Source organism: Colletotrichum navitas (genome assembly GCF_030913465.1).
Source record: "Colletotrichum navitas strain CBS 125086 chromosome Unknown LY79scaffold_83, whole genome shotgun sequence".
Classification (NCBI taxonomy): domain Eukaryota; kingdom Fungi; phylum Ascomycota; class Sordariomycetes; order Glomerellales; family Glomerellaceae; genus Colletotrichum; species Colletotrichum navitas.
The window spans coordinates 1,690-111,407 of record NW_026850629.1 but is presented as its reverse complement, the minus strand read 5'-3'; the positions used below and the strand labels follow the sequence as shown (position 1 = coordinate 111,407).

At 54.7% G+C, this 109,718-nt stretch overlaps 40 protein-coding genes and 1 non-coding gene across 41 annotated transcripts in view; 23 read left to right on the top strand and 18 right to left on the bottom strand.

Moving 5' to 3' along the window:
• Window positions 1-2,035: 2,035 nt before the first annotated feature.
• LY79DRAFT_524830 (calcineurin-like phosphoesterase) lies at window positions 2,036-3,581 on the top strand (the record flags this gene model as incomplete). The annotated part of the gene is made up of 3 exons (XM_060555667.1): window positions 2,036-2,218; window positions 2,501-2,561; window positions 2,638-3,581. The coding sequence occupies 3 exons, from the start codon at window positions 2,036-2,038 to the stop codon at window positions 3,579-3,581; spliced, it is 1,188 nt and encodes a 395-aa protein (XP_060409503.1).
• A 3,466-nt stretch (window positions 3,582-7,047) lies between these two features.
• Window positions 7,048-7,781, top strand: LY79DRAFT_395785 (uncharacterized protein). The gene has a single exon (XM_060552970.1). The coding sequence runs from the start codon at window positions 7,129-7,131 to the stop codon at window positions 7,594-7,596; it is 468 nt and encodes a 155-aa protein (XP_060409502.1). The 5' UTR covers window positions 7,048-7,128; the 3' UTR covers window positions 7,597-7,781.
• Window positions 7,782-9,555: 1,774 nt separating this feature from the next.
• LY79DRAFT_524875 (uncharacterized protein) lies at window positions 9,556-10,081 on the top strand (the record flags this gene model as incomplete). The annotated part of the gene is made up of 3 exons (XM_060555673.1): window positions 9,556-9,780; window positions 9,839-9,842; window positions 9,918-10,081. 3 exons carry the CDS (start codon window positions 9,556-9,558, stop codon window positions 10,079-10,081), a joined length of 393 nt encoding a protein of 130 aa, XP_060409501.1.
• Window positions 10,082-12,013: 1,932 nt separating this feature from the next.
• On the top strand, window positions 12,014-12,842 carry LY79DRAFT_395676 (uncharacterized protein). The gene has a single exon (XM_060552969.1). It carries the CDS (start codon window positions 12,047-12,049, stop codon window positions 12,500-12,502), a length of 456 nt encoding a protein of 151 aa, XP_060409500.1. The 5' UTR covers window positions 12,014-12,046; the 3' UTR covers window positions 12,503-12,842.
• Window positions 12,843-16,615: 3,773 nt separating this feature from the next.
• LY79DRAFT_583328 (uncharacterized protein) lies at window positions 16,616-18,448 on the top strand (the record flags this gene model as incomplete). Its single annotated transcript, XM_060560318.1, has 1 exon — window positions 16,616-18,448. One exon carries the CDS (start codon window positions 16,616-16,618, stop codon window positions 18,446-18,448), a length of 1,833 nt encoding a protein of 610 aa, XP_060409499.1.
• A 2,369-nt stretch (window positions 18,449-20,817) lies between these two features.
• Window positions 20,818-23,619, bottom strand: LY79DRAFT_395596 (P-loop containing nucleoside triphosphate hydrolase protein). The gene is made up of 3 exons (XM_060552968.1): window positions 23,576-23,619; window positions 22,929-23,350; window positions 20,818-22,870 (listed from the first exon to the last, which is right to left on the bottom strand). The coding sequence occupies exons 2-3, from the start codon at window positions 23,177-23,179 to the stop codon at window positions 21,001-21,003; spliced, it is 2,121 nt and encodes a 706-aa protein (XP_060409498.1). The 5' UTR covers window positions 23,180-23,350; window positions 23,576-23,619; the 3' UTR covers window positions 20,818-21,000.
• A 216-nt stretch (window positions 23,620-23,835) lies between these two features.
• Window positions 23,836-25,696, bottom strand: LY79DRAFT_524859 (MBOAT family protein; the record flags this gene model as incomplete). The annotated part of the gene is made up of 3 exons (XM_060555670.1): window positions 23,836-23,862; window positions 23,928-25,440; window positions 25,524-25,696. The coding sequence occupies 3 exons, from the start codon at window positions 25,694-25,696 to the stop codon at window positions 23,836-23,838; spliced, it is 1,713 nt and encodes a 570-aa protein (XP_060409497.1).
• Window positions 25,697-28,382: 2,686 nt separating this feature from the next.
• Window positions 28,383-30,259, top strand: LY79DRAFT_593633 (major facilitator superfamily transporter; the record flags this gene model as incomplete). Its single annotated transcript, XM_060561583.1, has 3 exons — window positions 28,383-29,041; window positions 29,094-29,933; window positions 30,013-30,259. The coding sequence occupies 3 exons, from the start codon at window positions 28,383-28,385 to the stop codon at window positions 30,257-30,259; spliced, it is 1,746 nt and encodes a 581-aa protein (XP_060409496.1).
• A 148-nt stretch (window positions 30,260-30,407) lies between these two features.
• LY79DRAFT_395471 (uncharacterized protein) lies at window positions 30,408-31,262 on the top strand. The gene has a single exon (XM_060552967.1). The coding sequence runs from the start codon at window positions 30,556-30,558 to the stop codon at window positions 31,078-31,080; it is 525 nt and encodes a 174-aa protein (XP_060409495.1). The 5' UTR covers window positions 30,408-30,555; the 3' UTR covers window positions 31,081-31,262.
• A 3,758-nt stretch (window positions 31,263-35,020) lies between these two features.
• Window positions 35,021-37,841, top strand: LY79DRAFT_583325 (uncharacterized protein; the record flags this gene model as incomplete). Its single annotated transcript, XM_060560317.1, has 3 exons — window positions 35,021-36,151; window positions 36,330-36,520; window positions 36,569-37,841. 3 exons carry the CDS (start codon window positions 35,021-35,023, stop codon window positions 37,839-37,841), a joined length of 2,595 nt encoding a protein of 864 aa, XP_060409494.1.
• A 451-nt stretch (window positions 37,842-38,292) lies between these two features.
• Window positions 38,293-38,939, bottom strand: LY79DRAFT_395427 (uncharacterized protein). Its single transcript, XM_060552966.1, has one exon. It carries the CDS (start codon window positions 38,774-38,776, stop codon window positions 38,327-38,329), a length of 450 nt encoding a protein of 149 aa, XP_060409493.1. The 5' UTR covers window positions 38,777-38,939; the 3' UTR covers window positions 38,293-38,326.
• A 2,746-nt stretch (window positions 38,940-41,685) lies between these two features.
• Window positions 41,686-42,502, bottom strand: LY79DRAFT_395364 (uncharacterized protein). The gene has a single exon (XM_060552965.1). The coding sequence runs from the start codon at window positions 42,350-42,352 to the stop codon at window positions 41,852-41,854; it is 501 nt and encodes a 166-aa protein (XP_060409492.1). The 5' UTR covers window positions 42,353-42,502; the 3' UTR covers window positions 41,686-41,851.
• Window positions 42,503-43,171: 669 nt separating this feature from the next.
• LY79DRAFT_640598 (uncharacterized protein) lies at window positions 43,172-46,526 on the bottom strand. The gene is made up of 6 exons (XM_060562339.1): window positions 46,492-46,526; window positions 46,120-46,345; window positions 44,501-46,053; window positions 44,128-44,450; window positions 43,739-44,073; window positions 43,172-43,679 (listed from the first exon to the last, which is right to left on the bottom strand). Exons 2-6 carry the CDS (start codon window positions 46,289-46,291, stop codon window positions 43,249-43,251), a joined length of 2,814 nt encoding a protein of 937 aa, XP_060409491.1. The 5' UTR covers window positions 46,292-46,345; window positions 46,492-46,526; the 3' UTR covers window positions 43,172-43,248.
• Window positions 46,527-47,534: 1,008 nt separating this feature from the next.
• On the bottom strand, window positions 47,535-47,786 carry LY79DRAFT_524902 (uncharacterized protein; the record flags this gene model as incomplete). The annotated part of the gene is made up of 1 exon (XM_060555678.1): window positions 47,535-47,786. A coding segment is annotated over one exon (252 nt), but the record flags the coding sequence as incomplete, so codon positions are not given.
• LY79DRAFT_567379 (uncharacterized protein) lies at window positions 47,659-49,900 on the bottom strand. Its single transcript, XM_060558891.1, has 2 exons — window positions 49,322-49,900; window positions 47,659-49,256 (listed from the first exon to the last, which is right to left on the bottom strand). Exons 1-2 carry the CDS (start codon window positions 49,674-49,676, stop codon window positions 48,136-48,138), a joined length of 1,476 nt encoding a protein of 491 aa, XP_060409489.1. The 5' UTR covers window positions 49,677-49,900; the 3' UTR covers window positions 47,659-48,135.
• Window positions 49,888-51,516, top strand: LY79DRAFT_567377 (ATP-dependent Clp protease proteolytic subunit). The gene is made up of 5 exons (XM_060558890.1): window positions 49,888-50,218; window positions 50,276-50,294; window positions 50,350-50,375; window positions 50,429-50,570; window positions 50,622-51,516. Exons 1-5 carry the CDS (start codon window positions 50,057-50,059, stop codon window positions 51,056-51,058), a joined length of 786 nt encoding a protein of 261 aa, XP_060409488.1. The 5' UTR covers window positions 49,888-50,056; the 3' UTR covers window positions 51,059-51,516.
• A 133-nt stretch (window positions 51,517-51,649) lies between these two features.
• On the top strand, window positions 51,650-53,790 carry LY79DRAFT_652820 (dihydroxy-acid dehydratase; the record flags this gene model as incomplete). The annotated part of the gene is made up of 2 exons (XM_060562586.1): window positions 51,650-51,983; window positions 52,065-53,790. Exons 1-2 carry the CDS (start codon window positions 51,907-51,909, stop codon window positions 53,788-53,790), a joined length of 1,803 nt encoding a protein of 600 aa, XP_060409487.1. The 5' UTR covers window positions 51,650-51,906.
• Window positions 53,791-54,356: 566 nt separating this feature from the next.
• LY79DRAFT_593628 (acyltransferase) lies at window positions 54,357-55,430 on the bottom strand (the record flags this gene model as incomplete). Its single annotated transcript, XM_060561582.1, has 2 exons — window positions 54,357-55,312; window positions 55,400-55,430. 2 exons carry the CDS (start codon window positions 55,428-55,430, stop codon window positions 54,357-54,359), a joined length of 987 nt encoding a protein of 328 aa, XP_060409486.1.
• Window positions 55,431-56,902: 1,472 nt separating this feature from the next.
• On the bottom strand, window positions 56,903-57,396 carry LY79DRAFT_567373 (uncharacterized protein). The gene has a single exon (XM_060558889.1). The coding sequence runs from the start codon at window positions 57,225-57,227 to the stop codon at window positions 56,952-56,954; it is 276 nt and encodes a 91-aa protein (XP_060409485.1). The 5' UTR covers window positions 57,228-57,396; the 3' UTR covers window positions 56,903-56,951.
• A 476-nt stretch (window positions 57,397-57,872) lies between these two features.
• On the top strand, window positions 57,873-60,255 carry LY79DRAFT_524899 (kinesin; the record flags this gene model as incomplete). Its single annotated transcript, XM_060555677.1, has 3 exons — window positions 57,873-58,398; window positions 58,444-60,131; window positions 60,208-60,255. The coding sequence occupies 3 exons, from the start codon at window positions 57,873-57,875 to the stop codon at window positions 60,253-60,255; spliced, it is 2,262 nt and encodes a 753-aa protein (XP_060409484.1).
• Window positions 60,256-60,809: 554 nt separating this feature from the next.
• LY79DRAFT_524887 (mitochondrial carrier domain-containing protein) lies at window positions 60,810-61,151 on the top strand (the record flags this gene model as incomplete). The annotated part of the gene is made up of 1 exon (XM_060555676.1): window positions 60,810-61,151. One exon carries the CDS (start codon window positions 60,810-60,812, stop codon window positions 61,149-61,151), a length of 342 nt encoding a protein of 113 aa, XP_060409483.1.
• Window positions 61,152-61,805: 654 nt separating this feature from the next.
• LY79DRAFT_524876 (uncharacterized protein) lies at window positions 61,806-62,172 on the bottom strand (the record flags this gene model as incomplete). Its single annotated transcript, XM_060555674.1, has 2 exons — window positions 61,806-61,949; window positions 62,074-62,172. 2 exons carry the CDS (start codon window positions 62,170-62,172, stop codon window positions 61,806-61,808), a joined length of 243 nt encoding a protein of 80 aa, XP_060409482.1.
• A 1,644-nt stretch (window positions 62,173-63,816) lies between these two features.
• Window positions 63,817-64,791, top strand: LY79DRAFT_524805 (uncharacterized protein; the record flags this gene model as incomplete). The annotated part of the gene is made up of 1 exon (XM_060555663.1): window positions 63,817-64,791. One exon carries the CDS (start codon window positions 63,817-63,819, stop codon window positions 64,789-64,791), a length of 975 nt encoding a protein of 324 aa, XP_060409481.1.
• A 191-nt stretch (window positions 64,792-64,982) lies between these two features.
• On the bottom strand, window positions 64,983-65,872 carry LY79DRAFT_395237 (uncharacterized protein). The gene has a single exon (XM_060552964.1). It carries the CDS (start codon window positions 65,787-65,789, stop codon window positions 65,175-65,177), a length of 615 nt encoding a protein of 204 aa, XP_060409480.1. The 5' UTR covers window positions 65,790-65,872; the 3' UTR covers window positions 64,983-65,174.
• A 1,265-nt stretch (window positions 65,873-67,137) lies between these two features.
• LY79DRAFT_696625 (cytochrome P450 6A1) lies at window positions 67,138-69,115 on the top strand (the record flags this gene model as incomplete). Its single annotated transcript, XM_060564835.1, has 3 exons — window positions 67,138-67,472; window positions 67,624-68,656; window positions 68,769-69,115. 3 exons carry the CDS (start codon window positions 67,138-67,140, stop codon window positions 68,946-68,948), a joined length of 1,548 nt encoding a protein of 515 aa, XP_060409479.1. The 3' UTR covers window positions 68,949-69,115.
• A 654-nt stretch (window positions 69,116-69,769) lies between these two features.
• Window positions 69,770-70,999, top strand: LY79DRAFT_395183 (thioesterase domain-containing protein). Its single transcript, XM_060552963.1, has one exon. It carries the CDS (start codon window positions 69,937-69,939, stop codon window positions 70,954-70,956), a length of 1,020 nt encoding a protein of 339 aa, XP_060409478.1. The 5' UTR covers window positions 69,770-69,936; the 3' UTR covers window positions 70,957-70,999.
• Window positions 71,000-71,333: 334 nt separating this feature from the next.
• On the bottom strand, window positions 71,334-71,417 carry LY79DRAFT_t236. The gene has a single exon. It is a non-coding gene; the product is annotated as a tRNA-Gly (tRNA).
• A 562-nt stretch (window positions 71,418-71,979) lies between these two features.
• Window positions 71,980-72,750, bottom strand: LY79DRAFT_490933 (uncharacterized protein; the record flags this gene model as incomplete). Its single annotated transcript, XM_060553318.1, has 1 exon — window positions 71,980-72,750. A coding segment is annotated over one exon (771 nt), but the record flags the coding sequence as incomplete, so codon positions are not given.
• Window positions 72,751-74,202: 1,452 nt separating this feature from the next.
• On the bottom strand, window positions 74,203-74,977 carry LY79DRAFT_583316 (uncharacterized protein; the record flags this gene model as incomplete). Its single annotated transcript, XM_060560316.1, has 2 exons — window positions 74,203-74,595; window positions 74,726-74,977. The coding sequence occupies 2 exons, from the start codon at window positions 74,975-74,977 to the stop codon at window positions 74,203-74,205; spliced, it is 645 nt and encodes a 214-aa protein (XP_060409476.1).
• A 496-nt stretch (window positions 74,978-75,473) lies between these two features.
• LY79DRAFT_487427 (uncharacterized protein) lies at window positions 75,474-75,905 on the top strand (the record flags this gene model as incomplete). Its single annotated transcript, XM_060553299.1, has 1 exon — window positions 75,474-75,905. A coding segment is annotated over one exon (432 nt), but the record flags the coding sequence as incomplete, so codon positions are not given.
• A 42-nt stretch (window positions 75,906-75,947) lies between these two features.
• Window positions 75,948-76,923, bottom strand: LY79DRAFT_567357 (uncharacterized protein). The gene is made up of 2 exons (XM_060558888.1): window positions 76,894-76,923; window positions 75,948-76,657 (listed from the first exon to the last, which is right to left on the bottom strand). Exon 2 carries the CDS (start codon window positions 76,627-76,629, stop codon window positions 76,333-76,335), a length of 297 nt encoding a protein of 98 aa, XP_060409474.1. The 5' UTR covers window positions 76,630-76,657; window positions 76,894-76,923; the 3' UTR covers window positions 75,948-76,332.
• A 945-nt stretch (window positions 76,924-77,868) lies between these two features.
• On the top strand, window positions 77,869-80,146 carry LY79DRAFT_593620 (fungal-specific transcription factor domain-containing protein; the record flags this gene model as incomplete). The annotated part of the gene is made up of 6 exons (XM_060561581.1): window positions 77,869-78,310; window positions 78,383-78,584; window positions 78,639-78,729; window positions 78,802-79,257; window positions 79,305-79,555; window positions 79,609-80,146. 6 exons carry the CDS (start codon window positions 77,869-77,871, stop codon window positions 80,144-80,146), a joined length of 1,980 nt encoding a protein of 659 aa, XP_060409473.1.
• A 542-nt stretch (window positions 80,147-80,688) lies between these two features.
• On the bottom strand, window positions 80,689-82,296 carry LY79DRAFT_567353 (fibronectin type III domain-containing protein). The gene has a single exon (XM_060558887.1). It carries the CDS (start codon window positions 81,984-81,986, stop codon window positions 80,871-80,873), a length of 1,116 nt encoding a protein of 371 aa, XP_060409472.1. The 5' UTR covers window positions 81,987-82,296; the 3' UTR covers window positions 80,689-80,870.
• Window positions 82,297-82,857: 561 nt separating this feature from the next.
• Window positions 82,858-83,148, bottom strand: LY79DRAFT_524846 (uncharacterized protein; the record flags this gene model as incomplete). Its single annotated transcript, XM_060555669.1, has 1 exon — window positions 82,858-83,148. One exon carries the CDS (start codon window positions 83,146-83,148, stop codon window positions 82,858-82,860), a length of 291 nt encoding a protein of 96 aa, XP_060409471.1.
• Window positions 83,149-84,120: 972 nt separating this feature from the next.
• Window positions 84,121-85,202, top strand: LY79DRAFT_593618 (uncharacterized protein; the record flags this gene model as incomplete). Its single annotated transcript, XM_060561580.1, has 4 exons — window positions 84,121-84,180; window positions 84,239-84,407; window positions 84,476-84,818; window positions 84,890-85,202. 4 exons carry the CDS (start codon window positions 84,121-84,123, stop codon window positions 85,200-85,202), a joined length of 885 nt encoding a protein of 294 aa, XP_060409470.1.
• A 763-nt stretch (window positions 85,203-85,965) lies between these two features.
• Window positions 85,966-87,114, top strand: LY79DRAFT_583311 (ribonuclease T2 family protein; the record flags this gene model as incomplete). The annotated part of the gene is made up of 3 exons (XM_060560315.1): window positions 85,966-86,279; window positions 86,398-86,532; window positions 86,655-87,114. 3 exons carry the CDS (start codon window positions 85,966-85,968, stop codon window positions 87,112-87,114), a joined length of 909 nt encoding a protein of 302 aa, XP_060409469.1.
• Window positions 87,115-92,096: 4,982 nt separating this feature from the next.
• On the top strand, window positions 92,097-94,431 carry LY79DRAFT_524833 (uncharacterized protein; the record flags this gene model as incomplete). Its single annotated transcript, XM_060555668.1, has 3 exons — window positions 92,097-92,884; window positions 92,952-93,390; window positions 93,445-94,431. 3 exons carry the CDS (start codon window positions 92,097-92,099, stop codon window positions 94,429-94,431), a joined length of 2,214 nt encoding a protein of 737 aa, XP_060409468.1.
• Window positions 94,432-98,053: 3,622 nt separating this feature from the next.
• LY79DRAFT_524863 (Sialidase) lies at window positions 98,054-99,270 on the top strand (the record flags this gene model as incomplete). The annotated part of the gene is made up of 2 exons (XM_060555671.1): window positions 98,054-98,571; window positions 98,649-99,270. 2 exons carry the CDS (start codon window positions 98,054-98,056, stop codon window positions 99,268-99,270), a joined length of 1,140 nt encoding a protein of 379 aa, XP_060409467.1.
• A 4,426-nt stretch (window positions 99,271-103,696) lies between these two features.
• LY79DRAFT_593614 (uncharacterized protein) lies at window positions 103,697-105,244 on the top strand (the record flags this gene model as incomplete). The annotated part of the gene is made up of 1 exon (XM_060561579.1): window positions 103,697-105,244. One exon carries the CDS (start codon window positions 103,697-103,699, stop codon window positions 105,242-105,244), a length of 1,548 nt encoding a protein of 515 aa, XP_060409466.1.
• A 1,499-nt stretch (window positions 105,245-106,743) lies between these two features.
• On the top strand, window positions 106,744-107,052 carry LY79DRAFT_485608 (uncharacterized protein; the record flags this gene model as incomplete). Its single annotated transcript, XM_060553292.1, has 1 exon — window positions 106,744-107,052. A coding segment is annotated over one exon (309 nt), but the record flags the coding sequence as incomplete, so codon positions are not given.
• A 2,139-nt stretch (window positions 107,053-109,191) lies between these two features.
• Window positions 109,192-109,718, bottom strand: part of LY79DRAFT_583305 (mandelate racemase/muconate lactonizing enzyme domain-containing protein) — a gene marked incomplete at both ends in the record, with an annotated part of 1,482 nt that continues 955 nt past the window's right edge. Inside the window, 2 exons of the mRNA XM_060560314.1 lie at window positions 109,192-109,309; window positions 109,406-109,718. The exon at window positions 109,406-109,718 is cut by the window's right edge and continues 955 nt beyond it. Of these exons, the coding sequence (XP_060409464.1) occupies window positions 109,192-109,309; window positions 109,406-109,718 (431 nt within the window). The remainder of the gene's footprint in view (window positions 109,310-109,405) is intronic.

The following is a 109,718-nucleotide window of genomic DNA, read 5'->3' as shown; positions in this document are numbered from 1 at the left end:
TGCTCTGTGCTGCTTGCGCTGTGCCGTATGCGTGGATTATGTAAGCGCAGCAACAAGGAATCACAGAAAAAAGGCACACAACGCACTGTGCTGACTAACGCCTTCTAGGCCTGGCCGTTCCTGCCCTGCCACCCCCCCGGGCACTCATCATTTACGATTCTTCTGGGCCCTCCCATGCGCAATCAATCAATCCTGGGAACCGACAGCTGGGAATAAGATCTGCGCCTTTGGTTATTTGATGATTTTATTTTTGTTTTCTTGGAAATAGAAGGGGGTTTTTTTTTTGGTTCATCGTCGAATCTCATTCAAGAAAGCAAGCATCCATTCCCCAGTCGCCAAAACGTCAACGAACATTTCGCTCTGTCCGATGCCGGCGACAGCCAAGATATCGGCGGCCACTGTTGGAGCATCGGACTGGGCCGCTGAAGGCGGCCCCCCTCGGAACATTCAACATGCTCGTCCAAGGGACGTTTGAGAACCCAATGGTTTCGACTTGGGGATTGTGGCTTACACCCTCTATTTCTTTTCATATCGGCCGCTTGCGCATGTCTCCCGCAGCATGGAACGGACGGTTCGTTCTTCCTTTTTCTTCTCTTCGCCCACCTACCGGTAGCGTACCTGGATGAAAACAAAAAGAGAGAGACAGACATGTCGTTTTGTCTCCGCGTCCGACCTAGACGGATGGACCTCCCGTGTCTCGTCTCGCCTCGGTCCCCTTCACCCCTTCCAACGATTTACACGTCGCACCCCTAGGTAGATGATTTCGTGCTCCTCGCCTCGGTCCGCGGTTCGCCGCGTCCGGAACCAAGATTCATGCCGGCAGCGAGACGGCGGGCTCGACGAGGATTGCACCCCTTTCACCGCCATCCCGACCAATGGCGGCAGCTTACGCGCTGGGGGGTCGGATCTCGCGAGACGGCCATAGCAGTACACAAGTAAGCACTGTACCAGGTGTACCTGTGGCCTGGTCTGTACGAATATTTTTGTACTTGGCATTGTCTTCGGCCCCACGTCCGAACACTCCATTCCCCATTGGCCTTGCTTGTCTGTCGACCCAACTGATCTGGAACTTCGCCATGGCCGGCCGGTAGGTAGGTAAGAGGCGGACACACCGAGGGAGGAGGAAAGGAGGAGGGAGGAGACGTATCTTGCATCATATGTGCCGGTTTCATTCATCTCTCATAATATCGCACAATATGCCTTCTGGAAGGACCAGCTCTCCACCCTCCTTCCTCCTTTTGGTGGGGAGGTCTTTCCAGATCGTCGCTTCCTCCTAATTTCCGAACAATCTGGAACCCAAGGAAGGAGCTTCCGTCATCCCCGGGAGGAGGAACCTACGATGTAGAATAGGTACCTTGCTGACCTCAGACCTGACTAACCCATCATCGGAGCTTCCTAACATGAATCACATGACCCCATCGCAACGACATCGACATCGCCATCGGCATCGGTGGTTTTGACGGATTGACAGCTCGGGGAGATTCCTACAAGACATACACCTACATACAGACGGACGGGCGGATTGGCACGCCACACTCCGCGAGACAGCCTGACAGACGACGACAAACTGAAATGACGAACAACGCACGGCCTCAAGGCGTCCAGTGCCGATAATCACAAGCCGTTTCAAGTGAAGCACCCTCACAAACCTGACGCCACAGCCACTCACTCTCGAATGAGCTTGTCGACACCCTCAGCCCCCAAACATCGACACGCTTCACGCTTTCCGCATGCTTTCCCGGGCCTTGTATCCGCTACATTGCTAGACCCTGCCCTGTGCAGTCCGTCCGCACAAGCCATATCGTGTTACCCGCCCCCTTCACAATCTCCCAAATCCCTACTCCATCTATCTCCTGAGCCGAAACCCCGCTTAGGCTCCGCTGGCAATACCTCGTCACGACGACGCCGACGACGACGCACGGTCTCTGAACTGCCATACTGATCTTGCTCGCCATCTTCCCGTCACACCACCCCACTCGCAGCCCGCACGTCTGCGCGTCCGCACATTTCCCCATCTGTGACTAACGTCGGGGTCATGGATCACTCTGGCATCTCCAGGCCGCCGCCGCTGCCGCCGCCGCCCCATCGACGTCACCCGGTTGTGCGGAGGACACGCTTCGTCTGCGTCTCCGACACCCACAACACTGCCGTCAAGCTGCCGAAAGGCGACGTGCTGATCCACGCCGGGGACCTGACGAACCAGGGCAGCTACTCCGAGGTGCGTGCGCGGGTTGGGTTATCTGTCATGTGCTATGCTGTGCTGTGCATGCTCTGTCCCACGGCCCGGTGTCAGGTCCTTCCCTGTCCAACCCCCGGCCGGTCGTTCGGGGTCTGTATGGGAGGCGTTCGGCCAGAGATGAGAAGCTTATCTCTGGAACGTTTGCGTCCCTGGACAAACAAACACGGGGCCTGGCACGGCACGCCCAAGAGGCGTCCAAGAGGCGTCTGATTGACGCTTGCGAAATGTCTCAAGGCATGTCTGAACTGACTCTGATTCTAGTTATCGCGGGCCGTCCAATGGCTTGAGAAGGCCGATTTTGAAACCAAAATTGTCATCGCAGGTAACATCCGTCCTTCTGCCAGCTCGCTCGTTTCATCCTTCATCTACCCGAGTTGACACATGCCTGCCCCGGCCAGGCAACCATGACTTGACTCTGGACCCGGCCTTCTACGCCCAGCACGGGAACAACTTCCACAACCAAGAGCCACAGTCTCCCCGGGCCTGTGCGGCACTCTTGGCAGGCTCTCCCACCATCACGTACCTCAACCACGAATCAGCAACGGTCCGTCTCGCCTCGCCCGCGGGTCCGCATACTTGCTTCTCCGTCTTCGCATCACCGTACTCGCCGCGCAACGGCCTGTGGGCCTTTGGCTACGACGCGCCTCAGCACGGCGGCGTCGGCGCCACTGCCGACCTGCCCACGTTATGGGATGACATCCCGCTTGACGCAGACGTCGTGGTGACGCACACACCGCCACACACCCACTGTGACGAGTCTCGCGTCCGGCGGGCCGCGGGGTGTGAGGCGCTGAGACGCGCGCTGTGGCGGGTCAGGCCACGGCTCGCCGTCTGCGGACACGTCCACGAAGGCCGCGGGATGGCACGGGTGCGTTGGGACCTCGAGTGCGGCAACACCGCCTTCAAGGAGGAAGGCGTCGAGGGCTGGGAAGACCCGGGGCACGGGAACAAGCAGTCCCTCGTAAACCTGACGGCGAAGGGCGGTAACCCATTACGCAACGACGGCTCGCATACGGCGAATAGCCGTTCGCCCGGCGTGGGGGCGACCGCGGCCCCCGGTCCGTCTGCTCCGAGCAAGACCTCCGAAAGCACGGCGCAACCCGGGCTCGGCACGCGGGGACTCGGGGGAGACCCGACCTCGTCACGGAGCGATGCCGCGGCGCTGGCCGGACGGCTGGGCCGGCGGGAGACGTGCGTAGTCAACTGCGCAATCATGGCCAAGAGCTACCCCCATGTCGGCGGCAAGACGGTCAACAAGCCCATCGTCGTGGATCTGGACCTGCCGGTGTGGGAGTGGACGCGCGACGGCATGCCTCGACTCGTGTACACGGAAGACGGGTGAGGCAGCATGGCACAAAGCCCTGAGGCGGTTTAAAAGCAGGCAACATGCGCAAGCGTCAATATCGACGTCGCTTGCATTGTCGAATGACGCTCCTCTCGGCGATAACTTGTCGTGGGTCTGAGGTCGGACTAGTGAGATTCTTTAACATCCTGGCCGCCTCATGGCCCAGTGGTTCGATTCAAGGAAGGCACTACCGCAACGACTCCGTAGTTGGCAGGCCTTCTCAACCGAGAAGGCAAGGCGATGGTTCAGGGTAGCCTCGGAGGGTTGTGCAGGCCGTCTGGCTATTCTACCGTGTGCCCATTCTGAATCTTGGTGAAGGAGTCTCGGAGGGGTCAAACGTGCAAGGCTAATCACAGCGACATGAGGGTCAGCCCAGCACCGAGCAGATCTCCCTACGCATCCCCTAGGTAGTAAATCCTTTCGTGAAATTCCAGTCCGTTTGGTTTGCATACTTCAGGCGTTGGCCCAAGTCTCATGCAAGAAAACGAGGCGTCAATCCTCACCCCCCCCCTAATTATCAATGACGTTGATTTCGAGGACGGACATGTGCGAGGTCATCACTGCTACAACCAGACTCGCCGTGACGCAAGGCGCCACCGATAGGGGGGCCGGTCTCGAGACGGGGGGGAGGAAAAGTGTCTCTGGCTCTTAAAGGTGTGGAAGGAGAAGGGACTTAGCAGATGTGCGTGTCTATGTCAGAAACGTCTAACCAGGTCCCTCTTCCTAGCTATCGAGACACATACATACGTATATATATGTATATATATATATACATATATCTATCTCATACACGATAGACGACACCGTAGGGGTGACCATCCGTGCCCGTGAACCCAAGGCCATCACCGTGATAACCTCTGAGTGGCTCGACGAATTTTCCGTGGGCAACTGTACATTCGGTCTCACTTATCACATCATCTAAGCTCCGTTCTCCGTTGTGTATTAGAAGACCCCCCCCCCCCGGTGAAACGCTTCGTGGCGAAGGAAACGGGTGAGGGGACAATGATCCGTTCAAGCGGTTCAAACTCAGCACTACCTACCATTGTAGTCGTCTCCGAAACCTCACAAACCACCCCTCCGAGTACCTCGTCGATAGTCGACTGTATATCCATCCGCCTCCGTCTTTCCCACCGCCCAGACACGACATCCTCAACACCCCATTCCCCCTTTCCCATCTTTCTCGCCTGTAAACCACAAGACACAATCCCATCAGGCCTATATACAAACCCACGGCTGCCTCTCACAGCCACCGAAGAAAACTACCCTCTCCCACCCTCCCCCCTGCCCGTCCTCCATCCTCCCGTGTCAACCGCACCCTCTCTCGTGAACGCCTCTTATTCGCACACATCCCCAGATGTCGCGACATCTCAAGGACCCTCTTCCCCTCCGCCAGTCAGCACTAGACAGAACATCATCGTCCCGTTCCTCAGACGTCCAAAAAAAAGAAAACAAAACAAAAACCCGCGCTCGGCGTGCAAGGAAACACGAACTCTGGCACATCGTCAGGTTTGTTTCTTCTTTTCCATGCCATAGGCCGATGACCTCCGGTTACCCCTTTCTTCGTTTTACACCTTTAACCGCACCACTCGTACATATATATTTATGTCTATGCTTCGTCCCGGTGCCAACTTCCCCCAAGGAGAAAAGTCCCCCAGCCCGGCCAAAGATCATGACAATCCCCTCCTAGCCACCTCGCAAAGCGGGGGGAAAGGGGACCTACTAACCCCCGAGACTGGGTTTTGACCGGTAGGCGCTCTGTCTGCCGTCTTTCTTGCACTTTGACGCACGCGCGAGGCCGTCCAGGGTGCCTGTTCTTGCACTTTGACGCATGCCAGCTCGGAATCAGGCACAGCGGCATGGAGGCTTGTGAGGGGGAAGGGAAAGGGAAGGGGAGAGGGATGTCTCACCCGCACACCGAAGCCAGTCGACGAGGCTGGCCTTACCGCCCCCCTCACGCTTCTCACTAGAGCGTGTCGAAATACAACGGGAGGGGGGGGGCTATACGACACCCTCTCCATCGGGGATCCCCTAACGACTCTACTAGAACAAAGTCATCTTCGAACACCTCCCATCCTGCGAGGTAACCCTTTCCCCCCTTCCAAAAAAAAAAAAAAAAAAAGGCTCGTATCGCAGATATCAGAGGGACGCCCCACGGCTGCTGTGAGAGACGACATCCGCGCCGTCTTCAGCTCTATCTAACCCCCGGAAACCACATAACCTCTCTAGAACTACTAGAACAAGAGAAAAGTCTTGGAGGGGTTATAAAAAATAACCGTTCTCATAGAAGGGGTAAGAAAAAAAAAACCCCCTTCTACGCTGCGCTGATGTGAGACGGCAACTAAAGCCCGCCCAGCCTTGCCGGCCACGATAAGCCGGAACCGCAGCACACGGAGCACGCACGACACAGGACTTCGCCGTACGACCCAGGCGTCGGGAGCACGAACGAGGTTTCGGACGGGGTAGGACGTCCGCCACCCCCCCGGCTTACCCAGTGGCCATTCTCCTCCTCCTCCTCGTCATCCCCATCATGGCCATGATCCAGTGCAGTCAGTTGCCAGGCCCTGGGTGGTGCGTCGTGCGGCGGCGGCGTCGGCGCACCCGCGTCTATCCATTTCTCGACCAATCCGCAACCGCCCGCATTGCATCTCCCCTCCGCGTCTCTGTCCAATCGCCTGCTGCAACACATCCGCTCATTCACCCGCCTATCGGACTGACTCTGCCGCAAGAAACAACTGGACGCCTGATTCGCGAATAACTGCATGGGAGAACGGCGGGAATAGGGGAACGCGAGAGGGGAATGGAAAAAAGGGGGGAGGGGAGGGGAGAGGTGCCTGGGCCTCCCGCGCCTCTGACCTGCATTCTCGATCCTGTACTCGGCGGCCGCTCCCCCTTCGCCTTTCTTCTCTCTTCCTCCAGCTCCATCGCTACTTCGCGTGCTTATACGATATCATTTCCATTGTTTGCCATTTCAGGCCTGGGGTGATCTGGGGGCGGGGGGCGTCTACCGCGGTCCTGCTCGACTCGGCCCCCCCCCCCCCCCCCCCAATTGTCACACGTGGAAACCTACAGACACCCAGCGATGTATGAAACAAAAATGACCAAATCCCATCTCCAGACCAATCCAAGAGAACATGGAGAAATGGGTTGTGGCCCCCGGGAAGACTGTGCTCCTCACCCGCCTGGCCGCCCGTTTGGCCATCTACCCGCGTTCCGGATGCCTAATGCCGCATGTTCCACGCCGCACGACGGCCAATGGACGACCGCCCCCGCCCCCGCCCCCGAGAGCACCCCGCATGCCGGATTGCCCAGGCACGCATGCCGTTTCCCATCACCATGGCTGCGAGAGAGCCCGTCTGAGAAAAAAATTGAGACGTTTGGATAGGATAAGCTTCCAGAAACCAAGCAGGGGATCGGCGGACGCTTGTGAGTAGTACGGGCGCTACACCAACCAGAAAAACTCGGGTATGCCTCCTACATCCTGTCAGCCATACAGCACGCGGCGGAGAGCCGGTTGGCTGGCTGGGGTTGTTATGTAATCTACGCCATGGAGGAGGGCAGGCAGGCTCTCTCTCTCGAATGTTTGGTACGATCCAGGTCTGGCAGCTCGCCCTCATTCGCTCTCATTCACGGCTATTGGCACGAGGACTGCATGTGTGCAACCAGGACGCAGCCTTCAAAGCGGCAGGAGATGGGCGCACCAAGACATAAGCTGCAGCGCTTCAGCCCGGCGCTCGACTGCGGCAAACGGAGGTGCAGCACCCCCAAAGCGAAGACGTGCAGCTTGGGCGCTTGTCGAGCGTCCAATGAGCGCGTGGGCGGGGACTTCAGAGACAGGCGAGACACTGGAAAAGGGAGGGGAAGGGGGCCAGAGAGAGAGAGGAGGGGAGGGGAGAGAGCCCAGACTCAGATGCGGCGGCTGTGCGCGGATGGGATGGTGTGTGATGTGATGGGAGGGATGGGAATCGCGGGGTTCGATTTGCTGCTAGGTGGGGGTTTGCAATCCACATCCTGAGACCCGTTTCCTCTCCTGACAAGTCAGCCGGACGGTATGATGGATGGCCGGGTGATGGGGTTGCTTGCCATCGAGATTCCAGGTTGTTGAGTTGATGCTTTCGAAATGACACCTGATTTCCCTCCTGGCAGAGAGCAGAGAGCAGAGAGCTTCCAGCTCGGCACGAGGCGGCGATGGTGAGGGGTAAAAAACATAAAATAAAAATAAAAATAAAAATTCTCGATTAAAGAGCAAGCTTAGCACATGGATGGAAGCTCGAGAGGAGAGCTGGCCCGGCCTTGCCTAAGGTTGCCAGGAACACTTCACCGCCACCAGAGACAGCCATGTCCCAGCTAAAAGTAGACCTTTAGCATAGCCCGAGCATCAAGAATGATGCGCACTGGCGAGGAGACGGCCAAAGCCCACGTACAATTCCTTGACGAAAATCCCTCTCTTCTCCAAGCCGATTCCTTGGAACGATCACCGACTTTGCTTCAGAGACCGCAACAGGCCGTCGACGACCCCATCAGAGGATATGAATGTTGGACCCGTCGACCGTGTAACGGCAGCGCCTGGATTTCGGTGCCAAAAAAGATGGGATGGCACTCCGTTCCAGGACGGCGGCGACAAACGGCGGCTCCCATTGGAGACCCGAACCGTGAACGGGAGCTTGTTGGCGCGGTACCCGCTCTGCGGTGACAAACGGGGGGAGGGGGGAAAATACCTCCCTCCAAATGACCGACAGTCTCTTCGCCAATCTTATCGTTAATAGGCTATCGGATGGATCCTTGACCTGACCTCGGAGTCATGGATACATACATAGTACGATGTACGTGGAAGCGATTGCTGGGCAGTCCCCGCTGCAGTGGCGGAAGTTGAGCGGTTTTCTCCTGAAGATTTCACGGGAGCGTAAGAGGGGGTTTCCCTGAAGAGTTTCGGCAATGGCAAAGGGAACGGGGTGATCTCTGCTTAAGCTCTGACCCAGTCACAATCTAAGACACGTAGGAACTGTCGAGGACGCGGAGCCGTTGGCCGCTCGCTTGTCAGTCTCACCTCGCCCTCTGCCGTCATGCTGTTCTCACGTCGAAACGAGGTGACGGTCCGACTGTGAAAGAGTCCAGCTGCATAGCTTACGGTCGATCACCGGCCCCCCCCCACCAATCCGATCGAGCTGCTGTAACGCATACCAAAATACAGACAAAGATCACTGTGATCGGCCGATAGCTGAGAGACAGGAGAGGCGTCGGTAAAGACCATTGGAGACCGCTTCGATAGGACGCTACACCATCCTTGCGGTCTCGCAAGGCAACGCCTTAACAGCATCTGTTAAACTTGGTCGGATATCCACACAATTGCGGCACCCGCCAGGTGATCATCCGTGGTGGAGAAGACGGACCTGGACCCGCTCGCGCACGAGACAGGACGAGACGGGACGATTCGGTTCCCATCAAGCCATTGGTTCAGGCGGCGCTGACCGCTAAAACGTGAAACCCATTCACCACCAGCCGGCTGCCAAGAGCCAGTAGGGAATGGCAGTGTCGAGCGTTGGGTGATGCTTCTGAGGGGTAAGTTGAAGTTCTCCAGGGTTTATCGTGAACGAGTTGACATGCAATGGCGTTCGAGTTACTTGACTTCCCGTAAGCCATGCCCTGAAGCCTAGGATATCTCGGATAACATGTTGTGAATACACTCTAGCTCACAATGCGGCATCTGGTGGAGGATAATCTCCCGTCGACAGGCTCCTACTCGCTGCGACTAAGTTGCAGCTAAGCCTCTGCGTGACTGGCTGACAGAAGGGGCTGCCATGTCTTCATCTGATTTGTTGACGCGGGAGGCGGTCTTGTCTTTCGGTCACAGTTTCCTGGTCCAATCAAGGACCGATGCCTACCACCTTCTTCACTCCGAAAAAGTGCTGCAAGCGGAAGAGGCATTTCACGTGGGGAGGGACGACGGGATGCGTCCCGGTTTTGACACATGCCGATGGCCTACCATCTGCCATTCTCCGGGATGGACGTCCAGAAGGGTGCGCCTCTGTCTCGGTATCGGGGCTGTGATACTGAGGATTCGTTCCTGCTTCCGATCTTCCTGGTGGTCGCCGACACGCGACCCCGTGCCGTGACGATGACCCCCATCACGAGCAACAGATCGTGGGATGCGATGGCGCGTCAGAGAGAAGATGGCACGGCAAGGCACATGCCCCCGATGGTCGAATAGTGCTGGAAATCGGATGGTTTGTGATATTGTGTGATGGAGGATGCAATAGGCCTGTCTGGGATTGGGGATGGTGTCATGCAGGCACTTAGCAGCCGTGGCCGCCAGTGGCCGACTGCGACCCTGAAAAGCCGCCGACCTCTGCCTGTGTCGCTGCCGTTTGTTGTTAATATTGGATGACACGACGGCGGAGGGGCGGCGAGAGGGCGAATTCGGAGCCCTTGCAGGTTTGCCGGTGACGGTAGCGAACAATGCTCTCGCGGACATCAAGCCGACTCCACAGTGGGAACCATGAGTCGAAAAGTCGGCGGCCTCCATTGACCACTGACGAGTAGCAGCCAAGTGGTGCGGCCAAGCTGCTGAGTGGTTGCGGGCTGTCACTGTCGCCGGGAGATGCAGGGCAGATGCAACGATGCTTTGACGGTTATGGCTGGGTTGCGCTGCAAGAGTGCACTAGGAACGCACACACAAGGTACTCGAGCGACGGCCGAAAAAAAGCCTGTGAAAGGAGTCTCCGAGGCAAAGCTGGCTGGTTGAGTGAGACAAGGCCGACGCCGAGCAAAAGGGTGTGAAGAGGTCTTGGAAGATGGAGCAATCCGTCGTAGGGCTACGGTCGACGACGATGCTCGAGCTAGACACGGTCATCTCTCAGTTAGTTAAAATGACGTTGTCCCGGGTTGATACGAGCGAGCCAGACACACACACACACGACGGCCGAACACCAGTTTGCCCTCTGTCGTCCTTCCAAGCGTCTTTTCTGGGTACTGCGGCTAGACCATAAAGCAGCTAGCCGGCCAGTCGAGTGCCATCGCTGGCCTTTGCCGCCGCCGCCCCCACCTTCAGTGGCGTATGAGGACAACGGCCATGCGTCGTTGTCGTCGGCTATGGGCTTGGGCCTTGTGGCCATCCATCAATCTGGTTGCGAGCGTTCCCGGCGGGAGGGCCAAATAATAGTTGATGGGTACAGCTGGTTTCTGGCTAGCCTTGTATGGAATATCGACCCGGGCCACGGCGCACCCATGACTCTGCTGGCGACGTGTCTTTGGCTGTCGCCAGTAGATCTGATATCAATGGACGAGGCCAGGCCAGGCCAGGCGACAAACACGGCGCAGTTGGTCATTTATGATGGTGATTGTCATCATCGTCAACCCTGTTCGTTGGGCTCCAGAGGGTAGCACATCGTCATTTCTGTGTTGATGCATTGCAGAAGGGCAACGGATTGGGCATCGAATTGGCAAACAAGAAATGCCATGACATATCGAATGGGAGAAACGGTTTGGGCTGGCTGGCAGGCAGGGTTCCGTGGGAAGTGCGTGTGTGTGTGTGGGTAGAGGTGGTTGGGTTGGGCTAGCGGGGAGACGGTGACAGATCAGACAGCTGGGGCCGTTCTCGCAGAAGCACGGACATGTGCCGACGACTTAGCTAAGCACGAGCATGTACGGATACCTTTGTGGCTTTGCATCTCTGTATCTTTGTACCTTTCTTACCTAATCTTCGATACATAGCAGATACTATCTATCTAGTGTATGTAAGTGACGACGAGGGAGGAGCGTCCCGCTTCCACCACAAACGGTCGTCAAACACGATGCTCCTCACCGCCACATGTCCCTCCCGCGCCAGTGGCCGCACTCGAGGGAGGGGGAATGCCATCCAAAGTGGAATGGACGAGAGTCGAGCCCTACCGGTTCTGGGCATTACCTCAGCAACGGCTGATGGATGCGTTTGAAATCATGCTTGTCCGCTGCCAAATACGGCGCACCCGGGCAGTGGTTTGGTTATGCCATATCAGCTTCCCGTGTACTCCGTACTGTACTGCAACACATAAGGGGGCGGCACACATACCGAGTGCACTAATGACGAGAGCATGACCGGGAATGGAGAGAGAGGGTCAGACAATGCTGATTCATACGCAGTGCTGACTCCGAGCTTCCCCGACCTGATCGTCGCGCTCGCCGAGGAGCCAAAGAACGAAGCGACCTGTATGTGATTGTGTATCGTGTAGTGCAGTGCGGCGCAGTACAGAACAGAACAGCACAGCACAGCACAGCACAGCTCGTGGTGGTTCGTGGTGGTTCGTCGTCAACGGCGTAGTGCACTATCAATCAAGCTTCCTCTAGACTCTGACAGATGACGGTTTAGCGTGCTTACTTGATACTTGGTTCAGCTACAGCGTATGTTGGCACATGTGTTGGTATAGAAATGCACTCGTCGTGGCACACTGCAGACGCCTGCTGGCCAAGCATCCCAGGTCTCTACTAACATGTTTGTACGAACAGTACCCAGGTACCCTACCTGCCTTGGCCGGGCTATCCTCGGGAGAGGGGAGAAGGGAAAACGCTGGGGGAACCTATCAAGGTTACTGCTTGCAAAAACGGAGGAACGTTTGAACTTGCCGCAGCCCGGACGGTGCCAGGTGCCACCTTGTGCTAGCGGCGGGAAGCGCTGTTGCCACTGCGAGAAAAAAGATGAACGGGGCAAAGTACAGAGTACCCTCTCTGTTCTGCCTTTCTGCCTTTCTGCCTTTCCCCATCTCCCACGTACTCTTGTATCCAGTACGTGGCTCTCGCCCCCACCCCCTCACGAGGCAAAGTATTCACGACTTTATGTACAAAGCCGCCAACTGCCACCAATTGTCCTCGGCCACATCAACTCCCCTTTGCCTGTATCTGTCTGTAGTGCTTGCTTCCCTGTGCTGGTGTCGCCGCTGCCCAATTGACGAGGCGAGCAAATGACTCCAATTGATCAATTCCCGTCCATTAAACGGGGATTGCAATGATTTTTTTTTATTTGAATTTTTGTTCCACATTTCTTTCCGTCTTCGGTGGCACAACCACACAACATCGCACTCGGCTGTCAGGGACGGACCCGGCAACACGAGAGAGATAATGCAATGGCAAAGCCGGGAGGCGGGGGGGCGCAGTTGCGCTTTTTCGCCCCTCCGCCCTCCGTCAAGAAGAAGAAACTTTGTTGACTCTCGTCGAGGACGATCCCCCGCTAATAGTACGTCCGGGAGACCCTGAAGACCAGAATGATTCAGGCTGATCCATCCATCGTCATCTTCGCCCCGTACTTGCCTTATTCCTCTTCTTCTTCTTCTTGCCCAGGCGGGGCGCAGCTTTGAAGTCGTCGTCGTCGTCGTCGTCGACAAGTTCGTCCGGGTTGATCGGGTGACTCTCCATCCTATCGCCTTCCTGATTGCCCCTCAACGCGTGGGCGAAACCCTGCCGCGATACGGCACTTGGCGGATCTGGCCTGTACCGTTGACACCGCAACGCGCGGGGTGAGGTACATCGTAGGCGTGGGTTCGCGATCCTCGTCAAACCCCCACAGGCCTTCCCCCCCTTCACCGTATCCGTGACCGCCACGCCCGATCGGCCTTTGTTACGGCGGGTGCCCATGTGCTGTCCCTGTCGCTCATCGCCTAAAGCGTTCCACGCCTTTGCTCTTCGACCTTTCCAGGCTTCCCGGTATCCACACTCGCTGTGCTGCTGCCGGTGCTTTTCGTCCGAGGGCCAGGACGATAAAAGAGATCTCCCTGACAAGGCGAGCGTCAGTCAAGGTACGCCGGCAGGCATGAGAAGCCCCCGAGACCCCCCCGGATATAGTGTTGACGGCCAGAGTCTCAGGGGCCCTCGCATACGTCAGTCAGGGTGCTGCGCATCTTACCTCAGCTCGGCCGGGGTTCTGTCATATGGTGTCTAATCCACCCGTCTCCGCCTGCTCCTATCCCGGGCGGGTGCAGCAAGCCACAGCGAGCTGCTGTGCTCTGCCCGTTTGGGACACGGGCTGCGCGGGTCGGACAGAAAGGAGCAGGCCATGTCCGAGGCTGTGGAAGCACAGAGAAGGCCACAGACAGTGGGGGGGGGCCGTCGACGCCTGACAGGCGGGAACGGACCTGAGCGACGGTTGTGCAGAGGGACGCCGCTGACAAGACGGGTACGACGATTGCACCGGATTGTTCCTACGCAGTAGGGGGGGGTTGAGGATACAGGAGGGCACGTCGAACAAGTCTTAATTCTGACGCTCCTGTGGAAACGCAAGAAAGTAAAAGACCGGATCATGTCTGAGGTTTTTCGACAACTCTCCAACGGCGGAAGCAGAGCCGTCGCACCGAGGTGCTCTCTTGCACAGCATGATGATGATGATAATAATAATAATAATAATAATAAGAATAAGAATAAGAATAATAAAAAAGGTTACGACAAGTCACCGACCTAAAACGCTATCCGCCAGAGGAGCACATCGTGGTTCACGCCGCCCTGGCCAGCCCGCCAGTCAGCTCCGGGCCCTCGTCCCTACCAACAGTACACGCAATTAAGTACACTGCTCGGTACCATCGTCATCATCAGCCAAGGCCAGGACCGTCTCACCTGGTTACAAGCTCTGCCCACTCCCCGTTTGTGCTGCCCGAGCACCGTTAAAGAAAGAAAGGCGGCCCATCAGCTGCGTCTCTGTATCATTAGTTGGTGCTGCAACGCAACGCCTGATTGACTTGTCCGTTTACACCAACAGCAGCCCCGGGATTCGTGGCGCCAGAGGGGTTAACCGCACCGCTAGAAGCGGATAGACTGGCAGTTGGACTTCTAAAATCAGACGAAATCCAATACACTGGGGAGTGACTCGTCAGTTCGAATGGTGACAGAAACAGACTGACAGACTGACAGTTGACAGACAGACAGACAGACAGACAGACAGACAGACAGACAGACAGACAGACAGACAGACAGACAGACAGACAGACAGACAGACAGACAGACAGACAGACAGACAGACAGACAGACAGACAGACAGACAGACAGACGGACGGACGGACGGACGGACAGCCACTGAAAGGCGAAGAGGGCAAGAAGGTAACTGAAAGGGATGGGGGCGGCACCTGCCTGCCTGCCTGTCTGACTGCCGATCCGTTTTTCTGGGTCGAAACGGAAGGAGGGAAAAACTGAGGCTGACCCACACCTCAGTCTACCGTGCGTTACGTCTGCGCTAGTGCCCATCACCCGTTTTCCAAGTGGCCCGTCCAGTGTCGCTCTCCTGCAGACCCTGTCCTTCCGTGTAACCAGAAACGGGCCAGGTCCAGACCCCCCTCTTTCCCCATCCAAAGCAAGCCCGTGACCTCATCGTCCGTCCTGCCACACCTCCAGCGCCTGGTCAGTCCCCCCGTTTTGTCTGTCGAGAGTCACGCCTGTCAGAGAAACACAGGGCATCCGGAATGCGTGCGGGAATGCTTGCCCTGTATTGTATACGACATCACAGAGATACGTAGGTGACCAAGAGAGAAGGAGGGAACGTAAACCAGATTTCATCGTCACATTCCCGATCAGTCTGGCCATGGCGAGATCCAAGACCCCAACCGAGACCGTGACGGCCATCTGCTAATGGGTCTGTCGACCTGGTCCGTTCATTGGGGGAGAACGGTTGGTGCGTACTTGGGTACTTGGGCACCTGAACACCTACTATGTAGGTACCCAGACACTTCGATACCTGGGTACTTGGGTACTTGGATACTTGATTACATGAATACCTAGGTGCACACGATTACAAGCACCTGAGTACTCGGGTACCTAGGTACTTGCCAGTCCCCCCCCCCCTCGGGGGCTCTGTCGTCCACGCTTCTTTCCGCTCCACTGAAGCCACAAACTCCTCGCGCCGGATCGCTCACGACTGACGGGACGCATTCGACTACTGACCTGATCTCGACCATATCCACTCGATCCATCCGTCAATCCATAATCCCCAGCACAGGATCCACCCCACGACCTGGGCCTGGGAGGAACCACCTTGTACACTGAGAAGTACTTGGAACACTCACTCACTTACTCACGCACCACTCGCTCGCACACCAGCCCGCGCAAAGTCACTCGCCCTCTTCAACGGCCCAAAAGTGACAAGGCCGCTTCATGGTTAATCGACGGGACGGCATTCACTCGTCCTCTTCCTCCTGCCCCCCCGGTTTCTCGGATCCTCATCATATCTGATCCTCCTCTTCCTCCTCCTCCTGCTTCTCTCCCCATCCCATCTCGTCGCTTGAGCTGTCCGTCCAACGCGACTTGCGAACATCAACCCACGAAACAACTCCACTTGGAAACTGGGTTGCGTTGCGTTGCTGCACCTCGACCGGACCACCCAGAGAAAGGAGGCCACGACCCACGATCGTCGTCGCCCGTCCGTCCTCTCCGCCTTACCGTCCACAGATACTCCTGGCTTTCTGACCCTCCTTCGCCATTCGCATCCATCTTCCTCTTCCGCCTTTTCGCCTCTATCACTCAATTCACTCTCACTCTACATACATTACGCCACCACTTCATCAACCTACGCCGAATACCGTGTTTTGCCTCTCACTCCTATCCTCAACTCGCCTCACCCCCCACACGCTACTTCACTTTCCGCGTCTTCGATTCATCCTACATACTATTCACTGCCTTACTATCTATACCTTACTACTTCCGCACGTCTTCCGAATTGCCGCTCCCTTCCCGCATTCCATCCCTCGGATTCCATTCCACACCCGTCAGATTGCCATCCTTCCAACAGGTACTGCCGCCCACAATTCCAGCAGACGCTATCGTGCCAGCCTGCTGCTGCAACCACTCTGCATAAACAAGCCTGCCCAGCCTCGAGCCTCCTTGATAATCACCGCCTCAATGCAACAATAGCCTCGTCCTTCGCCCAGACATCCATCGACCCGGACTGCGAGCGACGCCTTGCAGTCTTTCCATCATCGCAGCAGCCCTTGCCTCATAGATCGCTCACAACCCCCCCTGACCGCCGTCGAACTGGATTCTCGAGCCCCCCAAACAACAAGACACCACAGACAGACGCCCAGCCCATCATGTCCTCGTTACCACCCGACCCGTACAAGATTTTAGGCGTCTCCAAAGATGCACAGCTCCCCGAGATCCGAAGCGCCCACAGGAAGCTTGTCCTCAAGTGCCACCCCGACAAGGTCCAGGACCCGACGCTCAAGGCCCAAAAGCAGGACGAGTTTCAAAAGGTCCAGCAGGCCTACGAGCTGCTGAGCAACGAGAACGAACGAGCCAAGTACGATGACAATGTCAAGCTCGCCGAGCTCCGCAAGGAGATGGCCAAGGGCATGGCCGCCAACACCTCCGCTCCCCGCGCCCCCAGGACTTATGAGGTACGCACCGCCGAGCCCCGCCCCGACACCTTCAAGACGACGTCCTACCGCTCGTCGCCCAACACCAAGATGTACTCCCAATACAACTCTCGGTCGTGGGACGAGGAGATCCACAGCCGATCAAATTCCATCTTCGAGGAGCCCCGCGCCCGCCGGGCCACCAGCTACGAGAAGCCGTCTCGACAAGACGACGACGTCCTCCGAGAACGCAGACGCAGAGAAGAGAAAGACCGAGAACGCGAGGAGCTAGCGCGTGCCGCCGCCGTCCGCGATAGAGAACGTCTCGAAAGAGAGAGGGAGAGACTCGCGGAGAAGAAGGTCGCCGAAAAGGCCGCCAAACGGGCCGCCGAAGAAAAGGAGGCCCGACGACAGGAACGTAAGCGTCAGGAAAAGGCTGACAAGGAGCGCGAGAAGGAGCGAAGACGTGATGCCGAGGAGAAGTCGCGGAGACATAAGCCCATCTACAGCGAGCCCTTCGAAGACGACGCGACGTATGTCGCCAAGGTCGACAAGAAGAAGTCGAGCAGCACCAAGGAGAAGAAGGAGGACAAGCGGTCCCGTTCCGTTCCGCGAGACGTTGTTCCGCCTCGGGAAGAGCTGCCAGTGCCGCCCGTGCCGCCCATGCCGCTTGCTCAGACCGACATCCAGTACAAATACGCCGAGACCATGATGAACGCCGCCAAATACATGGACGAGTCCCGCAAGTCCGTTCACCCAGGTATAAGCCGCTCGCAGACGTACGACGTCCGGCCTCCTGTTCCTACCCCACCGCCAGCCGGTTCATCCTTCGCCGCCCCCCCTCCTCCTCCTATCCCCCAGGAAGAGGACACAAGTCGCAGGTCAAAGTCGAGGCGCTCCTCGGAGACCAAGACGCGCGACAAGTCGAGCCACAAGAAATCGTCACCGACCAAGGAGGCGCCCCTGCCCCCGCAGCCCAATGTCGTGGACGCCTCGCCTAGTAGCCGCCACATGGCTCATTTCGCTTCGACGACGGCGTATCCCGCGTCCACCTCGCCGCCAAAGTACCTCAGCAGGTCAGCTACCTTGAACGAGAGCTCATTCAGCCGCCCGCCCCCCGGCCCCGTCAGAGCACAGACTTTCTCACATGTGCCTGCCGATGCTGATCTGCGAGGTCGCGGTCGTTCGAGACTGCAGCCGCAGGCTGTGAGCGAAGACTCGGAATCCGAGGATGACCGCCGCCGCCACAGGAGTAGCCGTCATAAGACCCACTCTCCTGACCCGATGCCGGCGGAATACGGCCAGAGAACTCGGTACACAGTCAGCGACGGCCGTACAGTCGCAGTTCCGCTTGAAACTTCGTACGCAGCGATGTACCGCGATGATTCCCCCCCTTCCTCGAGGAAGCACAGCAAGACTACCTACTACGAACGCCCTCCTATGCCATCTAGGGAAGCAAGCTACTCGAGTTCTACGTACTTTCCCAAGGTCAAGACGGCAAGATACGAGGACGTGCAGTACAGCAATATCCCGCACCGGTACCGTGAGGAGTACACTGCTTATGCTTAGCGAACGCGGTCCGGTAACTTGCACTGCTTTGGCCACGTGTTCCCATAATGCCGTCTCTGCGAGGGGAGACGTATCGTCCTGCTGGAATGCGTCGATGTCTGTCCTCTTTCCGTCGCGCTCGGCGCTGCTGGATTCGGTTTTCGCATCAAGTTTGATTTTTTCTCTCTCTTTTTCTCACTGTTTTCATCTGGGTTTTTTTTTTCTTTTTCTTTTTCTTTGATTCGTGCTGGTATGATGGGGACGACATAAAGACGCGAAAAGCATACAGTAACGAGGACCGACCTGTCTTATTTGATATCAATTCTTTGGGAGGGCTGCGGTTGACGAGCCCGCACTTTGGCGCTCGGGGAGGCATATATGAGATGCTGATGCCGCTTGAGACGGCTAACTGACTGGCATTTATGAAGCGAGACGTTCTGGGCGGCGACGGTTGCCTGGGAAGGACGGGTCTGGGGCGCGACAGAGCTGTCGAAATGGGCAATGTGCCTCATGGTGAGGCCTCCGCCGAGAGCTGGGTGATACCGGCTCTGTTCCACCTGACCCGGCCAAGACCCGTTTTCTCAGACCAGGCAGCCGACGGCGTCCACGCAACGGGAACCTATTGGGATGTCCTAGGTTTCTCACAGAAGTTGTACGCTGGAGTCTGACGATACACATGCATGCATAGGAATGGCGATACGTCTTTTTTTTTTCTTACTACGCGTCTTATCTGGCTTTATTTTTATTCTTTTTAAAACTTAACCTAACGAACTCGAGACTCGATTCAGTTGTTTTGGTCAACACATATTTCCGTCGTTCGCTACACAAGGAGTTACAGAAGAAAGGAAAGGGAAGATACCACGCTCACTTTTTTGGTCGCGAACGCTCAAGATATCACTACGAAAGAAACAAGATGAGAAGAAGAGGGGGGAGTGGTGGTGGTAACACATGCTTTCCCCCTAACTAGGCGTGGATGCCTAGTGGTCAGGGGTTGTGTCTTTTGGCATGGAAGAGGGGGGTTTTATAGTTAGATTTTTTTAACTGTCGAATGGAACTCATTCTTGACATTACCTGGGTTGGACTGTCCATCACGTCGGCGACTGGTGACGAGTGTCAGTTGAGACCGCATTCGCTAGTGAGGTGGGCTCGCTGATGTCGAGCCCCCGTCCCGGGTTCCGTCGGAAACCGTGACGGGTGTCCTGAGTTCCAAAGAGGTGTGTGAGTGATGAGTGCGTTGCGAGCGAGACTTTGTAGTGTGCGACCAGTTGTCTCTCTAGGCAAGCTGGCTATTGAGGGCGAAAGAGGACTCTGTGGGAACAACTGGGAACGAACCTCTGATCCCGCTGTCGGCTTGTGGCCTACTTTGGGACGAAGAGCAGGGTTTGTCGAGGAGTGTCTTTCACACGGTCATCTGGCTGCGACGGGGGCTTTAGTTCGAGGTCTCGTAAAGCAGGCGGAGGGGAGGGAGCTGAGGAGCGGACGTTATCGAACAGAACTCGATGTGAGTTGAATCCCTGGAATCAGGGCGAGGGGGCGTCTCCCACCCTTTTTGGCCGGCCGTCATCTACTGTGTGGGGTATAGCCGGAAAAGAAGGAGACAACTCCCCGCGAGAGGCTCACTGAGGCTGTCATGCCCTCTGAAGACTACGGGACCTGGGCATTCGTGCCGTGGTTTCGTGATGGGGATGGGTAGGGCTATGGCTTTTCCGGGATGGTGAGAGCGAGGAAGTATGTTACTGCACGAGATCTGAATCCCCGGCATACCCAAGTTGAACAACAGTTAGAGACAGACGCTGACAGTAACCAGAGTTGTCGGCTATGAAATATGGCCCCTCGCAGCAGAACAGTCCCCGCCAACCTTTTAACAAAAAGTCAAGAATCTCCGCCCAAGATGGATTCGCCCTGCCCGGCACCCTCTATCACGCGCCGTGCGTCTCCCACCGCCCCCCGCCCCCCCCTATAAACTGTTCACCGCCCCGTTATGGAGAACGAGAGGGCATCAGCGATGATGCTATACCACGCAGGCTGCCAAGAACGCCTTCTTTTGCTCGCGCCCGACGATGGTGTGTGCGTGTGTGTGTCTGTTTGGGCTACATTTTCCCGACCGCCACACCCTGGCCTGATAAGCAGAAGTTTTGGGCTTCAATCATCAGCAGCAGACTGGAAGTCGAAAGAGTCCCCCTTTATCCTCAGACTTCTTCCGACTAATACAGACAGCACGGTTTTGGATGTAGAATGACGCCAGAAGTCGGGCTAGAGTGGGAATCCTGGTTAGGACAGTGGGTTTTTGTTCCTATCAAACTGGCCAGTCTCTCTGTATAGCACCATGATCCAATTCATATGTGGTAGCTAGCTGCGTTTCCATCTTGATTTCTTTCGGTTGATCATTTCGCCTCACCGCTTGTACCAGTGGGCCCTCCAGAAACAGGTCCTCGTATGGATGTAGAGAGTTGATCCGAAAACCCCACCAGGGGTTGTTCTTATAGCTGTGTTGCATATGGACATATCATCTGAAGAGTAGTGCAATAAAGCCCGAAATGGTTGAACAGTGTTTGGTTAGACTACATCCTAGCTCATTGGTTCCTAATCCAACATCCTTCTCGACGAGTAATACTAGACTCAAAGGAGAGAATCGACTTCTTGAGCTTCTTCAAAACAGGATCGTCTGGCTCAAAGACTTTATACCCATTTGAAGCCCTTTGATATAGCTCATAAGCTTCTTCGAGGCGGGATTGCTGTTCGTAGACATAAGCCAGCCACCAGACGCTGTGAAGCGTTTCGCGATGCCCTTTGCCCAACGCCTTCTCCTTGACTTCTATCACCTGTCGAAACATTTGCTCTGCCTCTTCTAGTTTTCCCTGGGAGTACAGCACTGCAGAAAGATTGTCAACAATCCTAAGCGTTTCAATATGCTCTTTGCCAAATGCCTTCTCAAAGCCTTCTAGAGCCCGTCGAATCATCAGCTCTGCCTCTTCAAGTCTTCCCTGGTGCTGTAACACTATAGCAAGACAGTCAACACTCCAAAGCGTTTCAACATGCTCTTTGCCAAATGCCTTCTCAAATGCTTTCAAAGCCTGCTGAATTAACTGCTCTGCCTCTTTGTACTTACCCATCATTGTTTTGTACAACCCCATGCGATATAAAAGTTGTGGAAAATCTGTGAGATCATCCTTATTCTCAGGCTTGTCGTTGACAACTGATTGAATATGAAAGCTCAATTCCTGACATCTTGCCCAAGTTTCAAATGCTCCAGTTGGGTACTCTCGTGACATGACATGCAGAAATATCCGTCTCCACTTCCGTACGTTTTCAGTCGTGGAGAGCCAGATTTGTGTGCAGAGCCGTACCAGTGGGTGCATCTCAAACACGCCCTCCTGCGTGGTGGTTGTTACCAGCGAGAATTCGCGGAGCATGTTGAGATCGTCCTCAAACTCGTCGACCTCGCTGTCGTCTTCACTGCTGTCGTCTTCACTGCTGTCGTCTTCACTGCTGTCGTTTCTGACACTTTTACTGTCATGGTCGCTGTCGGCTTCGCTGCCATAGCGGCTGTCAACTTCCCGGTCGTCCCGGCTCCTTAGTGAATCATTATTTATGATAGTCTCGGTTTTGCTTATATCCCCCTTGCTACGATGGTAGCTCAGAAGTATCCACTCCGGGATCCCTTGTGGGTTGAAGAAGCTCAGGAAGGCAAGCAAGTCGGCTGCCGACTGTCTTTCTTGACGGATGCTGTCGAATGTCATCTGCCATGTCGTAACGATCGAGTTCGAGGCGCTTGGGTCTCGTCGGAGGTCACCCATGTTCCTGTGAAGCAGGCTCGCCTTCTTCTTCTCGCTTTTCCGGAAATCGGCCAGATACGTAGACGGAGACATCCTAGGTGCCCGTCGGAGGATGTACGCGGCTGCCTGTGTGATGGCCAGGGGCATGTACTCGAGGGCCTGAAGCAATTCAGCCGCCACTTCTTCGTCATGGGCCTCTTGGAGTTTGTTTCGGAGTAGCTGGTGTGCCTGATCTTCGTCCATGGCGTTGATGGACAGGACGTTCCAGCTACTGCCCGTCAGCCGCTCGGCGACGTCCCTGCTGCGTGACGTTACCAGGATCTTTCCGTTGATGCTCTGCGGCAGAAAGGACGCAAGCGGCTGACGTGTTGTGGAGGCCATGGAGCCGCTCTGCACGGCATTCGGCTTCGGATAGAAAACGTTGACGTCGTCGGCGTTGTCGACAATCATCAACCACTTCCCGTTCTCTTCGGCACACAGCCAATCATACACTAGCCGGACGACGTCGGCATCAGGACCGGTCCGATTGGGCAGCTGCAGCCCGTTCGCGATGGCGTGATACGCCTCTTCGAACCGTTCTCTGGTACCTGCGTGCACCCAGAAGACGTACGTGTCCGGCGCGCCCTGCCGGACCTCGTGGGCGTAGCTGACGGCCAGTTGTGATTTCCTGCCAACTGTTAGAAGACGCGCGACTTAGGGCGTAAAAGACACGCGACTGCACGTACCCGATGCCGCCCAATCCCACAAGAGCGGCGCGGCCGGCCGGCCGTCCGCATTTGTCGCGCAGCCACTCGGTGATTCGAGGCCGCTCGACGAAGTCTGGATCTGGTGGGAAGGGGACGTTGGAGAAGGGCTTGCGGGACGGGTCGGGGCCGTCGTTGGCGAAGTAAAAGTTGTTCGTGCCGCCGGGCGCGGCGTACGGCGCAGCGATGGCGTTCCGGGCGCTGATGCCCGCGTTGAAGGTCGTTTCAGCCATGGCACCAGCGCGGAGTCGGACGCGTGTCGTGCTAGACGAGGACCATGGGCGTAGGCAGGAGTTCTTCGTGGTCGGTTGCGCCTGGAGGTTGCGGGGAAATGGTCGAAGAAGGCTGAGGCGCGGCTACAGGGCTCACGTGGATGTGCGTCAGCATGTCGGAATGAATGAGATCTGGTTGGTGGGTGTTAGGTCGCGTTGGTCAGGACTTGGCTGCAGCGACTGCGGCACGTTGGTGCTCAAAGTTAGAGGCTCCTTCCGATTGTGCCGTGTTAAGAGCAAGGGTCGCAAGGCAGAGTTGTTAAACTGGTCCATTTCGTCGAAAATAGAACTCAAGAAACGGCAGTAGGTCGTGCGAGATCTGCCACATGGGGCATGTAAATAAGGGGGGTATAAGACCTATCTAGAAAACGCCAGGAAGATGTGTGTACGTCTAAGGGGGACGCCGCCCCCGTGTGTATGTGTGTATGTGTGTGTGTGTGTGTGTGTGTGTGTGTTTGCGGTAATGATACAGAAGCAGGTTGATAAAAGTGTGTAGAAAGCCATCAGCCAGCCAACCAATCCATCTCTTTTCCGGGAAAATGACTTCAGGCTCAGGTCCCCCTACAATGCAAAAAATGCCTTATGCATTCTAACGCTGATGCAAATGCTGGACAAGCCTAGACCAAGACATAAAGAGCGCAAATCTAGAACACCAATGTTAGTAAATCGTAGGCTCCGGAGTTTAGTCGTAAGACAGTCAAAAACTCACCATACTCAACCCCATGACCATGGAGCACCAGAAGCACACGTTGTTCAGCGTCTTCTTACCGCGGACGAGCTTGGTGCGCTGCAGGACGACGATGGGCAGCTGCAGCATCTGGCAGATGAAGCCGTAGCCGCGGAGCTTCTTGGTGATGCAGGCCATGACGATCTCGTGGCCGACGGCGGAGATGAGGAATGTGATGACGGTGGCGGGGACGCGGCCGATGTAGGGGCGGCTGGCGCTGTAGACGTGGCGGCGCAGGAAGCTGTAGACGGGTATGTTCCACTCGCGCGAGAACTCCATCCAGTCGGTCGAGTTCCACCAGTCCGAGTAGAAGTGGCGGTCAGCGAAGTGGGTGATCTCGGCGAAGGCGCCAAGGGCGTACTCGAAGATGACGAGGAAGACGAGGAGGAAGGTAAGCATGAAGGGGAAGAGGAGCCAGGAGATGCTCTCAGCAAGAATAAGGAGGGACTCGGACATGGGGGGTGGGGGGGTAGCGTTGAGGCGGAGGGAGGCGTCGGTGAGGATGGGCAGGATGAACTCCTCAGAGATGACGGTGAGGAGGGAGATACAGCCGAAGACGGCGATGATCTTGGAGATGAGGTTCTGCCAGTCGATACGGGCGGTTCGGGGGTACTCGAGCTCGTAGCAGAGCGTGGGGCAGAGGAGGTAGTCAAAGTAGTTGGACCACGTCAGGTTGCGAGGGTAGGCGATGTTGCCCATGGGGGAGGTGAGCTCTTGCGCGAGGTCCTCGCGGAGCTGCTCGATCTCGTCGGCGTTGGCGGAGTCATCGTCGGAGGTGCTGGCGGCCGAGGCGGCTCTGCCGCTGAAGTCGCGCGTCTTGGGGCTGCTGACGGTGCCCATGGGGTTGTCGGGGGTGGGGTAGAGGTAGACGGGGTCCTTGGAGGCGGTCGAGGGGTTGTCGAGGGCGCGCAGGCGCTTCTCTGTCTCGCTGAGGTGGCCGTTGTAAAAGGCCCAGCTGTGGGTCTTCATGAGGAGTACCATGGTGTGCAGGAGCAGGTAGACCTGGGCGGTCCAGGTCCAGTCGAGCACGAAGGGGACGGCGATCCAGAAGGCGAGCCAGAGGACCTGATAGACGCTCTGGACGGCCATGCCGCCGTTCTTCCAGGTGAAGGCGCCGTTGTCGGGGGCTCTGCGCCACAGTCGGTGGAGGGGCAAAGAGACAAGGGTGGTGGCGACCATGAGGAAGTCGGCAATGGCCAGATGCCAGATCTTGACGGTGAAGAGGGTCCAGATCTGGACGCGCATGGGGTAGCCCGTATCCTTGATGTTGCGCAGCATGGTAGTTATGGCCATGATGGCGAGGCCGATCCAGAAGAGGTTGAAGAAGCCGTGGAAGTCGCGGTAGTCGGAGTTGGGGTCGAAGTGGGAGACGCGGCTGGCGAACTCGATCGTGGGAAAGATGCGGCGGCGCTGCTCAGCACGGGCTTGCTTGCGCGCCGAGGACAAGCTCTTGACGGAGGGGAGGGCATCGTGGGGGACAGGCGTCGAGCGGCCGCTGAGGTGACGTTGGAGTTAGCGATGTTGCTGCTGCTACTGGTACTGATGGATGGAGGGGGGGGGGGGGGGGTGGTTGCGTACCTGGTGTTGCCGCTCGTCTGGCCAGGCTCTGATAGAGGCGTCAAGCCGTTCATCTCGCCGACCGAGGTGTTGCTTTGGGTCCTCGTCAGCTGCGAGTGCTGCGGTTTCCTCGGCCTCGGCCGCAAGACGTGGTCGTGAGTCCCGCCATTGGGGGCAGAGCCGGTTGACGCCATGTTTACGAGTGTGTGATGGATACGGAATCCTCGGAGAGGGCGGAGGAAGGGGCTCTCGATAGGTTGCGGCTGTGGCCAAAGTATGGTATTCTTTCTCCTCTCGAAGTCGTGAGATTTCGAGCAAGCTGTCGCTTCGGGAGCTTACGTGGTGCGCACGCACACACGCACTCGGTGGATGGGTGGTAAGCTTCCGCAGGAGACACTCGCGCGGGGAGCTCGGAGGTGCAGACGCAAGCGGCGACGGATTTTTTTGTTGCAAGAGTAATAAGAGAAGGATTCGCAACCGGATCAAAAGGCAGCGAGACAGATGGTTTGGCGCGCGGAGTTTTGAGACACTCTCAGTTCTGAGGGAAAGGAGGTGGGATTCAGGGTCGCAATCCAGGGGTCGTCGCCATTTGCGAGTGTGAAGTGGACATTTGGAGGGGGATGAATCTCGGTCGCGTTTTGGAGCGAGGAGCAAGGAGCTCAAGATGGTCCCGTACTATCCGTACTTTAGGATGTATCCCTCCCCAATGGGTTGGCAACGTACAGCCGTTAAACACTGGGCCTCGGCCATTAACGACACACACGGATCGAGTCTACCCGTACTGCATGTCATGACAACTAATTATGCTTTTCTCGCACTGCCGATGCACTGGCAGCTGCACGGCACAGGTCATCCCAACGGGCTCAACCAGTCAAGACTTGCCTTGGGCCCGGGAGTGAAGCATCTGGATTTCCCAATGTTTGACCAAGATACGAAAGTACGTACCCAAGTACCTAAGGTACGTGCACCCGGTACCAGAAAAACTCAATTTACGTCACCTCCACGTGACGCGCGGATACCCACCCCACCCAGTTGCTCCAAGTGGGGGAGGCAAAGCTCAGCCACAGCCAATGAAAGCCTCTTTAACCTTTTTTTCTTTTTATCTTTTTTTTTCAGAAATGCCCGGACGGGAAGAGCTCACCGGCGATCCTCTCGAAATCCCTCCGACAGTCCGGTCCCCCGTTCGGCCCCACGGGTTACCGGCGGTACACTTATTCGTACACTAAGCACACTACATTACGAATACACTACCGAGCACTATTAGTTACAATTGTCAACGTCACCTCCTCTGTCCTGCTAGCCGCAACGGATTTTGACCTCCGAGACAAATGCCCAGAGCTTCACGCGCAGGGCTCCCCCGCTCACCCCGGCTGGTCGACCTCCCGCCACCCTGTGGAACGAGGAAACATCAAACATGATCATCCCACGGGCAGCGCCTTATAGGGCTTGGGGGCCTGCACAGCTACGTAAGTAAGTGCATTAGTGTAACCGTACAAGGGCGAGATTCCCAAGGGAGCCATTTCCCATCTCTTCTGTCGGTGCCTATTTGGTGCGACACGACTCCCTCCCCTCGAACAGAGATCGCCCGATCTACCTACGCAGGCAGGGCAGCGTCAACCCAAACACGCCCGTCAGCACGCCCGCCCGAGGCAACTCGTCACACCTCGTCTGGGGCAATCAAGTCATCCCATCGTCAGGGTGGTCCCGCCCCTCGTTCTCGTCGTTTGCTGACTTCTGTTCTTTCAGATACTTTTTTTTTTGCGTCTGCCATTTTCGAGGCAAGGCTTTCTTCTTCTGGGCATCGGGATAGGCTTTAGGCTCGTCCCGCTGCTCCCGCCAAGGACCTCTCTATAATCAGTCCCGACCATCTTTTAGTCTCGGCGGCGGCTGAGTTGGGGGCTCAGCCCCATCCGGACCCTACGACGAACAGTCAGGCTGACATGTCTTCCGTTCCTTGGGACGGACGAGCAGCCAGAGAGGCGACGAAAGCACTGGCAACGGGCAGATGAATAAGAGGAAGAAAGAAAGGGAAAGGAAAAAAAAAAGGACGAGGAAAAGGGGCCTCAGCGCTAAAAGTTCACCATCATGCCACTCCTGATTCCTTTCGACACGGACCTGCGCCTCACCCCGCGTTGCTAGGCATGCTTGGGATGAATTGCTAAAAGATGTCGATTGCGAGCGCGCCGTATTCCAGCACCGTCACAAGATGCAAAAGAGTTGTTATGCGGTGTAGCCCGTCGAGTGTGGCCTCGGCAACCCGGCAATCGGGAGAGAGAAAGAAAAAAACAGGTCACCATTAATACCCATCTGTTACTGGCTGGGATCTGGAGGTAAGAAAGAAAGACAAAAAGTTACTCCCCACCCTAATCTTTCAAACAAAGAGAAAACGAACTATTCGTCAGATTGGCTCGGCGCTCCTCGGTATTCGTTTCAACAAAAAAAGAAAAAGGGCAAAAATACCTATGGGAATCAACCTGCTGTGACATGTCTTAAAGGGCTGGGCGGCGAATCCTCGCAGCGACCGTTTGCGACATCCCTATCTCTAGATGGCTCGCCTGATTGGCCGCTCAGAGACAACGTTGGCCGCAGCCCCGTTACAGTCCGGACACGAACTCTCATAGGGACGAAAAAGACAAGATGGTTTATCGTTATCTTTGATCTGCAATCGTGACTTCGGGCCTGCGAACGATTAATTAAGACATCTTCCCTTCCCACCTGTGCCCGATCGCATGAGCAGCGTGTATGCTGCTTTCCCTCTCCTCTTGCTACCAGTAACGGCGCTGGCAAAGCGTCAATTTGTTCTAATAATATCAAAAAGCCCACAAGAGGGGAACAAAGTCCTGACCAGAGAGGTCGGCCAAGGGAGACGGGCTGCCCGCCATGCTCCAGCAAAATCTTGGCTCCCACACGGTAGGCTCCGCCGCCACAGCGCCACAACCGCCGCCGCCCGTTGGCGCAGAGGAGGTTACCATCCCGGGCACGCGGCGCCTCTACGACGAGCACGGCAGCAACCTGCCCGGCGACGGCTCGCTGCTCAGGCATGGCGATGTCGTGCTCGTACCGCAGCCCACTTCGTCGCCCGACGACCCGCTGCGCTGGTCGCTGCTGCGCAAGGTCTGGCACTCGTTCCTGGTTCTGTACATCGTCGGCCTCACGGCCGCCACCTCCAACAACGCCAGCTCGGGCTCCGACGGCGTCCACCAGGAGTACGGCATCAGCTACGACGTCTTCAACACTGGCGCCGGCGTGCTCTTCATCGCCATCGGCTACTGGACCCTGCTGAGCTCGCCGCTTGTCCATTTGTACGGGCGGCGGCTAGGCTATCTCATCTCCATGATCGTCAACATCGCCGGCCTCGTTTGGTACGCCCGCATCACCAACGTCGCGGGCGTCGTGTGGTCCCAGCTCTTTGTCGGCGCTGCCGAGTCGGTCGGTGAGGCGACGGTGCAGCTGTCTCTGCTCGACATCTGGTTTGAGCACCAGACCGGCAGTGTGTTTGGTCTTTACACCTTTGCAACCGCCATTGGAACATATCTCGGGTGAGTTTCAGTGCTGTTTGCGTGCCGAATTCGGGAAGCTGATGGCGTACAGACCTCTTGTCGGTGCACATGTAGCCTCCAGCCTTGGCTGGCGGTGGATCGGCTACCTGGGTGTCATCATCTGCGGTGTAAGTCTAGTCCTCATCTTCTTCGGTCTCGAGGAGACCGAGTTTAACCGGGACCGCTACCTCGCCAACGCCGGGGAGTGCTACGCCGCAGAAGACTCGGTCCCGGTCCCGGAAAAGACGTCCACGAACGCCCTGGACGGAAAGTCCGTCGACATGGGACGCACCCCTGCCGCCGCTGCCATCACCCCCCGATTGGGTGGCCTCGGCGACGAACGCATGGCCTTTCCCCGCCGCAAGACGTACTGGGAGCGCATCCGCGTCATCACCCCGGCACACAACCTGCGCGGCACGGGCTTCAAGCAGTACATCGTCCGGCTTTGGCACACGCTCCGCGTCTTCACGTTCCCGGCGGTGTGGTACGCAGGGTTGCAGTGGGGCCTGCAGAATATCTGCCTGACGTTCTATCTGACGGTGCAGGAGGACTCCTGGGAGGGCCCGCCGTGGAACTACACGGGCGCCCAGGTGGGCAACATGAACCTGCCGACGCTGATCGGAAGCCTGGTGGGGTGCGTGTACGGCGGGTACGGCAGCGACCGGTTCATGCTGTGGATGACGAAGCGCAACGGGGGCGTCATGGAGGCCGAGTTCCGGCTGTACCTGATGGCGCTGTGCGCCGTGGTGTTCCCGGCGGGCATGTGGATCTTCGGCATTGGCAGCGCCCGCGGTTGGGACTGGCCCTTGCCGTACGTCGGGCTGGGCTTCATCGGGTTCGGGTACGGCTGCGCCGGAGACCTGAGCATGTCGTACCTCGCCGACTCTTTCCCGTAAGTTCTTCTCCCTTTGTCCCTTTGTGAATGACAAACAAGCGCTAGGGAATAAGTGTCGGCTGACAGTTACCCATAGTGAAATGGTACTCGAGGGCATGGTGGGCACCGCCGTCATCAACAACACCCTCGCGATGCTCTTCACGTTCGTGGCGAGCTACTGGATCGATACGGGCATGGAGAACTGCTTCATCGCCCTCGGGGCTCTCAGCTTCCTCATCATGGGCCTGAGCCTGCCTATGGTCGTTTTTGGTAAGCGAACGCGGCGCTGGGCCAAGGATAGGTACATGGTATTTGTCGACATCCGCGACGGTTTCTCCAAGTGAGGGCATAAAAGGTTCAAACTCGGATTGGTTTCAGTGGCATGAGCAGCGACCTGAAGTGCATGTAGGGCAGCAGACGTAGCGGCTGTGTGTATCTGGCGGCGACAATGACACGCGTATCTCCGCGACGCATACTTGTAAGATTTAATGAATATTATTCGATAGTGACGGCGTTCCAACCTCGGAGTCCTGTCGACTCTCGACATTCATTGTTGCTGTAAGAACTCATTTGTGCCAAACTGTGCGAGTGACAAGAAGTAAGTGGGTTAGGCTCCCGGGCATGGACGGCAGCAAGAGAAATGTGGGAAGGAAGAAAGTGGAGAGAGCAAGTATGTGTTCCTTCCTATCCCCGCGCATCGGGGATGTCGAACCTTCCTTCCCTCAGTGGTGTACCCGGTCTGTATCGCGCCTTCCAAGAAGAATTGGGGGCTCTCTTATCTCTCCAATGCTCGGTCCGTCATGGGCCGTGGATGAAGGCCCAAAGCCATCTTTCCCACCATCATGACATGCCTTTCTCCATACATCGTCCGTCGAGGTGTAAACGAGGACCCTGCTCTGGGCAGATTCGATCAGTCTTACTTCAGTGGTACATCACTGGCAATATTCGGACATTGTCTTCGATACGCCCTCTCGCCGATAACCTCCCCATCCTCGGAGCAAGATCCCAATCTGGAGATGACTCGACCCCCGTGGATCTTCGGGATGGACGGTGTAGCGAGGCAGACTTGCATGAAAGAATATCAGATTCTTTAACCGAAGGGGGATATCGAACCGACAAATTTTACCAGAGTACCTACCTTTGCACTGACGAAGGCCACAGCTAAGAAACAAGTCGATACAGGCCTGCTCCGTCTAACGCCATTAACGATTTCATCACGAAACAATTGATCAAGATCACTTCTCCCCATTTCGACTCGATAATCAAACAAGGCCGCCGCCGCTCTTGCCCAGTTGAAGTCACCCGACTCCCAACACAATGCCGGTGGCCTTTCTCTGAACCAAGAATCGTGCGTTAGGTATCTCGATCGACAAGTCACAACCAACTAGTAATATCAAGCCAAAAGAAGTCAGAGATATGCCAGACCCCGGGCCGAGCGCTCAATTCATGGTAGAGGGCTAGGATCCGCAGTGCCAACCACCCCGCGCATACCCGTCAGCTACAGATAGGGTGTATCTGCAGCATCCGATCATAAACCTCTTCCACATGCCCAGTCTCGGTGAAGCTGGGGTGTCCGCCTCGTACCGTCGGCTAGCAGGTTTTTGGCACTGACGGACACTTGACCAAAGTACCCTGCTCTACCTTCCCAAAGGAAACATGGTGAAACTCTGTCATTCCTTATCGGTAGGGCTACCTGGGTCCAAGCATTTGGGAGATGCTTCGCTGTTGGAAACCTTCTGACTTATCATGGCACAGCATAGATATCATCCTCAGCCCGGAAGCAAGTGCTGTCATCATTTGATATCCCTCGAAAGGATGACTGGTTGCCCGTTTTCGACTGATGGTTGTCACACTCTGGCTGCCACACTTGCAGTCTGGCATATGCATTGGAATCGGCCAAAGGCGTGCCATCGACAATCAGAAGCGTACTTGGACGCGGTTGCAGATGGTTGCATCCCGGTCTGAAGGAGTTGCCTACGCTGGTTCGGATGAAACCCATTTGTATCCGAGAGACGTGGTTTGCTATTGTTCAGATGGGAACCACTCGGCTTGCATGCCCTGGAAGACGGGCCCAAACATGGGCGATTCCCAGGCTCATCATTGCTGGAGCACGGCTCTAGGCAGGACTTCATGCCCCCCCGAACTCGCGCTGAACTGCATTCCCTAAACCCGAAACCCTTACGGTCCGACGTCATGCGTGAGAGAGAATGCTTATTCTGAATAGGTCGGCCTGCGGTGCCCAGCAGATGTCAAACCCTCCACCCACTGCAGCTACTTTGCACCGCTGACTAGTCCTGTATGCGCGTTGCTATCCGTACATAGGTACATAATTCAACGTCGACCAAACTTCACCTTTGGTTGGCAGAGAATCCGCAGCTGGTCCTTGTGCTTGGGCTATCTCTCGCAGGGATCTTCTTGGCTGAGCGGATATTGGGGTCGAAAAACCGGAGGAAAGAAAGAGATTGGCCGGCACCCATTTCCAAATCCTTCGGGAGGGGCATTTTGCGCGAGCTACGTATTTTCTGGTTGGGCTGAGCCTTGGCCGTTCGATCTCCTACTGACATGCTTTCGATATCTGCTTGTTGTCTACAGGCTAATCAGGTCGTTGCGACTAGCCTACAATGGCCGACTGTGTTCGAATGCCTTGATTACAAACTGTACGGATACCGGAGCTGGAAAAGAGCGTGTCCACCCAACCCACTGTTTGGAACAATGGAAGTCGGCATTTGGCCACACCTCGGCCTTGACAGACAGAACAAACACTACACGGATGTGGCCTGTGGTGCAACCGGCCGAAACCATGTTGACCGCCGCGCCGGCAGTGCCCCTCGGACCGCCGCCCAATCCTATTGCCTGTCGTCCGAATGACCAGCGTTCGGCCCAGGATCGTGGCGTCCCTAATAGACAGCGATCGCTTTTGTCTTACGGTCAGCCCGCGCGAACGCACCCTCAAACCGGTTCTTGCCCACGCCCGCCGCCATCGCCTATCGAAAGTGGCTGAATGGACGAATCCGCGATCGCAACTCTCTGGCAACTGAGGGTGCCTAAAGGGGTTAGACTCTAGCGGCGTAGCTCGGATTGGTATCTTGACATGGTCATTGGCCGCGCCCCGAGGCGGCTTATCGGACGGCACCAAGTTGGCTTGGTGGAAGGGGCCGTTAGAACATGCACCAAGCTTCTAAAGCGTGTTAGCCTCCCGTCCGTGGGCGGCACCTCCAGCTTTTGCCTGCTAGATGGCTAGTTTGGTTGCTTGGCTAAGCGAGGGTCAACAGCGAGCAGGGCATCTCTCTCATCATCTGCTATCCTGCGGTGGACGGAGAACATCTCTGAACCTCAGCAACAAAACATTGTGGACTGGCAGACGGGTGGTGTCCGCGAGCTCGGTTGGAACCCCACGCCTTGACTGACAGCGTGGGCACAACTAACTCTCACCGCGGCCGTGCCGAAAGGGGGAGTGCCTACCTAGTTGATAGCACACTACTAACCAGGCATGGTGATTGGTGGTCTGAGTCAGGAATTGGTCGTTGGCGTCTTTTGGGCGGACGAGGACGCTCTTTCACCTTCTTAATCCAGAACAGTGGTGGCACCATGATGCCTGTTCCCCCACCTGGCCACCCTGGAAATTGGAATTACTCGCCCACTCATCAGTCGCTTTCCCACAGGCCGGTAGGCTCTTTGGCACCAATGTCGACATTCGGGGCACATTGGACGAATTCCCGGGGCCCTCCCTGATCCTGGGGCTGGAGTCGAAAGACACGCACCCGGCCTGTGCTCCCGTTGTGTATTGCTGCTGCGCGCGCAGCAATAGGGCGAGGCGTTAGGGAGCACACCCACCCGGTACCAGCCAGCATTCGTACCCACAAAGTCTACCAAAGGGACGAACCGCCTTGCACCCAGCTTCGATACGGAGCGAAGCTTAGACCCCCATACACGACATTGAGTGTTCCCCCCAAATCTCGTCATGTTTCTCTCGGGCGAATTGCCTGTCAGCGCCCGCTCCGAGCAGTAGGAGCCGTTGTGAATGGTCCCCCCGTTCGTTTAACAAACGCCCGGACAGCCTGACAGACAGTCTGAACAGCCATTGGTCGTGTAACGCTGCTTTTTTACCCCCCTTCCCAATCCCCATTCCCACCGCGCAGCTCCACGGGCTCAGCTATGGCTCTCTCGCTGGCACCCGCGAGGACGGCGCCCTCTTATCGCTGAGATGAAGAGAGAGCCTCGAGGGGACGGGGAAACGGCCTTGTTCTACCCTTGTGCCACCAGGCTCGCTTTCCCTTTTGGGGAATTTACGCGAAGGAACTTTTGCCTGCAGCTTCCACCACCCGGGGAACTTGGCGACCGCCGCAACCAATACCCGTTCAACAACGGAAAGTAGGCTTCGCGTTGAAAGAGCGGGAGTCCTACTACCGCTCACTCACTAGCCGGGCAGGCCAGAAGCAATGAAGGAACGAGGGAGCGGGTCTGGAAGAACGGCTCCCCATTCCCCATCCCCCCCCCCCCCCCCCATGTGCCTCTCCCTCTCACCCACACACACACACACACACACACACACACACGCACGCTATCTCTCCCTCCCTCTCTCTGCCGCGGCCTATACGAGAGACACTACTGCTGCCCGTTCGGCCCAGCTATTGCTTCCCGTCCTATCCCAGTTCGACCTTGTTTGTTCCTGGCCTGACCTGACCTGAACTGAACTGACCCGTGCCAACAACTCTCGGGTTCTCTATTCAGTCTTTAATCTTTTCGAACCCATCCGCTGCCCATACTGGACGGAACCATGACGCTTTCTCTTTCGCTCTATTCTTAACCAGGCAGCCGGAGAAATTACACTTTCTCTCTTATGTGGCGACGATCATGGGCACTTTTGCTCGGTCTCCTCCCACGCTCTCGTCTTTCATTTGAAGGCCCAGTGGCGCCCACCCATCTCCATCCAAAGGGCAATTGATGCTTGCCACCAGGGCAACGTGCTGGGCTTCTTGGATGAATCGTACTCGACGACGACACGAGGCACCTGTCCTACCGAGGAGCTTTGACTCGTCCGAGTATTGACATCTACTCAGCGGGCCGTACTTCTGCTCCATCGGGGGACGCCGGGCGCGGCCGAGATGTTCCATCATCCTGGGGACAAGTCCCGCGGTGTTCCCTCTGGGTCAGAATACGATGCCAACAACCATCATCGTGGCCTTACTCTCAACACCTCCGGTCAACCATATGCTAGGTTTGGTACATCCCAGAACTTTGGCAACCCTTCAACATGTCCGCTGCAGCAGGAGCCCGTCCGGAGGGACTTCGATTCGTCGTCCATGGACTGGACCTCGCCTGGCGCGCAACATTCACGCTTCAACCCGGGCTCTTCGATGGGCCACGCATCGCAGCAGCAGCAGCAGCAACAACAACAACAGAACGAGGGAATGGAACTCGACGAGCTCGATCCGCCCCCCGCCGGAGTGTCCAACTTGATTGCGCGATTTGAAGGGATTCGCGCAGCGCCGCCAAGCAGTAACAGAGTCACGAGCACAGCCAGTTCAGTGGCAACCCCGTCCATTGCAAGCCCGCCGTCGGCACATTTTGGCGGCGGCGGCGGCAGTAGCAGCAGCAGCAGCAGCAGCATGCACGGCAGTACAGGAAACATGAAATCTTATGGTATGAGTAGAATTGCCAGTTCCGCCGCTTACAGCCCCGCCACGCCGAATTTCTTTCGTGCCCAGGAATCATATCGTCCTCCAGTGCCCCGAAGTACAAAGCCAGTCTTGAACCGCGCGCCCTCTAGCATCCCATTATATACACCAGACACAAAGTTCGGTGATGGAAACACCCGTGCTGCCCCTTCCAACCCGAATCCACCACCACCACCACCGCCGCCGCCCCAGGTTCATCGGGCTCAACAACAGCCTGCAGACTTTAGCCAACTGGACCCCTTTAACAACTCAACGGCCAAGACGTTTAGTTCTCAGTCGAATACCTACAACTTGCCGATGAATGATTTCAATGCCTCGAACAAGAACTTTGCATCCCAGTCAACTGCTTTTAATCTCCAGACGAATACATTCAGCACATCAGTCAAGCCTTTTGACTCTCAACTCAACAACGCCTTTGGCCAGTCGACCAATACATTCAGCTCGACAAGCGCTTTCAGCTCGTCCGCACACACCTTCAGTCCCCCTCCAAACGCAAATGCCTTCAGCCCACCCCCGAATACGGATGCTTTCAGCCCGGTATCTGCACCGTTCAGCCCGGTAACCTCGACCTTTAGCCCAGCACCGACGCCGGCACCGACCCTTATCCCTGGCACTCCGAGTGGGATGCAAACACCCTTTGGTCCTCCGCCTCCCACGTCATTCCCTGTATGCTATTCTTTTTTTTTCTTTTTTTCTTTTTCACCTTTGGAAACGCCCTAGTCTAACTGGGTTGCAGGGCCGAGCTCGAGCACCTAGCACTGCTCCTACACCAAAGCCTGCTATGGGTAGTCGGCCGTCACGGGAGCAGGTGCCTGCCGAAGCATGGGAATCGTTCAAACTGACGATAAGGCATTTGTATCTGGAAGAGCGACGGCCTCTGAAAGAAGTCATGCAAATCATGGCCGATCAGTACGGGTTTCAAGCCACGTAAGTCTGCCCGGTTCTCCATACAGACATATCATCTTACCGTCGCAGGCCGAAGATGTACAAGACGAGATTCTCGCAGTGGGGCTTTGTCAAGAATAATACCGAGGACGAAGTGAAGAGGCTCTTGTCGATGAAATTTCAGCGTGATGCCGAAGGCAAGGTGTCCGAGTTTGTGCGGAATGGCAAGGTGGTTAACCTGGGCACGTATCTCAAGAGGAAAGGAGTTACGGAGTACGATCTCGTCGACTTTGAAACGCCAGCTCAGCTTCCGTCCTATGTGCGATGTCGTACCCCGACACCGCCGCCCGCTCCGGGCTATCTGCGATCACCAGACCTGATCCGAGCGCAGGAGACGATAGTTGGGAACATGAGGAAGGCGTTTCTGCATTGCCGCCAATTCGAAGTGGAGACGGACAGGCAGGTTGGATGGACGTCGATTATGCTCTGGGGCGCCGGATCGAGCGACATGTTTGCCGACGCCAACAAGAAATTCGAGATGGGCGAGCACGACGCCGGAGGACATCTCCTGATGAGGGCATTCAAGCGGCTGGAGATGGACCTGAAGCAATTGTCGCCCCAGGGTATCAAGGAGCTGCTTCTGGGCATGGTGCATCGCGACGCGGGCATGATGACTGCCCTGTGCAAGTACCTCGCGGCCTACTCGTCGACGAACTTTGAACGCTCGCATCCCCTACGACAAACCTTTTCCACGTTGTACGAAGTGCAACAGAAGCATGGGCCGATTACGCTCTCGGAGCTGGTCTGGTGTTGTATTCCCATTATCGCCGAAGAGCTCGAGGCCATTTACGGCCGGCGTCACCCGTATGTCGCCCGGACATGGATTGACCTGGCCCTCTTCTACAACCACGCCAATCCCGAACGACTCGAGAAGCTACTCTCGGAGCTTCAGCCGCTGCGGCGGCAGATCGCAGGGCGACATGGGCAGGGCAGCGCAGATGACCTATCCCTGCGATACGCCGCGGTGCAGCTGATGCAGGCAATCTGGCCCAACAGCGACAACACGAGAGCTTCTGCCCTCGACCTATGGGCGGCAATGAAGGGCGCAGGGCTTGTCTTTCCCGTGCGAGGTGCTGAACATAGCACGTTTTGCTATCACAGCCCACTCAAGGTGGATCCGTGGGACAGGCGATGCAGAGACCGGTACGACGTTGGTATTCATTTCTTCCAGCAACATTGCGGCATCAAGGTACTTCCCTATTTCGAAGAGGACATGCACTACACGGAACACGCTCCCGACTCGAACTCGGCATTGGCGGCAGCTCTGGGACACACAGCGCCGTCCAAGTTCTCGCTCATCTAGAGGCAAGCGCTACTCGATGATGTTTCACAAAACGCGCGAATACCGGCGGTGGCACTACGTCGACGAACGGCTGGGTCCGGGAAGAAGCATGGCATCTTCACAACACTACGGGCCACTTTGTTCCTGGCATTACACCATTATCTTCTTATTTTAATTCATCCGATGGGATGCTACGATGCGACGACCGCGCAAGACCACTTGGGGATACGTAAACGAAAGGCGGTTAACAGGGGTTTGGTGGGATGGGATCAATGATACCTCGAAGCGGCCAAGCAGAGGGATTTTGGATAATTTAGGAGTACTTGGGTTTAGGGCATCACGCCATGGACATGCCATGGCTGGCGTATTTGGAGTTTATTCCGATGGCAGCACAGCGAGCACACGTTTTTCACGGAATGACACACATTGTACAGTATAATCAGCAACGGAGATGATCAGATGGCGAAGCCGATACCACGATACCAGCGGGAGGACGGGTGGAGACTCTAAGCCAACAGCAAGAGAGGAGAGAAATGGAGAGACGATGATGAAACGACTTCACAAAAGCGCGATAGATATCCCGAAAAGGATGACATTGATGCCGCGGTGTGTGTACGGAGTGGGTGTGGGTGGCCGAGAGATGAGGTGAGATGAAGGGACGGAGAAACTGCGGGGTAGGTAGGGATGCATAGCGCCAAACCCACCCCAATCTGACGAGATGAGAAACCAACCAATCGAGCCGAGTGACCTGAATAGGCTGGTCTGCAACGACGCCGAGGCACGAGTACGGAGCCTAGCTGGACGAGGAAGAGGATGGTCTCGGGAGCCTTGGGCAGGACGCGATTAGAGGCTCCCACCCGGCTTACTTCTCTTCGCCAGATTCCCATCACTTCAGTCAGCAATCGCTTTGGGGGCCTTGCTGTGGTTCCTCGAGTAGGGGGGCCATGTAGACGCATGCGGTGAGCAAGTCAACAGGGTGTGTGTAAATGAACAGTCACTCAGTCGACTTGGGTCGATGCGCCGAGGCCCCCCCACACATAACCACAGTCCCCCGTCGCACGTCGCCTAACTCTTAGTCGCCTGGCTGCCTGGCCGTCAGCCCGGTTTCGGCCTGCCCCGGCGGCGGGTTGGATTGGGCGTCCCATTTTCCCCGAGGGTTCGGCGGGCGGGATCATGCTCTCGAGAGTTTGCGCACGATAAGGCACCGGGGCCGAGTGCCAGTGAAGCTGGTCTCCGCACAGCTGGCTTCCACCGTAAGAATCATCGTGCGTGTGCTGGTTGATCAGTCACCTTTCGGCAGGTTTCCCACCAGTGACCCGCCAAAGCGCGAATCTCGGGAACGTCGCTCAACGACGCCGGCGGCCAGCATCTTAATGGAGAATGAAGGATTTCCAGCAGCCCCCGATTCCTCGATGGGGACGAGGAGGAAAGTAGTCAGGATCCCCGCACATGATTTGGAAAACCCCCCAGCAAACAAACAAATACTAGAACACGTTCGGAATAGACGCCCTTCATCCTCGGATTCTGGATTTTTTTTTTTTTCTTTTTTTTTTTCCCCCGTTACGCCAGTGACATGGGATGCTGCTGCCTCCCCGCCCCTGACCTCCGTTATATTCGGGCTTTGAAATCGGCTTTTGGTGAGAGGGGGCGCGAAACCGACCTTTACCATTTTGACATGTGCTTTGCTTGGCTCGTTGTCCACTTTGTTTCTTGCCGGGACCCTCTCTTTGTGTGTCTGGGTCGGGAGGATTGTCGATCCTTGTTCCTCTGGCGAGAGAGCGTCGCTGCCCCCTTGCCTCTCCTCCCATCATTGTTCCGCTCGTTCCCGCGATGACCTGCGTGAGCTCGAAATCAATCACACAGCACAGACATACATACAACACCTAACGTATAACACAAAATGGGCAGTGGGAACGCGGAGCTGCAACTACACCAGGGGAATGCTTGATTCCAGGTGGGGGGTTGAGCGAGGGTGTGTGGGACGAGTGGAACTGGCGTTAGTTGGGCCTGGGATGACGAGCTTTCCCGCCCGGCGCCGGGCGGCGTGCGGGATCGAATTAGTCGAGCGGATGCGGATGACAGGGGGGAGAGGGTGGGGGGGGGGGGGGGGGGGATGACGGGCCCGGTTGTTCATTCACCGTTACTAGTTCTGGTCATTACCGTATTTCTAATTCTCTCCCCCCTCTTGCATTCTATGTGGTTAATTGTCATGGATGGCTGGTCTTTGGGGGAGGGGGACTCTCTAGACAAGTCTCACCCGGGCGCCACACCCGACATTCGTCCCGGGATGTCACGAGATTCCAACGAGCTCGCGCGGCCGGGGTTTGTCGTTTCGAAAGAAGAAAAGGAGGGCAGAAGGAAGAGCTCCGCAGACGATAAGCTTTTTTCTTCTTTCCACTTCTTTCCTTTTCCTCTTATCTGTGTTTCTCGGGTGGGGGGGGGGGCGCATCGCGCTCCAATCGTTACGAATGTGATGTGACGGAGGGGGGGAGGACTGCATACGTGTGTGAGTGTGTGAGTGTGTTTGCTCGGATCCTTCCGGGTTAGCGCCGGAGCACGCGAGGAGAGACAACATGACCCCATTTCTCTCGGAGGCTGGGGACTCTCTGGTGAGCTTGATTGAACTTGGCGCCCGGCCAGCTAGGGCTGAAGGGGATCGGCGGAGGGAGGCGAGGCACTGTGGAGGAGGGTATCGACTACTGGCGCCATAACAGCACATCGCACTATACGGATACGGCGGTTCTTTTGTTGGATGGGGGGAGGGAGGGCATTTACGAACCCCCCATCTTTCATCCTCTCGTTTTGAAGCACAACGTAGCCCCCTTCCTCCTTCCTCCCCTCGGACTAGGGGTTGGGGGGGAGACGCGCTGACCTGGTACGTGGGATAGGCTGGATGTTCTGGACTTGCAGTCTAACGATGTTGTCGGGTCTGCGTCACGACGGCGGGAATACAGCACGATGAAGGGTGGTCTGGTCTGACTTGGACCGCCATGGTCAGGGTCCGATACCGGGACAAGGCAGACAATCCCAGGAGGCGTATGGCGCCGTAAAAAGCCCGATCGAATGGATCACAACCATAGAGGCATAAGATTTATCCAAATCACGTTGCCTCAACCTGGTTCAGCCGCAACTCTGGCAGGTTGTGGGACGGTTTCCGATTCCGGCCTATTCCCGACTTACACGTGCCCCCTCTCAGCGCAGTTTCGCATCAGCTGGTGGCGCAGACCGACCTGGCTTTTGAGAGATTCGCTAGCCACCACCAACATACCGAGACTCGCGGTGCAGAGAGGCCGTCTTTAATTGTTACTCCAAATAATACGTCTCGGTAGAAAGCCACAAGGGGAGGTGAGGGGGGGGAAGGAGGAGGCTGTGAGCAAGACATTGATTGTGGGGGTTTTTTTTTCTGTTTCTTTTTTACGGGTTTAGCGAGCCCGTGGGCATTCACAGCGGACGGGCTGGTATTAATACTTGGTGGCTGCTGGCTTGCCGTCACCAACAAGACCGTCGCCCGTCAACAGGCGGGGACTGGGTCAGAGGGACAGAGCGGTTCGGAACGCGGCCGAGGCAGTGGGGGCCGTGGGCAGGAGGCAACAGCTGCGGGCTGCAGGCTACCATCCTGACGAGGCGGGACTGCTGTCCCGGAGTCCGACGCCGGGGGAGCCGCTGCGTTTCGACCACGAGCGTCGTCGGCGTGGTCATCTCATCTCGAGCACGGTCAGCGGGCCGGGCCAGGCCGGTTTCAGCGCCGTCGCCGCCGGCGACGACGGCAGCTTCTCGGTCAGTCTTACAACGCAGAGAGGTGACCCAAGTGGCGCCCAAGCCTCGCCTTTGCTAGCCGCATCGCATTCCAACTCACTCTCGGCCATTAACATACGCGAGGCCAAGCGACGCCCACCCCTCGAACCGACGCTGTAACCCCCCTCTAATCCCAACAGCGAGTCCACTGTCCAACAGCCGAAAGACGTCAGAAACAGAGATACAGAGCACCTGGCTCTGCGTCAGAAACTGGTACAAGGAGCTCCCGCGTGTTGCTATCGACACCACATCCCGTCTTGGGTGTCGCCCGGGTCGTCGGCCGCCCCGAGGTCGAGCGTGAGCTCGCTGCCATCTCCGCGGACACGACGCACACCCGGCCAGCCGCCCCACCTCAAAAACAACCACTTCGCCTTCAGCACGTTCCAGGCCTCGGGGAGGCGACGAGAAGTACGGCCTCGTGATCCTTGCGCGGATGGGCTAGTTTGGCTCTGGGTTAGTAGTATCGAGATTCGAGAAGTCCTAAGCGTGTGAAATGACGGCCGTCTACAAACCGGTGTGGGTATGTATATACTTGCATGGCTACTAAACCCACTTCTGTGTAAATAGGAAAAAGAGGGGAAAAGCAAGAGAAGTGAGGGATACAAAGTGCGCCGAGGGGGAATCGAACCCCCGGCTCCCCGACGCTGCTTGATGGCAACGGAGAATTTTACCACTAAACCATCGGCGCATATCATGATATTTGCTCGTAGCGTCGCTAGGACGCTTGTTGGGGACATCGGGGCGGTGAGAGGCTCATGTGGGATTCGCCTGTTTGTGCGTGGGGCTCTCGGTGTGGAGGCCGAGGGTTTGGCGGTATTCAAGCAGTGGGGCGGCGGCAAGTCAAGGGAACCAGCGTGGATGAGTCGAAGAGAGAGGAGGGCCTTTTAGCAGAGCGGCTCGCTTTCCTCGACGCCCCTCCGATATTGAAGGCAGCATCGAGGCTCGCCTTCAGTGCTGCGGCTCCTATGCCTTGTGCTTTTTTGCTCTAGTCTCGCTTGCCTTTACTGACCCGGTGTCGCCCAGAAACCATTTAGACATGGAGATAGAAGGACGTACAAGAGAGCCGAGATACGGGCTCTCTGCCCCGGGGCACAGAAAGAAAACGAGCAAGGAGAGAGAAGCGAGGAGCATGAGCTGCCATGTAGAGAGGCCGAGTTTTGCAGGAGATACTTACTCCTATGCGTCATCGACTATCAATCATTCTTCATTGCCCTCCTCACATGCTGTACAACTTGCTTGCGATGAGTCAAAGATAAGCCCGTCCCAACGATGCACCATGTGTGGAAAACTCAACTGTAAATCAAACGGAGGCATCAGGTCGGTTGCACGTTGAAACCTCGAGTTGATATAAAAGCAATGCTGTCTCAAATTCAGTCGACTATGTCATTGAGGTTCCAACCCCAAGCGATCTCATAGCTCTAGATTGAAAGCAATATGAACCCTGAACGCATAAAGCATCCCGAGATGCTCTCCAACTTAATTCTCTCCAACTTGCCTCTTTCGATGCTCCAAAACGCGTCGACCATTGAACGCAAACCCGGTACCAAAAGCACAGGAGAAAAAAAGAAAGAAAGAAAAAAACCGGAAACAGCGACCTATAGTTGTCGCCAAATCACTTCCCCAGAAAGTCGTTCTACTCGAATGTCTCAGTTTTCACGTTCGGAAGAAACGGCTGTTGATCCTCCTCTGCATCCATGCTCTCGAACTCCTCCAATGGATGCGTCGGCGCCGGGAGACGGATGAAGACTCGGTACCAGTCGGACCGCCAAGCGCCAATAATGCCAGAAAGCGAATTCTTGGTCTCGACGCTGATTTCCTCCGATGTCGTCAGTTTAACTTGCCTCCCGCAAAGTCGCTTGGACAAGCGGGTCATTTCCTTCTTGATAAGAGTACCACAGCCCTTCTTCTCGTCTTTCCAATAGTTGGCAACGTCGGTAGAGAGCTGTTTGATATCGCCTACAAGTTCCAGCTCAAGGTCGTTGCGCACCGTCTCAAACATGTTGTAGCCGACGGCACTGGCATGTGTACGGACTGCCTTCGTTTGCATCTTCATGAATCCGTTACCTGGGATGGTGTAAGCAGCATGTCCTTTCTCAATGTAGCCATGAGTGTTCAGGATGTACCTTTGTGTTGGATGGCAGCTTCGAAACCTGGTCGCATGCGACTTGCCATTGCTGCCTGCAGGATACCTCTTTTCTCCCTGGATGTCTCCTGGAACTTGTTGACGCGCGCTCGGACATCCGCAATGTATTTCTCGAAGAGATGATCCAGCTTGAATACATTTGCCTTCAACAAATCTCTGAAACACTGCGGCAATTCTTCGTCCTCCAAGATTTTCTGGACCCAGGTGGTGAAGACCTTCAGCCCGCACCCTCGGATGCTGCCTTTAATGACTGGAATTCTACGCGTGAATTGAAAGGCCCAGCTCGAAAAATGGGCTTGCCAGAAAGCGTGGGAACTGTCTAGAGTCAGGAAACATGGATGGTGGGAAAAGTCGTGATGCGACACTTACACATCGTCCATCCAGTGAATCGTGGACTTGGGCTGTCCGTTTCTTGCTGGACGTATGAATGGGCCTCCATTTCTTCTGACACAGGCCCTGTAGGTGGACCAGTGAGTCTTCTCGTGCCTGGACAACGACGTCACGCTTGCCCGCGGATTCTTTTTCACCCAACCCTCAACTGCTCGGTCGAGTAGTTTGGCAGCCATGACTAGCTTTGGCTCTTCTTTTGTCATCTTCCTGGCTACACTCGTTCTCTTCAGAGGAGTATCTCGCAGAGGTCTCAGAGCAGCAAGTTTCCCTTGAATGGCGACGCGAACTTTCTGGTTGATTTGCTATCGTCGCGGTAAGTAACGTGGCCGTCCAGCAAGGATGTACGACTTACTTCCTTAAGAGTGTTGCTTAGGCGAGAGATGCTATTCTCAAGCTTCATCTTCTCGCCACTAGTGAGCTTGGAGGTGCCCAATTCATTATCTTGATTCCAACCATCGGCCGCGTCAAACAGGACTTGCAGATGATGAATATCGCTGTCAACCCACTCCTCTCTGTAATCGAGAGAAACTTGGTCAAGCCAAGATCTGAGGTTCGGGATGCCGGTCGACTCCTGGTTGGGAAATCCCTCAATGATGCGTCTTTTGCGCGACCTTTCGAATTTTCGGAATGCCTTGCTGCTAACAGGAAACACCTCTGTTAGGGTGCCTGAGGTCGCTCGGGACTTCCTGTTTTTCTTCCTAGTTGCAAGGAGGTTGTCCTTGACTTTCTGCTTCAACTCGGCGTTCCGCTCTTGGATGCAGAGTGCCTTGAGCATAGATTTGAGTTCTTCTGTGTGTACATCTGGGTAGTCATTGCCATATCCAGGCTTAACCGACTCGCTTCTCTGTCTCACCTTTCGTGTCAGTGCATCGTTGCCTCTTCGTCGTTTCTCACCAGTCTGATAGACATCGTCGTGGTGACCATGACCATCGTCCTCGCCTGAGTCATCTCCCTCGCGTTCTTCGCGGTCTTTGAGTTCACGGCAAATTCTGCGAATGTCATCTGTAGGAAACTCCTTTTCTGCGGAATCGCAATCAATGTCATCAATCTTGGTGATGGCCACACAGAGCGAATCAGGCTTCAACATGTCGTTCATGTCCAAAACCAAGGTTTCTTGCTCTGACAAGAGGAGCTCTGCAGCTGCTCTATTGTCGGCAGCTCTTATTGCTGGCGTCACAACGATTCTCTTCTCGAGGCGCTCGGAGTAGTCCCGCGCGATCTGGGCACGCGATTCCAGGGCATCCATGACACCGGGCAGATCAACGAGCTTGATTCCGTGACGGAGGATTTCAGACCGGAGAAAGATCTCTACCTGCTCAACCAGAGGCCAGTATTGTGTCCCCGAAAGCTTGCCCGTCGAGCTGGCCACATAGGGCGTGAGAAGATCGATGAAATTCTCTCTCGACACAGCCTTGAGAGGCTTGAAGGTTTTGTCCGATATGTCGCCTCTCCTATTTCTGAAAACAGTGTAGAAGGCAGGCGAGCTTCGAATGATCTGTTCCGGAGATGATTTTCGGACCAGATCTTGTGTAAGTCCAGACCAGCTGGCAACGTTTTTGACTTGCCTGGTGGCCTGGGCGCATCGATCATTGTATTCGGGGTCTGGGTCATCTCCGTGGGCTTTGCGAGTATCTTCAAGATCCGCCAGCTCGGCCTTGAGCGCGTCGAGTTCAGCTTCGACAGTCTCGTAACTCTTGAAAGTAATATTTCCTCTGAAGTTCTTCCCATCTGTGATGTCATAGTTCCATCCAAAGATACAGACGGCCGCTGTGCAAGCCTCGGAATTGCTGGTGGGCACAATTGGGCACCCAAGGAGTGCATTGATCAGGGAACTTTTGCCGAGTCCTGTCTCCCCAACAACGCCAACTAGAATCTCGCGCGACTTGATGCTGTCTTTCAGGACATCTGCTCCATGGTAAGTATCAACATGGCATCGTACGCGTTGGGGAATGATGTGACCCGGATTTTTACCTAGATTTCCATTCCAATCCTCCAAGCGTTCTAGGCCCCGCCCGGCTGGATCGTCATGCAGGAGTTTTTTGAGTTTCTGAAGCAGGTTCATGCCTTTCTCACGAGCTTCCTCCTTTGCCTTGACACGCTCGGCAGTGTCATGGAGGACGACGGGCTGAGGTGCGTCTGCCATGGTGGCCAATGAGCAAGCAAGGTTGCAAGAAGGGTCTCGTTGAAGGGTAAGGTGCTGCAATAAGTAAGCGCTGGAAATATCACCGCCACTGAATGTATGGGTGGGTGTGAAGGTGAATACAGCTGGGTAAAGTGTATGTTTCTCTAGTGAAGATGAAGTAGAGATCGGCTTGATCGAAAAGAACTGCAGATAATGCTTACGAGTGAGGAGAGGTGGAGGTTGGAAAGATAAGAAGAGCAAGGAAGAAGGAATTTATACTGTAGGGGGTCTGGAAAGAACTAAAGGAAGAACAGCAGGTAGTTGCACACGCAACAAGAGGCAGGTGCTCTCGCGGAAATCGTGGGAATCAGCAGGAAGGAGAGTCCCGTGGTAGTGAGTGGTACGGGCGAGATAGAAACTGGGATGGAGTTGACCGGGGAGGATTTGAAAACGCTACTGCCTCAAGCCAGACGATGAAAAATTGTGAAATATCAGGAAAGGTGATGTGTGCAAAAGAAGTTAGCAAAGGTCAGGGAGTTGGGGCCCAAAGTTTATGAATTGCTCAGGCAAGTAAGTTGTGCTGTATACGTTGGGCTTGAACCAGAGGGCGAAGCGAGAAAGTTGGGATGTAGAGCGTGGTCCAGGGAATTGTGTCTTGCGGGAGTTGGAAAGCTGCGCAGAGAAATTTGGACTGTGTGACGAAAGAGTCTGATGAGGTTAGGCAGGTTGTTTTGTAAGGGAGAACTTAGTCAAGGATAGGAGTAAAGGATGGAGGTAGGTAGATATCAGTCGCTGAGGAGACTTGGGAAGGAACGGCAGAAGGAAGGTGCCCCTAAGCCGTACATGACGGTTATGACATCCACCCTTCGTCGAGTCTAAGATCCGCGAAATACCTGGTACTGAGAACCATCATGTTACATCTCACACGTCGTTGCTGTGAAGAGAGACAGTAACAATTGTCTAGGAGGGAGCAAAGTTGCTATTGGCATTCATGGGGCAAAAACCACCTAGCTTGATGATTTTACAGAGATCTGGGCTTGAGAGCCTACATGGTCAGTCGTGACCTATGGTTACCGAGCGGGAAGTCCAAGTTGTTACGTTGTTCTATCATCAGAACCATACGGGCCGGCTTGGGGATCTCTTCTTCTCACGTCAGAACGGATACTAGGGAATTGGACAAGGCGTGGGATAGCATATACGCAATATGCATTCCTCTTTTCCCGTCTCCTCTTGCTTACTCCTATCAGTCGCCCCAGTGCACAAATCACATATTATCGTTCATTATCTGAACAAATCCCTCTGTGGTTGACCCAGACCCGAGTAACGAGACTATTCTGCGTCTCAGACCCCATCGCTCAACAATATGAGCCTCTTTGGGAGCTGAGTCTACCACATACGACCATACCCACCGGAGAATTCGGGATCCCGTCCGCTCTCCCATAGACAAGCCGGTGAGGGCCAAACTAGTAGTTGGGTCGGTGACGACCAGCGAATCCTTGGTGTTGTATGTCTTTTGTTTTTGCGTGTGTATCTGCTACCGAGGAAGACGTACAACAAACGCAATGCTGATGGGGGATTGTGTTTTTGTGACAGCGAGTTGCCAACGCAGCGCGATTATTTCCGGGTATCTAACACGAAGAAAAGATCATCAACCATGGCGATGTCTTCTTGCTAAACGCATCCATCGCCTCTTATCAGGTAAGCTACTCCTAGCCACCAAAACCTCCCATTAGAAGCGGGTTCACACAGAGTATACACAGTTCACACAGGTCCCGCCACTGTGTTTGGAAGGAATGACTACTTAGAGTCCTTGGCGACCTGAAACATGCGGTTCAGACGAAGACACTTCTGTCGTCCAGTGCTTCTTATGGCCGGCTTGCGATTGTCACGCTTTCTTCGGGTCTTTCCGGCCCTGAACCGGCGAGGCCGACGTCGGCTTCCTTATGTTCCAGCTCCCGCGAGTCCTTCCGGCCTTCACGTTCCGGGAGCGCTAGCGTAGCAGCGTCGTTCTCATGACTCGAACCCCGTGATTGCTTTTCGCCAGTCGATGAGGTATGATCACCCGCAGATTCGGACTCAGGCACGTGCGTGACCTCGGGCGCGTCGTACTCGGCCAGGTACGCCTGCAGCTTCCACAGATAGAGCTGGAGGGGTATTGAGCGCTGCTTGCGCAAGAGGAACAGCGAGCTGTCGCGGAACATTGGGATCTCTCGCAGCTTCGCCAGGTGGTCCTCGCCCAGCAGCCACCCGAGGTCGTAGACCGGCAACTTCTTCTCGTACTTGGCCTTCGGCACGTCGTACGTGGAGAATGGCTCCAGCGCCGTGGCGGCGGCGGCGGCGGCGTTGTCGCCCCCATCTGGCCTGGTCGCCGCGCCCAGCCTCTGGGGCCCGTTCTCCGCGTAGTACCACAGCAGACACCCTCGCTGCGGTATCGTCGCGGCCCTGTCCCAGCTCCCGAGGCGCAGGAGGTACGACCGGTGGTCCTGCCCCGCACGGAGCTCGGCGAAGTAGACAAGGTACTTCATGACGTTCCGGCGCATGTTGTCGAGGACGAAGTCATCCATGTCCTCCCGCCATACCTGTCTCTTGGCAATGCGCTGTGTGAGGGAGCCCCCCCGCCTGGACAGCAGGGCCTTCCATTTTTCGCCGTAGAGGCCCTTTTTCTTGGTCCCGCTGATGGACTTGAGGAGGGGTCTCCTCGCGAGCATATAGCAGGCCGGAGACCGTCTCAGGAGTTTCTGCGTAGCCTTTTGTTGCGCAACGGGGGTCTCTGCCGGGATTTGCGGTTCTGAGGGAACGTCATCTTCGTGTGGTTCATCGTCCCTTTCCCAATCCTTTGCGGCGTACATCACATCCAAGTCACCGGGTGTCCACCAGAAGCTCTTTGTTTCCGGGTTCTCAATCGCCTTGAACTCTTGTAGGAAGTATTTCGGTAGACGGACGTCAGTGATTGGGCATAGTCTGACAGGAGTCGAAAGGGCGAGGGCTGTGAGAGTATGTCAGTAACGTGCTGAAGTCGGGGTTTTGCGGTGCGTCGGTATGATGACTGACCATATGGATTCGCCTCAAGCTTCTTACGAAACCGGCCCGCAGGTAGCACGTCCTTAGGCCGCCTGGGCTTCGGAGTCTTATACCTCGTCCGGGCCTCCATCCACCGAGGATCCATCACGGGCGAGATGGGCAGGTCGCCCACCGACGTCCCGATCGTCTTGTTCATCGAGTCGACTTTCAGCTTCTGATCGTACCCCCTAAGGCCCTTCTCCGTCCTGCGAGCGAACTCGTGCCTTCTGAAGAATGGTGACGGCTTCTCGGGAAAGCCATCTGACTTTTGCCGGCATTGACAGAACTGTGTCGGTGCGCTGCCTGCAGGACGCAGAAGGGGCCGAACTGCCGTACATCGTTTCATCTCGGGTCGCCGTGTCGGGGCGTCGCCGTGTCGGGGCGGGAGTCAGTCGGCGACGGGGAGGGCACGCAAGGTCTCGGCGTTCGGAAGGGTCTCGAATGACGTTGGGGGGAACCGGGTGGACCAGGAGCTGGGCGATAAAGGAAAAAAAGCTTTACGCGCTTCGGGGCAATTTTTAGGCGAAGACGCGTGAGAAGCTCGGAGCTCGGGGGTCAGTGCAGGGGGGTAAGCTGGCAGCTTCAGCAGAGCGTGATGTCTCTGCGCAGCGCAACGTCACCTGCCGCCGATTGCCGCTTTTGCATCTTTTCGGCCTCAGAACCATCACCGCACTCACACCTTACACACACACACACCAACGCACTGCATTGCGCACCCCAGCAGCCATGAACTGTCAAAGGACACTGTTCCGAGCCCTGAGAGCCGTTCCTCGGCAGCATGTCAGAACCTTCACGAACTTCCCAAGCTTCCCCATTGGAGGAGGTGGCGGCGGCGGCAACAGCCCGCCTGTCGCAAACATCCCTATGCCTTACATCACCGAAGTCTCGGTTCGTCATCCATGATTCTCCAACATGCCCCTTAGGCCGCGAAAGCTAATCGAGTAGTCCAATGGCTGGAGGACATGTCAGTACCGAACACGCCCGCTTAATTGAGCTCCCCTCGCTGACAGTGCAGATAGACGACATCTTCTCCAAGCTGCTGCAGGTAAACCATTCTACAGGAGTCCGGCTTGTCTCGCAAACAACTGACGAATCCAGGAACGAATTGTCTGCCTCAACGGCGCGATCGACGATACCGTCTCGGCCTCAATAGTCGCACAGCTACTATGGCTCGAGTCCGATAGCCCCGACAAAGCAATCACCATGTACATTAACTCCCCGGGCGGCTCAGTCTCATCAGGTAGCGACACACTGTTTTCGCAACGAAACGGAGAAAGCTGACACGAGCCAGGACTGGCAATCTACGATACGATGACATATATCAAGTCGCCGGTGTCAACGGTATGCCTTGGCGCCGCGTCGTCGATGGCAGCGCTGCTTTTGACGGGAGGCGAGGCGGGCAAGAGATACGCACTGCCGCACAGCTCCGTCATGATCCACCAGCCGCTCGGCGGGACGCAGGGCCAGGCGTCGGACATTCTCATTTACGCGAACCAGATCCAGCGCATCCGCAAACAGATCAACGAGATCATGAAGCGGCACATCAACAAGTCGTTCGGCCAAGACAAGTACAGCCTCGAGGAGATCCACGACATGATGGAGCGTGATAAGTACCTGACGGCGGAGGAGGCCAAGGAGATTGGCGTCATTGACGAGATACTGACGCGGAGAGAGGAGAAGGACCTGAAGGAGAAGGATTCGACGGACGAGAAGAAGACCAAGCCGTAAAGGCTACCATAGCACTGGCCTGAGGGGAGCTATCACGCCCTGGACGAACTGCTCAGACCGTCTGGGCCAGACAGCGACTGATGTAGCAGAGCTGCGATTGAAGCAGTGGGTGGCAGTTATGGAGGCAGCATGTGCGTTGCCGGGTAGCTGCACTCCACATACGGCAGATTCGGCCTGTAAAAGCGGGGCGCATCCGGGACCGGAAGTGATCTGGGCTTAGCGGAAATAAGTAAGTACAGGATGGGAGATGACATTGTAGAAACACCTGCTCGGAGACTCATCAACGTCTAGCTGGGCAACAGTTCCAAGGACGATTATACGATTAAAGAGAGTGGCTAAAGTTAGCATTAGTATCCCTAGTGTGCAAGCCATATACCTACCTACCTACCTACCTGTACTTTGGGATGGCCTGACATTGCTCACCGTCGCTGACTGCACCGGCGCCGGTGGCTCACCTTGAGATACAGCGCGCTAGACCTGGGGGAGCATTGGTTTCAGCCAATCAGCAGCGACCTATTTCAATGCGGGGAGCACTTGGCGGGGAGCTCCAGAATTTTTTGGCAGCCGACATCGCCCAAACCGCCCCCGGTCCTGTCTGCCCCCCCAAAAAAAACAGTCGCCGATAGATTCGTGGCCGTGTGTCCCTGTGACTGTCCCTGTGATTTTGGGGTTTTCCTTTCAATTGAACCTTTTCCTCCGTGACTCACCCGGAAACAATATTTCAACCAAGAGCTGGAGCAGGTTGCAATTGTCCCGATCCAAGTCAGCTCCGCTTACAACCCACCCCCCTCCGCATTCTACCCGACCTTCCCGTCTCGTCCCTGAGGGTGAACCCTTTGCTTGACGCAATGCTCTCCCGGTCCATCTCCCTCCAGTCGCAAGCTCTCCGAGCTGCGACGAGGCGTCCTGCCTTTGCCGGTCATGCGTACGGCCTTCCTCCATCCCAATTGACCTCTCTGCAAACACAGAAAGACGGACGACGCAATGGCTAATACTCATCGCGCAGCCGCCTCCTCTCCTCCACCGCGGCCCGACGCGCCAACGAGCAGCTGAACAAGGTCTCGGCCAACATCACCCAGCCCAAGTCCCAGGGCGCCTCCCAGGCCATGCTCTACGCCACCGGCCTCACCGAGGAGGACATGAACAAGGCCCAGGTCGGCATCTCGTCCGTCTGGTACGAGGGCAACCCCTGCAACATGCACCTGCTCGACCTGTCCAACATCGTCCGCCAGTCGGTCAAGGACGCCGGCCTGATCCCCTACCAGTTCAACACCATCGGCGTCTCGGACGGCATCAGCATGGGCACCAAGGGCATGCGCTACTCGCTGCAGTCGCGCGAGATCATTGCCGACTCCATCGAGACCGTCATGAACGGCCAGTGGTACGACGCCAACGTCTCCCTGCCCGGCTGCGACAAGAACATGCCCGGCGTCGCCATCGCCATGGGTCGCGTCAACCGCCCCAGCATCATGGTCTACGGCGGCACCATCCAGCCCGGCTGCAGCAAGAGCGGCGAGTCCATCGACATCGTCTCCGCCTTCCAAGCCTACGGCCAGTACATCACCGGTGAGATCACCGAGGAGCAGCGCTTCGACATCATCCGCAACGCCTGCCCCGGCAGCGGCGCCTGCGGCGGCATGTACACCGCCAACACCATGGCCACCGCCATCGAGACCCTCGGCATGACCATGCCCGGCAGCAGCAGCAGCCCCGCCGAGGACGCGAGCAAGCGCGCCGAGTGCGAGGGCATCGGCGCCGCCATCAAGAACATCCTCCGCGAGGACATCCGCCCCCGCGACATCATGACCCGCCAGGCCTTCGAGAACGCCATGATCGTCGTCAACATCCTCGGCGGCAGCACCAACGCCGTCCTCCACCTGCTTGCCATCGCCGATTCCGTCGGCATCAAGCTCACCATCGACGACTTCCAGGCCGTCTCCGACCGCACCCCCTTCCTCGCCGACCTGAAGCCCTCGGGCAAGTACGTCATGGCCGACATGCACCGCATCGGCGGCACGCCCGGCCTGCTCAAGTTCCTCATCCAGGAGGGCCTAATCGACGGCTCCGGCATCACCGTCACCGGAAAGACAATGAAGGAGAACGTCGAGAACATGCCCTCCTTCCCGGCAGACCAGCAGATCATCCGCCCCTTCAGCAAACCTATCAAGCCCACGGGCCACATCCAGATCCTGCGCGGCCAGCTCGCGCCCGGCGGCTCCGTCGGCAAGATCACCGGCAAGGAGGGCCTACGGTTCGAGGGCAAGGCGCGCGTGTTCGACGAGGAGGACGCCTTCATCGCGGCGCTCGAGCGCGACGAGATCAAGAAGGGCGAGAAGACGGTCGTCATCATCCGCTACGAGGGCCCCAAGGGCGGCCCCGGCATGCCCGAGATGCTCAAGCCCAGTTCCGCCATCATGGGCGCCGGCCTCGGCCAGGACGTCGCCCTGCTGACGGACGGCCGCTTCTCCGGCGGCAGCCACGGCTTCCTCATCGGCCACATCGTGCCCGAGGCCATGGAGGGCGGGCCCATCGGCCTCGTCCGCGACGGCGACGTCATCACCATTGACGCCGAGAAGCGCGTCATCGACACCAACGTCTCGGACGAGGAGATGGCCAGGCGCAAAGCCGAGTGGAAGGCGCCCCCGCTCAAGTACAGCAAGGGTACCCTCAAGAAGTACTCGGCCCTCGTCAGCAACGCCAGCTCTGGATGTGTGACGGACGGCAGCATCTAAGGTATTTTTTTTCCCCCTTTGGATATTTCCCCTTGGATGTTTTCTTCAAGAGAGGGGAGGGAGTGGGCGATTTCTGTTTTGAAAGCTAGAGTTTCTACACTGTTATACCATCCATCATCTTGTACGGCTTCGGAAAAGGTAGTCCAAAATCGGAGTTTTGTTTGCGTTCATAGTAATCCTCCTCCCTCGTTGTTTAGGTATTTTCCAGCCCGAGTGAGCCAGAAAAGAAAAAGAAAAAAAACCAAAGATTCTGTTTTGACCAAGGTTGAACTGTGGTATATGCAGCATTTCCAACGACACACGTAAAGCGTACACCATGAATTACAAAGCGGCTCTTCCTGAATAGCAGATGCCGCTCATAATGCCTCCCCCCCTTCTTCGGTTGTCTGTCGTCAATTTTGAGAAACATGGCGCGTTCGAGGCAACCTCCCCGACCCTAAGCTATGCAAACATCCGCCAGACGGGGAAAAATAAGGAACCAAAAAAAAATTCACGATTGCCGCCCAACGCTGATCACGGCTGTTCAACCCTTCCCTTGTACTACATCCAAGCACCGTTGTTCGCAACTACTTGCGGCCGTTCCAGGCGTCGATGAAGGCCTCCTTGTCCCGCAACGTCAGGCCGACGCGCTTGTTGCGGCACAGCCTGGCCAGCGCCTCGCCAACCTTGTCCAGGACCCGTTGCTCCTCGATCGAGAGCGCGGAGTCAGCCCCGCCCGCAGCCCGGCGGTGCGTGGCGCCTCCATCGGCGACAGACGACGAGACGCCGTTGGCCTGGGCGGCGGAGGAGTTGAGGATGCTCTCGGCGACACGGACGCGGATGCAGGTCGTCGGGCGGGAGAGCAGGTCCCAAAGGAACTTGAACCAGAGGCCAGGGACGGGGGTCGTGACGTCGGCGGGAGTGTAGCGGATACTGACGGGGAAGATGTGGACGTCGGGGTCGACGGCGAGGAGGGATGGGGTGAATGGGAGGACGCCCTTGCCGTTGGTAGTGCAGCCCTCGGGGAAGACGGCGACGACGCGGTCCGGGTACTTGCGCAGGAGGGCGGCGAGGTCGGTGAGGCGGGCGCCCGGGCGGGGGGCGAAGCGGACGGGGGAGAAGGCGTGGCAGACGGCGCGGAGGAGAGAGATTTGCTCGACGGAACGGGTGTTGGGATAAGAGATGGTAAAGATGGGGTCGAAGATGGCGGCGAGGTAGATAGCGTCGATGGGGGAGGTGAAGTTGGCGGCGATGACGGAGCCGGGGTGCGGAAAGCGCTGCGGGGGCTGCTCGGCGAGGGTGCCCCGACGGACGCCGTCGAGCTGGAGATCAACCCACCATATGCCGGGGATGCCCATCATGCCCCAAAGCAGGACCTTGCGGACGGCCACGGGCAAGAAGGGGAGGTGCTGGAGGAAGAGAAAGTAGGCGGCGACATAGGTGATGAAGATGGGGAGGCGAACGAGGAAGAGGAAGGCGTGGAAGACGGAGGAGACGGGGGAGAGGCCCGTCTTGACGGGGATGAATGGCGAGATGCCCGAGCCTGTGAATGCATGTCAGCTGGGATGCCGCGGTATGCCGGTCGTCGATGGCGGCCGCGGTTGGTGGCGATGATGATGATGATGCTCACCTTTGTCACGGAACTGGCTAAACTTCTCCATGGTGGGTTTGGCAGTGGTGGGATACCCGCGAGCGGGTCAATGTAGGAGGCGAGACTCGTGTAAGTCAGTGATGGGCGGATGATCACCGCGACATGAGGCTCCGTTCACAACGTGGGATAAGAAGGGATACGCTGACGAGGGGTCGGTGCTCTGTCCAAAGGAGGGGGGGCGGCAGGACGGGAGGTGGGATGCAGCTCAGCAGCAATACGAGGAGTTGGGAACGAGGCCGAGAGCTGAGGAATTTCAATGAGAGTTGGGAGCGCTGCTCGTGTCACGGAGCTCTTGCTCGTCTCCTGGCATGAAATTTCTCGGGGGCTAACGAGACACAAAAACCGACCTGGCGAATGAGCTTCCCAACGTCATGGCGCGGTGGGTGATGGGTAGCAATGACATGTGAAAAGGCCACACTTTTTGTGCCTGACTGCGAGTGCTGGAAACGAGAGGGAAGGGAGGTGCTACTGTAGTGACCGCTTTCCTGATTGGGATAGAGGTACCTCGCCATGAAAATTGAGGATTGGCGCTTGATAGGTACCGGTAGGTACCTAGGTACCTCTAGGGGGAGGGAGCACACGTGTGATGCTTCAACCTGAGGCAACAGTCGATTGGACAAACACGGGAAGACGGCGGCGTTACGTAAGACACTGTACTCGCACGAGATTATGTTAACGGTCTGATCTGTTGCCGGGCAACCGTGCCACCCCTCGGCGGCTGCGGCGTGTGTACGGATACACTTCACGGTAAACACTTAGGCCCTGTCCTCCTCTTCCACGCCCCCAATCGGGAAGCGCAGCAAACAAAGCCCAAGCAGCCATAATCCACACCCCTCCCCATATTCAATCATAGATGTGGGCTTTTTTGCGATTCTACTACTGTTGCTGAAGGCCTGCTCCAACTTCACAACGCCGTCTCCTGCCACCTCCAAAACTGGAGCGCTGCTCCTCGTGTCCCACATCATCATTCCCGTCATTGCTCGTCGCGTCGATAGCATCGTCAACATGGACACCGCGGAGAATACGGTGCGTGCCCCGGTGTCTGGTGTCTCCGGGGGGGGCCGAAGCTTGCGCGACCCCGTCGCAGGAGCTCCGAGTGCGTGGACTTGCTGCGAACTAGGTAACTGACCTTCATATCGACAGCAACACCACTTCCGTTCCTCTGTCATGCGGCCGAGCAACCTGCCGCGACCGGGCGCCATCTCCTCTACCATCGGCCTTACCGAAATGAACGAATCTCAGCACAACGCGCGCGCGCACCAGTCCATGATACCGCCACCCGGGGCCAAGATGGGATCGCTCAACAGCGCCTTGAAGCGCGATGTCCCCAAGCCAGGTTGGTTCCTTCTTCCTGAGCGACGATGGGAATGGTGGCGGCTGCTGACTGCCCCTTCCACAGCTGAGCTGCCGGCCTCCAAGTATCAGAAGTCTATCATTGAAAGGAAGTCTCTCGCCCAGCAGGCAGGTGAATTCCCGACAAAGCCCTCGACGGCCGCGGCAGGTGCCTCCAGCATTGTCAGGTCGCGTTCCGTCAGGGGACAAACACTGGCCGAGGTAAGTTCCGTTGGATTCTTTCCACATCGCATCGCATCTCATCCCCAAACACCACGTCGGACCTATGGAGATGGTTTCCAAGCCGAACCCGCCCTTCAATACCGTGCCCTGGAACGACACCATGCGGATTGCCCTCTGTGTCGCGGGTCATATCTTCCGCACTTTGCGAATCATCCTGCGGTCGGCTTTCCGAAACATCCCTCCATCCATCCTCCAAAGGCTCCTCGTCGTCTTTTCGCTCCGCTATGACCATGATAGTTCAGACGAACCTGATGGAGGATGCGCCCTGGATCGAGCTTGCTGTCGCTGCCCAAGCCATCCATTGGCGTCTCATTCGACATATCTGCGCAGCGTTACGGGCAAGCTGCAAATATGGCTGGGGCTGCAACATGACAGCGACAGCGCATACAGGTGTATCCAGCTCCTTCTAGACGCCGAGGTGCGAGATGACGATCGGACTATTGACTGCGATGACGACACTGGCGACAGGGATGAGCTGCGTTGTGTACCGCCCAATGCTTGCTCATTATTGACCGTCTTTCGTGCATACGCTGACTCTCAGCAGCTCAAGGACCCAAACAACATTAGACCTCGAAACGTACCAACGACCTCACGATACAATACCGGCGGCAGCTTTTCCGCAAGTGTCGGCCCTAGGGGCCATGAGCGCTCGAAATCGTCCCTTGCTCATTCAAAGTCCGTACACGGGCAGCCTCGCACCCGAAACACGAATCAGCATGCGAGACCACGCACGGCATACGGTCATAGATCGGAGGAAGAATTCGATGGACCAATAGAACAACAGCACGGTACGGTCTTACATTCCCAGCAATTGAACTTTCCGCGACCCCCTGATTTTCAGCCTAGAAAAACCAGGCTTGCCAATACCACATCGCAAATGAATTCGCCGAGAGAAGTTTCTCTTAGCAGCCGGTTCGGTGCACTATCCATCAAGGACGACACCAGCACAACCTCCACACAAGATGAAGATCAAGTGGTTTTCAGTCGGGCGAACAGCGTCAGTTCCCTGTCGACGTCAATGAGCACCGCGCAAGTCACTATGCGTGCATCACAGAAGCCTTTCATGAGAGCGCCAGAACTGTCGCCGAAGAAGAGGCAGGCCAGTCACATGACCGATCCTGCCACGCCTTCGCCAGACTCTAAGCGAGCAAGAGCCGTGATGGAAAGACTCGGAGAAACAATCATGACGATCAAGGAGTCCAGATCGCCGGCTAGATCCCCTTCTCCCAGTAGACAGTACTTCTTAACAAAAGATTCTAACTTGACTCAATTTGTAGGCTGGGATGTTGAGGATAGGGTGGCGGGCATCGAGTCGCAGTTCAAGCAGGTCAAGGAGACGATGGATGTCATGCTATCTGACAAAGAGTTGATGGACGAGAGAGTGGAGATGTATAAGAAGAGAAGTGAGTTCGGACGAATCGACTCTAGGTAAAAGACGGGCTGACAAGGCACAGTATCGGAGCTCGAAACGGAACGAGAAAAGCTCGAGGACCGCAACGGCAACCTGCAAAATGAGATCGACAGCATGCGCGATCAGATGCAGAAGCTGACGATCGAATCGGAAACGGCAAAGCGGAACCAAAAGTATGAGCTCGAAGACGAGGCCCGAAAGCACCGTCATGAGCTCGATGAGCTGCGACGCGAGCTCAAAGACGAGACGCAGAGAACGGAAAAGAGCCACCGGGAGGCTTTGGATGCTCTCGAGCGCCACTTCAAGGCCGAGCTCGACGAGGAGCGCAACCAAAAGTCAAAGGAAATCCAGGATCTCCGCATGAGGCTCGGGCACGAGCAGCAAGACCTCCACGCCACCTTGGAGAAGAAGGACAGAGAAGCCGCCGACCTGAGGGCAGTGGTGGAAACGCTCAAGAGTGACCTGGACCGCGAACGAACGTTGAAGAAGGGCCTTGAGGCGAGCATCTCGGAGCTCGGCGCCTCCAACGTCACTCTAGAGGCCAAGATCAACTCTCTCAAATCACACGTCGAGTTCCTCGAGTCCGACAGCAAGGCGCAATCCGACTCGTTCGCCAACATGGAAGCGAGACTCCAGGAAGCACTCAAGGCGGCGGAGGTGGCCAGGGAGAAGCTCATCAAGGAAGAGATGGAACGCCGCGTTCTCTTTAACAAGTACCAAGAGCTCAAGGGTAACATCCGCGTCATGTGCAGAGTACGCCCTGTGCTGAGCGCGTCGGAAGGCACGCCTGCAAAGGTGACGTTCCCCGACGAAAAGACGTCGGCCGAGATTGCGCTGCAGACGCAGGAGGTCAACAGCTTTGGCGATGTTTCGACGAAGAACATCAACTTCGAGTTCGACCGTGTCTTTGACCCAACCGCGCAAAACCAAGACGTGTTTGATGAGATCTCCCAGCTCGTACAGAGCGCCCTCGACGGATATAACGTGTGCATCTTTTGCTACGGCCAGACAGGATCTGGTAAGACGCACACCATGTCTTCAGCGGACGGCATGATCCCTCGCGCAACGCACATGATCTATGACACGGTCACGAAGCTCAAGGAGAAGCAATGGACGTACAAGATGGAGGGCTCTTTCATCGAAGTGTACAACGAGGAGCTCAATGACCTGTTGACGCCCAACGGCCGCGAGTCGGACGGCGGCAAGGCGCGCAAGCTCGAGATCCGACACGACGACGTGCGCAAGCAGACTTCGGTCCTCAACTGCAAGACGGTCTCGCTGGACTCTGCCGACACGGTGGAGTTGATGCTTGCCGAGGCGCAGAACAACCGGTCGGTGGCATCAACCAAGGCCAACGAGCGGTCGTCGCGGTCGCACAGCGTCTTCATCCTGAAGCTGTCGGGGTTCAACTCTGCGACGGGAGAGCGATGCGAGGGCACGCTGAACCTGGTGGACCTGGCTGGTTCGGAGCGTCTCAAGCACTCGCAAGCCGAGGGCGCCAGGATGAAGGAGACACAGAACATCAACAAGTCTCTGTCGTGCCTCGGGGATGTGATTGAGGCGCTCGGCAAGAAGAGCGGGCACATCCCGTACCGCAATTCTAAACTGACGCACTTGCTGCAGTACTCGCTCGGGGGCAACAGCAAGACGCTCATGTTTGTGATGGTCAGCCCGTTGGAGGCTCACCTCAAGGAGACAGTGACGAGTTTGCGTTTTGCTACCAAGGTGAGTTTTTGCGGTGGCAACAACCAAGAGCCAGCGATTGTCTTGTCGGGGACACGATGCTGACGATGCGCAACAGGTTCATAATACCCATATCGGAACGGCCAAGGCTACGAAGAAGGCGTAGAAGCCGGCCGGCTGACGAAGGCGTTCTTGGATGACTAAAGTCGTTATGTTGACCGGCGTTGGGGTGTATCTATTGCGAGTATTGAAGAGGGGCCATTGTTGAAGTTGTATATCCTAGGAATACGTACAAGTACGATTTCGACATACCAATACACGCCCAAGGGCAGTTTATGCACAATATCAAAGACGGTGATGCGTGAACACTCTGTTCAAGTGAGGAAGATGTATATGCAGGATGAGATGTGTAGACTATTGGTGGCCACTGATGCAACCCTCTGAGCCACATGATGTTGCTAGCATTGCAGGATTAACCTTCTTTCCTGATACTATTTAGAGGAGACAACAGCAAGAGCACAATCTTAGGTGCATTTGGATGCTAGCGCGTAAGAATTGCCCGCTTACTTACTAAGAAACACCTTGCTAACCACCACTAGGAGCGGTGGAACCGCAACTTTCACTTTTATATCTCCTCTTAACATCCTCAGAATCCAACTTTAATTAGATCTCTATCACTTAACCTTCCTCTTGATAGTACAATAATACGCATATTGCAAGATGCTATGTCTACTTGGCACCCCTTTCCGGCATATCTGTAAAACATTCGATATCCCCGGTTTGAATAAGAACAATGAAGGCCGGCACGCACTGTTTCGTGGCCTTGGCTCCAGCCTGACTGGTGTAGTTCCTGCAACCGCCATCAAGTTCTATGTGTACGGTAACTGCAAACGGCTTGGGGCCTGGTACTTGCGATGCAATGAAGATAATCCCATCGTCCACGCACAAGCCGTTGTTGCCGCTGGCTTGGCGACCTCAACAGCAACAAACCCGATATGGCTCATGAAGACCAGGCTTCAACTGGACACAGCCCAGCGGGGCTTCACTCTACATTACCACTAGCGATACGCCAGACCATGTCTACACAATTAGTGGTGCCGAGCTCCTGTGCACCATTGTGCTTTGAGCCACCAGGGATTATGGTTTCGTACTGCCCCTCCTGACTGATCTAGAAGCGGCGCAACAGCGTTTGTTCTCTAGTTGTACAGTAGTGCAGTGCGGCTGAATAAAGGGCTATATTGTAACTCATCGCACATCCTAAGCAAAACGAGTGATGAATACATTTATCAAACAACTCAAGAAAGATGAAATGAGGGCTGAAAAGCTTGCCCACCAGATATCAGCCCCGAACTCGGTCAACCTAGTAGTGCGCCATCAAGCGAACTCTTGTCGCCGAGTGCGATGTTTCGCCACAACCAGGAGGTTATTAAACAAGAGCCCCAGACCAGAATATAGATTAAACTCGATAAGAATCCTACGGCCCGTAGCAATACAACTACTCCTGTTTGATATCTCATTCGTCTCCCTAATAACTTAGTTCCCACCAAAATGCGATTCTCGAGCTCTCTCATGACAAAGCTTAGTGCCGTTTTTGCGGCCTCTGCGCACTTCACAGCGGCAAAAACCACTGTTCTAACCCGGCCTCAGTCCCAAATTTACTTCTTCGCCCTGGAAGAACGTCAACCATGCCTAGACAACAGCACAACGAGCACCTGCCTAACAGATGTCGGTGCCTGTGGAGACGGAACCTGATGCTACCGCGGCCACCAATGCGGCGTCTTCCTCGGCCGGAAAGGGTGCTGCGTGGATATCAATGCGGGCTCGAAGAACATCGCGCCTGAGCAGTCGTGCTCCAGTAAACTGGACGTACTCGGCAACATGACGTGGACTCCAATAAGCGGGAACGTGTCGACAATATACCCGGCTTTCGCATTTTGTGCACCTCAACGTCGCTGCCCAGCTATCAGCTCATGGGGTCGTTTACCGGATCGGGCGCGCCGCTGCAAATGGGCCCCGACGGGCAAGTCTGTTGTCCGAATGTAATGGACTCTGTCGAGTATTTAGCAGAAAACGGGACAGCCATGCGGGCTCTCTGTGTAGCGCCTTTTGGCATGAACGTCCAAAGGCTTCTAAAGGGCGAGACCAAAAGCGATGGCGCAAGTATTTGTTCTATACGGCGAGAGAATTTGTTTCTATTATCACTTCTCCTAGCTGGATTATTTGGGCTTAATTTGACGTAGAACATACCTAAAGTAAGATTATATAGGTTAGAGGCATGCTTATCAATGCACTTATACTGTTGACTTAAAGTTTATTATTTGATGTTGTGACGAAATAGTTCTCTACGCTCGTTGGTCAGGCCTGGAAGACTCTTACTAGTCTGATCAGGTCTGTAAATCACTTTTGGGTTTTTTATAGTAAGAATCCCTCTCTGTATGTAGAAGGATTCTTACTACGCTTCTGTACCTAGTTTTCTTCTGCTCCTTATGCTGTATTTACTTCGTTTTAGTCAACGGCCTATATTATACGTTGGTTGCCAAATAGCCATAAGATAAGAACTAGTCAGCTACAGGTGTAGACCTTGTCTTCGGCCTGCAAGCCGAGTTGCGCGCTATCGCCAAGTTGTAAAGCAGCCCTAACAGGGACTCCAAGTTCTTGCACAATTTTGTGTCTGTCTAGTACAGGGCCATCAACTTGAACCGATTTAAATGGCATGGACAATCTTTTCCGTAACCACGAAGGCATCTCTAAATCGCTATTACTGTTCATGGTATGTGCCCCCCCCCCACTATTTGAGTGGTAGCAGTTCAATCGCTGGGACGGGAGGTCAACAAGGGTCTGCAATTCTTGGCATGCAGTTACGAGAGAAGCTCGACGACGTTGGAATCGGACCCGAAGGCGATGTAGTGGAGTGGTTTGCCAAGCTATTTGAAGACTGCTTCAGCAGGCTGATGGCGGTATGGCAAGATCGAGAAGACATCGTTCTGGGATTATCATAGCAAGGCATTGAGAATCGACTGCAGTGCGATTGAGGTATGTATGTCTGTGTCCCAAAAGTTGCTGTGGTCTAAGGAGACACGCGGCCAAGTATACATATGGCAAAGGCTGGCAAAGGCACTCTCGTCCTCTTCTCTCCCCACTGTGGGCATGTAGGCTGCTAGGACAAAGTTCTTGTTACAGGCGACTACCTATATACCTAGCTATGTAGGTAAGCTTCTAAGCTGCCCTAGCCGCCCGGGATCTGTGCTACCCCGCCTCATCCCCCCACCAACACCACCAACAGCTTTCTTTCATCTTCACATCGCATATTTCATCCCCCTGCGTCTTTGGCTGTTGGCCAGATGTGCGACCGGACCAACACGAACCAACTTACGAGTCTCGGAAGAGCAACACGGCAGAGGCCGCCCGTCCCCTCCTTTTTTCTGTTACGCCCTGCTGCCTGAGACATCGCTTCTGGCATTCGTTCGACCATCCTTTTGTATCTCTTTCCCGCATTCTTTCTTTAACGTTGATGCAGTCACTAGTTTCTGTTCCAAGAACCGATCCCTCATTTCGCCCAGCCCGACAACCTCCCCGACGCTAACCCCAGACCCAAACCGCGATCTCCAATTGACGAGATCAAGCCACAGTCGTTACAGCCTCTTGCTTTTTCCGTCCCAGCATCTCCTCCGAACGCCCCTCCGAACGCCCCTCCTCCCGCGCAATCCATACGTCCGAACCAACAAGGATGATCAACTCGAAGAAGGGCTTGGGCGACTCCATTTGGGCTTCCAGAGGCAAAGCCCAACACTCCAATAGCTCGTCCGCCTCTGTATACCGATCACGGACATATCAGGATACGTCCTCGGTCATTACCCCCGCGGCACCGCGGCCTCCGTCGCCAGCCAAGAGCGCCAGCTCCTTCCGCCCCGCGGCGAACGCAAGCACGCCCTCCTCAGCGCCCGCCGACGGCGCTAAGAAGAACACTGCCGCCACCCACGACGGGCTGACGGCGCAGCAGGAGTTTAGGCGGTACATACAGATCGTGCGCCGGCTCAAGTGGAAGCTCCCGTACCTGAGCCACGGGTACCACCACGCAATAGCACGGCCTGGGGACCCGTTGTACGGGGGCGAGACGGACGCCGAGGAGGCGGAGCTCATGTTCAAGCTCGACTTTTACGAGTACTACATGCTGCTGGAGCGAGCGCTGGTGCACCTGATGGGCGTGTTTGGGATCACGGTATCGCGAGACGGCTGGGTGACTACGTCGGCGGCGCCGCGGCGGGCTGATGGCGGTTTCGCGCAGCAGGCAACGCACACGTACCACCAGAACGTGATCGCGGCGCTGGAGAGGGAGGACAATCCGCTCCACGAGGCGCTGGGGACGGGCGAGGTGCTGTTCCACCTGTCGAGGGCCAAGGAGCTGAGGAACCGGTGGAAGTACGCCGAGGAGGGGGCCAGGGCCAGGGCGAACGGCGAGGCGGGGCGGGAAAGGGCCGGGACGGCGCCGCTGGAAAGCTACGACTTGGACAAGATTTTTAGGCACGTCTTTGCCGGGTTCGATGCTGGATACGCGGTTGCTGAGAGGCGGGTCGCTGAGGAGGCGGCCATCAGTGGAGGAGGGGGGGCGGGAGCGGGAGCGGGAGCGGGGGGTGGCGCCGAAGAGATGGAGGAGGACGAGTATGACTTCATGGTCGAGGCCATGGACTGGGAGGCTGTTTAGTGAGCTTTCTTGTTCGGCCCGGCGAGGTTGCGGGCTTCGTAGGACATGCGACGGGCTGCTGACACGAGAAGAGACCAAGGTTGGACTTTATGTGCTAGAATCCTGGAAGGAAAAGACGCGATGGCTTGGGATTAGACAGGGTCCCCAAAAGAGAGAGAGAGAGGATCAGAGTGGCGTAGCTTGCATTGTTAGACGATACCCCTTTCCCCTCCCCCCCCGTAGCTTGCTAGATGTATACATTCTGGGCGGTTTGGTCGCTTCATGGCCTCGCGTGCCCACATGGCGGTGTTGAGCCGCCCTGACAGGAGACGATAGCACCGCGACGCGAATGACAGAAAGTTGGGTGAGTTTATATTCTGGTCTAGTAAAGCAGAGCGGGACAGCTAGGCAGAGTCCTGGGCTGCCACCTTGTTTTGTCTGTGGCCCGGGTTAGTGTAAGTGCCGCGACTCGATGGTGCTGTATCTTCTCCGCGCGCGGGGGAAGCATAGGGGATATGATTTTTCGTCTCATGGCCATCGCCCGAACGCACGGGATCCCTCATGTTGGGAATTTTTGTCTTTGGGACGGACGGCGTTCTGCTACCGGCTGGCCGGCACGAGTTTCTATCATGATCGCCGCAACGAGGAAAGGGCGGCGGGGTGGGGATAAGCCGAGATGGCGATTCAGGCCACCGGAATCTCTGAGAGCGTCGGCCATCTGAGAATCTCCCTCCTTCCCTCTCCCGGACACTTACTAGAGCCGTTTTCCTATCCCAGACTCGGCCGAAAATGAAAATGCAATGCACCCGGGCAGCTCTCTGTCCGTCTCTCTCTCCCTTGTGCCAACAAGGGCCCCTTGTCTCGGCCACACACATGGGGGACACAAGGGGTCCCGGTACGCCGTCGTTGAAGTTTGTGGTATGCGGCATGCAGTGTGCAGACTCGGCACTCGTATCAGAAAAGCATAAAAGGACGATGGTTTTACAAACAGCAATTGTATATTGTCGTGTGCTTGGCATATGAGCACAATGCCCCTCTCCCAAACAAGTGTCCAAAGCCGAATTGTATCTCCCCAACCTCGGGCCAACGGTCCGCCCAAAAAGAGCAGAGCGAACACCACACGATAAAAGATATACACTGAACTATATCTGAAGGGAGGGACGGTTTGCTTTTTGTTGATAGTGGCCTACCTATGTACTTTGTACCTATGCATTGGGGAAGTCAAACAGCAGGTGCTGGTGAAGATGCTGTGGGAAGGAACAGGCAATCGGACCCCATAAATGGGCACCTTCCGGCACAATACGAGAGAAGAGCGGGGGGTCTTCCCTCGTGCAACATCACTTCTCCAGTCCAAATACACCATCTTCTGCTCTCATGCGATGGAACCTATCGCCCATACTACCGGACTCTGGCTGCCGTCGTCTTGGAAAGCAGAAAGCCTCCAGGATACTACCCCGTCTAACCCCTGGACCTCCCCCTCCTCTCCAATGGCAACCTTGGACGCGGAAAGTTTAGTGCTCGGCCACCCCAACTGCCGCGCACCGTCTCCTGGTCTAAACGGCTGATCTGCGTGGGCCCCCATCACCCTCGCCCGCCTTCGCTTGGGGGGGACCTCGGGACCCTGGGAAACGCAAAGATGGGATCAGAGGGAAGCGGACGCGAACCAATCGGATCGAGGCCGTTCGTATTCGCGAGCCTCTCATTCCTCGGCACCAATACCCAAGGACAGTTTGGAGGGTTAAGCGAAGGGAGGAGGGAGGCAAAGAGACGGAATCTACGAACTACTATGACATGTCCCACGTTGGGTACCAGCTCGTTGTCCATCGACCAGCTTCTTGGTGGTCCTGTCGTGATGGATCCCTGTTCCAGCCTAAACAACACTCGGATCGAAAGGCACCCTCTTCACCCGTGCTTTGAAGTCGCTGCCGCCAACCGGGATGTCCATTCCAACCTACCTTTCCTTTAAGGCTCTTTACGCTGCCAGCTTGCCCCCTCTCCTCCTCCTCCTCCTCGCTGCTTTTGCCACATACGTTTCGAATCCGTCGGGCCCTCTCCTCAGATCGCGGCGCTAGGGGTTGGATAACCAGATCTGTTTCGTTTACGAATACAAATTATAATATTATACGCGTCGCCGTCTTTCCCATTCTCGAGCTTCCTCGCCTTGCTCTCCTTCTTCTTGTACTCTAGTGTAGTTCGCCCCCACCCTTCATCTCGGGATTCCGTCTCATCTCGCATCGAGTCTCCAGCTCATTGGAACCTCCTACCCCTCTTCAATCGACCCGCGACGGGGGAAAAATACGAAACGAGACCACCAAAAGCCCCCGAACTGTGTCCGCTTAATTGAAGAAACGGGGGAAAAAATTCACCATGTCTGTCGCCGCGGTAGCTTCCGCGGCCCTGCGCCCGCACGACTGGCCGATGGGCGTCTGGGTCCTCCTCCTGACGGGGTTGGCCTACGCTGTCGGCGCCCTCGTCCACCGGCCCTCGTTCCCGAAAAGCGCTCCGAAGCTATTCAAGAGCCACCCCGTCGTCGGCTCGCCGCGCTTCTTCTCGAATCGCGGCAACTTCATGACCGAGGGCCGCCGCCTCGCCAAATCGGGCAACTGGAGCTTCTACTTTGGGAAGATGAGAATCGTCGGCCTCAGCGGCGTCGAAGGCCGGCGACTCTTTTTCGAGAGCCGGGAGCTGGATTTCACAAAGGGGTGAGTCCGCTCTTTTCTCTAGAGACTCTTTGTTTCTTTTCTTTTTCTTTCAATAAGTGCACATGGGACGATTTGCACGTCATTGGCTCTTGTGACTGAAGGGGGCGGAGGCGTGACATGAAGAAATTGTCGGGGACTTACACAGCCACAGGTACGGCGCCCTCCTCAACGCCACCCCGCAAATCAACTTGTCGAGCGGCGAGCGGTCCTCGGATGACAGCTTCGACGTCAAGTTCAACCGGAACCTCGTCCGGCTCCTGCGCAAGGACGTATTGTCGGAACGCCTGCACATCCTCGTGTCGGACGCGCGGGGCACGATGGACGACCTTGCGGCGCGCATCGGCCCGTCGTCCGAGTTCGGCACGAGCGACCCCTTCGAGGACATGTACCGCCTCGTGTTCCAGCTAACCGTGCGCATGGTAGGCTGCGACGAGGTAGCCGAGGATCCGGTCCTCCTGCTGCGGATGCTGCGCATTTTCGAGGGCATCGATAGCGCGGCGACGGCGACCAAGATCATGTTTCCCTGGATGCCGACCGTGGGCCAAATGCGGCGCGTCATCAGCGGCGGCAGGATGTACCGGATCCTCGAGGGGATCATCCGAGAGCGCAAGGCGCGCGGGGTGCCGGGCAACGACGCACTGCAGTTCCTCATGGACAACGGCGACAGCACCATCGAGATGGTGGCCTTCCTCGTCGGCGCGCTGTTCGCGGGCCTCATCAACACGGGCATCGACGCGGCGTACCTGCTGTGCTTCATCGCCGGGGACGCGCACTGGTACGGCGAGTTCCAGCGCGAGGTTGACGGGGTGATTTCGCGGCGGCGGCGGTCCGCGGAGCAGACGGCCGACGAGATCCTGGCGGGCATGACCATGGACGAGTGGGAGGCCGAGTTTCCGCTCATCGACCTCGGGCTCAAGGAGGTGATCCGGCACACCCTCACGGGCTGCGGGTTCCGCTACAACAACAGCGGCAGGGACCTGCCGATTGGCAAAACGGGCGAGGTGGTGCCGCGAGAAGCGTACGTCGTCTACCAGTTCGACTCGACGCACATGGACCCCGAATTCTTCACGGACCCGTCGCGGTGGGACCCGGGGAGATACCTCCCCGGCCGGGAAGAGGACAAGAAGGACCCGCACGCCTTCATCGGGTGGGGTACCGGCCGGCACCCATGTCTGGGCATGAGGGTGAGTCTACCTCTCTGTCTTGTCTTCTCTGTCTTTTCCTCCTCTTCTTCTTCTTCTTCTTGTCTGCCATGTGATGCATTGCTGACACCACCCGGTGGGGGGGGATACACAGTTCGCCAAGCTGGAGATGGCCGTCACGACCGCCATGTTCCTCGCTCGATTCGATTTCTACCTCGCCGATGCCAATGGCAACAAGATGGACAAGGTGCCCGAGAGCTCGATAGACAGGAACAAGCACTCGGCGGCGAAGCCTAGGGAGAAGATGTTTCTCAAGTTCAAGCCCCGGACGTGAGGTAGAAGTGCAAGGCGACGGGCGACGGTTGACGGAGGGGGTTTGTGTTTCCGGCGAGAAAAGTAAATTACATTGTGGGCAGACCTTATGGACTAGATTGCACCTGTCTCTCTCTCCTTTTTTTTTTCTTTTTTTTCTTTCCGAATTGCGGCGATGAATGTCCAATAACGACTTTACTTCTGGCTGTCTGGATATTTCGGTAGACGAAATGATACGAATTTGACCTGGTGCGTATTCCGAAGCCCGTCCCGCTGTTGGCCCTCGCAATGTTTATCTGGGAATCACACGCCGTTTGGATGTCGATGATGTTCTTGATGGGTTCGGCGCTGTATAGCTAAGAGGTTTCTTTGCGGATGCGCGATCGGCGAAGAAAAAGATTGGCGAATGCAACGCCGACTCGGGACGGAGCACGACTCATTGGTAGAAGCAGCCCGAACCTAGGGGGATCTTCGCCCCCCCCCCCGAAAAGCTTGATGACTGCCGAACGCCGAAGCGGAATTCCCCATATCTCTCGCCTGTACCAGAACAAGGTGGGTGGTGGGGGGTCACTGTAAAGTGCATTGGTGGGAGGGCCTCCATCTCACCCGCTCTCTCGACCCACTCAACTATTGGGAACTAGAACTTACTTGCCCCCCTGGTTGCTGTTTTAACTGACAACATCTCCACTCGCGGTTCATCATCTTTCTCTCGAGGGCGACTCTAGGCACGTATCACGTTGCTGCGAGACCTGTTCATTCCTTCTCCTCCGCGGTGGTTGGTCGGATCGGCGACCCCACATCCTCGTTCAGCTCTCTCCCCGTTCCTGTGCGTCAGCAAGGATCTCTCGTTTGCGAGAATATCTCACTCGGTCCCGCGATCCCACCATCTTGCGCACATACAGACAACCCCCCGGGAGTTTTCTCATCGACGACCGCATTTTTTACCTGACTCAACGACAGCCTGAACCTTAAGCCTCGGGACACCAGCAGCAGCAGCAGCAGCAGCAGCCATGCTGTACCACCCGGCGCCAAAAGAATGCGAGCTCGTTCAGCCCGCCTCGCCGCGGGGCGGAACGCTGATGCCGCTCTTCCTCGTCCACGACGGCGGCGGCACGACGTTCGCATACCACTGTCTAGGCCCCCTCGACCGCGCCGTCTTCGGCATCGCCAACCCGCGCTTCCACTCGGGCGTGCCCTGGGACGGCGGCCTGCCCGAGATGGCCGCGACGTACCTGCGGATGATCCGGGCTACCGTGACGAAGGGCCGGGACTACCCCGCGCAGGCGCCGCGGTCGCCGCCGCCCGCGGGCAGAGGCGGCGACGGCAAGCCCCGCAGAAGGATTCTGCTGGGGGGCTGGAGCCTCGGCGGGATGCTCTCGCTGGAGATTGCGCGGCAGCTCGGCGACGAGGACGAGGACATTGAGATCGCCGGGCTGGTCATCGTCGACAGCGTGTACCCCGTGTGGCCCGAGGGGCTGCAGATCAAGATCGGGCGCCTCGTTGAGGGGCCGGAGCCCGAGACGAAGAACCTGCGGCTAGCACGACGGGCAATGGGGATGGCGGGCGGGATGGTGCGGGCGTGGAAGATTCCCCGGTGCGGGGCGGCGGCGGCGGCGGCTGTGACGGTGCCCAGGATAGCGGGCGGCGGGAATGTCAGCGACAACAAGCCGAACAGGGACGTCGATGGCCGGGACAACCACGACGACGACGACGGCCACGGGGGCATGGAAACGGGCTTTTACGGTAGCAAGCGCGAGAAGGAGACGGCGGAGGTGGTGTGGGAGAGGCCGCCGCGGGCGGTTTTGGTCAAGGCCAAGGCGTGCGTGCCGTCGTCGACGGCCGGCGTCATCAGCCCGGTGGACGTGTACCGTGAGGACGACAAACTGGGGTGGGACGGGTACTGCCCCGGCTTCGTCGAGAAGGTGCTGATGACGGAGGGGCACCACTTTGACATGTTCGACTGGGGCCACATTGACGGGATCACGGAGAAGATATTCGAGGCTTGCAGGATCTTGGAGAGAGCTGATTGAGGGGGGAAGGGGGGGGGGGTTCTACAAGGGCGTAGATAGGTGGAGGGTGGCAGGATTTGCGGCGTAATGCGACGATGAGGAACTTGGCATTTGGGATTAGATTTGACGCTTTCCGATAGACGGAATACGCGATGAATAATACACAATAGACACACAAGGTGTGCAATACACCAGGCATTCGTTCATCCCCTTCCAAGGGGTTTGTTTACGTCCCCCAAGGATCACAACTCGCAACTACACGACACGGCTCGACAAGTGCCACGGCCACGGCTGTAGCCATACACACCGCCGCCAAGCAGTGACGCCAAGAAAGAAAGAAAGAAAGAATATCTATATCTATCTAATTTGCGATGAGCGCAAAAAAAGGGAAAGAGAGCTGCAACCGCCGGGGTTCGAACCCAGGTCCCCAGCTGGTTCCCTGAATGGGAGGCTGGAATGCTAAACCACTGCACCACGGTTGCCCTTTTGTGGTTTCGTACTGAGAGTTGTTGGAGGCGACGGCGAAGGGACTGAACAAGGGAAGGAGAGAAGGGGAAAGGGCGGTCGTTTGCTTGTTGTAGAGTGAGGCAGGAAGTTGCGGCACAGGTGCAGGTGCAGGTGCAGGTCGCTCCTTCCTGTTTGCTTTCTCTTCCCGGACAACCCCCGCCCTGCCCCCACTACGCCGGCAGGCGCCCGAGACCCACTCGGAGCTCGCCCTCCCATTCGCGCGCCGTCTCCCTCCGGCCTGCTCCCGGGCGGCTCGGCAACGGAAGGCTGCAGAGCGGGCCCCGGTTTGTTTGCTTTAGAGACGGGTCTCGGCGAGCTCGACTGCACCTGGTGGCCGTCGACCTGCTCTCCCCCCCCCACTAACCCTGGCCGTTCTTCCTCGGGAGGAAGGAAAACAGTACTCCCAGCTCTGATATGCCGTGACTGGCCCGCACTCAGCCCTTAGCTCGACGCCTCCGCAGGCAAGACAACCCTCTCCTTTTCCACAACAACGACGACAGGTGTACCCCCGCCGCTGCCGCCGCCGCCGCCTGCCCTCCTCACCCACGCGTCCAGCGGCGTCGTCAGCACCGTGCGGGCCGCCCCGAACGCGTGCGCCGTGACGTACGCCGTCAGCAGCCCGCACGCCGCCCAGAGCGCCGCAAAGATCTGGAAGACGATCCACGGGTTCCCTTTGAGGTAGTCCCCGATCCCCACCATGCCCGCCCGTTCCTCGAACTGCGCCAGCGCCGTCGTCATGTTCTGGCGCGCGCCCCCGGTGTCGGCGTCATCGGCGTTGTCGAAGAGCGCCCCCCCACGTCCGCCTGTCGTCTCACCGTCGCCGCTACCACTGTTGCCACCCTTACCCGCGTCGTCGAGCGTGGCGGCGAAGGCCATGAAGCCGCCCATGAGCACGACGAGGAAGAGCGCGAAGAAGATGCGCGCGAGGTGCAGGAGCCACGACACGGAGAAGAGGAGGAGGACAAGCGCGCCGTGCGGGGAGCCGTGGTCCGCCGTCGCGAGCCAGGTTGCGAGGTTTCCGCTGCCGCTGCCGCTGCCGCTGCTGACCGGCGGTCGGGCTCCGGGTCCGGGGGTCTGTCTAGTGGTGACGACGCCGGCGTTGGGCGGCGGCGGCGACGCGGCGACGACGAGCTTCGCGACGAGGAACGTCAGCAGGGACGGCAGGGCGATGAGCTGGAGGAGGCTCGCGTTCGCGTCGACGGCCGTGAGGCCGACGCCCACCAGCACGATGAGGCTCCAGGCGCCGAGGATGGAGACGGCGAGGACGGTGTAGACGCCCGATACGGCCTGGCGGAAGATGCTGGCCATGGTCGAGCCGGGGGTGTCCGGACGGATCTGCACGATCCCGAGTTCCTACAACAGGCGGCTCTGGTCTGGACGGCAGGACTTTCCGTATGTCAATCAGAAATTGTCGTTGAGCTCTCTCACCGACTCCGTCGCATGCCGAGCCCCGGAAATTCGATCGGTTTGTTCAAGCTGGTAAGCTTACTTCGTGCTGCGCACGAAATAAGACGGGCAGCGGAGATGGGGGGTGGGAAAGGGGGGGTCCATCGGCTATGTTGCAGGGATACAATCTTCAATGCCTAAAGAGGATTAGCGGGGGGTGGATGTGGGTAAGGCAGGCCCAACTCTGTCGTGACCACCTCGCAAGCCTTTGGATGCATGCCTGATGGTAGAAGATCCTCAAGAATGCCAGGTTTCCACAACCGCACATTCGACTCGGTGAGAGCATTTCTGGCATGATACCAATGGTTTTTCAGGCCATCGTCGCGGAAAAAACGCTTTCTTTATGAACTATCCTCAAGTGCGAAGAAACGGAAATCTTGGCCGCAGTGTATTCTGGGAAATGTCTGAGTCTAACAAGGAACCTTTGCGAAGTGAGTCTCATGCGCTCTCGTCTGGAACCTGGGCCACCGGTGCCCTCGGCCTCTCAACGGGCGCCCTGCTATTATCTTATCAGATCTGCCCCTGCCATGAAACCTTTACATGATCCGTCGTCAACCGAGAAAGGCCGGTCGGGTGGGTTGCTGCGACAGGGCCAGCACTCATCCCAAGAGAGTAGTGATGTTTGGCGTCCCGTTTCGATAGAGATATTCGCCTTTGTGCGTCACACGTCTCGCCCGCTATTTGAAAGTGGTTATGACTTGCGCCCCTGAACATTGTCGTTTTGGCCTTATGTGCCGCTGGAGGGTGCATGGAGAACATGGATTTACGCACCATTGCATGTGTTTTTAAAAGAAGCTTCTCTATAAAAAAGTTTTCTCGGTTCAGTCCAGGTATACGGGACTAGCAGTCTCCGTCGCTGTCACCCGTCGTGTTGCTGCACCAGGACCTAGCCCGTTGACAGCTCAGCTCCACCCAGATCGTGACCAGAGTTGCCCGCTACGAGCTATCCTCTCGTTCAGAAAGCGGCAGCTAAGAGTCAAACCGGAACCTTGGTGAAAAGAAACATCAATGAATTACGGTTAAGGTCGACTCCGATACCAGTACAAAGATGAGGCGCCGTCAAGGAGACCCAGCCCATCACGGCAGCCTGCGCATGGTGGGCGCTCACCGCCCAATGCATTCTGTAAATTCACAGAGGAAGTGTCTTGTCTGCAAGATGCCAAGGGCACGACTGGGTTCGCAATTCATGTGTATGGTGGCGCTTGACCCAGTTGTTCAAGCTCAATTGCTTCAACCGCCTGTTCGCCCAGTTGCAACTGCTGTGAACGTAGTGGCGTGATGCTTGGTGTGAGCTCAACAGGTGATGGGATAGTATTACGCCCAGTCGTCATCTTCCCAGCTGTTCCTTGTCTTCGGCCTTGCCACAGCAACTTGTGTGGTATTGAGATCCCAGACCAACAATCCCGTCAGTGCCAGACTGAAAAAGCACATGACAACTATCAAGATGCGGCTGACCCTTTCGCCCACACACTGCAGCCCAAGGCTAAGTGTCCCAAGTTCCTTGATGTGATGAGGAATCTCGCGCGCCCATTCCTCCAGGCTGAAATATCCCTTGCCATATGAAGCGGGACGTGGAGGTGAGATGTATTCAGGGTCGATGTGGGCGCTGCGGCCGTGCTTCACCAATACGTTGATCGGGGAAACTGTCGCCAAAAGCGCATTAGCACCCAGAATGATGATGAGTGCGGCTCGTTGACCATGGTACAACTAATACATACTAGGGTCAATAAGCTCGACTCTCGCCACCCATACAGATAAGTCGTAAGTAACATACCTGCCACGCACGTCCTCTGCTAAAGAAACTGGCTATCAGTCAGGTTATCGCTAGTCCTATTACCAGGCCAAAGCTTCCGGCAATAATAAGCGGCGCGCGTACGACAGGCATGAGGTACTGGGAGTATTCGTCGAACCAACTGAATCGCTCGTAGCTGGGGGTTGTTATTCCTCTCATGACCGTGTCTCCGTTAGTATCCTCCATGTACGAGGTGAAGGCCGTCATCTTGAAAGCAAGACACAGAATTGAGCTCAACAAAATGGTGATGCTAGCCGTCAGGGCCAGGATGGCCGGTAGTTTCTGAGGGATGCTCATTCTGATGCAGCTGTGTCGGTTGGGTATTGTCAGTTTTTAGTCGTCCAGGGCTTCGCTGTAGAGCTAGGGACTATGGATATAGCTGAAAACGGCAAGTAATGGGGCACGCAAATAGCTTTCTTAAAAGAAAAAAGAACTTGAACCTTATCATGTCATGCTTTCCAAGTTCGATGACGATGCTGTCTGCATCTCGGCCGTTATGGTGTCTAACGGCAAGATTTCTGGCGCCTTCTATGGCGACGCAGGGTATAAGTGCGGGCAGTCCTGGTTTGCGAGTGATAACCGGATCGGCTCCGGGTTTGAAACGCCGCGCTGCGTCTGGCTGGACGCCAACCACGACAATAAAATCAACGCGCGGGCTATCAGCTTCCACCTCAATGACATGCAACCAAACTAAGACAAAATGCAGCAATACTGCGAAAATCTCGACACGCTTTGCAAGAGCACGCCGCGCTTCTCCTTCTGGAGCAACCTGCTGCCCGACGCTGTGCCGCCCTTCTTCGAGCCTAGGCTCAAGTACAAGAATGGAACCAAGGTCCTCGACGACTCCAATCATCCCTGGGATAAGAGCGCTTACATGGCACCGACGAAGGTCAAACGGCCCAAAAGAGAGGCGCGTGACAACGGTGGTAGCGCCAACCATGACCCCTCTCACCTCATCATCTCAAACCAGAACGCCAACGCCAGCGAGATCTGCAATTCCGAGACATCTTACGGCTGGGATATCGTTTCGACCAGGCAAAACGTCTTTTGCGATATGGAGCACAAGCAGCTGTACCCCCTCTGCACGGATTCGGTCACTACCAGGTGCTTTCACCTTGACGAGGAGACCCTTGTTGGCGAACCGGGCCTGAATCTGCGCGACGAGGAGGCGCAGAAGCTGAGATATGGGAGTTCTTACAACACCACAAATGTCTGGAAGGCATAGGATGAGCTCGAGTGGTGGCTGCTTTGTTTGGATGCAGTTGCTTATCTCTATGTCTGGCCAGCCTCAGAGAATTTCAGTAGTGTCAGCTAACATGGGGGTAGGCAAAAAGGATTTAGAAGAAGACATTGTGGTGGAAGGCGGCTTTCTTTTGTTTTGCTCTAGGCCCATGAGGGCGCAGTTAATACACTGCATTGATTCCTAGAAGAAAGACCTTGCTTGCATTGCCTGGCGTTATGTAGAGCTATCTTGTATGGATCCTTACAAGCTCGCCAAGGGGCATACAGTGTACGGCACCGGTCCTCTGCTTAAGGCCAGGCCCGGCAACCTCTCTCGATCAGTCCAATGGTGACCATTCAATCCAGTGATACTGTTCCGGCCCGATACAGGATTAAGATCTTGTTATAGCATTGGTTGATGTCTTACGACTTCACGCCGTTAATAAGCGCGGACCAGCCGGATGCGCTCTTCGGAAATCTGATGTGCCGTCTCCACTTTTATTCTTCCATGTATTCCTTCCCGCGCTTTCATCCTCGCTGCCTACTCTGTCTCCATCCCGGTGCGCTCTGGTCTCTTTGCTTTCTCCGCTAGTAAACCTCTTGTGTTTTGGATGCCCAGCCTTATCATGGCACAATACTATAATATCTACTCGCAAGTTCTCAGTTATCATTCGTTCCACAAACTGATACCTACCAGCCATAAAGCTGATACACTCCACACAGAGCATTTTAGGTGGGTCGGTAGGGGATGATGTTCTGCAGACGTTTTTGGCTTTTGTAAGTGTTTCAACATATAGCTGTACGTCTTAAGCAGTGACTCCATACTCTGTGCCCCAAAAGAGAGCAAAAGAGAGAAAGAAAAAAAGAAAAAACAAAAAACCGTTGACTCGTTTCGACCAGTTAACCAATACATAGCATAACAGTGGCGAGGCCCCTGTGCCCCTGTATCAAAAAAATTCGAACAGAAGGGAGTATTTCAGATTTTAACTGACCTCAAGTGACGATACTGCTGTGTTTTGAATGAGAAAGTAGCCATGTATTTGAAAGAAGTGTCCAAAAACGACTGCGATTTGTAATAGTCGCAGCTAGTTGCCCGAATAGGCAAATATATCCGCCGATCCCTGTAGCGGAGCGCGCGGCCCCCGAGAACACTGCATAAAGGGAAAGAAGAGTAAAAACGATAAAAAACGATAAAGAAACTCAGCATGTCCTGATGCTTCCTAATTGAGCGAAGAGCGCAGAGCCAGCAAGTCATTGATATTTCGGGGCCCGACCTCATCGTCTCCGACACTCATCTCAATCTTTTCTCTCTTCCCAGGAATTAGAACGGCTCCCGCGTCACCCGAGCGTGCTCCGACGAGCTGTTTTCCCCATACCACGATTCGCGCCGCAGGTATTACCCCTTGCCAAAGGTTGCTTAACGAAGATGGACGATAGCCATCTAGATGGTAGCGGCTACGAGGACGCTACGAATGATGGGCCTGAAGAGGCCCCCGAATCATCCTCGGCGAACCCCCAAACAATTGTTCGCAGAGCTGTGAGCAACATTTCTGTCTCTCTGTATCTGATAAAAATCACTAACGCAAAACTATTAGTGTGATGCATGTCGTGCTCGAAAGGTGTTCCCACCCGGTGCTAAAAGCAGTGCGCGCTGTGAATATCACTGACTGGTTTCAAGATCCGCTGCAACAGAGAACTGCCATGTTCTTATTGTACACACGCCAAGATAGAATGCACTCATGTAGACAACAAACCAAAAGAAAAGCGAACGAGAATTCTCATCACCCCTCAATAGTAAGTCGTTTTGCCCTACGCTTGGCGCCCGGAATCTCTTGGTGACGCACCCGCTTGGGACTGAGGCTGTGAACCCACATCGTAGCTTCTCTGGCTGACAAGGATCTTGAAGTGAAAGGAAGATTGATCAAATTGACCGCCGGTTGGAAACGGTCGTCCGGCTCCTACAAGATATGAAGGTGCACCCAACCTCCAATACTAGGGTGGGGGACAGCAGCAGCTTTACGATGACTGTCCCCCAAGCTGAACGTGCCGCATCATCTGCTCATCTGCAGTCATCTAATACATCAACACCCGCCACTTTGGTTAGCCATGCCCACCAGTCAGATGAAGATGATGGTGCTGTTATTGAGGGCGACTCTTCCCTCGCTGCACATTCCGTATTCGCTACAGAATTCGTGCAGAAGGTCGTCAGTACCGAGTCTCTTCAGGACTCGAGTCTAGACCTGGGCGAGACTCTTGAAGCATTGTCTCAAATTGTCCACGCACTGAAGCAGCCTGCTGCCGCAGTGGAGATGACGTACCCTCATGCGAAGCCAGTCAGCCGGCTTCGTATTCAGGGACTTGAGATGCCCCCCATAGAAAAAGCGGTAGGCACGATTCGAGTTGCAAAAGGTGAATAGCCCTCCGTCAATCTCATATCATCACCCCTATGCCGTCTTTGCTAAGCGAAGTTTCAATTTTCAGGACAACGCCTCTCGGGACTGGCTTGGATCTACGACTTCCTACCGTCTCGGCGCTTTCCAGACCTTTGCCTGGATGTGTACTTTTCGGATAATTACTCAGACTACGATTTCATTACAGTGAACGGCGGTCTCTACTCACTCTTCACAGATTACGCCGCACAGATCCCAGTTGAGGACAGGAAGGAGTACATGGAATATGCAAAGTGAGCAAGCTGCCTCAGACAACCATAGACAGAATACCCGTCTAACGCTACTAGAATATGCCGAGTAAACCTAGAGACCTTCCTGCTCAACCTACCTCTTCACCTTCCGGCATCTTCTGATGTGATCGTTGCACTTCTCTTCGGCGTAAGTACGGTTCTTTTTAGCCTCTTTACTTACTTGACTCTGCGAGCATCAATTAAGCTGACTATATTCAAGGCTTTCCATGCCGTCGAGATCTCTAAGCCTTCACTGGCCTGGACGCTGGTTTCAAAAGCGTCTGAACTGTGCCAAACCCTTGGTTATCATCGAATTGAATCCCTCAAGTGCTCCAAGAGTGACGGCAAAGCAACGGTTCATGGGATGCATTGGCACCAATTTCTCTTCTGGAACGTGTATTACATCGACAAGAGCCTTTCATTGCGACTGGGGCGAGCGTCGACGATTCCAGATTGGCACATCACGATGCCTCTGCCTACCGTGAAGGAACAGACGGCTAGTCTGATCCTGCCGTACCTTGTGTTGTGGGTTAAGACGGCAAAGTGCCAGGGTCAGATCTACGAGAAGCTCTACAGTCCAGACTCCATCACGCAACCATACCATGTCCGGCAAACGCGGGTTCACGAGCTAGTTTCATCGCTTCATGATATAGAAGTCCGTACTCAGGAGCTGGTCGTAAGTTGCAGCCTTAATCCTCGTGTTGGCGTTACTAAACTCCAAAGGCGAACACTCGTACCAAAGGCATTGATGTTGCAGAAGAGAGCTTCTCGGAATTCTGCGTGTCATCGGACAGTGTTCTGCGTCTGTCGCTTCTTACGTTAGTCTATAGGGCCGCGCCACGCGTCGAAGGCTCCCCGATGACCTTTAGCCCCGAATGCGTCAAAGCTGCACGGGCTGCCCTTGAGAAACATCGAGAATGTGTTGCGATCATGCGCAAATCCCATAATGTCTATTTCTCGGCCTACATGCATTGGTAGGCTCTTATGAATGGCCACCTGCGCCGCATCAGCTAATGTTTGACTGCAGGACTGTCTTGTTCTCGCCCTTTATCCCCTTCATCGTCCTGTTCTGCCAGGTGATTGAGACTCAAGATAGAGATGATTTGGCGCGCCTTCACTCTTTCGTGGTTTTTCTCCAAGAAACGGCGACCATATCCGATGCGGCAGGCAGGATGTCGCGCCTCTTCCAGGTTCTGTACAGCGTCGCCCTTCGCTTTGTAGAGTTCCGCGCCACCACACCGCAGTCCAGGAAAACAGAGGCGAGTGCCGAAATGGATGCGTATCTTGCGGCCCTAGGATTTCCGCCGAAGGGAACAGTGGAAGAAAGGCCGTACCACGATCAGCCCTCCACTTTCAACCAAAACACCGGCCATGCCCCGGAGCTTCTTTCAGTTCCTGGGATCACGGGCATGAGCGTCGACGGCATGGATGAAGACATGAGGCCAGGGAACCCAATGATCTGGATGGCAAACGCTGCCCAGCTGGAAGATTTCTTCTACTCTAATACGGCAATGATGGATCATCTACAAGACCCTCCTAGCTTCGATCTATCCCAGCAGAGCTAGTTATCGATGGAAAATAAAAAATGGGTAACGAAAACACAATGTGAAAGTCTACTCAAGTTTTGTCACAAGGTGATATAAGGCGTTAGTTGTGCTACCTGTAATTAACGGCGTTGTTTTTAGCGCAACAGTTATAAGCCTAGTTTGCGCTATATGCCTTAATAGTACATCCCTTAAGCTAGCGTCTGAGCTTTATAGACCCTACAGGTTTAAATCCCGTTAAGGATAGGGATAGGTCGCAAATACTCTACCTAGATAAGTCACTGGTCAGACGGCAACCACCTAGACTTTAGCGAGATGTACCTAATTAGAAGGTTAAAGAGTTGTAGCAGTATCCGCCCTAGGGGAGTGCGTACCTTTGGAGGGGCTATAGAGGCTTCCTTCCTAGAGTAGATCTATATAAGCAGGGCTACCTGTGATCTGGGGGGGGGTATGTCATGAGGTGATATAAGGCGTTAGTTGTGCTGTCTGCAATTAACAGTGTTGTTTTTAGTGCAACAAGTTGAAAAGTTGGAAAGTGACACATGCTGTATAAAATAATAATAGCGCTACATTGACAAAATTAAAGGGTTGAATCTGCTTCTCGTACAACTACTAAACAACTGATATACTAAATTGTGTCTCCTTCAATCCCGAAGTTGACGGGAATCATCTGTGCGACAACTGGTCTGTCTGAGCGGCATCATCACAACGATTGATGTTCCGTCATCCAGGTGATTTTTCTCACTCAACAGTTTACCTGTCTTGCATTTTGTTTTGCGACGATATCCCCGCGTCCAGAAACCGACTTTGGCCGTGAAACCGCAGACACTACTTTTGACCAAGCGGATACAAGACTATCACCATTGTAAGTCCGAACCTGATAGTGATACTCCAGCCCTTCCTGAGTGCAAGTCGAATCGTATCGGTTCGATTCGGTGCGCCACTCGCTCCAAAGTGAGCCCGTGCCTGCACGGCTTCTAACGTCGTAGCCGAGAGCACCATACACTGCATCCCAGGTGACAGCGACGCCGTACGCGACAGCTTGCGCAACAACGTTCGACAGTACCGGAGTAGGTCGTTCCGGTATCTTCAGCGGGATGCTCGGCTCATGTGTTCCAATACCATAGCCGCGAACGAGGGTCCGGGAAAACGCTCTGGCGATCTGGAACTCCCCTAGCGCGTTGGGGTGCAGGCCATCATAACTGCCGCGAGAGCAGTCGTAGTTGTTGCGAATCTCGACCAGCTCTACGGGAGACTGCGGGGTCCCCCAGTTCCTGGCCGAGGTCCGCAGAAGCTGATTGTATCTGTCGACCATGGGGGCCAACTTTTCTGTCCCCTCCATAGGGGTGCGCTGCGGCACGTCAGCAATGGCGAGCTTGACCGTCGGGTTCGCAGCGCGTATCCTGTATATCAGTTGTTCCATGGCAGCGATGGTGCCTTCAGCGTCCGCAACGCCCCATCCCATATCGTTGAACCCGAGCATGACCAACATATAGTCTGGTCGAAACCGTTCCACCTGGTCTCGCACCAAGTTCTTGCACTGTGTCGCTTGTAGTCCCCATATTGAGAAATGGCAGGAGTCGAATATTACGCCCGCAGCGTAGCCGCCGAGGTCAATCGGGACATTGCTATCCAATGCTGGCTCGGGTTCCGATGCCGATGGTTGCGGAGGACGAGAGACTTGTGGTGTTTTCGTTCCTTTGTATGGGCCGACAAACTGAAAGTTGACCCCCTCTTCTGTCATCCATTGCCAGAGCCTGTATCGCCATGTGAAGTCCCCTTCGCGACCTTGAGTCATGGAATCGCCAACAATCATAACTCTGATCGGCGTGCAGACATCGTCATCAATGCAGTCGCCCATCTTTTCTGCTTTCTTCAGATATGCATGTCAGTTGCTGGGGGAAAGAGAAAGTTGAGATCCGCTGGTGCTATTGCCTCGCAAGGTGCGCAAGTGCTCGGTCAAAGTTTGCGTGCGCATCAAAAGGGTATTGCGTGTCGTCATTCCGCAAGTTTTGTAAGCGAATTGGATGGTCCATGGTTGCCAAAGCCGTGTTCCGATGGGGGGCGAATCTAAATGCGCATCTTTTTCTAGGTGATCAATATCCATGTAACCATGTTGAATCTAGAGGCAACATTTGCAAGCACCAATGTCTCTTAGAAGAATATCTATTGTGAAACGCAGGGTTATTCCTAACTCAAAAGTCAATCTGATGTCTAGTATTGTTAGAATACGACGCCGGTGAGAGAGTCACGCGATTATTCACGTGACTCATTGCCCATGGCAGAAAAGCCAGCCCCACCACGAAGTGTATCCTTGCTTGTAGATCAACAACAATTACAACACGAACATCCTCACTTTGGTGCACCGCTTGCAACATCGGGATACAGTATTGTTCCTATGTGTATATCAACAACCATGTATTCTACCTATGTGACATGCTGGAGATGGAGACTAACTTGAATGCAGAGCCATTTGGGCGGCCCCGGACTGGCTGAACTGTGATTTACGGTGAACCCACGGTCGACGGACGCTATATCATTATTAACGACCGTCACCCCACCATCTTTCCGTCTCATGCGGTATAGTAGCCAACATGATGTTTTTTAAGCCCTCGAAGTTATCGTTCTGATTTTGACAACCACCGTGCACCAGAAGGTCCATCGCTGCATCCCATCAAGCATACTTTCTCTATTGGCATACGTCCTTCCTCTTGGTCGAAAGGTCAGAGCCCTCACTCTTTAGCGATGATGTGCGGGCTGATGGGAGGGCCATAAGCCTCGACAACGTCCTTCTTCGAGATGATGTGAGGGTTCGTCGGGGGACCGTAGGCCTCGACGCCGTCTCTCTTTGACTCGACGGCGGGGATGTGGGGGTTCACAGGCGGTCCGTAGGCTTCAACCGTGTCCTTCTTGGAGATGATGTGAGGGCTGATGGGAGGGCCATAGGCCTCGACGGCGACCGGAGCGGCAGAGGCCACGGAAGCGCAGGCCACAATGGCGGCAAGGAAAGTCTGAGCACGCATGGCGGTTGAGATGATGGCAGTTGAGTCGACTGTGCGTTGAGAAAGGAGATTCTGCAGAACCGTAGCCCGATGGTGGTTCGGGTTTGCCCTGCTGGCTGGTCGCCATAGCGTTTATATGTCCTTCCCGAAAGCCACGTTCCTCATGCATGGGTCTTTTCTCGACTACCTGGACGCAAAGAATGGTGTCTAAATCGCAAATACCCCTGGCGTCAATTATACAACACGACACCCGCCTGTATCCCGCATAACCCGAGATAAACGCCTTCCGTGCCACGCCCAGAATCCTTCGCCTCAATCCTCCATCACGAAATTGTGCCAAAGGAGCCATTCGTAAAGCTTTCAAGAGGGGTTGAAGTCTACAGATTCCACTGTCTAGGTCGCGACTGGCTGATGTCGGGAGCATGGGTCAGACTCCCTAACCCAATAGAGAAGGTGCATCAAGACCTCGAACAAGTAGTCTAGAACGCTGACCAGGCTGAGAATTCGACAACTTTCTCCAGATTATGATAAGCTACCGTGGCAAGTATGCTGTTGCTCAACTCATCTTTTGACTTGGCGCACTATAGGCACTCATCTCTATCTGCGTTCAGTCATCGCCCATCAGCCCGGGAGGAAGCCCCTCTTCACCGTGGAGTGAGACTATCTTTTCGCAGCGTTTACTCGTTTCTTGGCGGATCCTTCAGGGTCTTGGCAGATCCTTCGCCTGGGATATTGTTTCACTCAAGTCAGGCTGTTGGACGACGCTGACACAGCGGCGGCTGGAACGAAGCTTCGAGTACAAGACTTGACAGTTTTCGGCAGGTGCTTTGTATCTCATTGTCTAGCGTGGTTGCGGAACTGTCAGACGATTTCGTCTCCGCCCTTGGTACAGCTCATCCAAGAGAGACAGCAATGACTTGGAGCAGCCGGGCAACTCCTCCTCTGTTTTTAGAATGATATACTTCCGCATCTATCTGATATGCTTCGAAAACAATGAAGGACCTTTACCAGAGTGTGCCGGATCAAGACTCATCAGAAGACTTGTCAAACGAGGTACGTAAAGCGTGCCGCGCAACGCCGCCTGACGGGAGCTGACTGACGCCCGTTATAGACAAAATGGGCATTGCCACGCCCAGGAATCAGAGATGAGTGGAGCTTCCGGTCAAAGCTCATCACGGCTCTCAACGCCGTCTTCTTTGTCGCGTCATGCGGGATGCTATTCATCTCGTGGAGATGGCTCGATGACCCGGTTCGCTTGATGAAGCGGGTTTCGCCGTACAGTACAAAAGCCCCTTTTCTACGAACCGCTGCCCGTCTATCCTTTCGCTGACATTGGTCCTCGCTACAGGCCCGGTCCTGGACAGTCTGCCGATCAAGTTGGAGACGGTTGAAGTCAAGGGGACGCTCTTCAACGACTACACACCGCCGCGCATCTGGCGTGGGTCGCCGAGCGAAGAGGTCGACAAGGCCTGGGACGACGTGGCGCGGATCGAGTACTTCGGCGTCAGCGGCGCGGCTCTCAGGAAGATGGGCAAGGACCCCGAGATATCCGTGTCCATCCCCGAGGAGTGGGGCGTCGGCCCCGACAAGTACCTGGTTGAGATTGACATGCAACACCAGCTACATTGCCTCAACGCGGTACGCAAGTACGCGTACTGGGACTACTACTACGGCGACTCGTACAAGAACATGTAAGTCGACCGCTCATTCAAACATACCTTGGGGCGAAGGGGCTTAACCGGGGCTGATCGTGGACTCTCAGTTCCATGGCGCCAAAGAGGCATCAGGCGCACTTGGAGCACTGCATCGACATACTGCTACAGGCGCTCACGTGTAACCCCTCCCTCGACTTGATATCGCATAACTGGATGAAGACGCAAGAGAACCCCTATCCGGACTTCAACATCAAGAGGCAGTGCGTCGCGCACGATCCCATATTGAAATGGCAGCATGAGAACGGCATCACGGAACAGATCTTGAAGTATAAAAACCTACCCAGGCCGGAAAACTTTCCGGAAGTTGAGCCGGAACCTTCGATTCTGTTGATTGGCGAAGACGTGGGGCATCATTTGTGATGTGTATATACCATTAGATCAATCATGGCAATGCTGTGTTTTCTTGATACAACAAATAGAAGACCGGGCTGACTCGTTCCATTGACGGCATGATTCAGTTAGCTGCTCATATGTGAGTAAACTCGAGGGTATGTCACTGAACTGAGTCGGATCGTCGTCGAGGCTATCCCCCACGGCTTCAGTGGTGAACAGAGTCTTGAATCGCTACTAGAGGAACGGTTCGCGTATTGTTCGGGAACGACGCGCTACTGAGTTGATGTAGTTCCAAATACCCGAGAAAGGACACCTTGTTGTTATCCTTTCGACAGCGATTCGATTCGGAACTTCTCTCAAAGGGAAGACTTTGAAGCCAACTTCCCTCCTCTCAAAAACGCACAGGCAAAAGCACCTGTATGTCACCGACCCCACAACCCCCAAAGGGGATCATACACCATGTAAAACGGCGCGCCCCGTGCAGATCTGTCCAATCAAAACCCTTTCCCGCAAGGCGGTGAACTCTTTACAGCTGCGCCCGTCCCGCTACCGTCCCCACATGATGTGGCAGAACCCTTCTTCCCCCGGACATGCTCCGCCTCAAACCACGCAAGTTCCGCCTCCGTCTCGACATCAACCGACGTCCCAATCTATACCCTCACAATCAACCACCTGTCCGTCCTCTCCTTAACCTCTTTACCCTTCAAATCAAGCCAGTCCCATCCGAACCAGTCGTCAGACTACCGAAACTCTCAAACAGGCCGCCGACCACGAAACAAACCAGCCCAATATGGCGCCCTCCCTCCGCGCCGTCCTCGCCCGCCTCACGGCCATCCTCCCGACACATCAAACGCCCCTCGCAGGCGACAGCATTGGCGGCCACAGCAGCGACGGCGGTCAAAGCATCGCAGTCACCCCCTACGAGCCCCTCTCCGGCGCCCCGTCGTGTCCCATCGACGGTCCGCTGAGCTGCCACAAAACTAGCGGCCCCTTAGACTCGTGCTGCTTCGTCTACCCCTCCGGCCGCCTCCTGCTCACACAGTTCTGGGACGATACCGTCCACGCCGGCGGCGCCGAGGAGGATTGGACCGTCCACGGGCTATGGTGAGTTTGTATTTCTCTCCCCGGCTCTTGCTCTGCCTACGGGAAACAGGCGTGTTTGGGGGCAATGACGCGTCAGGGGAAAAGAGATTGCTGACCGAAACCCGTACGTATGCAACAGGCCCGACCTCTGTGACGGGAGCTACAAGGCGTATTGCGGCATGACGCCGCACTTCAACAATATCAGCGATATCCTTAAGCACTACGACCAAGGCGACCTCCTGGCCTCGATGGAGAGATATTGGGTCCCTGCATAGTAAGCCCTTCCCCGTCCCCGTCCACCTGCATTTCCTGTCAGCAGTATACCGACCGGCCCGTCACCGGCCCCATATTCGCAAGTGTCCGTTACTAACAAACACACTCTTCCTCCCCGAACAGCGGTTCAAACGACCACTTCTGGGCCCACGAGTACAACAAGCACGCAAGCTGCATAAACACCCTGTCGACGTCCTGCTACGCCGACACCTACACGCCAGGCATCGAGGTCGTCGACTTCTTCACCCGCGCCTTCTCCCTCTTCCGCCAGCTCGACACCTTCACCGCCCTCGAGCGCGCCGGCATCACGCCCTCGCACTCGAAGCGCTACCCACTCGCCGACGTCATCCGCGCACTCGAGGCCCTGAGCGGCGGCCGTGTCGTGCTGCGGTGCCAGGGCCGCGGCCACGACGTGCTCCACGAGGCGTGGTACAGCTACTTCCTCCAAGGGAGCCTGCAGACGGGTCAATTCGTCCCCGCCGATGACCTCGGGAGCCACGGGGACGCCAACAACTGCGCCTCGCAGGTGCGGTACCCGCCCAAGAAGTGCCGGGGTAACTGCCCCAACTCGCAGGAGCTCTGAAGCTCCTCGTCGCAAGGACCAAGGCGGCGTGCGGTGTGCTTATACGAGAGGGTATCGTGGGTCGGAGCGGGAAACGGTTCGGCTGTTTGCGTGACGGGGTTTTGGAATTGAGATGGCGTTCGGGTCGGTGTACCACGGTGCTTTTGGGATGGACCGCGTTCGGATTGCGGGACCCCCCCCCGGTCTGTCCGGCACCGAGAGCTGCAATGTTTCGGAACCAGGATTTGGGTTGTAACATATTTCTCTCTTTCTCCCTTTTTCTTCCCAGAAATCTCGGTTCCCCCTCGGTATCGTTGCTAGGACTTCCTAATACTACAATGCGTCTTCACGGCAATGGGCGGCAATCGTGTTTCAGCCCTGCTCTGACTGGTCATCAGTGGCAAGGGGTATCCATCCGGGTGAACAGTTCCGCGTGCCTTGCGCCGACGAGGCTGCCAGCAAGTACCCGGAATTCCTTGAAACGGCCTCAAGAAAATGAGATGGAAAGTATGGGCGCGCCGTTCTTGACGGCTGCCACCTAACTCAATGCCGGGGGGCCATGCCGATTCACCATCATGGTTGTCTGATTCGTCACCTTCGCGGCGGGTGTTTGGAAACCCAGCAGGGCTTTATCAGTAATCGAGTACTTCACACATTCCATGGTCTTCGTCAACAAGGTCTAGCGTAGGTACGACATTTCTCCGAGCCGATAAGGTCGTGAGAGACACGCCAAATCCCCCTCCCTGTCAGCCTTGCATGCAGGTGTTGAGACTACGAGACATGCAGAGCTGCAGACAGGCGACGTGCGCTGAAGAAAACAACGGTTGCATGCCTTATCGGACCGACCGCGGACGCTAGATCTCATCCAGGCTAGATCGCATGGAAGTGAAATATGGGCTGAGACAAACTGAGGAGATGGCGCATGCCCACACCAATGTAGTTTAGGTGGGTGGGGAAGTGAAGAAGCTACAGCTGCAGGCCGATTCTCTGGGCGCTGTCATCGACGATGATCAGAGCAAGGTCTCTCCTTGAGGGCTTTTTTCTTCCTTTTTTCGGGCTTTTTGTGCACAGATCGCCGCGGAATGGAAGCTTGCAGCTCCTGAGAATCCCAACTAATTAACTGCAGCACGCATCGTCAACGCAACTGTCCGAAGCACCGTTGAGAAAGACGACGTCGTTCTTCTTCAGCCCTGCCAGCCAACGGCGCCACTCGACGGCCCCCCAAATGTCAGATGGCGATCGAAGCTGACACGAGCATCCCCTTCGCCCACAGGTCAAAGAGAGGCGGTGCCGTTGATGCACGTTGGCGTCGACGGTTGCTGAGGCGGCGGCAGCAGCAGCTAACATTGTCGCTTCCCAAGCTGCGTTTTTGGCCTCCGCCACAATGGAGTTGGGAAAAACGCAGATGCCGTTGAACCATTTAGCAAACCTTGTGCCCCAAGGGAAATATGGCAACAAACGTCCCATAGAGGGAGAGAGGGAAAGAGGTCGGGTATCGTGTCAATCCATACTGAGCAGCAGTGACGGGAACGAGCCCTGGTGACACGACCATGTGAGCAGCCATGCCGAGTGTGGCAGATTCGTGCTGTACCTATGATGGTTGCCCAGCTTGAGCTGGCCTCTGAATGGCGAGCTGCATCTGGGGGTTGGTCGCACGCGGGCCGCCATGTAATAGGTGCACTGGGCAGGGTGGAGACATGATGGAAGACGGTTTGGAAGCTTCGCTGCTGCGTCGACTGAGAATGATCCGGGGAAGAATAACAGGCTCAGTGGATCGGCTACTGAAATCTTCTCAACGTGAGACTGGCTGCCAAGGCCTGCATAATTGAAAAGTGTCGTGGTCTCGGACTCTGAGAGGCAAAGATGCAATTTTGACAATGCAGTAGCCGCTGCTTGAAGTTCTGTGTGGGTGAAGCCGGGAAGTGACCGCCATCGAAGGCATCCGATTATTGGGCGTAGAAGAAATCTCCATGTTGTCGCTCACGGGCGGCGCCCCCAAGGCAGCCCAAATCTCGGACTACCCACCTCCAAGTTGTCGAGGCCAACAAAGCTCATGCTTTTGTTGAACTACCAGGGATCTAGTGGCCGCGATGCAACCATGGGCGCTTTTGGCCCAGGCCTGCTCTCCATTGAGAGACGAGACCGCCAGTGTTGTGGAGGGTTTTTTCTTTTTTTTCTTTTCCCCCTCTCTCTCTCTTTAAGGGGTCGGACCGCGCTGTCGAGCATATGAAGGGGGAGCCGAATGAGAACAGACACAGTTCAAGACGACGGTCCCCGGCGTCCTCTTCCGCCAATGTCCTTTCTCCAATGCCCCGTGGACCCTCTCATCAGTGCGGTGATTGTGGTCATCATCGTGGCTGTCGTCGAATGGGAGGCAAGGAACGCCCTTCTCACAGTTGTTTCGTGTAGCTCTATTTTGCAAGCGTCGCGGTCTCAGCAAGAAACGAGCGCCAAGGGCCAACGCTGAACAGGAGATTTGAGTGGAACTCGGGCATTATTAACAATAATTCGGGCGGCAGATGGCAGACAGTGCAAGCCGACGATAGGTCGCAAGTGGCAAGTGCCCCGAAGCTCCAGTGCCGACGGGAATCAATCAGACAACGACTGTCACAGCGCCACGGCCCCAATAAAACAAAGATACCGGGGTGGTGCACTGGGGTATTCGTAAGGCGCTCAAGCCAAGCGGGCTTGTCGGGCGGCGTTGACAAGTCGGAATGGGCGAATCCAAGAATGGTGGACGGGGCGTCACGAGACTGCCGGTTGAGGTGGCGTACTAAGGAGCCGTCGTGGCGTTAGAGAGAAATGCGAGCGAGAATTCGTGTACAGCCAGAACAGGACTGAAGAAGAAGTACGACGTACAATGGAGAAAGTCGGCAAAGTGAGGCGAATGGGGAACCTGGAGTTGACGCGGAAATGCGCCTCGGCCGACGGCGAGTGAAACAGTACCCGCCTCATTGGAAGATTGCTAACGGTAGCCAACTGGCAGCGTTGGAGAGCCACACGTACCTTATTATCGTATCCGAGCTAAGGTACCTACCTAGGTAGTGAAGAGGAGCTGTTCGCATGCAACGAGCGGATGGGCGAGAGTGTGGTGGAGAGGTAGATCAGAGTACACGCACAGTACGCCAGGCGACAAGCCGTATAGCAACCAACCAACCGTGAGCCTCCTGGTGCCTCGGTCCCCAGCATGATCAGAGAGTGCGTATACAAGATTTGATTGGCGTGTTGGCTCAGCAATAGTCGGAGCGTACGGGCTATTCTGGGCGACGATGGCGCTGCAGCCGTCTGTTGGTACAACGTTGCAGGCGGCATCTGCCGGATTCGTGTTTTGGTGACAGTGACTCTTTGATCGTGCCACTGCCTCCAGGGCGGCGGACAGTCTTTGTGGGTTTCGCGGTGATTGGGAGACGGCTTTGCTGCTTTGGTAATATGATCCGAGACATCAATCGGCTGGAAATGTCGTGGTGGTAGTTATACGGTTGTTTATTGCCAGGAGACGATGGATCTCCTGCATTGACGGGTGGAAATTTGCAGCATTGCGCACGGTGGAAAACATAGATGACTTGGCTGTAGATGGCAAGGAAGGGTATGCATCGGAAGTGGAGGAGATGGTGGTGTATTGGTGCCTCCATCGTGGAAATGCATACCGTAGTGTAGGATGCCTTGCCTTGGACGCGGAAGGTTAGATCAGGTGAGAGAAAGAGGGAATTACGGAACGAATAAAGAGTATGCGGTGATGTGATGTGTCGTGGGCACAGTAAGTAAGCCTATGACATGTTACTGTCAGGTCAGGAGAAGGTGCTCCTGCCCATTTCCCACCATGGCGGGTTTGCAGGTACGTACCTCCTTCCTCGGAGTATTACCGGCATGGGCTGTCACGGCATCTTCCTGCACAGTGTATATAGACAGTGTCAGAGCATCTGGCAGCTTCCCAGGCTGCATGCTGCTCCTGCTCTCTCACTTGTTAGTTTCCTTCCTTCCCGGTGCCTTTTTCAGGTTAGCGGGCGGTAGCGCTCCAACGGGCCTAGCCACCAAACAAGCCGACTCCAGTACCTCGGTACCGTACCAACACAGCACAGTAGGAGCGAGCGCCTCCTCCGTCGCTGTTGCTTCCTTCTTTCCCAATCCGCCTAGCCTTGGTATGTACGAAGGTAACCTGTGTCGCCTGTGTGTCGCCGTAGCTTCGCTTCCAGTATCCTTTCTCTGCTGTTTTTTTCCTCCCCCATCCCCCCTGCCCCCTCCCCACTCCCCCATCTCCACTCTTCCGCAGCCGCTCTTTCCCTTCCTTCCCTTGCCTTGCCTTTTCTCATTCCCCACTTTTCGTTGCGTCCATACCTGTTTAGTCGTCGTCTTCTTCTCTTCCTTCTGTTTTCCCTCCGTCCGAGTCCTAAATCCCAGTCCCCAGTCCTGGTCCACGTCTCCCACTTACCTTCCCTTCCTTTCCGCCCACACACCCGCCCTCTCTTTCATTCGAATCCTCTCTCCTGCCAACTTTCTCTCTCGTACCTCTACCGAGCCTCGCCGAGAAATCTTCCAGTCGCCTTCGTTCGGAATAGAAACCACTGCTTGGCGGTGATTTGGCCCCGAGACGAATCGAATAGCATCGTCGTTTGGCATCTGTCCCCCCGTCAGACTTTTTCTCGAGTGGTTGTCCAGCTGCACAGACGAGCTTAGCGGGTTGTAACGGGCGTCGCAGCCCCGGATTTTGGCACCATCCCCGCGTTTCGTTCCCAGCGACTACGTCTAGAAAGGGCCGAATACACTCCATCCCTCGCATTGCGCTCCACGAATACCTCGCAGCCCTTCAGTATCTATCTCACTTATCAATATCGCATTCCCCGCAAAACTCAATCATTGCCAGGTCTTCCCGTCATTGTCGATGCCAACGTCTACTCTGGCCCGCTGCCTTCGCTCGGTATAATCCTATCCAGGTTTTCGGAGAGACCGTCGACGACGGCTCACCCCCTCGAACCGCCACGACGTCTTCACCACACATCGCCAATATGACACAGGCCGTCAAGCGGGCCTGCGACGCCTGCCATCGTCGCAAGGTCAAATGCGACGGCGTCAACCCGTGTCGCAACTGCCATACCGCCCAGCTCTCCTGCACATACAATGCCATCCCCCAGAAGAAGGGCCCCAAGGGCTCCCGCGCAAAGGTCATCAGCGAGTTGAGGGAAACACAGCGACAGACCAGTCTGTCCGCCAAGGTCCAGAACCGCATGAATGGAATCCCGAATCCTCCTGGCCCCGTCACCTTGTCTCCGACACCCGGCCTACTCTCGAGCGAACTCGTCAAGGAGTGCATCGATTTCTATTTCGCCAACCTCTACGAGAAGATACCCATCCTAGACCGTCGCCAGATCGACCTCCAGCTCCCCTACATGGAGCAGAATCGCGATACCTACTGCCTCTTGACCTCGCTGTGCGCATTCATGTTGCTCCAGCCCGGCATGTCCATGCCCACAGGCGATCCTTACAACCTCGATGTAATGCCTGGTGCCACCATCGTCGCTAGCCAGTTGCTTCTCGACGAGACTCTGCAGGTGCGCAAAGGCTACGACTACCTCGACAGCCTTAGCTTCAACACCCTCGCCGCCAACTTCTTCATCTACGGATGCTATCACGGTCTCGAGCTTCACGACAAGGCCTGGTTCTACCTCCGTGAGGTTTCCACCATGATGCATCTCAACGGCATGAGCAAGGAAGAGACATATCATGGCCCCCAGTGGGAAAATGCGGAGTCGTCCCGCAGGAGACGCCTTTACTGGCTCTTCTACATCATGGAAAGGTAACTTCCCCCCTCCGCCCAAACCCCGATGCCGTGTTTCTTGTGCTAAGCGACCGCCGTCATACAGAGCCCACGCCATCCAGCGCCAGCGACCTCTGACACTTCAGGCCACCATCAACCCTCCCAACTCTGCCGACGACCCGAGCGACCCACTCAGCCATCAGCTCAACAGCTTCATCATGCTCGTCAACCTATTCCGCCCCTTCGACGATGCCTTTACTGCCGTCTGGAACAAGACCCGGACTAACCTCTACGTTGCAAACCTCCAGAAGCAGTTGAACGAGGTTCTGCCTACCTATCTCTGCCAGGACGGCCAGCTGTCTGACCTGCGCACAAACCAGCAATGGCTCAAGAGCACCGTCTGGCAGTTGACCCACGGCAACATGAACTCACAGAATGAGGACAACATGAACTTCAACTACCCTGTCGACCTGTCCCGCGAGCTTCTGATGACCCTGGCGTCTCACTTCCCAGGACAGGGCATGGAACTGATGGGATCTGGACTGGTAAGTTTCAATGGTATGACGCATTCAGTGCCACCTGGCTGACTAGGTATCCAGATTGAGAAGCTTTTCGAGATCAGCTGCAACATGACCGACTTTCTCGCCGTTCAGCCCGCTTCTCGGGATCCCTTCACTGTTGGCCCTCGCGAACAGCTCAACCAAACGCTCAATATTGTGGCCGTTCTCCGCCATGGAGACCACCGCTTCTTGCCCCTGCTCCTGAACAAGGTTGCCGAGATCATGCCACGCTTGACCAACCCCATGTTGCAGAACGCGCCCGAAAACTCCAACCTAGGCAGTATGGACATTTTTGATGGATTTGGCAATGCTGGCATGGCTCAACCGCCCCCCCAGATGCAGATGCAGATGGATACCGAGTACGAACGTAAATATTCTACCGCCGACTACGACAAGAAGTATGGCATGTCGGACATGAACAGCAACGGCAGCGACACCAACACCATTGCGGCCTCGTCTGCCGGTGCACCTTCTGTTCCTCCAGCGACTACTGCAGATATGAACTCGCCTTTCGCTAGCTCTCCCCCAATCATGTCTCCACCGATGGAGTATCCACGCAACGGAATGACCGATTACGGATGCACTCCAATGCCCGATTTGGTCATGAGCCCGATGGGCCAAAATGGATCGGCGATGAACGGCTCGGGCACCATGAGCAACCAGCACCGACAGCAGCAGTCTCATCACCTCATACAAAACCAATGCATGACGCCTCAGCAGATGCAATCCAGTATCGGTCAGCATCATAATCAGAACATGCAACAAGGCAACATCACCCCGCCATCAATCCAAGGGCAACAGGGCCTGAATTCGGCCTCAATTCCGACATCACATCCTTTAGGTCCGGGCGGGAATAACTTGATGAACTCCATACCTCGGCAGCAGCCGCAGCGTGCCACCAGTTTCGCTATTCAACAACCGGTCCCACGCACCGTTGGTGATTTCCACGCCCTGCAGCGGGCCAACTCCGACATGCCGGGTCTATCTGGCATAGGCGCAGAGATGGACTTTAACACGCTTCGTTAAATCACGACTAAGACTCGGTGGCGTTGGGCTTTTTAAAAACACTTTCAAAATCTAGTTGGCTCATTGCCACGTGCTGGTGACTATCTCATGTCAGAAGCACTCTCTTTTCGTTTTTCGGGCACTTGCCTCTTTAAACAACACTTACTCGGTCCTTGGGTACACGGCGTGCGATTAGATACTGCGGTAGTCGCAGAGGATTCGATCATGGGAGCCAAAAAAAAAAAACAACAACAACCGAAAGCTGCCATGGGTTGGTATATTTTTGAGAAATACGGACTTCTTGTATCGGATAGGGATGTTTAGTAACTTGCATCTGCCGACAGGGGCATGGGATTCGGTGTTAGTAGGCGTTTTGCTTTGGTCCACTATTCAACAACAAGAGGAGGACTTCTGGAATATATGAGCATGGTCAGCGTGGAATGGGTATTTTGGCTATGACCGATGCTAGGGTAGAGTTGCACGGGTCGACGCCTTGATGCACGAATGAAGTTGGAATATGTCGAGTTTGCACGCTATGGCGGCAGACGCATGTCTTTATCGAGGCTAGACAAATGAAGACACTCAGATTACCCTCAGTTTATATTGACAATTATGGTGATTGATGCTAGGACCAGTCTAGCCACGCCAGGCTCAGACATCTCATTACAAGTCCTTTGTGCTTGTGGCAAGGGCCTCTCCTTATACCCTGAGACGACTGGGAGTATGTTGTATTCTCAAGGGCGCCGGAGAGTGTTGCTTGTCTGTATGCGCCGGCAAGACAACATAGTATTCGAATATGGTCACAAGATATTTGCAGTTGGTGTCTTTTGTCATGGTTCCTTTTTGCCCTCCCCCCCTCCACCCTTCCTATCCAGTTAGATTGTTTGAGTTTGGCGAGACCTCAACAGCCTTCCGGCATTGGGGACATTTCTTATTCTCTTCATCCAGAAGCCCAATATATGAGCGGCAGCACTGCAAGCTCGCGGTTTTCCTCCACCGGCAACGTCTTTGCCATCGTCGCTACCAGCTCCGTTGCTGCCTCCATGGAGACTGCCAACCATATGCAGGACCTTCTTAGACTTCCGGTGACGAACTCAATGGCCGCACCGTCCCGTGTATCAGACATCACTGGCTTGGAATAAGCCTTCAAGAAACTGAAGAATCGTCAAAGGTGAATTGAGACTGGCTGCTCTGTAATAGCGCAGGTCTCTGCGTGTTCTCTTTGGGGGCGAACTACCACACTATCCAATACGCATGTTTGAGAGCCCTTTTCTCATCGTCTTCGAGTTGCGTGACGAAGGCTAGTCGTAGTCTGCCCAGCCTTTGTTGGGTTGCATGCCGCATCTAAGTTGGCGATTCCGAAACCCTATAATAATGGCAAGCTTGCCGGCTAATGAAAATAGTGCTTGTTAGTGGTAACATCGCGACGTTTCAGCGACCAGCCTCACTGATTCCCGGAACAGTTCAGAGGGGCTCGTTGGCAATGAGATGTTGATCGACCTGATTTGGACTTGTAACCGCATCTCAGTTGATCGACCCGACCGTTGCTGTGCCATTTGCACCAACATCTTTGGCCTTGTCTAGTGTTTCTATCTCCAACCTTCGCCTTAACATCTTCCGGAACTTAATCATTACGCAATTTCAACAACGGTTAAAGCAAGAGATCTCCTTCCCGACCCCGCTCCACGCAGATCCTGTTAGTTCATCCGGCTGCTTCTGCGCTGTAGCGGCAGAACTACTGCAAGATCTCCTGGTTTCAACCACCAGGACCCTTCATCAAGATCTACCGCACCTGTGCGACCTCAAGAGGGACCGCCTTGTATCAGTACCTTAGTAAATACCCCCCGCATTTTGGAACCCCGCCATTACACCTTACACATCGTCTGCAACTTAGATACTGCGCAGTTGAGCGATATTCACCTGTAGGAGACCCAACTTCTGTAGCCCGAATGACGCGATGACCGGGATACTGTCTAAAGGGCTCAAATTTCTGTGAAGTATGACTTTTGAAATGGGATTGACGTGTATTTTAAATAAGTTCCTCACCCTTAGAGAATGTGGCTCCTATCTTATTGAAGGGTACTAGCTACCGGCTGAGTTCTGAGTATACCTCGTGGTCCTATTTAGCCAAGGTTACGGCTAAAATGAGTTGTGCTAGCTCCAACTTCCCGCAAATCGTCAGTCTTTGCAGATATCATTTACCCGGCTTCATTGCAGCTGTGGTTGAGCGATGAACAACAAAAGTATACTGCCGAAACGGAAGAGAATTATGGAACTGGCTCAACGCCGAATAGTGACGCGCTAATCAATCGACCATGATCATGAAAAGGAACGGCCTGGGTTGACAGTATGCACTTGAAGGTTAACTACTGTTGTTCTTGAACGTCCGATTTCGGGGCGCCCCTCCAACTTTGCCGAATTTCCGAGAGGTTCCACGTGGATTTTCACATAGTTTCTATCTTCGACGTCGGTAAATGATAGGACGCTTTCCAAACGCCGAAGGGCTATAGTTGATTCACTGGAGCACCCGACCGGTACGACTGGTAGGCACTTTGGTCTTCGTACAGGTCAGTAGCTATTTCCGACCCCGACGGAGTAATTCTTAGCGCGAGTAAGATCATGCAGACTGCATTTAGGCATGTTGCAAAGTTCCGGTATGAAAGTATAAGTCAAAGCACCCGCTTTCCGATCACCCCCACTTTGCAATCACCTATTTACACCAAAACTGCTCTTTTTCACTATAGCTTTAACTATATAACCCTAGTCTTAATAATTCTAAGAAAATTATTATATATAAATAATTATATAAAAAGTTTATATACTAGTTATATAATTTTTTTACTAAGTATAGGTAAAGTATTAGCTACTTAAAGCTAAAGTAGTAAAAGTGTTAAGGTTTTAGTATATTTTACTAGTATTTTTTAATAGTATTAAAATCTATATAACTTTAGAACTATAAAGTAAAAAAACCTATAATACTTTATATAGTTACTTTATAATATAAAGTATATATTTACTAGCTTATACTATAGACTATACTAGCTATACTATAGTATATACTTAAATATAAAATTTACTAAGAAAGTTTTATTAAAGAAATTTTAATTTACTTATATAAGCTTATATAAGACTATATATATTATATAGAAAATATAACTACTTAATATAGTAAATAATATAGCTATTTATAAAGTTTTAAGCTTATACTACTAGTAAATACTAAGTTATAGCTAATAATAATTTACTAGTATTTTAGTATATCTTTATATAAAGCCCTATATCTTAAGTTATACTAATAGGAATATAGTAAAAAACCTAGTATAGTAAAAGTAAGTATATAACTAACTATAGAAAATTTTATAGAATTAAAGAAGCTAGGGTTATACTATTATAGCTATAGTAAAAAGGAGTAGTTTTGGTGTATTTTAGTGTATTTTGGTGGGGAATAGGTGATCGCCAAGCGGGGGTGATTGGAAAGCGGGTGCTTTGACTTACCCCAATCGTGGTGTCACCTCGCCATACTCCTCACATGCCTTCTTATAAAACAAAGCTGACGAGTAGTCGACCGACAGTATGATTCATATCCTCAAGCCGGCTTCCATTCGTTGACACCAACCAAGGCCCTCCCAAGTGACCGTTCAAGATGTTGCACCTCATGGCTCTGCTTGCCTTCTTAGTGCAGAGCGCTTCAATCGTTGCCGCTAGCTCTGCTGCGCCATCGGCATTTGGGTTTTTCGTCAATAACACCATCCACCAGCCCCTGGGCAATGGGAGTTTCTTCTATCCTCGGTACACCGAGTTGCAAGATGGAACCATCCTTACAACCGCGTCTATCACAGGCCATACCCCCGCTTTCTTCCCCGTCTTCGAGAGCAAGGACGGCGGCGCAACGTGGGAATGGATTTCCAACGTCACGGACACGCAGAACGGGTGGGGTTTTCCCGCGCAGCCCATGCTCACCGTGTTGAGTGAGCCGTTGGGGGCATTTGATGCGGGCACCATTCTTGCAACTGGAAATAGTTGGAGTGATAACGGCACGCGCATCGACCTCTATGCAAGTGCCGACCGAGCAAGGTCGTGGGAGTTCGTCAGCCGCGTGGCTGAGGGCGGACCTCCCAATACAACAAACGGATATACACCTGTGTGGGAACCATACCTATTGTAAGCACGCTTTGATATCTTCCCGATCATTAGGAACTGTTGTAACCAAGAATCATATTCTAATTCGGCCTTCTTAGGGAATACAACAAATCTCTCATCTGCTATTATTCCGACCAGCGAGACCCAAAGCACGGCCAGAAGCTTTCGTATCAGGTCTCAACAGATTTGAAGGCTTGGGGCCCGGTTTTTGATTCCGTAGCCTATGATGAGTACCTGGCACGCCCCGGCATGCCTGTTGTTATCTGGGTTCCTCCCATCGCAAAATGGATCATCGTATATGAGTATGTCGGCGGGTACGCTTCAGACGGATCACAATACCCGGTTTACTACCGTCTTGCCGACAGCCCCCTGGAATTTCAAACCTCCAACGGTGTACCTATTGTGACCGACACCAAGAAAACACCCAACGCTAGCCCCTATGTGGCTTGGAGCACCATCGGCGGTCCCAACGGAACCATCATCGTCTCTGACGCGGACAACAGCCAAGTTTTTACCAACCAGTTCGGGGGCGACATGAACGAATGGGAAGAACACGCGACAACGGCTCCGATGGCGTACAGCAGACCTGTCCAGATCCTTCGTCAATACCCAGACCACCTTATAATCTATGGCGCCGGGACTTATGACACCTTCTCGAGTCATGTGCTCACACCTCTCACGGCGACAGCTATCAACCTGACGGAGCTCCTGGCAAATTAAGGAACCGAAATCGAAGGTATAGTCTACATAGCAATAGTAATGTTAGCTCACAGACAGTTTCAACATTTTTCCTCCTTCTCATTCTTGATTATTTTCTCTTAAGCGAGCTCGGTAACGACATAACCAGATGAGGACACGATGCTACGTCATGATTTACCGTCGCACTTATTGCTGGACTCAAGTAAATAGCAGAATCCCCCCGACGGTGGTGCTTTGTTGATACAAGTGTCGCATGCTATTCTGGCGTGCTTTTAAATATAGTTTATGGATATTCTGGGCGTCTTCCAGTCCTACAGCGTTTTGTAAATGGAGCGTCTTCCCTCAAACGCGATGCAAGCTCCAAGCCTTAAGGAACAAGAGAGCAACCTCTTCTTCCGCTTTCCACATACTAATAGCATCATGACGGGAACTCAATATTACGATGATGATTGATTGCTTGAGATTTTCTTTTGTTGAATGGTTTAAGAAGTAGTTTTCAAGTAACAGGATAATTTCACTGCTGCTCATGCACCCCAGAGTAGATGAGTTTGTGAAGTTAAGGCCGTGAGGGTTGTTGTGGCTAACGTGCCCTTCAAAATATAGAGATATGGAGGTATTTCCTGACACGGCTGAGCATGTAGATTTATCATCAAGTTAATGAGTAACAGAGTAGATTCGGATTTCCACTGGCAGCGAAGCTCCTGCCAAAATTTGAAATCACGCTTGGCCTCTAATAGTCGCATCCGATGAATAAATAGCGCAAGTAACCATACCTTGGCATTCTTTGAAGGAAAAGTTCAGTTAAATCCGGTTGATGAAAGCCAGACAGATTTTATAGAAGTCTATGTGCGTAAAGTCTTCTATCCAAGATCCTACGGTAAACTGCCTCCATTGTTTCGACCACTTCGGTCAAGCTGTACCAAGCACAAATCTGGTAGAAAGTCTGCGAAGCAGCCATCCATAATAGAATAATTTGTATAGTGTTACTGATTTGACAGATAGACAAAGATGATAAGGACGGGTGACATTTTTTAGGAAAAGAATATGACAGAAAATACAATCAGACGTAGCCCGCCATTACGATGTTCACAATATATCAAAGTCTTCTAGTTTACGTCCCCGAGACATTGGGCTCATACGGTTCTGGAAAGCTTCGAACGCCGTGCGGAAACTACCAGACGCCTGACTTGCTGCATGTGACAAAATATTACCTCTTTCCAGGTCTTTAGTAAACGGAATGAAGCATATGATTGGAATTTCCATTGGTTAGTACGCGCATTCATTGATCAGACGGACCCTGGGGTATTGAAAATGAGATTGCGTTGCTGAACCATTGTTGTCTCCCAGATTTTGACGTGTTCGATGCTGCTAGAAACTTAAGAGTTTCCCGGGATTGTTAGAGTAAGGCGTTGCAAGATCCCACATTGTGCTTTATGAGGCAATGGCAGTTATAGCCGTAATGAATCAGACATTGAGTATGTGGTGAATGCGCCTTATCTACATATCCAAAATTTAATCGCCAGGGCCATTTATATACCTTTACTAGGTGATCACCGCCTAAGGATAGTTGGAATGATGTCAGCCTTCGGGAACATATTTTCACACGAGGCTGATGGCCTGAAATGGACATCTCCTATGAGAGGTACTTAACAACGGTGAGATGTACGAATATTTTAGTGTTATCGTTATAGCACCCTAGAAGGGGTCTAGGATGGTTCACCTAGAGGCAAGAACACGATACGTATAAGCTGACAAAGCGGCGTCTTGAAGCCGTGCTTAATATTATTTTCCACGGCGAGTATTAACTATGGTCTTTGTACTCTATCACGTATCTTATATCATATACAGTGTCCAGATAGCATGACAAGTCGAAGTGTCGACTGTTGTTAATAGAAGCTATAACCTGATATGGGCCCATAGATATGTATAAATAACTAGCAGCTGTCCTGGAAAATCACATGAATTGTTTTGAAAATGGTTACTTGAAGTTCTACTCTCAGAAAGATTGGTGCGGACCTCAATGTTGCGTGCGAGAGAACCTAAATAACCGTTTCAAGACCCGAACACTGATCATACGATTCCGAATTCATGAAGATGACAGAAAGTGTACAGTGAAATGCAATGATTGAGAGAGAACTTACGATGTACGTTTCCTAGGGCATATCTCACCACTTCCTTGGCAGTGGGCTAGTGGCTTCCAATGTGACACGGGTTGCTTCCATCAAAACCTAAGGGCATAGCCTTTGAATCCTGTCCGAGTCTGCGACACAGCAGCCTCAAACATGGCTCTTGTCCAGACAATCGCCATGCGCCGAAAACTTTGACTTGCTTATTTGCCTTTCGCAAGCAAGCACGATGGAGAAAACCAATGCGGGGTCTTGATGCTGCACGCCACAACTTAGCTGGATTGGAGTAGAGGCAGAAATGCAGCTTTGACGGGGTTTCAGCCCTGATGCGAAGCAAATCTGGCTGGATCTTGGCGATTGTATGCAGAGTATCGGAGCTAAGTGACGAATAGAATAAAGGAAACATTAAACCTGCCGTGTTTCCCGGTTCGGTCGGTCGGCGGTTGGGCGGCAATCTTCTCCATACGGGTCCCACTTTAGGGCCGGGCGGGGTTCCAGCCTATCGGGCTCGGGCCGCTGGCCCCGCCCGGCCCGACAACATCTTGAGACACCGTCCGTTATCCCCATCATCAAAGAGGCCATGGGCTTGGGCATTGCTGTGGACTGTGCGAAAAACCATGCAATCCTTTAGGGGCAGTCGTTCCATGCTTTGTCACATCTACCCATCCGCTTACCGCCCAGTGCTGACTGTGCGCAGGGTCGATCGGGGAGCCGTGCGCAGGGTAGGATTCTGCGAACCAAGCAATAGGTAACCGATCTGTCTGGAATTGTACATGTGATCCATCAATCCGTTTTGTTTAAGCTGCAGAGACTCCATCCTCACTGATTACTATCCCCACTGATTAGTGACAAAGGCTGAATGCTGAGAAGTTGGGTAGAAATGCTGCCGTCATCATCTTCTGTTTGGATCTCATCCCCTCACACTGCATTCTTGGCTAGAAGCAGCACATACGTCGAAATCAGGAGAGCAGTAAGGCGCCCCATAAAGCCACAAGGGCTTAGACTTCGACCCCGCGTGCATCGCAAGCGCCCCGCAACCTTCATCACAACTCTGCATTCCCAATAGTGGACATGTACTCCAGAAACGGGAAGTGTCGTATGTGTTTGAAATAGTTCCGCTTACCGTCGGCTGTTTGAAAAACACATAAAGAGTAATCCTGCATGTAGCTTGAAGCTACGATTTGACGCAGCTTCTCCGCAAGAAGAATGCCAGATAGAGGAAAAAAGCCAATGGATTTGGCGAATCAATGCAAGAATGAGGGGTCTGGAAAGCTAATAGTCAGTAACGGTTTTCTTCTGAAGTGTGTGATGGGGAGGGGTTAGAGCAAGGTGCCACAGCACAGGCCATCGTGGCCACGTGGGTTTGAAGTGGATTCCTGTCGGTAGCATTATTAGCAACTTGGCATGCACCGCCTTGTCATAGACCTGGCGATTGACCGACCTTTCAGTTCTAGCTCGGTTGTCACCTCAAACCGGGGCACTTCCCCAGCTTCTTCCGATGTTTCCGCTGCCGCGAAATCCTTGCATCAGATAAACTTTCACAGCTGCAGCCTTGACTTTGTTGGGACTGAATCTCAGCCTCACGACGACTCCGCGTACTCTGAGAACATCCTCTGGAGTATCTGTCCCAACGCCTAACCCCTCACTGCATCTTGAGCGAAGATCTTCTATCAAGGTTTCATCAAAACTCACTCTACGGGGATCGGCAGCGGTCGAGGCTGTGCTGGAATGCCCACTCACGGACGCTGAGTACGAATTTCCCTGAGTCTTTGACTTCGTCCAGCGAAGTCTGCTGCAGCGTCTGAGGCTGACTTGTTTACATGTGAATGGAATAATCGAGCACTATAGTCTTGTTGTTCATGCTCCTCGACACTCAGGCCGATGTTTTGTGCATTCAGAGAAGCGTATACGACAATGGGACCATCACAGATGCCCTGCAAAGCGAAAGTGCAACCTTGGCAAGTCTGAAAATCGGTGTAATGTCATTTTGCCGTACAGGTGCTGTTCCATCGTAGGATTTTGCAAAACCTTCGCATTAATGCGACGACGCACGATATCCCAAAGCTGTTTGAGCTAAGATTACGTATTCATGATTCATCTTGCAACAGCGGACTCAGAGTATCAACTAGAGGATGCAATCTATAAGCCTGGCCGAGAACAGGTATAAAGTCTCAATGAATCCCCCCCCCCCAAAAGTGTTGTTAGAGAGGATCCAGAAGCATCAAGTTCTCAGCAAAAAGCCAACAGTTTAATCATTTGCAACAAATCACACCATCCTTCTAATCTATTTCAACATACTATATCTCAATATCAAAATCAAAATGGGCGACATCCGTACCACTGAGAGAGATAGCAACGTCATTGCCCTCGTTGAGGCAATCCTCGGTCACAAGATCGAGAGCCAGCCTGGCTCCTCTACTCAGAGCACCATGGAGGACTACGAGGATCTTGTCGACATGAACAATGACCATGACTTCAGCAAGGAGCCTCGCCCGGATTCTCCCCCCCGCAACCCATGTGTCGGTGCTGTCAACCCATACGCTCTCGCTGAGGCTCTCATTGGCCGCAAGATTGACCGCCAATCCATGGCCGCTGCCAAGATCCTCCAGAATGTCTTGCAGACCGACTACGATGAGCTCTTTGACATGCGTCACCGCTCCGTTCTCTTCGCCGGCATGAGGCTGAACGAGAAGGAGAGGAGGGCCGAGATGTACGACGAGAAGGACATGAAGATCCTCAATGAGCGGGATCTCATAACTCCCGACTTCTCGGGTGTTCGCAGGCTTGACGACCTCGAGAAGGTCGGTCTCAAGGACCTCAAGGATGTCAAGGTCAAGCTTGCCCGCATGCAGAACGGCAAGCTTCGTCTGGTTCTCCACGCCCATGAGCTTGGCAAGACCGTCTCCAACCGAGAGGTCACCATGTCCATCAACGAGCTCGTCACCCCCTTCAGGATGCAGAGGGGTCACTGGCAGCCACCCAATGCCTCGTGGCGCGACATGTATGACTACTTCTTCCAGACAGTCAACAAGCGCCTGATCACCGACATTACCGAGTTCCGTATCGGTGATCGCCGCGAGACCAACCGCCAGTTCGATGACCCCACCCAGGGCTGCACCAGCAACAGCTGGTTCGTCGCTGCTCTGTTTTCCGTCTTCTGGTCTGACCCCGGCGCGATCAACCGCGCCACTCGCGTTCACAGCCACGGCAACGAGAAGAAGCGCTTCTTGGCTGTCAAGTTCCACGACAAGGGCGGCAAGCAGAACAACAAGACCCAGACGGTCGATGTCAACTACGAGATCCCGATCAACAACTCGGATAACGAGCCTCTCTACTGCCGCTCCAGCGACGGTGCCGACATCTGGCCCTCGCTTTACGAGAAGGCCTTTGCCAAGTGGATCACCGGCTCCAACTCCGAGCAGCCCGATATCACCCAGACTCACTGCGGTGACCCCATCAAGGCTATGGCCCAGATCAACGGTCGCACTCCCCACTACTACAACTGCGACAACCACTCTTCTCAGACCATCTTGGGCTTGGTCCGCTCCAACAGCGTCAACAACAAGACCATTAACCCCATGACGGCCTACACGTACGCTACCGGCCGCGAGTACCACGGCGCCAACATCGTTGCCAACCACGCTTACTCCGTTCTGGGCTACTGCGTCCTTGGCGACAAGCAGTACATCGTCCTCCGCAACCCGTGGGGTGTCACCGAGCCTCAGGGCCTCACCAGCTACACTGGTCTCCTTGGCCGTCTCGAGCCCGAGGTCTGGAACCCGGCTACCCTCTTGGACCACGGTGGTCTCTTTGCCCTGGAGGCCGAGTCTTTCAAGAAGTGCTTCTCTTGCATCGGTGTCTCCAAGTAAATGTTGCGAAATAAGTGACCGGTCACTTATTTCGCAATGGGGATCTCGGGTGCTTTGGGCAACTTTGATTTGAGAGTATGAGCTTGCTTGTTTGCCTTTCTGTTTTTGTGTGCTATGTCTCAGGCTCGGTTTCCGTAGCCTGCCAAAAGTTGTGTCGTGCCGCTGCTCGTCCGGCCTATTGTTACTCGGGTTGTGTTCGAGCAGCTGGCGATGTGACAGAAAATAACAGATGGACCAGTGGACAGGATGAAAAGTTGGTGTACCTGGCCTTAGGAAAAATACTATCACAGTTGCCAAAACTACGGAAGTGCCATTCTTGATCAAACAATAAAATTCGAAGTGAACGCTCAAAGCACCCACTAAGGCTAGCTGGTTGACTAAAGGTTAGGGAAAGCCTACGATCCTCTTGAGCCATCCTACTGATACCGTTTTCTGGAGTCAGATGCGGCTGTGTACGACTTGAAGCGAACATAAGTGGACCATCTAAGATATCTCACTGTCGATGCAGTTGCGTATTCTGGTTCAGAGAATCTAACGCTGGATTTCCACACCACGATCTTGCAATACTCTTACCGGACTACTCGCTGAGGCGCGACACATAGACGCCAAGATCGCTATGGTCAACAGTCTGATCAGGACACTGAAAATACCGAATTGCCCGACAGAGCTGCGAACTCATATACTCGACGCGCTTGCGGCCTATGTCGTACCAACCGCTGCATAACTCAGTGAAATAGGGCCCCTCTATGAAGCGGACTGGGCTGCTGCTGCTGATGATGATCAAGGCACCCTCCCTGAGGTGGGCGAGGAAGCACCGCTCTTGAGTATGATGCTTGACCAAGTCATGGACAGGAAGCTAAGCCCGGAAGACAAGTTACTCATCTCCCAGTTTATTGTGGCCGCCCTTGAGAAGTCCACAGTCCATAACAGCTGTTGGATAGAACTCTTCTTCACGAAGAACAGGTTTACCCTCGAAGCCAACGAACGACTCCCCACGTGGCCCGTGAACTCAGACGCACTTGCATCGTTCTTCAAGGACTGGGTCAGCTATATTCCGGTGCCACACTTTGAGGTTCATTGTTCTGTCATCTTGACACAAATTGACCCTACCCCGGCAATTTTACGCATTACGGAAGCAGTTAAGTCGAATTAGGATCTCGCTGGCTCTAACGTAGGCAAACACTGGATTACTCAATTTGATGGTTCTGAAACCGGGAAACTCCCTCTTTACGTCTCGCAAGCATGAGACGCGTTAACTACAATCCTAAAAGATACAATGCCCAATTTGGAGGGCACCAATGGTTTCAGCGTGCGAATGGTGCAGGACCTCTTATTCTCGGTCGCGGAAAGGTTTGTCGAAAGGGTGACAACAGCTCTCCCTACTCTCTGATGTCTCATCTGTGTCAGAAACGATTTGAAAGCCATCGTCATTGGCGTTGTTGGCGGTCAAACTGCATTCCTCTGCTTAAGAAAGTCATCGCGATGATCGAAAACATCCGCGAGAAAAAAAAAAAAATCAAGATTGGACCATGCGCACTGGACAGCAAACTGGACATCTGCAAACCTTCCCCACCACCTTCAAGATCAAGATCATGGCACTCCCTATCCCATATACCAACGTTGTCCTTGGGATCTTTGCCTCGGCAGAACAAGTAGACGCTTTTGTTGCAGAGTTGTCAGGACTTGTCGATGAACTCGCCAACCGCCGTAAACCGTATCACGGGGACTTTACGCTGCTCAAAGGAGAACTTATGAAGGAGCATAGGAAAACCGATTCCGTATATTTCGCTTGGAAACTGGGGAGTCTGTATGACGCCGTACAAATCCAAGAGCCAACTCTGGCTGACTACCTACGAATGGAGCTCGTCGAAGGGTTCTTGCTCTATGCCGATGACCCAACAGACAAGGATCATCTACGCAAAGTAAAAGAGATTCTCTGCACCTGTAAAGAAAGCAAGGCAGAGGATTGGAGATATATTGTTTTCTCTATCGAGAATAAGCTACGGGGGCGAGGAAAACTAAACTCACTCGATTTCGATTAGGAAAAGCAAGTGAAGGAGTTCCGAACTCCTATTTAACTACATATGGTTGTGCTGTATGGAATACAAATAGTTTTGATTCATATTAGTCCCTCACAGAATGGATCTGATCAAAACATTGACTAAATTTCTGTAGATTATCATCCCAAACAGAATGTCTCAACCGAGCGTAGGAATAGATGGTCGAACGCATTCTGTTGGACGTGGTACTGGTTTGCCCCCGGCCCTCTTATTCGATGTTATCCTCTGAAGTCAAAAATCTTGACCACCATATATCAAAGTACTGAGACATAGCAACATCGAGTTATTGGTGAGAATAAAACTGGTATAATTCAATTCTAGCTTAGTCACTTTGACGTGTCGTAAGTGTTTCATTCTGAGATAATGCCACCCTACATACATGTTGGCTCAGCCATACTGAGCTCGTGCTCTCCCTTGTTTCCAGACCAACTGCGGATCATGGGCCTACAAAGACGCACAAGACCACCCCATAACCCAGGGAGGATCTATAAAAATGTTCATTACGTGCATCAAATCAGCTCACCAAGTATTTTCTTTGCTGCTTAATATCATGCGAGCCGTCGTTGACGATGGACAAAGACAGATTCTGAAATTAATGATGGAATAAGAAACGCCACATTTCTGTTTGTCGTCATAGCAGCACCTAGGGTTATGGTTCGAATACCGCTGCTATATAGTAGTGCGTAAACCATTGACGATGCGTTGCCCTAACGAGCAAATGATCAAGATTGTATAGATCCAAGCGCTCAGGTACTGTCCAGTATCTGCTCATTGCGCCTAACCATGCAAGAACAGACTTTTTAGCTTTTGTTGTTTCATCAGATCAAATCTTACATTCGCAGCCAAACAAGTCAACGTCCGCGCGCGACCGTGTTCGGGGTCCACGTGACTGAATGTAGTGCCGGTCATTCCGTTCCTCCGCCACTCGGAGCAAAAACTGTAGATTGACCTCAGTGCATCGTGAGACCCGACTGCTCAAACTTGCGCGCATTGATACGGCGACTTGAATGCCACAATTTGAACTTCTTGTTTTGATACGTCTTCCATATTTACCTTCTTTATACATTGTGACAATGGACAACGCTGGTAATCACACATGGTACAACACCATCGCCGAGTTGAGACTCAGAAGTAGCGTTAGTGCAGCCGACACCTTGCTTCCTACTTCATTGACGGCAAAAGGGTGGCTAGCTTGCATAGCGCTATCTCTACTCAACAGCCTTCTCGACAGATTATTGAGACATTACCAGAAGGATCCCGACCGTCGTGCTCGGTATATTAGACGTCAACGTCGACTAGGGGTATGGGAGGAGAGACAACACAGTGGTCTCGAAAAGCTTCACGAATATCTTTCCGAGATCGAGATTTCAGAGGTGGACTTGAATACGGTGGACATGCATGAGTGGCTCGACTATGCCTTCTATCGATCTTGAAAAGGTTATTAGAAACCATCGAGTGCCACTCGCTACAAGAATACAAATGATTACCATTGAATCGAATGCAATTTATTTGTAAGTGTCTAGTTCGTTTTTGATCTAGTCAAAGTTAACTCACAAATATGCTAGAAAATGCAAAATGCGCAAAACCCAGCGCATTGTGATGGTATCAATGCAGTTGTTCCCACAAACAAGAATCATCACCTCGTATTGACTAGTCTGAACCCGATCTGGGATACAAGCAATCACATTGCTCGAGATAGATGTTAAAATGACTTCAATCAGTTCAAAATCACATTAGAAGAAAACCAACTCATACAGCACGCACAATAAGATATCTACTCGTAATTTTCATGGAAGAGTGCCTCACCCGTAGGTGAAGCTGAGATACAGGTTGCGCGGGAGAAATGATGCCATGATGCAAACTGGAATTGTCAAGGCACTTCACCAATCAGACACGCAGTGGATGGGGCAGGTTTGATAAGAATACACCACAGAGAATAGGAACCCGGTATATTGGAAGTTGTTCCGTCTTACGGCTGACAATAACCATAGTCTTGTCGTTACCACTAATATTTACGCAATGTTGCGCGTTCTAGTTGATGCTAGAGGCTTTCCAAAAGATCCATGGCACCCCTGGCCCTAGTACAGATATGTTTCCTTACCACTTCGGAATTCTGGCAGAGAAATCTGGCTGAAACTTTCTCATATACGTAGTGTCGTCCCGCTTCCGCAACCCACAATCCAAATATTGCTGATGTAGATGCGCCAGCTTCTGCCTGTCGAGCTCAACACCCAATCCAGGCCCCGTTGGAACATTTAAGCCACCATCGGTCCACTTGAGAGTTCCGTCAATAACAACATCCTCGTCACGAGCCTTCCATGGCCAGTGAGTATCGCAAGCATAATCCAGGTTGGGTGTCGCGGATGCCAGGTGCGTCATGGCGGCTAGCGAAATGCCCAAATGACTGTTGGAGT

What these genes read in the sequence shown, in the direction of transcription:
- LY79DRAFT_395785 (XM_060552970.1), top strand. Translation starts at nt 7,129, where the DNA reads ATGGAGGAGGGCAGGCAGGCTCTCTCTCTCGAATGTTTGGTACGATCC.
- LY79DRAFT_395676 (XM_060552969.1), top strand. Translation starts at nt 12,047, where the DNA reads ATGTTTGTACGAACAGTACCCAGGTACCCTACCTGCCTTGGCCGGGCT.
- LY79DRAFT_395596 (XM_060552968.1), bottom strand. Translation starts at nt 23,179, where the DNA reads ATGGCTGAAACGACCTTCAACGCGGGCATCAGCGCCCGGAACGCCATC. An exon ending in GTGGGATTGGGCGGCATCGG is followed by an intron (nt 22,871 to 22,928) that starts GTACGTGCAGTC and finishes AACAGTTGGCAG; the next exon opens with GAAATCACAACTGGCCGTCA.
- LY79DRAFT_395471 (XM_060552967.1), top strand. Translation starts at nt 30,556, where the DNA reads ATGTGGGAAGGAAGAAAGTGGAGAGAGCAAGTATGTGTTCCTTCCTAT.
- LY79DRAFT_395427 (XM_060552966.1), bottom strand. Translation starts at nt 38,776, where the DNA reads ATGCGTCTACATGGCCCCCCTACTCGAGGAACCACAGCAAGGCCCCCA.
- LY79DRAFT_395364 (XM_060552965.1), bottom strand. Translation starts at nt 42,352, where the DNA reads ATGTCCCCAACAAGCGTCCTAGCGACGCTACGAGCAAATATCATGATA.
- LY79DRAFT_640598 (XM_060562339.1), bottom strand. Translation starts at nt 46,291, where the DNA reads ATGGCAGACGCACCTCAGCCCGTCGTCCTCCATGACACTGCCGAGCGT. An exon ending in GGATTGGAATGGAAATCTAG is followed by an intron (nt 46,054 to 46,119) that starts GTAAAAATCCGG and finishes ACCATGGAGCAG; the next exon opens with ATGTCCTGAAAGACAGCATC. An exon ending in TAAGCAACACTCTTAAGGAA is followed by an intron (nt 44,451 to 44,500) that starts GTAAGTCGTACA and finishes CCGCGACGATAG; the next exon opens with CAAATCAACCAGAAAGTTCG.
- LY79DRAFT_567379 (XM_060558891.1), bottom strand. Translation starts at nt 49,676, where the DNA reads ATGAAACGATGTACGGCAGTTCGGCCCCTTCTGCGTCCTGCAGGCAGC. An exon ending in GCTTGAGGCGAATCCATATG is followed by an intron (nt 49,257 to 49,321) that starts GTCAGTCATCAT and finishes ATACTCTCACAG; the next exon opens with CCCTCGCCCTTTCGACTCCT.
- LY79DRAFT_567377 (XM_060558890.1), top strand. Translation starts at nt 50,057, where the DNA reads ATGAACTGTCAAAGGACACTGTTCCGAGCCCTGAGAGCCGTTCCTCGG. An exon ending in TCTTCTCCAAGCTGCTGCAG is followed by an intron (nt 50,376 to 50,428) that starts GTAAACCATTCT and finishes TGACGAATCCAG; the next exon opens with GAACGAATTGTCTGCCTCAA. An exon ending in GGGCGGCTCAGTCTCATCAG is followed by an intron (nt 50,571 to 50,621) that starts GTAGCGACACAC and finishes GACACGAGCCAG; the next exon opens with GACTGGCAATCTACGATACG.
- LY79DRAFT_567373 (XM_060558889.1), bottom strand. Translation starts at nt 57,227, where the DNA reads ATGGTCATAGCGGAGCGAAAAGACGACGAGGAGCCTTTGGAGGATGGA.
- LY79DRAFT_395237 (XM_060552964.1), bottom strand. Translation starts at nt 65,789, where the DNA reads ATGCCAAGCACACGACAATATACAATTGCTGTTTGTAAAACCATCGTC.
- LY79DRAFT_395183 (XM_060552963.1), top strand. Translation starts at nt 69,937, where the DNA reads ATGCTGTACCACCCGGCGCCAAAAGAATGCGAGCTCGTTCAGCCCGCC.
- LY79DRAFT_567357 (XM_060558888.1), bottom strand. Translation starts at nt 76,629, where the DNA reads ATGCTCTGTGTGGAGTGTATCAGCTTTATGGCTGGTAGGTATCAGTTT.
- LY79DRAFT_567353 (XM_060558887.1), bottom strand. Translation starts at nt 81,986, where the DNA reads ATGGGCGACTGCATTGATGACGATGTCTGCACGCCGATCAGAGTTATG.